Consider the following 144179-nt stretch of genomic DNA (forward strand, 5'->3'; position numbering starts at 1 on the left):
GACTGGAGTTCTTAGTGGACACTGTGCCTAGATTGTGTTGCTTTTTGTGTCCATACTAATATTGTTAAACACCTTAAAGCTTTTCAGGTTTTACTGGAAGGAGCCAACCAAGTCTAGCACACACCCAGTTCACACACATCCATCCTGTCTCAATGTAGTGGTAAGCATAGAATCTGTGATCTACACCACAACATGGGCTGTTTTCTTCCATACTTGCTAATGTGTGCAGGCAGGGTATTAAATGCACTTGTTGCACTGCATATGTAAAGATCCTCATCACTTATTCTGGGCATTGGTTTATTCATCTGTTTAGGAAAACACAAATCAACCCACTACATATGGCTGTGGTGAGCTTTAAACACATTGTTATAGATAAATTATGAATACTATTTTTTCTCAAGAAATTTACAATTTTAATAGAAACCAGCTGACATTCATCCCCAAAGGCTCATTTCCAGTTACAACTTTTTTTAAATTTTATTTTTCTTTATTAAGAAATTTTCTACTCACTCCTCATGCTATCCACAGACCCCCACTCCTCCCTCCTCCCATCCCCAGCCCTCTTTCCTAAGCCACTCCACATCCCCACATTCCCCAAATCAAGGTCTCCCATGGGGAGTCAGCAGAGCCCAGCTCACTGAGCCTAGGCAGGTCCAAGCCCCTTCCCACTGCACCAAGGCTGTGCAAGGTGTCACACCACAGGCCCTGGATTCCCAGAAGCCTGCCCATAGACCAGGGACAGATCCCGATCCCTCTGCCTGGGTGCCCCCCAAACAGTTCAAGCCAAACAACCGTCTTCCATGTCCAGAGGGCCTAGACCAGTCCCATGGAGGCTCCACAGCCACCAGTCCACAGTTCATGGGCTTCCACTAGTGTGGCCGGTCATCTCTGAACGTCCTCCCATCATGATCTCGACGTCCCTCGCCTGCAGTATCTCTGCTTTCTCTCATCAATTGGATTCCCAGAACTTAGCCTGGTACCTGGCCATGGATCTCTGTATCTGCCTCCATCTCTCACTGGACAAAGGCTCTATGATGACAGCTAGGTTATTTGCTAGGCTGGTCACCAGAGTAGACCGGTCCAGGCACCCTCTGGACCACTGCCAGCAGACCAAGGTGGGGTCAACCTTGTGGATTCCTGAGAGCCTCCCCAGCCCTCTGCCTCTTCCTATTCCCATGATGTCCTCATCTATCATGGTATCTTCCTCCCTGCCCTCCCACTCTGTCCCTGTTCCAGCTTGACCCTCCCATTTCCCTATGTTCTCCTCCCCCACTCCTAAAAAAAAAATATTTTGTTTACTCAATCAACATAGATGGAGTAAACAAAATACAATTTAAAAAAAGTTTTAAAAAAAAGTCTTCCAGAACAAGAATGGAGCCTGTGCTAGATCCTCCATGGTTGACTCATGGCCAGCTGACACAGTGGCTCAAGTCCTTAATTTTTTTTTTCACAACAGTTTCCCTAAAAATTGGGTTCAGTGACATGGACATCTGTCTAGATAAAAGAAGTTTAAACATAGCCTGGTGCACAAAATCCCAAACTAAAGAGGTCACAGCTAGATGTAGCCACTGTAGACACATGAGTATGGTTTCTTACTTGAGGTATCACTTATTTTTTGAAATCGAACTCCCAACTGTCAATTGATGAATGTGTTTTTGCTTACTGTGGTACACTAGACAAAAGACAACCAGTATTCACACAATTCACATCTAAAACATGTCTTCAGTGACTCCAGAATACATACCGTGTCTGTGTATTCCAGGTTCCACCTGCAACATACAGTAAAGAAAACACTTTGAGACTCAGATTATGGTGAGTTCTGTTTGCACAACACTTTGGTTCACCTGTTTGCTGGGCATTATTACACCAAGGATTGCCAAGCCCTTGGGTGGAAGATTCTGGATTAGTATGTTATATGATACTGACAGAATATCTCAGGACGTCTCCTTTGTGACAAACACTAGTCTGTTTTTCACTTTTGCTGACTAGAGGCCACATCAGGTATCCCTATGTGTTTAACCTCCACTGATGGTCAGCTAAGGTATATCACGACATGACAGAGCAACTCCATATCTGATTACTATGATTTGTTTGTTTGTTTGTTTGAAACAAGAATTAACCTTTATTGAGCACTTACTATGTGACAGGACAGATTAATATCTTTTAATATTTTAAGGCAATTAAGTAAATATTGTTATTGCTACTTTATTGAGGAAGGCAATGTAGACACAGAAAGGGTAAGTTTGCCCAAAGTCACAGAGCCAAGAACTCCCAGTTTTTCCACACAGGAGGCTTGAAGCTCAGAGCTCAGGTTGTCATACCACCGGCTTCCTTTGTAGAGTCCCTCTGTGGCCCATGTGTTGGAATTCCTGGTCACTGGCCACTCCCTCCTCCCCCACTCCCCAGCTACATGACCGAGCATGCACTGCCAAAATGATTAGTCATTCCAAGGCTTTACGTCTTATGTAATCCATGCGCTGCATTAGGCAATCTATGCGTATGCGTGGCACAGCTACATATGCGCATGGGCAGGGGAATCCATAAAAAGCTAGTCACAGACTCCTTCCCCCTTCTCCCTTCCCCTCCCCCCAAGTCTTCCATAGGCCTAGGCACATTCTCTCCTGTCCCTCCTTCCCTAATAAACTCTGATAGTGGATTTGTGGTGCCTCGAACCTTTCCTCACACGGTAACAGTGCCGCTTAATGAATGACATTGTGCCGCCACATAAAAACCAACACTGGTGAAAACCAACACCACATGCTCTTTTGCTCTCCTCAACAACTGCCGCCGCCTGGCTCTCCCGCACTGTGGTTTGCTTTGGAGGGTTTAGTGGTCCCCGAGGATAACGTGCACTTCCACGTGTTTGTTTGAGTCAGGCATACTGGTCTATACCTGTAGCTCCTGCACTAGGGTGGTAGACACTCAGGAGACCAGTAGTTTGAGGCAAGTCTGGGTTGTAGGAGACCCAGTCCTACATGCCATAGTTTTAGGATATTTAAGGTATTCCGAATTGTAATAGCCCTTATAAGACCTCATAGGCTTAGGATGAGTTGGTGTTTCTGTGTTGAGAAAAAAAAAAAAATGGCCCCATCTCTCTTGTGATTTCTAGAGTGGTACAAAAATATCTAAGTTTCCTGTATTCTACTGATTATTATGATTACTATATTACTACTATGCCCTTTTATGAGGCACTCTAATAATGTACGTGTATCCCATGACTTAGAGTTCTGAGCACCTGGACACCCTATACTGGGGCATATGAAGCTTCCACAACATTGATCTTTGGGAAACAATCAAATTCAACCTAAACCAGAGGCTCTAGAGGTCATAAAAAAAAGGAGGGGACCCTTACGTGAATATTCAAGTCTACATGGATGATATGCCTATCAACTTCCAAGTGAAATTTACATACTTTTGTCAAAAGCAGAACACCATTCTCCCAAAGACATCCTGTCCCCTTGACTCAGAATCAATACCTGACATAAGCATGTGTGAATGTTCTATCCAATCACTAATCTGGTCTAATTCTGTTTCCCCCTCTTCCTAAATATACTATTTAACACTCATGATAACCTAACCAACTTTATTTTTCAAATGTGATAGCCACTAAAACATAAGGGAATAATCATTAAAGCAGCTTTTCACTCTTTCATAAAGGAAAGAAACTGTTTACCTTCGCCAAGGAATTCGGGAACTTTTGTACATCGGTTGGGGAAGGTGTGACAGTTGGATATTCCGGTTCAACTAGAGGGACAGAAAAATAACTGTCAGTTCATGGTACCATTTACCCACCCAAGCATCTTTACTTGACATGGATAAAAGTGTATGGCGTCAGTACATGTGATTAGACTTAGTTAAGCGACTACTAGACTTTTTCCTAACGGCAAATATAGGCAAAGATTAAAAAAATAATAATAAACAGAGGGTTTTTTTCTGCTTTCTAGAGAATAGGAATCTAAAGCAACGTGAGAGTCTATGTTTCAATATGTAACTATGGAATACATGTTTTGAAAAACTTTTATACATTTATTCAGTTTGGGAGGGAGCACATCAGAGGACAACCTTTGGTGTCCAAGTCTCTCCTTCCATTAGGTGGATTCTGGGGATAGAATCAAAACATCAGGTCTGGTGACAAGCACTGATACTTACTGAGCCATCTCACTCTCTCCATTAAAATAAATCTCACAATTAAACAACAAATCACCATCGATTCCTAAGATCGTTTTGAAACCCAGAGAACTAACAATCCCTTCAGCATATCTCACAAACATATTTCAACCTCCATCAATTGATACATTCTGATTCTGCATTCACCACAAAGAACATAGAATTTTAGCCTTGATAACATATACATTTTACTGGGGAAGTGAATTTAGTATGAGGCATATGGTGTAACTGTATTGATCCTTCATCCTTTGACATACAACAATAATTTATTGAAGAGTGGAAAGCAATAATAAGCATATTGTGTCTTGTTTCTCCTTCTAGTCTTTTCTTACTATTCTATGAACCTTTGTATTCATGCGTTTTGTGGCATCCAATTTAAAACCAGCAGTGATGGGGAAGAATGACTGTCTGGATCCTGTTGACCATTCAAGTCCTTTAACACAGTTCTACATGAGAGTTGCTTCAAGGTTGATGCGTACTCTTAAAACTGGGTAGATATTCTTGGTACTTATGTGTCACTATTTCAGGGTGTATAGCTCACAAGGTCTCTGTACTTGTAAGAGCCACATTTGTATTGCCATTAGACATCAACCAAAGATCTCCCCATTTGTAATTGTCTTTAGGCCAGGTGTGAAGGTGAGTGTCCCAACCCTAAGTATCTGTGAACTGATGAGAAGTACTGGTACTTCCTTATAATGACTAGGATGAAATGTGACACTGATGTAACAATACCTATCCTGGGCTATGTCATAAAGTAGATAGTATCTAGGACTTCTACAGACTTGCAGATATCCTGACATGTACTTAGATGATAGAACATCTTGTTTGGTGAATAAAGTAACATTTTAGAGACTCAGGATAGTGGGCAATATGTCTGGGTTCACATCTTGGCTCTTCTACCTAAGAGCATATTCTCTCTCTCTCTCTCTCTCTCTCTCTCTCTCTCTCTCTCTCTCTCTCTCTCTCTCTCTCTCTCTCTCTCTGTGTGTGTGTGTGTGTGTGTGTGTGTGTGTGTGTGTGTGTGTGTTTATTCCACCCTGGGAATTCACATAGTCAATAAAGAAGAACATGTGTCTATGCTGTTGCTGAGTCATTTAATGAATATAATCCAAGCAGTGCCAACACTTGGGAAGGTTAGTTATTGTAAAATATCCTGCTATCCAAAGTCCTGAATTTTAAATTCCCAGGTCACTGTTCTTCAATGGCATATGACTGCTAGTCCTAAAGACCTACATTTCAAATTTACCAATCTCTATTGAAAAGAGGTGTAGATTTTTAAATGATTCCTATGTTGTCCTAAGTATACAATCAATCAAATGTCCATGCCTAAAAATAGCCAGCATTGTTCACTAGAGTATTCTAGCTGCTTTACCATGGTCAGTGTATACCTGTTTAATGAAATGAGCCCCAGAATTCTTGATGGATTAACATTACATATTAAAATGTCTAGTATTATAAGATCATTGAAAACATACAACCTTAATTAACAGTTCTTCACAAATATGAACATCTCTAATTTAGGTTTTGAACAATTCATGAAGACAGCTATAGCTCTGAAAGAGGTCTTCTATTCACAACCCTGGAGCAGTTCTGGGGAGCTAGCCTCCTCTGGACTGCATTACAAAGTATTTCATAGAGAATAGAACATACATTATACATGATAAAAATAATTCTAACAACACAGAAGTTATAAATATTTAAAGATATTTTGAGAAACATTAACCAGTCTATTTGAAGAAGTATTCAATGGTTAGTAATGTCATACCTGGACTGTAACAGCAGTTCCCCATTTTACCAACTCCAAACAATTATCGCTGTATTTAGAAACGTTTACAATGAGCCAAATCTCAGAGTATACTGGCACTCTGCACTGAGGCATGAACATATCTAAGTACATGTCAGCAGCGTGTCATAGAACGTTCATTGTGAACTCATCATACTGTGACATCCAACAGCTGCTGTCTAGGCAAGTCAACTCATCTAAGTCCAAGACTAGAGTCTGGGTTATTTTAAATGCCACTGTACTGTACTTCATGATGGCCAACTACAAAGTAAATGTTTTCCCTACACACACACACACACACACACATACACACACACACACACACACACACACACACACACACACAACTTGCATTACAGAATTTCTCTGTGGTGTCTGTTAAATGGCAGAAGAGTGAGCAACATGAGTGAACTCAGGTAGCATGAGATTGTGTTGGTTACTCGTGTAACTAACAGTAGAGAATGTATTTATTTTCACTGTTTACCTTCACTGTTTACATAAGAAGCTATAGAAGGGCCCTAGCTTAGCAGAAATATATGGTCTTCCTCCAATATTTTCAACCTGCCTAGTGCCTCTCAGTTAGTGATTCTCTGGTTAGAGGACCACACTGAGAGGTGAACAAGGCTTCCATATTTTCTAGAGATGCTCAGATTCAAAGTCATTCAAAGCCAAGTTGTCACATGATGGTTGGGATGAATAGGAACTTCCCTTCCACTAGCCAGGCCTGGATATGTCCTCATCACAAACAGACAAGAACAGTAGCCAGGTGCATTGGTAATATAATAAACAGTGCCTGTACACATCATTTTCTAGGTGACATCCTCATTGACCATCTGTACAACCTTTATTAATTCTGGCTAAGATAGGGGTAATGACTACAGAAGCTATGGTGATATTTGTACTGAAATGTGATTTTATTTGTATGTTAATAAACAAAATTACCTGGGGGTCAGAGCTCATAGCAAGCCATAGCAGAAGCTGGGTGGTGGTGGCACACACCTTTAATCCTGATCACATGACAGGCAGACCTCTGTGTGTTCAAGGATACAACCAGCATGGAGACACACGCCTTTAATCTCAATTCCAACCATAGAGACCTAGAGGTCTGTATAGACAGGCAGTGACGAGGAGGTCATGTGGTTGGGTTTACAACCAATAAGAAGGCAGAACAGAAAGTCAATAAAAAGACAGACACACAGGAAGTAGACCTCTTTCTGAGGGGAAGGACGGCAGCGGCAGGAAGATTAAGAAGGCGGTTTTAAGTCTCAGCTCTTAGCCACTGCTCTGACCTCTTGGGCTTTTAACTCTGCATTTGGCTCTGTGTTTCTTATTTAATAAGACTGTTACATCTACAACAGTGTCTGTACACATCATTTTCTAGGTGACATCCTCATTGACCATCTGTACAGCCTTTATTAATTCTGGCTAAGATAGGGGTAATGACTACAGGAGCATTGAGAACGCACTATACCTGTTCATGCCTTTCTCGCCAAAGTCCTATATTGCTATGCTTTCTTTTTTTTTCCAGAAAAGATCTCTGTAGTTTCTTTTGTTTTTTTTACTCTTGCTTTTTGGGGGCCCTCCATCCAGCTCCTAAATAAATCACATAGAGGCATATTCTTTCTCATGAATGCCTGGCCTTAGCTTTGCTTGCTTCTAATCAGCTTTTTTAACTTAAATTATACCATCTACCTTTGCCTCTGAGCTTTTATCTTTCTCTATTTCTATATACCTTTCTTTACTTCTTACTCCACAGCTTACTGTGTAGCTGAGTGGCTGGCCCCTGGAGTTCTCCTCTCCTTTTCTTGCTCCTTGATATTTCTTCTCAGATTTCTCCTCCAATGCATTCTCTCTGCCTTCCAGCCCTGCCTATCCTTTCTCCTGCCTAGCTGTTGGACATTCAGCTCTTTATTAGACCAATAAGGTGTTTTAGGGAGACAAAGTAACACAGCTTCACAGAGTTAAACAAATACAATATAAAGGAATGCAACACATCTTTGCATCATTAAATAAATATTACACAGCATAAACAAATGTAACACATCCACAACACATCAGGTCTTTGGTATTTCCTTCAGTCTGCAAAGATAGTCCTGCTGTAGAGTAACCATTCTGTACACTATGAAGATTTGTCACTGTGACTGGTTTAATAAAGAAGACGACTGGCCAATAGCTGAACAGGATAAGCTTAGGTAGGAGAGCCAAACTGAGAATGCTGGGAAGAGAAAGGGTGGAGTCAGAGGAGTTGCCAGCCAGATGCAGAGGGAGCAGGAGATGTATGTGACATGCTAATAAAAGTACCACCACATGCAGAGCATGAATAAGGTATATGGGTTAACTTAAAATGTAAGAGCTAGTTAGTAATAAGCCTGAGCTATTGGCTGACATTTATAAGCAATCTTAAGTCTCCATGTTGATTATCTGGGATCAGGGGGTCAGGAGAGGAAAACTCTGCCTTATAAATGGCACCCAACTTCCAGGGCCGTGTTCATCCACACAAAGCCTGAGCAAGCTTTAAAAAAAGGTTCTAAACATATAGAAATGGAGCCAGACATGATTTCCTAGTCTTGTATCTCTCATACCTGCTGCAGTACAGTGACAAATCTCCTGGCAACTGCCAGCACACTATGAGCTAAGCCACGTGGTACGTTCCCATCACATGGGACATGGTACAGAGAGATATCACCCAGAGCCATACTGCATGGCAGGTTTAGGGTTTTTGCAGACAGAAAAGGTTACAGATACACAGTAAAGACAGATTCAGATGAAGAAGACTTCTAAATGGATAATAGCATGTTTTAAAATATGCATAAGCTTGGGATAGGAAAGATAAAGTGTAGAGAAAGTCCTGTAAAAAGGAATAGAGTAATTTAAAAAATATAAAAAGTCAACAAAGATAGGAAATACACAGAGAGTATGGATCCTATATGCTATTGTGTTGTGTTTTAATTTTTTGGCTGCTAAGAGACATTGGATTATGGAAACTGCTAGATTCAACCAACTTATATATTTTAAAAATATCTTGACTTCACATTTTAAGTCACAAGATATGTTACTTTGGGGGGGGGGAAGTTATGCTTTTATTTCCACAGGAAATGAGAGGCTGTGGATTCATTCCAGGTTAAAGACAATCAGGTTTGATTGAGGAAGACCCCCTGAAATCCTGACTGCAGACATGAAGAAATAAACCTAAAAGAACAAGACACATGATGTATATTTTACCTGCTCAAATGCATAACAAAAAAATCATCTTTGGCCGACTTGTGTACAATGCACAATCTATATTTATATTGATACAGATATGAATGTTACCCTTAAAAGTCTATATATTTTCAGAACAAGGGGAACAGACACCAATAAAAATGGATGGACCAAGGTGATCTAGCATGCAAAACAGCTTCAAGGCTGCTGACTAAGATGATCCAGCCTCACAGACTACTCCAGCCAAGACTTAACAATTATCCTGATTTTCTCAAGGTTCTCCCAAAGATTAACAGTGCCCCCAGAAAACAGGAAGCAGTCTAGAGAAAACAACATCCACATTCCAAAAGTATTGGCTATGGATGTTTGTTATAATTTTAGGGGGGTTGATTACAAGTTGTTATTGGTAATGGTCAGGAAAAATAAGCTGAACAAAGGAGATTACATTCAAGATTCCATTCTGAAAAGAAAAAGGGAGGATATAAAAATAATAGAATAAAAGGATAGATTATTGAATCTATTTTTAAACCAAATACAACTACCAGTCTTAAATATTTTACATTAGTATGAATTTTTATACATTGATACAAATTTAAAGTTAATTTTGTAATACTGCATGTATGTTTCTACTCTTGTTTTGGTTATTATGCTTATGCATCTCATTTTAAAATGTAATGTATAATTAAAAATACAGATTAAGCCAGGTGGTGGTGGTACACACCTTTAATCCCAGCTAGAATTACATAGTGACCCTCACACAACAATAGTGGGTGACTTCAATACACTTTCTTCAATACACAGGTCATCTAGATAAAAACTAAACAGAGACATGCTGGTGTTAAATAATGCCATACACCATATGTATCTAGTAGATATCTAGGAAATATTTCATCCAAACACAAAAGAATATACTTTCTTCTCAGCAGCTCATGGAACTTTCTCCAAAATTGACCGTACAACTGGACATGAAGTAAGTCTCAATAGATATAAGAAAATGGAAATAACATTCTGTATCTTATCTGAACACCATGGATTAAACCTAGATATAAACAACAGCAGAAACGCCAGAAAGTGAACCAAGACATGGAAACTAAATAACTAACTACTGATGAAAACTGAGTCAAAACAGAAATCAAGAAAGAATTTTTTCAAATTGAATGAAAATGAAAACACAGCAAGCCCAAAGCTGTGAGACATAAAAAAGGCATTCTAAGATGCAAGTTCATAACACTAAGTGCCCACATATAAATCAAACATACAAAACAAAAACAAAGAGATCTAATGTTGGCAACTCAATAGTAAACCTGGAAGCTCTAAAACAGAAGGAGAAGGAGAATATTGTGAGATACTTGATTACACTGTATGAAAATATGTCACTGTGATTAGTTTAATAAAAAGCTAAATGGCCACTAGCTAGGCAGGATTGGGGGGGCACAGAGAATGCTGAAAAGAAGGGCAAAGATGCTGAGAGATGAGAATAAACAAGACATGCAGTAGGAGAAGTAACAGACATGACTCATAGCAGGACATAGATTAATACAAATAGGTTCATTTAAGTTATAAGAACTAGTTAGAAACAAGCCTAAGCTATAGGCCAAGCTTTAATAATTAATAAGAAATCCCTGTGTCATTATTGGGGAGCTGATGGTCCCAACAAAAAAATCTGTCTATAAATGGCGTCTAATGTGGGGGTATGAATATCCAAACATAGGGCCTGAGAAAACAAAAAATAAAATTATGGGCAAAGAACTAGCCCTGTAGTCTCTCAGGCAGGCTGGTTCTTGGCAGTGTACAAAGACATGGCTACAGGCTGCTGCCTGTGGGATGGAGCCAGTTGCCATCCACTAGTACCATGTGCCAGTGCCATAGGCTAAGCTGAGCTGTATGTTATGTGATCAGAGAATGTTGCAGATGGTTAGTAAAGCCAGGTCCAAATACAAGAAACCTCTAAACAGGTTATAGTGTGTTTAACAATGTGCGAAGGCTTAAGGGAAAGAAAGGATATAGACAGTTGTAAAAAAGCAATGGTTTAAAAATAATAAAATAAAGTCTTTAAAGAGAGAAGTAAAGTTAAAAAACAAAAAAAGAATAAGCCACATAGAGATGGGAAATATACAGAAAGTCTGGATCCTGTATAGTGTTGTATTGACTTTAAATTTTGTGATTGCTGATGAGCAAACAATAGCTGCTGAGAGACACTGGATTATAAAAACTACTACATTAAACTAGTCTGTATATTTTTTAAATGTCTTAAATTGAAGTAAAAAAAAATATGTTACTTTGGGGAAGAGGTTATGCTTTTGTTTCCAAAGGAAATAAAAGGCTGTGGATTCATTCAAGATAACTGGGATCAGATTTGATCAGGGGAAACCCCATAAAAATCCTGGCTACAGACATAAAGAAATAAGCCTATAAAAACTACAAGACAGCCGGGCGGTGCTGGCACACGCGTTTAATCCCAGCACTCGGGAGGCAGAGGCAGGCAGATCTCTGTGAGTTCGAGGCCAGCCTGGACTACCAAGTGAGTCCCAGGAAAGGTGCAAAGCTACAAAGAGAAACCCTGCCTCGAAAAACCAAAAAAAAAAAAAAAAAAAAGACAAGACAAGACAAGTGATGTATATTTTACCTGCTCAATCAGAAAACCGTTGTTGTTGGTTGTTTTTGTTCTTTTGGGGGTCCCGCTACCCAGCTCTCAAATAAATACACACAGAGAGTTAGTCTTAATTATAAATTCCTGGCCTTAGCTTGGCTTGTTTCTAGTCAGCTTTCCTTAACAGAAATTATCCTGTCTACCTTTTGCCTCTGGGCTTTTACATTTCTCTTACTTTTGTATAGCTTACTTTTACTCTTACTCCATGGCTGGCTGTGTGGCTGGGTGGCTGGCCCCTGAAGTCCTCTTAGCCTTCTCTGGCTCCTTCTTTCTTTTCCTCCCAGATTTCTCCTTCTATTTATTCTGCCAGCCCTTTCTTTCCTTTCTCCTGGCCTGCCACCAGCCATCAGCCCTTCATCAGAATATCAAGTACTCTAGACAGGCAAAGCAACACAACTTCACAAAGCCAAACAAACACAACATAAAAGAATGCAACACATCTTTGCACCATTAAACCAATGTTCCACAGAACAAACCAATGTAATACATTTTAAAATAATATTCTACAACATAAAACAAAAAATTATCTTTAACTGACTTTTGCACACCACAGAGGCCATACTTGTGTTAATTTAGATATGTATGTTACCTTTGAAAGCGTATGTGTTTTCAGAGCAAGGGGACCAGACACCAAGGAAAATGGATGGTCCAGGTGATCCAGCTTCTCAGAATGCCTCTGTTGCAGTTTCCTCAGAATTCTACATCCAGAACAGCTTCAAGGCTACTGGCTGAGATGGTCTTACCTTACAGGCTATTCTAGCCAGCACTTGACCATTATTCTAATTTTCTTAAGGTCCCTCAAAGATGTCAGTGCCCCCAGACAACAGGAAGAAGTTAAGAGAGCATAACACTCACATTCCCAAGAGGTGGAGTGAGTAGTTTATGGTAATCCAGTGGGTTATGGATGTTTGTCATAATTTAGTGGGGATATAGGAATATAGGTGAAAAAAGACAACTATTAACCTCAAATATTTTACATTGGTATGGATTTTGGTACATAGATACAAACTTAAAGTTATTTTTGTTATACTGAAGGTATGTTTCTACTCTTATTTAAGATATTGTACCTATGGAGCTCATTTAAAAATGTAATGTAAAGTTCTTGTCCTTGAAAGCTATTTAGGATAATAAAGAAATACAGGTTAGTAGTTAGTCTTCTATTACAATCAAAATTACAGTCAAGTTAGGTATATTTTCAGGGTCAATCAGAGACATATTTTAAATAGATAGTGGTCTTCCAACATTTCAGAGACCTACAGAATATGGTATTTTAATGTTTTAATAACATAGGGCTTCTCATGACAGTGAGACACATCTGTTCCTGGCAGCACCAATCTACTTCAGAGAAGATGATGGTCATCGAAGAAACTCCATATGGAATTTGTTTTCTATGTGGCAAAAAAAATAGCCATTTGGGCAAGAAATTGCCTTTGCCTCTACTGTTGTCACTACACTATCTAAACTGGACAAGTAGGACATACAAAAAAGCAACTACTGAACTTTGCCAAGACAGGATAGGACAGTCCTTCAAAAATTCCTGATTCATAGAAAAGTCTGACAGATAGACTGTAGGCAGAAGATGGGTGACCCAATATCGTAGAGGCATGTTGGGTGACTGTCCAGGCAGCCAGATGTCTGTTATTTCTACAGATTTGGAAGTGGCTTGCACTGCACTTCCTGTTTACTCGGGTAATAGTATATCCTTCTGGGGTCTTTGATGAAATTGAAGACTACATAGTTTTAGTTATACTTTTCATTAGTTACGAAAGAAAATAAGTTAGGTACAAAACTTTGGAGTCACCAAGATAGGATTAATAATGGAGTATTTTCTTTGAATCTGCCAAATACAAATGGACTGGGTATTGTAAATGTAATCCTTACTTGATAATTGTTCTTATTGTATATAGTTTTACTATGTTAGAGTTAAAAACTCTTTCTTTTTTGTTTCCCAAGAAGAGGGAAATGTTGCAAGATATTTGATTACACTGTGTGAAGATATGTCACTGTGAATGGTTTAATAATAAGCTAAAATGGCCAATAGCTAGGCAGAATTTGGGGAGCACAGAGGACAATGGGAGGAAGGGCAGAGGTGCTGAGAGACAGGAAACAAACAAGACATGCAGAAGGACAGGTAAGAGATACGAGCCACATGGCAGGATGTAGACTACTAGAAACTGGTTAATTTAAATTATAAGAACTAGTTTGAAACAAGCCTAAGCTATAGGCTGAGCTTTCATAATTAAATAAGTTTCTATGTCATTATTGGGGAGCTAACAGTCCTAATGAAAAAGACCAACAGAAGAAGGAGAAGGAAAAAGAGAAAGAGAAAGAGAAGGAGGGAGGAGGAAGAGGAGGAGGAGAAGAGATAACAACCAAAAGGAATAGACAGCAAAAAATAATCAACTCATGGCTGAAATGAAGAGATAGAAGCACACGCGTGCGCACGCACGCGCACGCGCACACACACACACACACACACACACACACACACACACACACACACACCAAAAAAATCAATGAAACGAAGTTGTTCTTTGAGACAATAAAATTAACAAACCCTTAGCCGAATGAACTAAAATGTAGAGAAGGGGATCAAAATTTATAAAATTAGAAACAAAAGAGGGAACATTACAACAGACACCAAGGAAACGTAGAGAATCATAAGGACATACCTTAAAAATTCTGTACTCTACCAAACTGGAAAACCTAAGAAACAGATGAATTTCTTGATATATATATATATATCCTACTAAAGTAAAATCAAAATCAAATAAGCAATTTATATAGACCTCCTAGTGAAATAACACCTAGTAAAATAAAAGCATTAAAAGTCTCCTACTCCAAAAAAAGTTCATGGACAGATGAATTCAGCACAGAATTCTATCAGGCCTTAAAGAAGAATTAACTCCATTACTCCTCAAATTACTACAAAAAAATAGAAACTGAAGGAACACTACATAATTCTTTTTATAAAGCCAATATTATCCTGAAAACTAAACCACACAAAGACTCAACAATAAAGGAAATTATAGACCAGCAAGCCTTATGAAGATAGCTGGAACAATTCTCAACAAATACTTAAAAAACCAAATTCAAGAGCACATAAAAAAGATTATCCATCATGACCAAGTTAGCATTATTCTAGAGACATGGGTAAATCAATCAATGTAATGAACCATGTATACAAACTGAAAGACCAGAACCATATGGTCACCTCATTAGCTAGTATTTTTCCATGGTTCATGTTTGGTCCCTGGCAAGCGTAGTCAGCAGTGCCTGCAATCAGCTGTGTTCAGTTTTGCCGGTGTGCAGATGGAAGCATGGAGTGGGGACCATGTTTGTATCCACATGGCTTGATTCAGAGTGCACCTGGGCATGACATTTTGCTTCTTTTTGTATTCATTAAATGGAGAATCCCTTAGATGCCAGGATTTTGTGGTACTGAGAACTAATCCCAGAGCCCTGCCCATGATGCATTAGTGCTCTACCACCGAGATACACCCTCGGTCTTTAGTGTATTTATATATATAATATATATCATATATATTAAACCATGTGTGTGCATGTGTGTGTATACAGGTGCCAGCAAAAGCCAGCAATTGTGAGCCTCCTGATTGGGTGCTGGAAACTGAACTCGAAGATTCTTTGAAAGAGCAGCAAAGTGCTCTTCACTTCACAAAGTGCTAAGCTATCTCTTCAGTACACCTTTTTTGGGGATTTTAATTTTTATTTTTATGCATAAGTGCTTGTCTGCACGTATGTACATGTACCATAGGTTGGCTGCTGCCTGTGTAGGCCAGAAGAGGGCATCAGATCCCCTAGGACTGGAGTTACAGATAATTGTGAGCTACCACATGGGTGCTTGGAATTAAACTCAGGTCCTCTCCAAGAGCAGCAAGTGCTTTTAACCTTTGAGGTATCTCTTCAGCCCTTAGTGTTGCCATTCTTAAAATAAGACAATTGCAGCCTGTCAAGAAGGGCTCAGTGGGTTAGGGGGCTTGCTGCTAAGCCCAATGACCTGAGTTCAAAATCCTGGCATTCACATGATGGAAGGAGAGAACCAACTCTTTGCAAGTTGTCCTTTGACCTCTACAAGCATTTTGATATGCACACACACAATAAATAAATGTAAATTTAAAGAAAATTTAAAATACACTTAAAGAAAGAAATCAATACTATCACCACTGCAGAATGACTAAAGATGTGCATAAAAATCAAATTCCAAGCAACATAAAGTGTCTCATCAACACCTAGGACAATGTTCTTGGGGCTCTGAAAGGCCAAAACTGCATTTCACATTTCCTACTAAGAGACACAGCACCCCTGACCTCTCTGCAGTCTACGGAGCTCTCCCCATTTCACCAGCGATACTTCTGAGATTTTCCTCATCACATCTTTCATGCAAAAATCCTCAGGACTCACCTCCGTGAGCCTATCTTCAGCCCGGGCTGCTGAATTTCCCTGGCAGTGAGGCCACATCCAATTCTGGCAGGATTCAGAGACCATTTTCCAAGGAGGTCACTACTGGCCCTAAGATGGTGTATGAAACGCTGTGCTGGTGTGGAAACCCATCTCCCACTCCTGAGTCAGGTTTACAGGGAACACCATAAAAGAAGCAGAGAGGCCAGAGTGTCCTTGGGAGGCCCCAGGATTAGTGTGTGGCTTCTTCCTAGGAAGATGAAGGGTAGGCAGTGGACTGCAAGCCAGGGACTCCAAACGGGGGACTGTAATGTTGCCATCTGAATGACCAGTTGGAACAGATTCCAGCTTCTGCTGCAACCCTTTTCGAGTTAACAGGCCAATATAGTTCCTTTATGTCTAAGTGAGGATAAATTGAGCCAAATTGTGCTTTGAGTAGTCTTTGTTTTTTTCTGTGTTTAAGGCAGTCTCATGTAGCCTGGGCTGGTCTTGAATCCACTATGTAGCTAAGGATGACCTTGAACTTGTGGTCCTCCTGGGAGGCCTCTACCTCCCAACTTCTGGGATTGTAGGTATGTACCACCATGGCATTTATGTGGTGTTAGGTGTGGAACCCAGGGCTTTGGGAATGGTAGTCAGACCCTCACCACTGAACTGCACCCCCAGGGTTTCTTGCTCACTAGGCCAGCCCTCACCATTGAGATGAACCCTTCAGTCCTTAAGTATTCTTTTGGAGCGTGCTTTCTAGGGGATGCACTGTATTTTAGTAAAGTTTAATTATGCTTTGGTATATTTTTCCCACAAAAGAAAAAGAGTTCTAGGTTTAAACATGTCACTATGTACCCCAGAAACTGCACTTGAGATGCAATTGTCCTAGAAGTTTTGAGTCCCCGGGGTACAGTTTTCCAGGGGTTCTAGAGGAGACCCTGTGTGTTGGCTAGTTTTATATCAACTTGATACAAGCTAAAGTCATCTGAGAGGAGGGAGCCTCAATTGAGAAAATGCCTTCATACGATTGGGCTGTAGGCAAGCCTGTAGGGCATTTCTTAACTAGTGCTTGATGGGGGAGGGGCCAGACCACCCCTGGGCTGGTGGTCCTGGGTTCTATAAGAAAGCAGGCTGAACAAGCCACGGGGAGCAAGCCAGTAAGAAACACCCCTCCATGGTCTCTGCATCAGCTCCCACCTCCAGGATCCTGTCCTGACTTCCTTCAGTGATGAACTGTGATGTTGAAGGGTAAGACAAACAAACCCTTTCCTTTCCGAGTCGCTTTGGTCATGGTGCTTCTTGACAGCAATAGTAACCCTAACGAAGACACCCTGTTTCATCTGATTAGAAATCGAACCCAGCACTTCCAACATTCTGAGTCCAGCAACCCACGGGCAGAAATTTAGTGGCTTCCAGAGGCACAGTATTTCTTTCTTTCTTTTTTCTTTGTTCATAAACCTAATAATTTGAAGATGCCAAAACTATTACACTAGGGTCCCTAATTCATACACTGTATGGCATGAAGTTATCCCCAAAGCCAATTGTTTATAACCTTCATCCCACGTGAAAGCCTCTGTTTTGGCTACGAGGTAAACTGTAACATTTATTCTGTTTGCCTCACTCTTTTTTATTATGTGCACAGGGCAAATAACACATTTCCAGTGGTGAGGACCACAGGAAGGACATCCTGCAAGGGGAGGGGGCAGCCCTGAAGTCAGCAGAAATGTCGCCAGTCCCCAGGGTAAGTCAGGCATGCTGGGTCCCCTTCTGAGTGAGAACCATCGGGGTTGGCAGAAGCAGCGTGGCAGCCGCGTACGTTGGAGTTGGTAGCGGACCGGCAGAGATCAGGAGTCGATGGCTCTCTTCCTCAGCTCAGACTGCCAGGACATGAGTCTGAAAATGGATATCAGCTGCCCAGGCCTTAGCAGGGCTGGAACCAGGATCAATTTCTACTCACAGCCAGTTGCTAGAAGTTGCCTGGCAGCTGCCACTGGTGTAGGCATTGCTGACAGGTGCTTGTCACGAGGAAGCTGGAGGGAGGCCCACAGCACGTTCTAGGTGCTGGGCAGGTGTATGAATGGCCGTGCGCAGTTCAGACAGGGAAAGCTCAGCACAGTGGGGAGGGGGTTGCTGATCCTCTGCCTAAGTCGTCCTCACTGCTCCTTCATGTGGAGCGTCTCTGACGGGCCTTAGGATCATCCGTACCAAATGCTTTCTGTGTCTTCCCACTCAAGGACAGAAGAGCCCTGGCCTGGCAAGTCACAGTCATGGCAGGAGCCATGTCCTCCTTGAGTCTCCTCACTGTGGAACTCAGTACTGAGCAGCTTGTGATGAGAGCTTGGCCTGGTCTGGAATCTCGCTCAGATGTATAAAGGTTTTCATAGTAACCTCTCCAGTGCCCCCCACATGACAGGTGGAGGCTGCTCAGGCTCTGGTCCACGGTGGGGTCATAAATGTGGGCTCCTGAAGACAGCATGGTGGCCCTCCTTCTACTCTTGCTGTGTGACTGGCTAGACTTGGTTACTGAAGCCCTGCTGGACATAAACGTGGATAGACATGCACAATCGTGGCTATGCCGGATAGATTTCTAGGCTGAGGGTTGACTTCACAGTGTTCACATCAGCAGGGCCTGCCTCCTGAGTTGCAGGGACCTGCTGCACATTCCAAGCGAGTGCACACAAAGGAGCCATTGGATCTGGCCTTCAATTCCTCTGCAAGGCAGCACCGAGGAGCGAGGTCATGTCTTCCTCATCTTTGGCTCTCTGGGCCTTTGCTATCCAGCGTGGCAGCCACTGAACAGACAGGGCTGAATGTATTTAAAGAATGAAAACTCTTAGAACCTGCCCATACCAGCCACCCTTCAAGCAGTTAATAACTCACGTTGAACTACACAGAGAGAATGTCCCATCCTCACAGCACGCTCTGAGGGTAGTAGCTGTTTAAAGCCTGCTCAGAACCGACTGAACTCACACACACCACAGTGTATACCTCACAGATTGGTGTGAGTGTGGAGTGAAATGTTGAAAGGTATTGCTTCAACTCGTCACTTTGACTTGCAATTGTTTTCAGTGACTGTTGAAGGCCTGAAGTCCACAGAGTCCAGGGGAGGATTGAGAACTCAGATGTCGGAGTATGACCGGAGCATGGTGATCCTGTGTGACCCCACTGTCTTAGTCTGTTTTCTGTTGCTAGAGCAAAATACCTGAGGCTGTTACTTCAGGAGCAAAGGCGCCTTCAGCTCGCCGTTCTGGACTGACCAGCACGGCACTAGTCCTGGCTTTGGTAAAGGTCCTCCTGGATAAAGGATGAAATCATGGTGGGGCATGGAAGCCAGAGATCTAAGAACGATCGAGGTTCTGGGAAAATGCAGTTATTCCCTTCTTATGCGAGTGCTCCAGGGCCTTCCCACCGTCTACTAGAACTCCTCCTTGGGGATTTCACCATCTTTCAATATTGTCACAACGAGGACCAAGTCTCCAGCACATGACCCTTTGGGGTACAAAGCACAGCCAAACAAAAGCACCCATCCTGACCTACACTGGTGTAGCCATGGGTGAGTACTCTCGAATGACTCTCTATTGGTGTTTGTGTATCTGAAGACGGGATCATGTGCAATGGGATTCCAATGAAGATTTCAGGTGGGGAAACCCCTGGGTCATCCATCAGGTGTGCCATATCCAGTGGGAGTGTTTTCTGGGGAGGAGGGAGCGAGGTAAGCCTGCTACTCTAAGACCGAAGCAGGAGCACAGACTAGAGGAAAGGCCAGCTCTTTCCCATTCAGTGCATACCCACAGTGGTGGAGGCTGGCCGGCCTTTCCCTTGCCACTGAAACACAAGCTTCTCAGCCTCAGGGCATCATGCCTGATAGGTTGGGATCTGTTGGGAGGTGTGCTCGAGAGGCCTGATTTGGGTTTGGGGCATCGTCCCACACGGAAGGTGCCAGTGACAGAGCATAGCCACCCACCCACTTCAGACCTCACGTGTCACACTGTCTTCTGTCTTTACTGTCCACTCCTGGTTTTGAGGACCCTGCCAGAATGGGCGAGCTGAAGGATGCTCCTCTACAGGTCTTCCTGCACATGGTCCTTCTAGAGATGAGAGGTGACAAGCGCCCCCACCCGCACCCCCCCCCACACACACACACACTTTTCACTCAATCCTCAGATCATGGAACTAGGAGTAAGCCTCGTCTCCTTGTGCAGCCTGTGTCCTGCTGCCCCTTAGGCCCATCCACAGCAGAGCACAAACAAGGACACGTGGGAAGTAGTCACCCAGTCGCCTCGGCTGTGTCTGTAGACATCTAGACGCAACAGTGGAGCTTCTGGGAAACATGGATTGTGGCTTCTTGTCACAGTGGTCCAGCCAGACCCTGTACTGGTCCAAACCCTCACCCTGTCCTGTCATGTCCCTTCCTTCCCATTTGGTGAACACCTTGATAGGTCCTAATGATTTTTACATGGCCATGTAAAAGCCTACATCCCGTGTAGGCTTTACACACAAAATAGGGAGCTATGTATAAGTGGCTTCACGGCTAATGTGCTGTCATCACTAGCCAGCTAGGCAAGTGCTAAGAACCCCCAGGGGGTCCCGGGCCCAGGAAATTCTCTCTCACAGGGCACAACACAACCCTAAGCATACAGGTTCTCTTTGGTTTGGGTGGACAGTTATGGGTTAGCTCATGACCCGGGGGATTGGCAGCATGGCCTTGGTCTTCCCACCAGTGTTTTCACATGAAATCTTTGATGGTGGGAGGCTGACAAGGAGAAAGGAAGAGACAGGCAACGTGGAGAGGAGTGTGGAAGGAGGTCAGTATACCACAGAGGGGGCCATAAAGACTGAGGCTCTCTCTCAGAACAATGAGAAGCATTTGGGCTTCTTCAGTCCAGTGAAGGGATCTGGGCTGAAAAAGAGCCTTGGAGACTCCACACCCTTTCCTCACGGAGGTGAGTGATGAGGCCCTGTGACAGGAGCTCAGAGGCGAGCAGGAGTTGAGTTCTGAGGGCAGGACACCCAGCACCAGGACCCGCTCCCCACTGAACTTTGAACTCCGTCCCTTTCCCAGGCCACGCTGCCCTCACCACCTCCTTTGTACATGTAGAAGCCCATTTCACAGATTCTGAGGATTAGGTCGTGGGGACCAGCAAAGAACTCTGTGTGTCTTTTACAGTCAGTTTCTTACTGATAAACCCTCCCGGCTCTTCTCCATTCTCTCTGACCTGCATAAATTGTTTTTGCACACTCTTCTCCGCGACTCATTCCTTCCCCAGCTCTGTGTCCCAGTAGCCCTGTCCCTGGGAGCACTGCCCTCTGTGGGGACAGTGGCCTGTGATTCTGGGACTCAAAGGAACTTAAGCAAGCTGACTTACACACCAGGTCAAATGTCAGAAGTCACCCTTAGGCCTTTGCCTTGTACACAGCAGTACTAGGTAATGTTCCAGTTGCAGAGGCCAGTTCTGTTCTGTGAGTGCATTTGTTCTGTGTTTGGTGTTGGATGTTTTTACTCTGAAGAAGTCACTTGCTACTAATTGCTTTAAAACTTGGCCTGAGGGGCGGGGACGTAAAAAAAAAAAAAAAAAAAAAAAAAAACTTGGCCTGCAATATAAAAGACATCAGAGGAGCATGCCCTAAGTGCAGACTAGGTTATGAAGCAACCTCTTCCTGCTCCTCTTTCCCTCTCCGTCTTAATGGCATATACTAAGTGCCGAGTTAACACATACTGTCACACTGTCTGTCCTAGCTTGTATCAGTGTCTGTTTAGGACTTCCCCAGAAGGCACTGAGGGGACATTACTACCAGAGGTCTTCTATGGGGTATCATAGCACAGGTATCGGGGCCTAAATAGCTAAGAGCCAGCTGGGTTAATGTAAAACCCACGGGCTTCAAACAAGAACTCCCAGACCTCTGTTAGGAGTTCCCACCAAAGTGGACTCGGCCTCACCCAAGGTTTCCTATGGCTGCAGATGAGGTCTAGCCTCATCCCTGTCTGTGACAATCTCAGGTCCTCAAAGTGAGTGAGGCTGGGGACAACACTCAGTAGCGGAGCATTGCCCTGCCCTAGCTTTGATTCCCAGAACCATAAAAAAAATAATAATAATTTTTGAAAAAAGGAAGAGAGTTTGAATGGCCCCAGTGCCCTTTCATCTTCTGCCAATTCCCAGAGGAAAATTCAGGGGAGATGGCAGATGCCATACAAGGACAGGTGGAGGAAATGGGCATGCATCACCGTTCTAGATGGCAAATGGACAAGATTCCTCTGCTGCCCTCCAAGTGGGCGAAGGAACCCTGCAAAGCTGCCTCCACCCTGGAGCTGTGTGGTCACCATCCAGCACAGCACCAAGACAGGGAAAGGCAGGTGGCATCTCAGAGCATCAAGAGTCACAAGCACTGCAGTGAGACTCTGCCCTTCTGCTCTGTCCAAAAGGTGGCTCCTCTACCTGCTGCCTCCAATGGCCAGCATGAAGTGGGGGAGAGGAGGGGTGCAGGAGGAAGAGGGTGCCTGGACATCGGGTCTCCTGGAACCCACCGTACTGGCTGCTTCAGGGTGTCTCGTGTCTGAGAAGAAGTATGGCTCCCCTGCCTACCCATTCCCTCTCAGAGCTGCATCTCTCTCCTAGCCCTCGGCCCTATCACCTCACTGACATTTATCGAGAGAGGGGGCTTGCAACACCTGCACTAGGATAACATCACAGGGCCGACTCTTCCCTTGCCTGTTCATTACCCCTTCCTGTCAAAGCCATGTGGGGGGCCTCGGAACGAGGAGGAAGAATCAGGCTCTACATCCTAGAGCCGCAGCTGCAGCCGCAGCCACAGCTGAAGCAGCAGCAGCAGCAGGAGCAGCAGCAGCAAGTACCAGAAATGCCTCCCGCACTGCCCCAAAGTCTTCAAAGCAGAGTCCTCCGTTCCTGTGTGAGCTCTCCCGCCTTTTCCTCTCAGAGAACTCCTTTCTCTTGGAATATCAGTGTCCCTCTCCCCTCGGGACGATCACTGCCTCTGCCCTGAGTTCCAGCCCATCCATCAGCATATCTGTAGGCTTGGCTTCCTCCCCAGACAGCATGTGAAGTTGGGATCCCCTAGTGGACCTTAGTCTGCCTTCTCAGTCTCTCCCCCAGGGTTTGCTGCAGATCCAGCTCCTTTTGTCCTGTCCGGCCCCTCTGATCACACACACACACACACACACACACACACACACACACACACACACACACACTGCAGCAGCCTGACTTTAGGCATGACTGGCTTCCCACCGCCTGCCAGGAGTTTATGCTGCTCCACAGCAACTGTGAAGTTTCTCCTTAGCCCTGGAGACACAGCTTAGTCCACAAGTGAGGTCTTAACAGAAAGCTGCATGAAGCTCCACCTCCAAAGGCCTCTTCAGTTTGGGGTCTGGCAGCTTCACCTCATCTCTGGCCCTACCTTTATCCCAGGCAGCACAACCCAAGTATGACTTGAGTTTGTTACTCACACATGCCACCTCAGCTACTCAAGGAAGCCCCTAGCTTTCCTTTGCTATCTTCTCTCCAGGAACCCCGCACCCACTGCTTCTGGGTCTACAGCTAGCTGCCAACCACATGCTCAGTATCTGGCCCAGCCGTGGCCAGTGCGGCTCAGCACTGCCATGGGCACAACCTACCCCCTCAAGGTTGGCAGTTTTAGCAGTACCGGTGGGCTTGATTGGAGAGGGATGGCCCCATGGGCTGAGCCCAGTGTTTGGGTCACCCAGTATCACAACAGAATGGGCAATGGCAGTGGAGCACTGTGCATGCTGCTGGGGAAAGACAAGGGCCTCAGAACTGGCCTTTCAGTTACAGTACCTGAGTCAGGATCAGGGGGTCCTCCCTACACAAAAAATAACCCAATGTTTGGAGCCAGTGTTGCCCCATCCTTTAGTTCTCGAGCCCCTTCCCACAGAAACCCTACTTTCTATTCCAGGGCCCAGATCAGAGCAAGCAAGGCTGCTTTCAGACCCAAGTCCATGCAGACCTCAAACCCTAACCATTATGTTTCCTGGGTCAGCAGGGTCCTAGCCTCAGAGACCCTTGTCCAAAACACTGCTGTCCACAGAGACCATCTTCCTCTGGGTCAGGACCTACTTCTGCAGAGGACATGAAGAGAGTGCGAGCCTAAGAGAAAAGCGTCCTGGGGAAGTAGCTACTGTTCACTTCTTCCCAGCCTTGTCTCTCACTTAGATGTAAGCACAAGGATTGCCCTGAGCTCTGCCACCCTGGCCTAGACCAGAGGCAAAGAGTCCAGACTCAGCACAATGGGCCCCAAGGCTGCTAGTCTGACCCCACCCAGCCACAACAGAAATGGGAACACATGGTGGGGAGAGCGAACAGCTCTCGGAGTGGAGATTCAATCCGTTTAGTCACGTATGCTGCTCCCGTGTGTCCAGCACTGAGCAAGGTCTTAGGAGCGAGGCAGAGGAGGGGATAGTTCCCTGCACCAGCAGAGCCCACTGAGAATCACAGAAGCACACATGCGTGGAGGACTTAAATCACATATGGGATTACCCTTAACTCCCATCACAACCAAGTGTTCCATGCTCTTATTAAATCACAGAGCTACTCTAGGTCCATTGAGGGGAGTCACACAGCTAGTCATTGTCAGGGCTGAGAATCATAGCATTTTTCTTTGAAATTTACCGTTAGGGACCAACTTTCTGAGGACAAAATGGTGTGTTTTGTCTGCAAGCATGTTCAGCCTGCTACTTAGAAGTGAGCTTCACGGTCACTCTTTTCACTGCTCAGACACGATTGCCAGCATTTACTGAGACATCTGTCTATACCAGTGTGTAGGTGTGTCTTCTAGACAGTCTTCGGTTTGGACTCAGGTCAAATCCATTGAAATTTTGTACAAGCAACATTCTGTTCATAGTTATTGCAGCTCCAGCTTTTGCTTTGCCCTCCTCTTCTCGTGGACGGGCTCACTATGGCCGTCCTTTGTACAGTGTGTAACACGGGGTAGCGCAGAACTGACACACTCTGCCATTTTTCTTACTCTTAGGCTGTAACTTAACGTGGACAACCTTGCTCTTGCCTTACTCAGACTGAGGACATGGCCGGGCCAGCCCTGCTCACCTCTATCTGCTTCCAACACCGTTAGCTTGCCTCCTGGTTAGAGACACTGGTCTTGTTTGGTAACTACTTTGCTGGCATCTCGCTCTTCCCTGCGCGGGCATCTGCTGGGCCTCTCTTTCACCCTAAAGCCTCCCTCCTCCCTTCCCCTGAGTCCCCTAGTTTATTTTCACTGTTTGCTGCCATTCAAACCCAAGATATCCACCAAAGGCCCTTGTGTTGAAGGCTTGGTCCCCAGACAGTTACTGTTGTTGGGGAGCTCAAGGAGGGACCCAGAAAGGGGTAGGCCTTCCTTCCTCTTTCTGACGCCCAGCTGTCCTAAGGTGACCTGGTGCTCTCTGGTACCATGTGCTGTTTTGCTGCAGTCATGACTTTGCCACGAGCCAGTCTGCCACTGACCAGATTGTAAGCCAAAATAGACTTCTCCTTCCGAAGTCAACATCTTGGGGGGGGGGGGGGGGCACTTGTCATTGTGGTGGAAATCTAACACTTTTGTTTTGAATAAAAGCAAAAGTCCTTTATTCTACACATACTCTATCTTGGACATAAACAGTGTTGTCCTAGTTTCTTTGGTTCAAGAATATTTTTTTTCTTATAATTTTCCATTTGGTTTTCTTGAGGTATGCCTCCATACATCTGCAACTACATTTCTTATGTTTATAATTCATGGCTTTAATCTTGTCTCCCAAAGCTGAGGGACCTCTTCTCTAACCTAAGAAATGCTCAGGGTTTTGTTGTTGCTGCTGTTGTTGTTTGTTTGATTGGTTGGTTGGTTGTTTTTTGTTTTTTTGTTTGTTTTTGTTTTTTGTGTTTGTTTTTTATTTTTTGTTTTTTGTTTTTTGCTTGTTTGTTTTTTCAAGAGAGGGTTTCTGTGTAGCCCTGGTTGTCCTGGAACTCGTTCTATAGACGAGTATAGCTTTGAACTCAGAGAACCTCTAGACTCTGTCTCCCGAGTGCTGGGACTAAAGGTGTTTGTCACCACCCCCTGACTTCTGATCATGTTTTTAATTCTACATTTAGCATGATCTGTGGTATTATTAAAATGCTTTCAATAAATATGGCAGTTATATTACCCCAAACCCTTAGGGGACCACTTTAAAGCATGACCATACAAGAGATTCTAGGGTTTTTACCCTCTGGTGTATAAGGATCCACACAGAAATCAAATGCAGGGCAAGGGATGTACTCCACGCCAGAGGGAGGAATATCTTTGGGTGCTTCTCTCTGTTAGGTTTTCTTACTGGGGTAGGACAGAAGGAATCTCGATATAGTTTTTTGTTTTTTGTTTTTTTGTTTGTTTTTTTTTTTTTTTTTTTTTGGTTTTTCAAGGCAAGGTTTCTCTGTGTAGCTTTGCACCTTTCCTGGGACTCACTTGGTAGCCCAGGCTGGCCTCGAACTCACAGAGATCCGCCTGCCTCTGCCTCCCGAGTGCTGGGATTAAAGGTGTGCACCACCACCGCCCGGCTCGATATAGTTTTAATTTGCTAGTGAGATTGAACATTTCTTCATATGTTTATTGGCCATTTGTATTTCTTTGTTTGCAAACTGTTCATTTCATTAACCAAGTTACCAATTAGGTTGTTTGATTTCATTGTTTAGATTTATTTTATGTGTATGAGTGTTTTGTCTGAATGCATGTGAGTGTATCACATGACTACCTGGTGCCCACAGAGGTCAAAAGAAGGTGTCAGATCCCAAAGTGGGTATTGGATGTTCTGGAACTGAATTATGGATGATTGTAAACACCATGTAAGTACTAGGTGTTTACTAACCTAGGTCCTCTGCAGGAGCAACAAGTGCTATTAAACATCTCTCCAACCATGGCTGTTCGTCATTTTGAGTTCTTTGATTACTATGTACTCTAGATGGGAACCCTCTGTCAGAGGTTCAGCTTGCAAAACTTTCTTCCACTCTGTGAGCCAACTCTTCATTCCAAGGCTTCCTTTGCTGGACAGATGTCTTTTAATTTCATAAGATTTGTCAGCTATTGGCTTGTTTCTGAGCAGCTGAAGTCCTTTTCTGCATCTATATCTGGAAACATTTTCTCTAATTTTTCCCGTATCAGTTTCAGGGTGTCAAGATGTTCTATCTGGAGTTAATTTTGCATAGGGTTACATATATATGTGTGTGTGTGTGTGTGTGTGTGTGTGTGTGTGTGTGTGTGTGTGTGTGTGGTGTTTTGAAACAGGACTTCACTATGTAGCCCTGGCTGGCTTGGAAAGCACAGAGACCTCACTGTCTATGTCTCCCAAGTGCTAGGATTAAAGGTGTGCACCACTATGCCTGCCTTCCATTTTCTCATATGTTAAACAGTAGAAGTTTAATCCAGATTGTTTCAAAGAATCCCACAGCCAGACATCAAGTGGTCCATTTCCCACTAGCAGGGGAAACTACAGTACACCTGTGTTACCAGCACCGTGCTAGAATTCAATTCTACAAGCTGAAGGTAAAGACTGACCTCACATCAGTCAGCTGCTCAATTCACGATCCTCTGAGTGACCCAAACTTCAGACACAGGCTGTGTATTTGAATGCCCCTGAAAGGACTAATACAAAAATGGCTCCTAAATTAAAACGGCTCCTAAATCTAGATGGTTCTCTTGTTCTGGTTTCTGAACAGATCTTAATTATATGGAAAGTACCATGAACTGCTCGGTGAGTTTTCTGAACAAACTGTTTGCAAAGGCCAAACACAGAACCCCACAACCACACCACTGAATAAAATGGACCCCCTGTTTTGCAGAACTCTGTGAACTTTGACCAACTTAAAAAGCCACATCTGCAACCGTCATACACTTTTCCATCCAGCGGCCAGATTTGCACAACCCCCCAGCATACACACATACATACACAAACACCACCACCACCACCACCACCACCACCACCACCACCACCACCTCTCCCTGGACTCCCATATAAATGCCAGCCCCTAACAAGAGCAGGGCCAGCACTTGATTCGGTGTCTCAGCCTCTCTCTGCCTGATAAGAGTGGATAAGCCCTTTTTTCATGCTGCGCTGTTTTATGCCTTTGCTTCTCACAACTGTAGCCTAGGTTTGCATCAAACAGTTCCCCCATTGTTGTTGTTTTTTTTTTTTTTTTGGTTTTTCAAGGCAAGGTTTCTCTGTGTAGCTTTGCGCCTTTCCTGGGACTCACTTGGTAGCCCAGGCTGGCCTCGAACTCACAGAGATCCGCCTGCCTCTGCCTCCCGAGTGCTGGGATTAAAGGCGTGCACCACCACCGCCCGGCTCGATATAGTTTTAATTTGCTAGTGAGATTGAACATTTCTTCATATGTTTATTGGCCATTTGTATTTCTTTGTTTGCAAACTGTTCATTTCATTAACCAAGTTACCAATTAGGTTGTTTGATTTCATTGTTTAGATTTATTTTATGTGTATGAGTGTTTTGTCTGAATGCATGTAAGTGTATCACATGATTACCTGGTGCCCATGAGGTCAAAAGAAGGTGTCAGATCCCAAAGTGGGTATTGGATGTTCTGGAACTGAATTATGGATGATTGTAAACACCATGTAAGTACTAGGTGTTTACTAACCTAGGTCCTCTGCAGGAGCAACAAGTGCTATTAAACATCTCTCCAACCATGGCTGTTCGTCATTTTGAGTTCTTTGATTGCTATGTACTCTAGATGGTAACCCTCTGTCAGAGGTTCAGCTTGCAAAACTTTCTTCCACTCTGTGAGCCAACTCTTCATTCCAAGGCTTCCTTTGCTGGACAGACGTCTTTTAATTTCATAAGATTTGTCAGCTATTGGCTTGTTTCTGAGCAGCTGAAGTCCTTTATCTATATCTGGAAACATTTTCTCTAATTTTTCCCGTATCAGTTTCAGGGTGTCAAGATGTTCTATCTGGAGTTAATTTTGCATAGGGTTATATATGTGTGTGTGTATGTGTGTGTGTGTGTGTGTGTGTGTGTGTGTGTGTGTGTGTGTTGGTGTTTTGAAACAGGACTTCACTATGTAGCCCTGGCTGGCTTGGAAAGCACAGAGACCTCACTGCCTATGTCTTCCAAGTGCTAGGATTAAAGGTGTGCACCACTATGCCTGCCTTCCATTTTCTCATACGTTAAACAGTAGAAGTTTAATCCAGATTGTTTCAAAGAATCCCACAGCCAGACATCAAGTGGTCCATTTCCCACTAGCAGGGGAAACTACAGTACACCTGTGTTACCAGCACCGTGCTAGGATTCAATTCTACAAGCTGAAGGTAAAGACTGACCTCACATCAGTCAGCTGTTCAATTCACGATCCTCTGAGTGACCCAAACTTCAGACACAGGCTGTGTATTTGAATGCCCCTGAAAGGACTAATACAAAAATGGCTCCTAAATTAAAACGGCTCCTAAATCTAGATGGTTCTCTTGTTCTGGTTTCTGAACAGATCTTAATTATATGGAAAGTACCATGAACTGCTCGGTGAGTTTTCTGAACAAACTGTTTGCAAAAGCCAAACACAGAACCCCACAATCACACCACTGAATAAAATGGACCCCCTGTTTTGCAGAACTCTGTGAACTTTGACCAACTTAAAAAGCCACATCTGCAACCGTCATATAATTTTCCATCCAGCGGCCAGATTTGCACAACCCCCCAGCATACACACATACATACACAAACACCACCACCACCACCACCACCACCACCTCTCCCTGGACTCCCATATAAATGCCAGCCCCTAACAAGAGCAGGGCCAGCACTTGATTCGGTGTCTCAGCCTCTCTCTGCCTGATAAGAGTGGATAAGCCCTTTTTTCATGCTGCGCTGTTTTACGCCTTTGCTTCTCACAACTGTAGCCTAGGTTTGCATCAAACAGTTCCCCCATCTCCTCGGGCTTAACAACTCACCAGAAATCACTACACACCAAGGAAAGCACTCTGTCTGTAATTACAACATCCAACTGTCCCAACTCACAGCTTCCTGCCCTTTCTTGAAGTGTCTTAGGCTCCCAGCTTATTAGTCGTTACCACTAAATGAAAAACAAAACAAAAAGGAGGACATGACAGCTCCTAGGTAGCGTGGAGAAGGTATATTACAGACAAAGGGGGAGCACAGCCAGAGGCACCTGACCATGGCCAGCAGACTGGACCAGGCCACGTGAACGAGAGAGGGTGGGGGTAAGAGGACCAAGAGATCCAGGAGAAGAGCTCACCAAGAGAGACTGCCTGTCCCAAATGGTTGGGTTATATTGGGGTGAGCAGCTGGGGGAAGGGCAGTGAAGCTCAAGGGGCTGGGGGTTGAAGGTGGGCGTGGGGCATGCCAGCCAGGATGACTAGTGGTAGGGACTGAGGGAGACTGGGGGCCAGAGTCTGCTGTGATATGTTAAATAGGCACTTCCGGGAGCTACAGGTCCTGAGCTGGAGACCTTATAGCCGCCCAGCACGTTTCACAGAGGCTGACCTTCACTGGTGCTTCATCACATGAGTGTCAAAAACTGGCCACATGACTGAACCCAGTCCCCTGCCTCTGTTCACCAAGTGATGAGGCTGGCCTTTCCCTGGGGGCCCCTAACTGTCCCTGGCTTCATTTGCATAGCGAAGGCAATCCTGCTAAACAGGAAATGCTAAGGTTTTGAAGTTCTGTGGCCAGGACTGAGGACAGTGACCACATACATTAGTATACTGTGGTACCTATGTCAAAATCTGTCAAATTTTAAATTTTGTACAAAGTCCACATCCACATACAAGGACGGGACTATACTATCATTTAGGAAATTAGGATTTTTTTTAATTTTTAAAATTTTAAATTATGTGTGTACATGTGTGTGTGAGCATGCGTGTGCTTGTGCACACATGAGCGCAGGTGCCCATGAGGACCAGAGGCGTTGGGTCTTCATGGAACTTGAGTTACAGGTGGTTGTGAACTGAACTCAGGTCCTCTGCAAGAGCTGCATGTTCTCTGAGCCATCTCTCCAGCTCCAGAAAAGGATTTTAAATTATGATGTTAATCGTTGTCATTATTACTGCGTGTGCACACACATGTGTCCATGCCACAGTGTGTGTGTGCAAGTCAGAGAACAACTTTCTAGAGTCAGTCCCCTGGGTCTGCGGTGGGTTCCAAGGACTGAGTTCAGACTGTCAGACTTCCGGCAAGTGCTTTTCCCCACAAGCCCTCTTGCTGCCCTGAGGGACCTGTTCACAGTGGACGGATGGTGTCTCAGGATCCTGTTAGAGCAGCAGGAGGAATTCCAAGGGTAAAGCTCACCTCCAAGTTGACCTTCACATTCCTTCCATGGGATTTTGATTGATCAGACACAAGAAAATAGCCCATAATTTAATTTGTTAATTTGACTCATGAGGAAAGGGGGTAGTGGAGAGACCAGGCATATCGGATCCCATGCATTTCCTTCCTCTATGTGGAAATGTAACTGAAATGCGCTGTCTCTTCTGTCAAATGAGAAAGGAGTCTCCATCTTTAAGGAAGTGTTGTAAAGATGCCATCTGACGAAAATCCTTTCCCTGCCTCAATGTTTTCCTAAGGTCAAAGCATGTGCTTAAGGTTGTGTCCCGTTTTCCAAAGGGGTGCTCTGCTCTTCAACTGCACCACTCCAAGGCAGCTGTGGTGGTCTGAAGGAAAAATGGCCCCCACAGGGAGTGGCACTATTAGGAGGCGTGGCCTTGTCTTGGAGGAAATGTGTCACTGTGGGGGTGGGCTTTGAGGTCTGCTGTGCTCAAGCCACGCCCCAGCTGCTGCCTGCAGATCAAGATGTAGAACCCTCAGCTCCTTCTCCAGCATGTCTGCCCACATGCTACCATGTCCCACCATGATAAAACGGACTAAACAGCTGAAACTGTAAGCCACCCCAGGAGTTGCCATGGTTATAGTATCTCTTCACAGCAATAGAAACAGAAACTGTCTTAGTCAATCATGTAAGAACATGAGGCTTAATTCTGACCACTCAGAGTGACTCCCCCAGCCCCCCAGATGGACTCCCTACACTCCTTGTCAAGTTATTTCAGATCATGTGGATTTTTTTGACCCCAGACCCACTTCTCAGATTAGGTGCACTCATTAGGTACACCTATGAGGTACTTTCCATGACCGAGGGTTTGGGGGACTGATCCCCATCCTGGGAGTTGCATCCCACTACCTTGTTGCATCAGGTTTTCTTTTTTTATTAATTAATTTTTTTCATTTATTTTACATCCCAACCACAGTTTCCCTTCCCTCCTCTCCTACTTTTTCCTCCCCCACCTACCCTCTGCCCCTCCCAATCCACTCCTCTGTTTCTGTTCAGAAAGGGGCAGGCCTCCTGTGGGTGTCAACAAAGCATGGCATATCCTGTTGAGGTAGGACTAAGCTCCTCCCCTTGTATTAAGGCTGGGCGAGGCAACCCAGTATGAGGAATGGTTTCCTAGAAACTAACTCAATCATTAGAGACAGGCCCTGATCCCACTGCTAGGAGTTCCACAGATAGACCAAGCTACTCAACTGTCATACATAGGCAGAAGAACTCCTGCTTGGTGAAGAGTGCCCGATTGCTTTATGAAACGTGAAATTCAGAAAAGCATCAACACTATGGTTTCCTGGGAAGCCCTGATACCAAGGACTAGCAACTTGGAAGTGGGTCAGATTCTCTTGAGTAGAATGGGCACAGATATAATGTCCTTGTGAGACATTGTGTTTGCCATTTGTGAGCTCGGGTGTCAATACTCCAGGAACAAACTACTGATGACCTGTTTCTCAAGCTGAGCAGAGTGGTGCCCGTTGTCTCTGATAATCATTAATTCAGAGATTCTCATTTTATGCATTTCTACAAGTTTTTATACAATTTTATATAAATTCGATTAGAACAGATGATGAGCATAAGGGAAAAATAGTAAATGTGAGAGGAATCTGTTGAAAAATATGAGAGTATCACTTTATATTTTTGGTTAAAAGGGTTAAAAAGAGAATAGTGTAGATAAGGATGGATTTTTTAAAGCCAAGTCAAAGACGGTCTTAATAAGTTATATAAGGTTTGAAGATGATGAGCCTTAAGGATGACTCATGTTCAAAGACAAAAGGTTTTGAAATGAGTGAGGTTTATGCTGATCACAGAGACATTTATGAGAATCAGATAAAAGAACAAGGATGAATGTCCAATCAAGATAATTATGTTTGCTAACTTTGTTAGGCTCTAACCATTAGGGAAACTGAGTCTTAACAAAACCAATATCTATTTTAAACATTTTGAGTTATTTTATCTAAAAGTTACACAGATGTTAAAATTATATGACTGGTGAAGCCACCCTTGTGTGTATTCACTATCAAAGCCTGGAAGCCCACACCAATGAGTATAGGTTGGTGGGAAAAGGACAGCCAATATGTCCCCATAGTCTCAGGCACTTGAATACTTAGTCCCTAGTTGGTGACATCATTTGGGGTGGTGCAGCTTTGCTGGAGGAAGTATGCCATTGAGGACAGGCTTTAAGGAAAAAGCCTTGACTGCTTGTAGCTCCACTCTCTCTGCTTCATGCTTATGGTAAAAGATGTGAACTTTCAACTGCCCGCTGCAGCCACTACGCATCCTACCCTCCACCATGCTGTCCCCACCGTTATGGACTCTAGCCCTCTGGAACTGCAAGCCAAATGAACTCGTACTTCTGTAAGTTGTCCTGGTCATGATGTTTTCTGACAGCAACAGAAAAGTAACTAATCACACTCGTACACACCTCGTGAGAAGGTCACTGGGGACCTCAGGCCATGTGTGTTGTGACACAAAAGTTACCATTGTGGGGGCTCTACACTGTTGAAAATGTGTGGGCATGTATTACTTCTCAGGTCACAAACAAAAAGATGGTAAGTAAGAAAACAAACCTCAGATGAGAGCCTCCTGACCAGGGGATCTTTTTGTACACTGTGAAGATAAGTCTTTAGCCGGGTGGTGGTGGCACACACCTTTAATCCCAGCACTTAGGAGGCAGAGGCAGGTGGATCTCTGTGAGTCTGAGGCCAGCCTGGTCTACAGAGTGAGATCCAGGACAGGCACCAAAACTACACAGAGAAACCCTGTCTCAAAAAACCAAAAAAAAAAAAAAAAAGAAAGAAAAGCAAAAAGCCAAGGCACCTCCTGATTGGTTTAATGAAGAGCTGAATGGCCAATAGCTAGATAGGAGAGGAATAGGCGGGATTTCCCGGGAGAAAGAGGAAGAGGAGGAGTCTAGGTACACAGACTTTGCCAGTAGAATTGGAGCAAGTCAGACATGCCGTACTGAGGAGAGGTAACCAAGCCACGTGGCAGAATGTAGATTAGAAAATATGGGTTAATTAAGTTAGAAGAGCTAGTTGTAAACAAGCCTAAGCTAAAAGCCAAGCTTTCACATTTAATAATAAGTCTCCATGTCATTTTGGGGGGCTGGCGGTCCCCAAAGGAAAGCACAACTACATTCGAGAAAGCTTGTTTACAGGAACCTTGCAAAGCATCCAGGTGGGCTTGACAGAAATACTTTAGGTAGAAAACCTGAACTATTTACTGACAATAGTGGACCACCTCCTTGGGTGGTGCCCTTCCAGATGCTACTGCTGGTAATGTGATTATGGTTATCTTAGAACCAGTTGTGCCATGATTGGCTTAATAGAAAATACAGATTAAGGCCATGGTGCCCACTTCATCCCCACAGTACTGAGAGGAATGGTGAAAAGGTTACATATTAACCTGAACATCCGTCACCCACTTTGGCACCCACTAAGCCAATTCTAGACACCACACTGCCTTGGATCAAGTGTTTGCCCGTAACCTTGCTTAGAGCCGCACTGTCCCCAGGTACTCCTATGAAATGCTGTATGTCTTGTGATGCCTGGAAAGCACCACGCCTGCCTGCCACCGTGTTCTCTAGTATGATAATAATAGACTAAGCCTCTGAAACTGTAAGCCAGCCCCTAACTTTCTTTTCTAAAAGTTGCCTTGGTCATGATGTCTCTTCACAGCAGTAGAGCAATGAGTGAGACACCATCTTTGAGATGCTGTATTGATTGCCATGCCTGGAAAGGGTCGTCAACCTTCCTATCATGGAAACTAATAATCAATTATGTGTGGTCTCTCCTACACTCTTTCTTTTGGGTTACAGAGCCTTCTCCGCAGACCCCGGACTCTAATTGCTAGACCATTCTTTCCAGCTTAGGAACCAAATGTTAGTAAAAAAGCTGGGAAGAGAACTAACTGGAATGGACCGGGCTGTAAATCAGTAAAACCAAGGCTCAGACAGCCGAGAGAGGTTAGACACATTACACACACCCCAAAAGTGCTGACGACCGGACTCAGGGAAAATGGACAATCTTAAGTCTAGGAGACATTTGAAATTAAGATTTAAAAATAACTATTTTTAGTCTATTATGGGGAAACTTGATTATATCACTTTAAAAAAAGAAGAAGAAAGAAACCCTCCACACTAACCATTCAATCTGAAGGCTATCTAATCTCATCCTGTAAACATTTTCAAAGCCAGAGATTCCTAGGCTTGACAAAATAGTACAAGCAGTAAAACTTAAATTTTTAAGAGATGCTGTCGAGGCTGACATGGCACAGGGAAATGAAGGCACAGCTGGAATGGATCAAACACATCTGTGCATTAAGTAAGAGTGGCTGTCGGGGTTGTGGGGCTGAGGGAGGAGAGGGAGGAGAGGGAGGAGAGGGAGGAGAGGAGGAGAGGAGGAGAGGGAGGAGAGGGAGGAGAGGAGGAGAGGGAGGAGAGGGAGGAGAGGGAGGAGAGGGAGGAGAGGAGGAGAGGGAGGAGAGGAGGAGAGGAGGAGAGGAGGAGAGGAGGAGAGGAGGAGAGGAGGAGAGGGAGGAGAGGAGGAGAGGAGGAGAGGAGGAGAGGAGGAGAGGAGGAGAGGGAGGAGAGGAGGAGAGGAGGAGGGGAGGAGAGGGAGGAGAGGAGGAGAGGAGGAGAGGAGGAGAGGAGGAGAGGAGGAGAGGAGGAGAGGAGGAGAGGGAGGAGAGGAGGAGAGGGAGGAGAGGAGGAGAGGAGGAGAGGAGGAGAGGGAGGAGAGGAGGAGAGGAGGAGAGGAGAGAGGAGGAGAGGAGGAGAGGAGGAGAGGAGGAGAGGAGGAGGGGAGGAGAGGAGGAGAGGAGGAGGGGAGGAGGGGAGGAGAGAAGGAGAGGAGGAGAGGAGGAGAGGAGGAGAGGAGGAGAGGGAGGAGAGGAGGAGAGGAGGAGAGGAGGAGGGGAGGAGGGGAGGAGGGGGAGGAGAGGAGGAGAGGAGGAGAGGAGGAGAGGAGGAGAGGGAGGAGAGGAGGAGAGGAGGAGAGGAGGAGGAGAGGGAGGAGGGGAGGAGGGGAGGAGAGGAGGAGAGGAGGAGGGGAGGAGGGGAGGAGAGGAGGAGAGGGAGGAGAGGAGGAGAGGAGGAGAGGGAGGAGAGGGAGGAGAGGGAGGAGAGGGAGGAGAGGAGGAGAGGGAGGAGAGGGAGGAGAGGGAGGAGAGGAGGAGAGGAGGAGAGGGAGGAGAGGGAGGAGAGGGAGGAGAGGGAGGAGAGGGAGGAGAGGAGGAGAGGGAGGAGAGGAGGAGAAGCAGGGGAGGTCCAGTGGATTTCTGTTTTAGGTTGCTGTTCTGTTTGTGTGGACTGCGCCTTCCCCTGAGTAGCAATGGAGAAAATGACTCACAGGTACTGTCATTGGCCAATCGGATGGAGTCAATTCTTCAGGTGACGTTTCCTCTGTCCAGGTGATTGTAGGTTGGCGTCAAGTTGACATCTGAAGCAAAGTGGGTCCAAGACTTCCGGAGGACATTCAAAGGCCTCTGAAGCAGCCTGACTGGACCGCACTGGCCACTGCCTGTAAGTGGACGCCATCTTGGTTGAGAAGGTCCTGCAGAAATTTTGCATCCTCTTGCTGGGTAACAGGCAGCGCCAGGCGGAAGACTGGTGTGCTCTGGGCCACCCGCTGGCCAATCTTGGATTGCAGGCTCTTAAACAAAGACTCTCTCCTGGCCAGTGATTAAATTATCTCTTATTGATTGTTCCAGGTGATAATTATGTGGCCCTAGGAGAATCATTAATCTTCTTTGTGTCCCTGGAGTCTCTGTTAACTTTCCAACACTATGACAAAACATTTGAGATCAAGATGTCAGACTTAGTCCCATGATCCACTATTTCAGTGTCTATGCTAAGGTAGGGTGTTGTGAATCAGAGATGCTCGCCCCACACAACAGCTGGAAAGAGGGTGGTGCAAGGGGGGGCAAAGGACTGGGGACAAGATATCACCCCTAAGGACACATCCCCAGCGACCCACTTACTCTCAACTAGGCCCACCTCTCTACAAATCCATGAATGGGTTTATCCACTGATGGGGTGGAAGCACTCGGGACCATGCCGTGAGCCTGTTCAGAGGCATTCCCCAGCCTTAGCACAGCCTCTGTCCTCTCTTTCTTCTCTCTTGTCTAGATTTGGGAGCTGGTTGGTGGCCCAAAAGAGAAAGCCTGCTACAGGATAGGGTCCCAGTGTGGCTTAGACCCTAAGGGGGGAGCTCATAGGCACCAGGAGAGTGTCTGAGTCTCAGCACCAATGTTAGGATCTAGCAGCAGATGGTACCTCGGTGGGTTGGGGCCAAGATTTGCCACACAATGTATCGAACACAAGAGGTTTGTGGAGCAGCGAGCAAAAGGCTGTCTCAGGGTGGGGACATGAGAGAAAGATACAGACAGACATATGGACAGACAGACAAGACTGGAAGGCAGAGAGAAAGAACAAGAGAACACTCTTGGATGGCAGGGACCTTTTAAAGGGTTGGCAACTAGTGATAAAGTAGCTGTTGAGCCACTGAGTTCCCTGAGGGCAGGCTGGGAGAGTGATTTCTAACATCTACCCCTTTGTATTTCTCCTAGGAAAAAACTACTATAATCAAACACCCCTAAAATCAAACACCCCCAGATTATGAGTCTATGATTCAACTCATTCTCCTAGAACCAGGGGAATGTAGAGTTACTAAACTCTAGATACACCATCTCATGAAAGTATTCCTAAGAATACTTTTAATTACTAAAACTATCTTGGGAAAACCAGTCTCTGGTCACTTAGACCAGCCATAAATTTCTATACAATGTGTATTTGACCTAAAGGTTGTGAAAATTGCCCAGCCACTCAACTGCTGAGCATCTGGAATTGGAACCCCATGGAAGAAGTACTGTGTCTTGTGTTTGGCTGGAAACTCCACCTTGGCCCCACTCCTCCCCAATCCACACCCCAACCCCTCTCAGAAAGACCCCCAAAAGTCCAGACTCCTCCCCTGAAGCTCAGAACTGCACCGGCAGGGTATTTAAGCCCATCTTTAGACCAGCAATGTGAGTTCCCCTGCCCCCTTCCCCTGCCTCACCTCTGGGGGGCTGGAAGGTCACCTGAGAGTGGTTGGCCCAATACACCCGGTCTTCTTTTTTTTTTTTTTTTTTTTTTAAGATTTATTTATTTATTTTGTATACAGCATGTATGACCAGAAGAGGGCACCAGATCTCTTTACAGATGGCTGCGAGCCACCATGTGGTTGCTGGGAATTGAACTCAGGACCTCTGGAAGAGCAGTCAGTGCTCTTAACCTCTGAGCCATCTCTCCAGCCCACACCCGGTCTTCTTAATTTGACTTGATCGGGCTTACTGCATCAGCAGAGAAACCTACTGTTGAGGTACAAAAACCTGTCATCTTGGTGCCGAGCCAGGGTAGAGTTGAGCATTCCCCGCCAGTTCCCAGGTTATGTGGGAAGCCACTCTCTTGCCCTACCCTCTGCCCGACCAGATCAACTTTTGTCTTAAATAAGTCACCCATTTCCAGCAAAAACCCTATAAGAGGTCAGGGACCTCTTCCAAGTCTTTTGACCCTCTCTGGGTCACAGACTTCCGGGTTACCTGCCAAGCTGCTGCAGGACCAGGCAGCCCGTTTCCAGAGCAGAGGCAGTCCCTGCTCCGTGGGGTCCTTCCTGTTCAGAAGGCATTCTGCACAGAAGCAGTCCCCACATTGATCTTGGCCCTAGGCAACAGCACTGGATGCAATGGATGCCGTGCTACAGCCTTCGGTCTCTGGAAAATGTCTTATAAATGGGCAACTGCGGGGCTGGAGAGGTGGCTCAGCGGTTTAAAAGCACTGGCTGCTTTTCAGAGGTCCTGAGTTCAATTCCCACCAACCACATGGTGGCTCACAACCATCTATAGTGAGATATGGTGCCCTCTTCTGGCCTGCAGGCACACATGGAAGCAGAACACATAAGTCTTTTAAAATACATACATACATACATACATACATACATACATACATACATACATACCTACAAATGGGTAACCGTGGATCCAAGTCCAAGCTCCACCCCACCCCACCCCAATGTCCTTGGGGTGTCTGCTACAAAATTTATCCAAATTGTGTCCAAGACGCCTGGTTTCCTTGTGCTCTAGGGGCGGGCCTCAATACGCTCTTGATAACCAGTCACTATGGCCAGCAGAGGGCACTCTTGATTTTAACGTCCTTCGTGATGCATAAGGACAAATGGTCCGAGCTGCCGTGTATTCGTGGTTTTGGGGCCCCTGCGCTCGCCCCTCCCTTTTCATCCAGTGCCCCACGACCCAGGCTTTGCTGGCTAGGGTTGTGGCGCCTCCAGACTCCCGCTTATCTGGGGACTGGGCCCCTGAACCATGGTGCCTGAATCGCGGGTTATCTTCGCCCTCTCGCTCCCTGTTCTCGGTTGGTCTGTCTACCCGGCTCCCGTGCCTTCACTCCAGGATGACCTTTCACTCTTCAACTCTCCCCGTGTCCCCGAAAAACTTCTCTTAAGTTGCCTGCCAAAGAGTGCCCACCTGGCCTTGACTCACCAGGCTCTCCTGGCGTTTGTTCTGGCCATGCTGGGGTTCTTCCCACAACAGATCCATTCTCTCTGTTCCTGCCGGCTCTCCCACCACACCATGCTGGAATCCTACCCTCCCTCTCCACCCATAACAGATCCGTTGTTCTCTTTGTCTGTCCTGCCTGCCCTCCAACCCTAAACTGTAAACTCTGCTACACTTTCAAAGTCTCTTAACCTCTAAGACTCTACTTCCTCACTCCTAAAAAAAATCTCTTCTTCCAAATCCTCCATTTACTGTTCTAGCTCGCTCATCCGGGCGTTCTTCCCATCTCGGGCAGTCTGCGCTGCTACTCTGCTCTTCTCCAGGCTCGGGTGCCTGAGGCGATGCCCGTTGTGAGCCTGCGGAGCCCCGCCCACCCCAGACCCTGAGGCGCCCCGCCCACCCGAGATCCTGCGGCGCCCCGCCCACCTCAGACCCTGCGGCGCCCCGCCCACTCCAGACCCTGCGGAGCCCCGCCCACCCCAGACCCTGCGGAGCCCCGCGCACCACGACCCTGCGGAGCCCCGCCCACTCCAGACCCTGCGGCGCCCCGCCCACCTCAGACCCTTCGGCGCCCCGCCCACCCCAGACCCTGCAGCCCGTGAGCCCAGCACCATGAGTGGCCGCCCAGCACCATGAGTGGCCGCACCCGGCCACCCACGGAGGTCTGGCCCAATAGAAGCAGTACGTGCGCGATTACAGCGCAGGAATCGGCGCTGTCGCTGGTACGGCAGATTGGGGCAGATCGTGCTGGCTGCTCACGGAGCCTGTGGGCGAGGATCCGTGGAAGCTATCTGGGTGTAGCTCCTCACATGATTCGAGACATAATCTCACAGAAAACTCCCTGACCCTCTGGCTCTTATAATCTTTCTGCCTCCTCTTCTACAACGATCCCTGAGCCTTAGGTGTGGGAGTTGTATTGTAGACGCAGCCCTTGGGACTGGGGTCCATAACTCTGCATTGCTATTGGTTGTGGCTTTCTGTAATGGTCTCCATCTATTGCAAAGAGAAATTTCCTTGATTCAGAGTGAGGACTGTAAGCCAGCCCCAATACACTTATCTGTGAGTATAAGGACAATTATTTAGGATTTAGTTAGGGATTACGCTGGTTTAGTAAAGTGGTGATTGTAGATTCTCCTCCAAGATCCATGATCTCAGTGGCCCTGGGTAGCTGGGTAGGTTTCCAGTACTAGAAATGATTCCCCTCTTGTTGAACAGTCCAGTTAGAGAGACGTTAATTCCTCCAAGGTATGTGGGCCACGACTGTAGCGCTAGGGTTTGCTTTTGTTTTCATTGATCTCCAGCTGTTGTGGTGGTGTTACCGATAGCATTTCTTGTTCACCAGGTTTAATAGCAACAAACTCCTCCAGCTTCTGCTTAGTTGGGAATATCTTAATTTCTTTCCTTTCCTTTCCTTTTTTGTTGAATTTTGTTTGTTTAGCTTTGTGGTTCTGATAACTGAACCTAGGACCTTATACATAGTAGGTATTGTGGTTTGAAAAAGAATGACTTCCAGAGATCCACATATTTGAATGCTTAGTCACAAGGAGTGGAACTCTCTGACAGGATTAGAACGATTAAGAGGTATAGCTTTGTTGGAATAAGCATGTCACTAGGGGTGGGCTTTGAAGTTTCAAAAGCCCATACCACGCCTTCTCCTTCACCTTCTCCTCTGTCTCTGTCTCTCTGTCTCTCTCTCTGTCTCTCTCTGTCTCTGTCTCTCTCTGTCTCTCTGTCTCTCTGTCTCTGTCTCTCTCTCTCTCTGTCTCTCTCTCTGCTTCTGTTCCAGTGCCTGCTGGCATGCCACCCTGCTCTCTGCCATGAGGATAATGGACTAACCCTCTGATGCTGTAAGCCAGCCCCAATTAACTGCTTTCTTTTACAAGAGTTGCCGTGGTCACGTATCTCTTCCCCAGCAGTAGAACATGACTACAGTAGACAGCAGGCAAGTTCTTCACCACTGAGCTGTATCCCCAACTGGTAACATTTTAACTTCATCTTTGTTGTGGGATGCTCTGTATGGCAAATGTGTTGCTGATTGGTCAATAAATAAAACACTGATTGGCCATTGGCTAGGCAGGAAGTATAGGCGGGACAAGGAGGAGAATAAAGCTGGGAAGTGGAAGGCTGAGTCAGAGAGACACTGCCAGCCACCATGATGACAAACAGCATATGAAGATGCCGGTAAGCCACGAGCCAAGTGGCAAGGTATAGATTAATAGAAATGGGTTAATTTAAGCTGTAAGAACAGTTAGCAAGAAGCCTGCCACAGCCATACAGTTTGTAACCAATATAAGTCTCTGTGTTTACTTGGTTGGGTCTGACCGCTGTGGGACTGGCGGGTGAGAGAGATTTGTCCTGACTGTGGGCCAGGCAGGAAAACTCTAACTACACATCTTCATAGGAATGAACAAGTTACTTGGTTGGCAGAAGTTTTCCCTCTTACAGCACTTTAAATATATCAACCCATACCTTCCAGATCCCAAGCTACCCACTCACAAACTTCTGGAGGCTTTCTGGTCCAGGTGAGGAACTGTGCTCTTGCTTTCAAAATGATCTCTGTGCTCAATGCTGCTGATGTACATCGAAACGTGCGGCACTGGGTTGTCAGCCACTGGAAACCACTCCCAGAGACCATGGCTTCAGTGACTCATACACACACGTCTGGTAGACAGTACTTAAAACAATGTCATTGAACAAAATGTTATGTGCAGTGCACAATGCTCAAGAAAGTCTTTATCAGAGATGATAATATGCTCCGTTGTTCATGTACCAAGCTGTTAAAGCACATCCCCAAAGTATGTATTTTATGTGCACCACGAGTAGCTAAATACAGTGTTCCTCTGAGATAACTGGCCCCTGAGTCAGCCCAGTGTCAGAATCCTGTAAACATAGCATTACCAGAAGTCAGCATTCCTCTCTTTGGGCAGTCAAGACTGCTGTGCTCACACCACCTTCTGTGAAGCTGGTTTCATGGAGAAAGTGTAACAGAAAATCTTTCACAAATCTTCCCCCTAATAAGCACAAAGATGAGACTGTAGTGATATATTGTGTATCAAATAAAGCTTGCCTGAGGATCAGAGGACAGAGCCAGCCACTAGATTAAACATAGAGGCCAGGCAGTGGGGCACACACCTTTAATCCTAGCACTTAAGAGGCAGAGGCAGAGATCCATCTGGATCTCTGTGAGTTTAAGGCCACCCTAGACTACACAAGATTAATCCAGTCTAAAAGAAACAGAGCCAGGCAGTGGTGGCACACACCTTTAATCCCAGCACTGGAGATCTCACGCTTTTTTTTTTTTTTTTTTTTTTTTGGTTTTTTGTTTTTCGAGACAGGGTTTCTCTGTGCAGCTTTGCGCCTTTTCCTGGAACTCACTTGGTAGCCCAGGCTGGCCTCGAACTCACAGAGATCCGCCTGGCTCTGCCTCCCGAGTGCTGGGATTAAAGGCGTGCGCCACCACCGCCCGGCGATCTCACGCTTTTGCTACCAGTATTTGGGAAGCATACATGCCATTAATCCCAGTACTAGGAAGGTTGAGACAGGAAATGAATGGCTGGGCAGAGAAAGGCTTATAAGGCGTGAGGAGACAGGAACTAGGCCCTTTCAGCTGAGGACTCAGAGGCATTCGGTCAGAGGATTCTCAGAGTTGTCGAGGTGAGAAACGGCTGTGGCTTGTTCCTTTGTCCCTCTGTTCTTTCAGTATTTATTTCAATATCTGGCTCCAGGTTTTATTAAGACCATTTAGAATTCATGCAACAGGAGACCTGTGTGAATAGACGGTATCAGATGAACAATGCTGAGCATAATGATTTATGGAGAGGTTGTGAGGCTCCCTCAGTAATGTGGCTCATGCTCTCAAACACAGCGTTACAACAGAAAAACTGGGCATGGTGGTGTATGTCTTCAATCTCAGCACTAGGGAGGCAGAGGCCTGAGGGTCTCTGTGAGTTGGAGGCCAGCTTGGTCTACAGAGCGAGTCCCAGGACAGCCAGGACTACACACAGAGACACTGCTTCAAAATAAATAAATAAGTAAATCATAGGAGAATGCAGTACTAGAAACCTGTCTTCTAAACACAATGCTTCACCTCAATCACTCATTCACCTGCCCCTGTGAAGAGTGTCCACCTGCTGTATACTGCTCATCTCAATCACTCCTGCACCTGCCCCTGTGGACAGTGTGCACCTGCTGTATACTGCTCATCTCAATCACTCCTGCACCTGCCCCTGTGAAGAGTGTCCACCTGCTGTATACTCTCATCTCAATCACTCCTGCCCCTGCCTACTTAAACACAGACTAGAGATAAATATCAGTGATCAGCGTCCTGCACACACTATATGAACACTGCTGAATACAGTGGTTCATAGGTTTAACCTGCACTCAGTAGTTCAGGACCTGATGTTGTCAGTCCAGAGACTACTCATATGCGCATAACCTATCAACACAGCATTACTGGTATTTTCGCCCACTTTGACTGCTGTATGGTATTTCATAACATGCAGGGACTGAATGTGCCTTTAGTCTCCTCATTCCAGTCAGCAGCTGCCCCACTTCTCACAGTGTCACAACGCACCTGCCTACTGTCCAGTGACAACACACCGGAGGGTGAGCAGTGACTGCATCCTCTCCGGTTTGCTGTGTGATACACACGTGACACCATGATGCACACATACATGAATAAGGTGTGTGTCCCCTCTTTGAGTCACTGCAGGGTTCAGTATATTCCATTGTGACATGATGCAGCTGAGCTTTGTGGTCTTTGATGACATGACACCCTCAGGAACATCGTGACATACTGTGAATCAAGGGCTGGTCCCTCTTTGGCTTGTCTTATAATTATTAGATAAACATTAGATATTAGGTCTATTATGTAGTTACCAAAGTGACAAAAATGTGTGCCCCCTACAGTTGTCATATATCTTATGTGACACAGTGTAAGACAATCTAAGCCCTCCGTTGTCACATAGTACCATGTGGCACGTGGCTGGTACCTCTCTCCTCTCAACCGATACATTCCATTTATGCATATCTAATGTATCTCAGGTCCGCATCCCAGCTCATCTTGTACATGACGTTTTACATAACGTAGAGTGAAGACTCACACCTGACATGAGGACAGATTGCAGCCCTGGCACATCGCATTAATGTCACAGATGATGTCCCATCACCTGTGTGAGAGACTGTGGCTCACGATCTGCATACCTGTCTCTGGACTGTCATATTAAGCAAAAAGGTGAAAAACTGTAACTCCAGCCTCCATTCCTGACCATCTTAAGGTACCATCTATGCACAGTGGCCTGATGTGATGCTCCGTTCTCCTCTGGATGAGTGTGTGACATCATGATGTAATGTGGCTCAGTCACCATTTCATCTCCCAGATGTCATATGACATCTTATGACTTAGTGACATGATATGTAGAGATATGTATCTTCCATGAGCTGTCATATGATATCACAGGCGGCATGGCGGCACCATGGTGATATTCCAGTCTCCATCCTTCTCGGCTGTCATAGGGTGTAAATGTTAGGGAAGCAATGTGACTTAGCTCTCAGCTTTCAGGGGGCCTCGTAAGGAACACAGTAATATTGTGTCTCAGGCATGTGTCCCTGTTGGGGTCTGTTAGTTTGTGTCTTAATCAGTGTGTTAAAGAGACAGTTAAGAATTGCTCACACTCCAATATCCAGAGTTGAGTACGTGAACATTTCATTTTTTTAGGGCCAAAGTCTCATGTATCTCAGGCCAGCCTGGAACTCACTATGACAGAGATGACCCTGAGCTCCTGATTGAGCCTCCAGTTACCGAGTACTGGGATTACAGGGGGGCACCACCATGCCCGCTTTCTGTGGTGCTGCAGATAGAACCCCGGTGCATCATGCAGAGTAGGCAAGCACTCTACCAACTGAGCGACATCCCTGCACTGGCTGCTTTTGTGTGTCAACTTGGCACAAGCTAGAGTCATCAGAGAGGAAGGACCCTCAGTTGAGGAAATGCCTCCATGAGACCCAGCTGTAAGGCATTTTCTCAGTTAGTGATGAACGAGGGAGGGCCCAACCCATGGTGGGTGGTGCCATCCCTGGGCTGGTGGTACTGGGTTCTGTAAGAAAGCAGGCTGAGAAAACCAGGGGAAGCAAGCCAGTAAGCAGCTCTCCCCCATGGCCTCTGCATCAGCTCCTGCCTCCAGGTTCTGGCCATGTTTGAGTTCCTGTCCTGACTTTCTTCAGTGATTAACAGCAATGCTGAAGTGTAAGCCTAATAAATCCTTTCCTCTCCACCTTAGTTTTTGATCGTGGTGTTTTGTTGCAGCAATGGAAACTCTTAACAGACAATCTCCAGCTGCAGATGACTTTTAAGTGTATGATTTAAATGATTCATCATAATTTGGTATACTGTCAACATTAAATTACAGTTACTTTGGAGTATATTTATTCATGCCAATTACTTCTTCATGTACAGGTGTCTTAGTGACTTTTCTATTGCTGTGCAGCCACTACGACCAAGGCAACTTATAGAAGGGGTTATCAGGGTCTTCGTTTCAGAAGGTGAGTCCATGACCATCATAGTGGGGAGCATGGCATCCGACAGGCAGGCAAGGCCCTGAGGCAGTAGCTGGTAGCTTACACCTTGATCCATAAGCATGACTTAGTGATGGGGTGCAGGGAGGGGGGGTGCACCAGCCCCCGGTGACACATCTCCTCCTACAAGGCCACACCTCCTAATCCTTCCCAAATAGTCCCACCAACCGAGGACCAAGTATTCAAATGTATGAGCCTATGGGTCCATTTTCATTCAAACCACTGAAAGGTTTCTTCACTGTAATTTTAAGTTATTCAGATCTGAATTCACTACTTCAGAGCTTATCATGGCCCGAGAAGATAAAAAGAATGCAACCAGACGCTTCAACGACATACAGATAGATAGATAGATAGATAGATAGACAGACAGACAGATAGAAATAGAGATATAGATGACACTGCATGGAATGTAACTGTAAAAGTGTCAGCCTTTCTGCAGTGGTATAGTGTAAGAAACCCTGCTTTAGGAAGGTGTCATTCCTCTTACTCATGCTGCAAGCTAAGAATTTTGACACTGCCAGGGGCTGGGGAGATGGCTTGGTGGGTAAAAGACCTGCTGAGCAAGCGCGAGTTCAACTCCCAACACCCTTTTCTTTTCCATTCTCCAGTTGTAGACTGTTGCTGTGGTTTACAGCTTGTCTGTGGGGTGGGGCTTCTTTTAAGCTCTAATAAAATTGTCCTTGTGCTTCCATGTGAGTTCATTCTTAAATTATTTTATGAATAAGGCTAAGAAGGGAAGCTGGATTTCCGCTGTATGGTTCTCCTGCAGTCCCCAGGGTGGAGGACAACAGTCCGGCCAGCGTCCGGCCTCCAGCGGCCTGAGTCCGCGCACACTCCGTGCTGGCCGGACCCGCTTCTTTAAAACACCGGGATGCAGAGGTCAGGGCGTGCACCTCCGAGGTCAGGTCCCTACCGGAGCCCAGCGAGCCCCAGCTCCACCCCACTCCCCGCGCTCCGACCTAGCGCGTCCAGCGGCCTCTGGAGGGGAGGAGCGGGTCTTACCGAGCGTGACGCACGGCGCGGAGAGCCCACACTTACCGGAGGGGCGGGGCGCATGCGTCATCCGCGCCGGAGATTGACGTAGGGGGCGGGGCTCGCCGGAGCGTCCGGGAGAGGCGGACTGGGGGGCGGCGGGCGGCCGGGCTATGGACCGCTACGCGGGCGCCGGGGACGAGGCTGCGGACCGGGCCCGGCAGCAGGAGCGGCACTACCAGCTGCTGTCAGCGCTGCAGAGCCTGGTCAAGGAACTGCCCAGGTTCGGGGCCGGGCCGGGGGCCGTCGGCCAGGGGCGGGGGGCGTGGACCAGGGGCCGGGCGGCTGGGGTTATCGGGGACCGGGGAGCGGAGGCCGGGGACCGAAGGGAGGTGGGCGGGGGGCGGGGAACGGGGAGCGGAGGCCGGGGGTGATCCCGGGGGGAGGGGACCGGGGAGCGGAGACCGGGGGATCGGGGGCCGGGGAGCGGAGCCCGGGGACCGAAGGGAGGTGGGCGGGGGGGCGGGGAACGGGATGCCGGGAGGAGGGGACCGGGGTGGGAGGCGGGGACGGAGGGTTAGGGGCCGTGAGCCGGAGCAGGAGCCGGGGTCCGGGTTGGGGGTCGGAGCGAGGGACAAGGGGCTGGGGGCTGGAACGGGCACGAGGGTCCGGGTTGGGGGCCGGAACGTAGGCGGGGGTCCGAGTTGGGGGTCGGAGCGTAGGCGGGGGTCCGGGTTGGGGGTCGGAGCGTAGGCGGGGGTCCGGGTTAGGGGCCGGAGCGGAGGCGGGTGTCCGGGTTAGGGGTCGGAGCGGAGGCGGGGGTCCGAGTTGGGGGCCGGAGCGGAGGCGGGGGTCCGAGTTGGGGGTCGGAGCGGAGGCGGGGGTCCGGGTTAGGGGCCGGAGCGTAGGCGGGGGTCCGGGTTGGGGGTCGGAGCGTACGCGGGGGTCCGGGTTGGGGGTCGGAGCGGAGGCGGGGGTCCGGGTTGGGGGCCGGAGCGGAGGCGGGGGTCCGGGTTGGGGGCCGGAGCGGAGGCGGGGGTCCGGGTTGGGGGCCGGAGCGGAGGCGGGGGTCCGGGTTAGGGGCCGGAGCGGGGGCGGGGGTCCGGGTTAGGGGCCGGAGCGGGGGCGGGGGTCCGGGTTAGGGGCCGGAGCGGGGGCGGGGGCCGCGCTCACCCGGCGGTCTGCCCGCAGCTCCTTTCAGCAGCGCCTGTCCTACACCACGCTCAGCGACTTGGCCCTGGCACTGCTCGATGGCACTGTGTTCGAGATCGTGCAGGGGCTTCTGGAGATCCAGCACCTCACCGAGAAGAGCCTGTATAACCAGCGACTGCGGCTGCAGAACGAACACCGAGGTGTGTGTGTGTGGGGGGGGGGACCTTCCCAGGGCGTCTCTGGTCGCAGGAGCATTGGGTGGTGCAGAGCCCGTCTATGCTTGCCCTTTTAGCCAGCTGCTCAGAAACTTCTTACTTGGGTCCCCAGGTCCCCGCATTCTCCTAGACAGGATGGGCCTTGCTGCTTGTAGGTCTGTTGACAGGTCTGTGGTACCGGTTAGATAGCAGCCGGTTATTCGTAGCTCCTTCCTATAAATTATACTAGGCTGCTCCCGTTGTACCTTCAGGTCTCCCTCCCATTTTATTTGATCCGAGCTTGACTCGGTTCACACAGTGTAGGAAAGATGAAGGCCTAGTGTGACAGTGTCCCCGTGCTCTCCACTAATACTTCGCTCTAGATCTTTGGGCTTTGTTATTACTTTGGATTTTGATACTGAGGACTGAACCCAGGACCTCTCAACATGCTAATCAAGTTTTCTGTATTGAGTTACATTTACATGCAAACATTCCCAGCCTTTCTGGGACAGGTCTTGTCTGTGTGCTGCCAGACAGGAGTTCCTCCATTAGAAATGTGTGTTGCGGGCGGCGGTGGTGGTGCACGCCTTTAATCCCAGCACTCGGGAGGCAGAGGCAGGCGGATCTCTGTGAGTTCGAGGCCAGCCTGGGCTACCAAGTGAGTTCCAGGAAAGGCACAAAGCTACACAGAGAAACCCTGTCTCGAAAAAAAAAAAAAAAAAAGAAAAAGAAAAAGAAATGTGTGTTGCATTTTGTTAAAACCTTTGCAGTTCCTATGGAGATGATCAGGTGGCTTTTCTGTTACTACAGTGAGTGACAATGATTTTTCTAAATTCCTGACATGAACTGCATCCTGGAAATCCGTTCTGTATAGCCATGATGTATTTTTCTTTTCTGTATGTTGTTTTTTAAATTGTGTGTAGGTCTGTGTGTAGTGTTCATGTGGGTGTGTCCACGTATATGTGTGCTCATGCATGTGGAGGCCAGAGGTAGGCATGATGTCCTAGGTAGGGTTACTATTGCTGTGATGAAACACCAGGACCAAAAGCCACTTGAGGAAAGGGTTTATCTTACACTTCAGCATCACTGTTCATCATCGAAGGAAGTCAGGGCAGGTCTTGGGGACAGGAGCAGATGCAGAGGCCATGGAGGGGTGCTGCTTATTGGCTTGCTCCTCATGGGTTGTTTGGTCTGCTTTCTTATAGAACCCAGAACCATCAGGTTCTGGTGGCACCAGAGATGGCACCATCCACAATGGGGTTCTCCCTCCCCCATCAATCACCAATTAAGAAAATGCCCTACAGGCTTGTCCACAGCCCAGTCCTATGAAGACATTGTCTTAATCAAGGCTTCCTTCTCTCAGATGACTTTAGCTTGTGTCAAATTGACATAAAAGTAAAGCCGGGTAGTGGTGCACGCCTTTGATCCCAGCACTCAGGAGGCAGAGGCAGGTGGATTTCTGTAAGTTCGAGGCCAGCCTGGGCTACAGAGTGAGTTCCAGGAAAGGCACAAAGCTACACAGAGAAACCCTGTCTTGGAACTAACCACACAGCAACAAATGTCTTCCTCTGTTTCTCGCCGCCTTATTTTTTTACACCAAACCTGGAGCTCACAGATTTGATCCTGTGGCTGGCCATTGAACTATAGGGAGCAGCCTGTCCCTGCCTCCCCAGTGCTGAGCCTACAGAGCACGCTGCTGTGCCCAGCTCTTGACATGGGGGCTCATTTATTGACTGAGTCACTTCCCATCTTGGTCTGTTGAATTTGATTCATGAGAATCTTAGGCGTTTTGCCTCATTCCTGATAGACAACAACCTTTCCAATTTTTTTGTAATATTTTTGTGGGTATGAAGATAATGCTTGCCTCAGAATGATTTAGAAGTCTCCTCAGTTTTCCAAGAGTTTTATTTCTTCACCAAATGTTGGAGTGGCTGTGTCTTTTTGTTAATGTTTTGATAGAGGTATATGGTGTATCTAGTTCATAAGTACATGACTCAGTTCATTATTTTCTTTGCTTTCTTGGTTTACTAAGACAGTGTAGTCTAGAATTGGCAGTCCTCCTGCCTCAGCGTCTCCAGTGCTGGGATGCCAAGTCTGGGCCAGGCCCTGCTTTGCTCACTGTTTTCAGTGTCCTGACTGCCTTGTGTGACCAGTAGGAGGCTTTGCCTGGCTCCTTCTCTTACATCCATCATTCTTCCAGCACTTTCCTTCTGGTACCAGAAAGGAAAGACCTCCACTCTTACTTTTAATTGTTCTCCCCCGACTTGATCTGGAATTGGCCATTACTCTGCGGAGCCCCTTTATCTGGAATGTTTTGGTACCTGCCTCAGGCCTTCGCCATTTGTCTTTCAGAAGGCTTGGCCCAGGCGCAGGTGCACCTGGCAGTGGGAGCCTCCGCGGCCTTCAGCCAGATCCAGAAGGTGGTGATGGGATGGGCACCTTGATTCCCTTGGTCATTACCATGCCCAGGCCCCTCCTGAGCGAGTGGCCAGAATGGACTCTGGGGATTGGCCTGGGACTTGTAGCAGTGTTGGCTGAGTGACTGAGGGACGTGTCATGCACGTGCCCGTTGCCACAAGCCGTGTGTCTACCTCTTGTTCGCTGCAACCAGATAATCAGGCGGCCTCTTTCCTGTCCTTGTGTTGGTACTTATATTGAGGTGCCCCTCATTTTCAAACAACAACGATGCGTGGTGTCATTGAAGTACGTACAAAACGTACAGAACGAGGGCACTGTAGAGGCTCAGACTCAAGGCGCCTCCCTGAAGAGAGCTGTCCTGTGAATCTCCTCTAGGAGTAGGAGTGTTAGGTTTTGAGTTTTCTCAGGGCCAGCCAGCCACACTCCCATTTTATGTGCAGACTGGTGTGGTACGTTCCACTTTGTGATGGCAGTTCCATGTCTGTCTGTCACTGTTCCCATCAGGGCATGTAGTTTGTACATGTCCATACGTGTGGCACAGTTGATCAGGGACCAGGTACTTTGCCTGCTGGTAGAGGGTAAAACAACAGACTTCCCAGTGCAGGACCCTGCTGGCTCACAGTATGAGCCTGTGCACACCCTTCACCTCTGCTGGCTGCTGGGCAGTGGCTGCTCTGCTCACCTATAGGGCAGCACCAAGCTTGATTTGACCCAGCGGCACCACTGGCAGACAGAGCCCCTTCCTTCTCTTATGGGCTTCTTTCTGGCTCTTTAATACTTCCGTAGGTGTCCTTGGGTGATGTCCTGTGGATGGTGTTGAGGACAGCACAGCTAGAACTGTGCCGCCTGAATCCAGCGACTGGCTGCCTCAGGCACCTGTGTGCCTCCTGTCCCTGCCCTGGGTGTACTGAGCTCTGAGGTCATTGCCATCCCTGCCTAACCTGCAGCCCTCTCTTAGCACCCTGGAGGCGAAGGACTTCTTAGACTAGGCCTCTAACCCTGCCCCCTCTTCCCACCACCTCTCTTGCTGACAACTCTCTTTCCCTCCTAGTGCTCAGGCAGGCTCTGAGGCAGAAGCATCTGGAAGCCCAGCAGACCTGCCGGCCCCACAACTTGCCAGTTCTCCAGACAGCTCAGCAGTGCGAGCTGGAGGTAGGAGCTGGGGCGGGAGAGCTGGGCCTGGCTCCGTGGAGGGGCTGAGGGGGGTTCAGGAGCGGAGCTCATGGCTTGCTGGAGGCTTGGTGAGGTCCAGCTCATGGCTTCTCCCCATGGGGACTGAGATACCCTAGCTGAGAGGAGTCCCAGCCCATCTGTCACTCCTGTTCCTCCCAACAAGCATCTCTGTGGACTGGAGCCTACATAAGCAGTCACTGAGTCAGGGTGCTGAAGTGCAGTGGCTGGATGGCCAGAGCAGTCGGGGAGGATCTGGGGTCAGCTGTAGACCCACAGGCCAACAGGCCATGGCGTTAGAGTGGTGGCCCTAAGGGGCTGGGACTGTTGGGTAGCCTTATGGAGCCCCTCTGCTGAGTCACAAGCAAGGATGCCGTGGCCCTGGAACCAGAACCACCTTGGGTGGGCAGGGTAGCCAGGAAGAAGGAGCAGGCAGGGATGTTTGAGGCATCCCTGGGCGGAAGCCCTAGCAGGAGCCACCCTCACTCAAGACATGGCAGGCCATGGAGCATCGAATCCGGGAGGAGCAGCAGGCCATGGACCGCAAGATTGTCCTGGAACTGGACCGGAAGGTTGCTGACCAGCAGAGCACACTGGAGAAGGCAGGGGTAGCTGGTTTCTACGTGACCACGAATCCTCAGGTCAGCACCTAGGCCGGCCCTACTGAAGCCTGTGTCCCTGGCCCCTGAAGGTTCGGTTCTACCTGGAGCTTGTTTTGTTGGTGTATTGCTTGTTTTGTTTGTATTTATTTACACTTTTGGGGGACAAGGTCTGCTGTACTGCTCACGCTGGCCTTGAACCTGAAGTCCTCCTGCCCTGGCTTCTAAGCATGGGATTACAGGCATATGTTAATACACCAAGTCCCTGGAGTCTTGGCACATTGGTTCTTCATGAAGCTTAGTTAGTGGTGGGCAGAGGTGGGGTGGAAGGCCCTGGGAAGGGCGTGGAGGTAATGCCCACCTGTCCAGCCTTGCAGAGGCTTCCACCTACCTCCTGCATGCTAGCCTCCTGTGGCCACTCTAAGGAAGCCAGTCAGAGACTGCTGCCCTAGGTGCCAAGGGCCAGATTCTCCCTCTGCCTGGCCATAGCCACCTTCCCCTTACTGCCTGACGTCTTCTAGGCCCTTGTATGTCTCAGGCCAAGACGAAAGGGCATGGGGTGTCGGGTTGGCCCTTACAGGGCCTCTCTTACATCCCAGGAGCTGACGCTGCAGATGAACCTGTTGGAACTCATCAGGAAGCTGCAGCAGAGGGACTGCCAGGTGGGGAAGGCAGCCCTGTGACCAGGAGGGCCCTGCTGTCCTCCACTGCCTGGGACAGCTGGCAGCACTGCCTTGTCACAGTTGCCAGGACGCTGCCAGCTGTCAACAGGTCTGTCTTGGTGAGGAGACGCTGGTTAGATGCTGGCTGCACGTGCAGCTGTCCTCGGTCCAGATTTGGAGGAGGGGTCCAAGCAACAGGAATGGTATCGCGAGAAGGTCCCGTGACTGAATGTTGAGCCTTCCCCTCTGGGCATACCCACATTCCCTCCAGGCTTGGCTTTTGCTTGTTCTGGTGTGGCCCCAGCTCTGGGTAGAAGCTCCGGAGCCCAAGTCGTGTGTGGCCTAAAAAAATAAAGACTCCAGCACATGCTTTGTGTCCACGCTAGCTAGGATCCTCTCCTAGTGGCTCTGGCCATGCTGGAGCCAGCAAAGAGGCAGAGACCATGGGCAGTGGCCTTCTGAGATACCCAGTCAAGCCCTTATGCCTTTCACTGTCAAGAACCCACCTCCAAGCTGCTGCGTGAAACTGGAGAGCTTTAGCAGGAGGTGGGGGACCTGCCACAGAGCCAGCTAGGGCTTGAGTTTCTGGAGTGAAGGGCAGAGGGACAGGAGGAGAGGGGAGCTGGGCCTCGGCCTTTGTGTGCTGCCTACATTCATCCACAGCCTGGAATGCAGGTGGTCGGGTGTCCCCAGTGTCTGGATTAGAGTGGCCTCTGGAACTACAGGTAAGAAATGTTCCGTCCAGGCCAGCCCCTCTGCTGCTCAGAGCTGACTTCATGTGCAGTCACTAACGGAAGGCAATGTTCTCAGTTACAGCGTGATTTATTGACTAAACAGGCTTCTGCTCTCCACCCACCGCGGGGTCTTGGAAGATGGGTTAGACCCTGGCAGGTATTCTGGACTGGGGCTCTGTGGCCTGCGGAGGTGATCAGTGCCCACTCAGAATAGTGGGGCGGCTCCCAGTGGCTCTGGCCAACCCCATACCTGAGTGTCTGCTCCTGGAGGTGCAGGATGTCCCGGGGGCAGCCCCCACCTCAGCACCTCAAAGACTTGGATAGAAGGTGAACCCTGTTGGGGTAGGTTAGGCTAAGGAATCCCAGCCCACCCAAAGCTGTGCCCTGCCTGAGGCCCCAGAGCTAACAGGTTGAGTGGCGGAGGTGTGGGCATGGTTCCTGCAGTGACTAGGCCGGGTGGTGGAAGAGGTGGCCAGTGCGCAGCCGCCTGCGGAGTTCCTGCCACAGCAGCTGCCTCTCTCGCTGGGCGCCTTTCATGATGCTGCTGTTCTCCAGGGCACGGCGGGACAGGTAGGGCAGCACCTCCATCACGGGACCATAGGGTACATACTTGTACACGGGAAATCCTGCCTGGCCTGCACACACACAGCTATGAACGCCCACGCTCACGATGCCTCCCACCCCCCTGCACACACCCAGGACAACCCAGCTCACCTAGTGGGAAGCTAATTTGGTCGCACATCCCCAGCAGCTGTCCGAAGCTCACCTGGCCATCATCAGGATGCAGGCCTAACTCCTCCATCCTGTGAAGGGGGCCATGCTCGTGAGGACCCACCCCTGGACACAGGCACCCTGATGTAGCTCTGAGCCCCTCTTCACCGACATTCTAGCCTGTCTCCAGTGGGCTGGGGCAGGGATGTGGGCTCTGCTCTACCTATCTAGGTCTTTCCCACAGGGAGAGCCATCCCACCCCACCCACCCACCTCCGACACCCCTTCTCCACCTCCAGTGCCCCCTGTAGTGCTTTGAGCCTTCCCCGCTCTAGTGACTGGCACTTCATTCTCCCCTGCTGGGTGCACAGCTCTCCTTTGGTCTGAATGGAAAGCAGAGATGTACTACGGCTATCACATGCTATCAACATGTTGACTCAAAAAATAAAATCATTTTTAACTTGCCTACTAGAAAATCCAGTTATGACTATGGATTACATTGCATTACATGTACGTGTGCTTAGTGTTCATGCGTGTACATGCATGTGACTAGAGGACCACTTGGGTAATGTTCCTCAGGAGCCATCCATTGATTTTTGAGACAGTCTCATCATCCCAGGGCTCACCACTTTGACTGTTCCTCCTGTGTCTGGCTCCCAGTGCTGAGGTTACAAGTTCTTACCCCACACCCGGCTTTCTTACGTGGGCTCTGTGAATCAAGCCACAGTCCTCATGCTCACACGTCAAGCCCTGGGAAGTCACTTGTGCTCGACTGGAAGGTGGGGCAGTTGTCTCCGCAGGATCTGACTGCATATTCCTAGTTTAAATGTCTGCACGGTGATAACTACCTCATCTCATCTCCAGCTTCCTAGCTCCAGGCAGCACATTGAGCACATTCCTGAACTCAGGGCCCCACCTCAGGACATAGGACCCTGGGTCTCCCCGCACCTATTCATGGCAAGGTCTGGGATTTCCATCCCTTCCCCTCACACTGAGTTGGTTCACATCATCTCAGTCCTGACCCTGTCCCAGGCTGGCTGGAGCATGGCAGAGCTCTGCAGGGGACTGCTCTCCCAGGTCTTTCTCCCCAAACCAGGCTCCACTGTCCACATCTTAGGTGGCCGTGGAGTGTGTCCAGAGGCCTGACCTCTCCCTCACCGCTATCTCCGGACAGCTGAGGGGCTTTGTGATGTCAGGCTGTGAGAAGCACCATCCTGAGCAGACTGCATACAAGGCCCCCAGATGACGTTAGAGCTGGCAGGTAGGAGTCTCCCCGGCCCACTGCCCAGCCCAGCCTTTCAGCTTCATTGCTCCTTTAGGAAGCCCCACAGGGTGGCCCAGCCCGGGTGTAGGCTAGCCCACTGTGCCGTGGAGCCTGAGCCTGATTCCTGGGCTGACTCAGCAAGACCACTGTACAGGGTCTACCAGATTTTATGCATCCAAATCCAGAAACATGGAGATGGGGAATGGGGGTTATTGGGGCCCTGGTAATTACAGGAAATGTACTAGACTCTCCAAGACTTTACTTATTTCTGTATTTGACTTGTTAGAACTCTACCAAAGTTGCACTCCTTGGGATAAGTATTCAAAGAGAAAAAAAGATTACATTAAATTCCAATGCAGTTTAAAATGCTACAGGAAACTTGGTAAACAGGAAGGCCACACTTGGCAAGGCTTCCCAGGGCCCTGGGACCTACCCCTGGATCTGTCTCTTAGCCATTTTTTGTCACCTAACAAAATTTATTTTTGAACTTGATAATTGGTATTTCAAAAACTAGAGTAGGAACCTCGTAGAGGGAAAGGTCAAGAATGACGGACAAGCCTGGTGCCTATCGGCATCTATAGGCTTCAGCTGTGTCCGCTCATTCCACACGTTACCACCCCCCAGACACTCGGCACACTCAACAGGTCGCGTGTGTTCCCTCAGCCCGGTACCACCTGCCACCCACAAGCCACCGAGAAGCCCCCAAGTCCAGCTGGCAGAACCCACCTACGGAGTGTGAAGCGTACTGTGTCTTCATTGTGGGAAGCCACCATCACCTCTGCCCTGGGGCTGCGCTTCAGCTCCTCCAGGACGTAGTTCAGGCACCTGGGACAGGGACGGCCCCACCTAAGCTTGGCTCCAGGCCAACCACCCCCTGAACCCCTCGTGGCTCTGCAGGCCATGGTTGCAGCTGTGGCCAGGGCTAGAGCCTCAGAAAGGAGGGCCTCCCTAGGTGGTGATTGTGAAACCTTCCTGCCTGGAAGGAGGGAGGTTCCTAAGGTTCAAGAAGATAAGGACATCTGCATAGGAACTCACTGCTCAGTGTAGGAATCCCAGACCGTTAGATTGACAAGCCACTCCCACAGGTAGAAAAGCATAAAAGCGGTAAGGTAAGCAACTGCTGGGGCAGAGACTCCGTGGAACTGCCTGCAGGGTGGTTAGGGAGCTCCAGGGATGCAGCTTCTATTGAACTGTCCCCTCTGCTGGGGTGAGCTTTTCACTGATGCCACTGCGTGAGTCGCCCCCATCATGTAACGCCCATATATTCCATCGGTTAACTACACTAGATTTGGATGGTACCAATCCGTCCTGGGTGTTCTATCGGGAATCATTAGTTCACATCTCCGCAGCAGTAGTGCTCTGAAAAGGAAGGACTGATAGGATCCTACCAGGGCTGAACTGTGGCTTGGCTTCTGGGCAGGGCCCTATAGCACACTCGTGGAGGCCTCAGGTAGGGTGGGTATCCCTGAGCACCAGACACGTGCTCTCTGACCAGAGGTCAGTTTCTAGGAACATCCCCCAGCTGTGCCCTATGACTGCACGTGCTTACAGCAGGAGGGCAGGATGGTCAATGAGTCCAGTACGATACCCAGAAAAGGCCATGGGCCTGAACATAGCCTTGGGTGTCCTGTCCTGGCGTCTGTGCTGAAATAGGAGATGGAGTCATTAAGAGGCAAGGGGCAGAGGGCAGCGTGTGCAGCGTAAACATTGGCATGTGGCCCTGCCTGGATGTGCAGCAGACTCTTGAAATGGAACAGGAAGGAGCTGGAACCCAAGGTTTGCAATAAGCAAGCAGAGCCTGGGGGAGGGGCTTCACGTGAAGCTGGACTGCATGCACCGGCAGTATAGGTTATGTGGGTAAGCGGTCACGTGCTGTTTGAGTTCCTTGAGACGCTGGCCCTAGAAGTGGGGTTGCCCCCACACTCCAGATCACAGCGTATTCTGTCTGAAGTCCACACTCACCCACACCCATTACGTCAGGCTAGCCCCTTGGTTCTGTCACCATGAGAGCGACGAGCAGTGGGTACATCTTTAACAGCTAGATGTCAAAAATCCAAAAGTTGACATTGTTTATCTCACAAAATGTTTCCAGTAGGAAAGGCAAAAAGCTGGTCCTGCGGAGCAGACAGCTGTCCCGGACTCCCCATCAGGAGCTCCGGCATGACTGTCTGTCTGGGTGGGGCTACCCCGACACTCCAGCTGTCTGCTTGACCTTACGGGCCCATGACTCGGTAATGTTCACTATCTGCTGCTTCTCTCCGTTAATCCTTTTACTTTTGCTTGCTGTACACTTAATAAACCCATCCAGAACTGAAGGCACAGCTAGCCTAGATCATTCTTCATAACGTCCAGAACAACTGCACAAGAGACCCCAGTCAGAACCGGCAGAAAGAACGGGTGTGCCACCGCCCCTGACTGCCATGCTGAGCTGAAAAGCTGACAGGTGGAGCCTGCCACGTGGGGCAAGCCAGGCACCTAGGATGGATCTCTTTCTCCTTACCCCCTCCCCTCTCTCATTCAAGCATGACTTTGAACTACTGATCTTCCTGCCTCCTCCTCCTCCCAAGTGCTGGGATTAAAGGTGTCCATAATCAATCAGGCCTGGTTTATGTGGTGCTGGGGTTCAAACCCAGGGCTTCAGGCATGTTAGGCAAGCACCCTGCTACATGAGCTGTATCAGTTGTTTCAAGTGTCAGCAGAAGCCAACTGGAGGCACAGAGGCCAGTACTTACTTATCCATATTCAAAAGAGGAAAAATCTGATGTTCTGGAAAAATGGTGACAGTAGCAGAAATAGCACCTTTGCCCTCCGGAAACTGGCTCTGCCTGAATGGGACCATCACACTCGGGGCCAAGGTTCTCTTGCATCGTTCCAAGAAGGCACAGAAGGCCCTCTCACCTGTGGTACATGGCATTGGTGGCCTCATATGTAGGGTTGACGGGGTCCTCATAGCCGATCTCCACAGCCCTGGCACGCTCTTGGGCCATGTATGCACCGCGTACCAGCTTGGCCCCAAAACACCAGCCCTCACGGCGAGCCAGTTCCATATCCATGGTCACATTGTCATAGGCATCCTGCAAGGCCAAGCTCAAAAGTCACAGGGAGCCCCACTCAGCACTGGGACTGCCTGCTTCGTGTGTGACTCAGCTTAAAGCGCCCAGGCCAGCCAGGGGTTACCTCAGGGACGCACCCCTCAAAGCATCTGGGAGACAGATGTGGATGAAGCTGGGCCTCCAACCTCCAACCCCAAGGAAAGGTGATGGACAGTGGGGCCATCTAAGCCTCCTCTGTGTAGCCTGAGATGGCTCTTGTGGGTGCCAACCCAGATGCCTGGAGTTACCGTGTATTTCAGAGTCACCTTGGCCAGTTAGGAGCAAATTGCCACCTGTCTGGGACTGCCCCCACATACACTATGTCCTCTTGGTGCCCAGCAACTTAGGAACCTCAGGCTGCCAGGCTCGACTTGGGGTTTTTCTGGGCTCCCAGATCTACTTCAGCCCTGTCAATCTTCCAGGGGAGTCTGGTGATTTTTTTCAGATTCTTAAGAGGATCCTGTGCTAATAATGGCAGTCAGCTATGAGTCTTCCAAGGAGCCCAGGAACATCCTTGTCCTCTGTCCTCATGCACTTTTGTTTGCATTTTGTGTTAGTACTGTGGGAAGGTGGTCTGCAGGGCACTGTCATGCACATGTGGAAATCAAGGGAAACTTAGAAACTGGCTCTCTCCATTCACCATGGATCTAGGGTTCAAACTCAGGCTGGCAGGCTTGCATAGCAAACGTTTTCATTGAGTCATCTTGCCAGACCACACGTACACTCTTGACTGGGTCCTGGACAGGGTCCCAGGTGGTCTTGTTTCCTCCTTTGCAACTGGCACCAACCCAACCTCTCCTGCAAGCCTGGGTGTGGCCACTGGGCAGGGCCTGTTTCCTACACAGCTGAACTCAGTCTAGGGTTAGCAGCCTGCGCATTCCTTTACCTCTGCTGCTCTGGCCTCTGCACAAAGCAGGGCCAATCAGATACTGCATGGCGCCATAGAAAGGCAGATCCCTGCGAGGTGGTGGGTCGCACCACCTGAGAGGGTCTCAGCACCGCAGTCAGACACTGGAAACAGGCAGGGAGCTAGGAGGCAGGAGGCGAATGGCTGTACCTTGAGGTAGCACTGGAATGTGTTGAAGATGAGCGGCTTATCCACATTGAACCTGCGCTGCATCTCCAGGGTCAGGCGGCTGATGGCCGGCTGGAAGTAGCTCTGCTCAGCATCTATCATTAGCCGCACGCCTGAATCTCTGGCTTTCTGAGAGGCACATAGGGAGGAAGAATCTATGGTTGAAGGTTGGTGATGCCTTCCCTCTGCTCGGGTGCTGGGGCCCCTAATGCTCTGTATCCCCCACCACTACCACACACACACACTGGTAGGGCTGCTCACACCTTGGCCAGCACATCCATCGTCCCCATCCTCCCCTACGCCCCCTCCCATACACACACAGGGAGTTGATCACACCTTGGCCAGCACATCCATCCTCCCCACCACCACACACACACACACACACACACACACACACACACACACAGCTGCTCACACCTTGGCCAGCACGTCCATCCTCCCCACCACACAGACAGCTGCTCACACCTTGGCCAGCACGTCCATCCTACACACACACACACACACACACACACACACACACACACAGCTGCTCACACCTTGGCCAGCACGTCCATCCTCTGCAGCATCCTCTTCATCTGCTGCTCCTCCTCCTCGGTGAAACGTGACAGCAGAGGCTCTAGCTGGCCTGTCTGAGAGTTACAGCAGAAGTCAGGCCACTGTGGGCCACAATGCTCCACCTGAGGCGAGTCACATTGGAGCAATGCTGTCTTCTGCCCACCCTCCTGCCCTGTCGGGGACCAGAGTACCTCTCAGTACCTTGCCTTAAACCAGTTAGATACAATGACAAAATGGCCCAAACTGAGAGCCAGCCCACTCACTGTCCTATGTGAGGAAAGCTGTGCCTGTGTAAGCCGCACCAGGCCTAGACCTGTATCCCCAGGAGTTTATTTCTATGGCTCCCTTCAATCCTGAGATCAGTAGGGAACCATGCAAAAAAAAGGCAGAGGAAGAGAACCTTGACCCCAGTCAACCAGAAGGCTCCATGGGGATAGAAAAGTCTCGAGAGGAGGAGCCATTGGCTATGGGTTACTACTAACTTGCCGCCTGGGACCAAAATGTGGCTTTCAAGGAGCCAAACAGGTCATTGGTGGACTGGTGAGAACTGGCAGGATGCACCAGAAACTCTAGGTCTGCCCCTCCTCCTGCAGCCCCAGCCCAGGATGCTCCTGCAATGCTAATAAGCCATCCGTTCACTGATCCCAGCAGCACACTGAGCACAAACAGCATGTGCCAAAGTCTGTCGGTGACCTTGGAGCAGAGACGTCATGAACACGCTGCACCCTGAGGTTCCAGGACAGTGGCTCAAAGTTTGGGGTGGACCCTCAGTCTCAGGGGCTGGGAACACAACAGAAGAAACAACCGCAGGTCCCTTGGCTGCTACTGCCGTTCCTCCTTCAGAACCCAGAGCAGGGGTATTCCACACAACACTTTCCCCCTGAATTCAGGCCACACTAGCAACTTACTTTGCCAAGCTGAACTTGGCGTGACTTCTAAGGCCAGGTTGCAAAAGTCAATGCAGCTTCTGCCTGGCCTTCATCTCAGGGGACACTCACTCTGGGAACCCAGCCACCATGTTTGGAAGAAAGCCCAGGTGGCGGTCAGCACCACCTTCCACACGTGTGCAGGGTACCTCCATGACCTGTCCCTGCCTGCCACCCTCTGAGTACAAGTGACTAGGAGACCCCAGATGAGAGCTACCCAGCTGGACCCTGTTCAGCCCTAAAGACTTGTGGTGACCCAACACACAAGACTAGGTGGGCTGGGGAAGACCTTCTCAAGACATCCATCCTCTCCTTGTGTGTAGAGGTCCACTGAGCACTGTGGACCCTGGGTTTGTCTTTGTGGTAGGGTGAGAAAGAATGGCACCTCAATCACAGTGAGTCCCCTGGGTGGGCAGACACATGGAACTGGGGGATACCTGCACATTGGGGACCACCAGGTGCCTGGAGAGCTGGGTCCTGCTGTCAATGAGGCTGTTCCAGTTCAGCAAGTCCACAGTGCTGAGGGATGAGGTACATCAGCAGAGCAAGCAGCCAGAAATTCTGGGTCCAACCACCTGGCTATACTCCCAAGTACTAGGGTTGTTTGGGGGTCTGACACACACCAGCCCATTCCTCAAATGACTACTTCCAAACTCAGCCTTCACAAAGCCCACCCCAGTGTTTGATTTTAAAGACTAAACACTTCTCTCGATTTTAAAAAAAATTAAAACCAAATCATGACCATTTTTCCAATGTGTCAGTATCAGTAAAAACACAAAGTATACAGAGAATTCCACAGCCAGGTCAGGCTTAAGAGCCAACAGTGTAAGGCTAGGCAGGATGCAGATGTCACTTCAGGGGGCTGGAGATGCCAATGGGCAGGGCTAGCCAAGGGCACCTGAGAGCCAGTAGCTCTACCTCAAGCCAGCATTCTGACTTGACTTGGGACTCCTGGTGACATTAGTCCCAGCCTCTGTCCCTAGGGATGGGACATGAGGTGCTGACTTCACCCGCCAGTGTGGCTCTTAGGAAGATGCTCTGGGACCAGGGTTGTTTTCTAAGAGTCTTGTGCCCATGCTGCCTGTCCCCCAGGACTCCCAGCTCACTATCAGTTCCTGTCAGTAGGACCCCTGACACTGTCATTCCCATGGCTCATCCTTTCCTGGAAGGTGACCAGGAATAGAAGCCACTGGGGCTCGGCTGAGACCATGACTGTACCGGGGTGGATGTCAGCTCTTACCCAGACACTCCCAGCGTCTCTGGTGTGAACCACCCCTTGATCTCAGCCCTGGACGCGATGCCCATCTTTGCGATGCTTTCCTTGAGAATGGAGAAGGCAGAGTCAGTTGGCGTCTCTCGCAGTCCATTAACACCCATCCCCACCACGACTCTGAGAGTGTCACATCATCTCTGATAACAGGACTCATTTCAGGGTCATTTCTGTTCCTGGTGGCTGTGGTACCTTTTCCATCTTTGCCGTTTCCCACATCAGCTATCTGCTGAGCCAACTCCCTACCCCCATAGCCATATACTTTGTCGACAGTGGAGCCGTCCAGAGTTCCTACCACCGCACTGTTCCCCCATTTTCCCCGCTACTGCCCCGGCTACACCTCCAAACATCTCCAAGACCCCACCTTAGACCACTGCACAGTTCCAGGGGAAGGGGAAGGGCTGCTCACCTGGAGCACCACCACCTCCAGCTTCGTGTCTACAGCAGCACGCCCAGACTGTCCCTGTTCTGCAGCCACTTGATGAAAGAACCGTCTCCACCTGGTCAGCACATCTGAGAACTGCAGCTGCCAGTGCAGGTGTGAGCCCCATTGCAGCAAGTGCCCAGCTCCTCCATCCAGTCCTGGGGCCACCTCTGTGGCCCCAGATCGCAGCTACCAATCTGAGCCTCTCCGTGCACCTAGCAGCCCCAGGTCTCAAAGCCTCTGCAGATCCAATGTGCCACCACTTACCAGAAACTGCGGTCTTCCCAGTGCAGTGAGCTTAATGGCCGAGAAACCACCGTCACTGGCTCCACCTGTCAGAAGCAAAGGAAGAACCATGAGTGTCTCCAGGGAGACGGATGACTGAGTCAGAGGGACCAAGTACACCTTGCAGTTCCCTGGCCTTTAAAACCAGCCCTGTAGCCAGCTCCCACCCATAGTGAGACCCAGTCCCCCAAATGCCCTTGCCCATGGCTGCTCCAAGGACAGTGCTACAGAGGTGGAGAGGGCTGATGAAACAAAACAGCCTTGGAACTGCAAGAAGACACCAGGCAAAGAAGCCCAAGGGATCTGTACTGCCCGCGGCCTCCTTGGCTGTTTCTTCCTTACGCCTTCAGTACTGTAGGCCATCCATGTATGGGCCACAGAGCACAGAAATGCCAAGTGGAACAGGGACTGCACAGAACCCCAGGGAGAACAGTCAGAGGACAAGTGGATGCCTCTCACCAAAATGCCAAGACGCCAGAGTGCCATGATCACACAGGCCACCCTGCCGTGAGGTAACTGCTTACCAGTGTTACACCCTGTGGAGTGCGATGCATTTAAAGGTGTGGGGCCCCGCTACCACACGAGCAGGACCCCTGGGGCCCGAGGGCTCGATGGCCCCATGACTTAACTGGCCTTCCCATCCCCAATCCTCTTACAAGGAGGAGCTGCAGTCACAGAGGCTGGGTCATCAGCTCCCAGATCTGACCCTCAACCTGAGGGGTGCGGATTCCAGAACTCAGTGTCAGGACACCATATGCAGGTGCAGGCCCAGGGGCAGGAACGTGCACAGGAACATGGGCTTGTCAGGGGGTCCCCCAGGAGCTGTCAGGACCCTTCACTGCAGCCCTGACCTCCTCCACAAGGCTCTGCCGAGCAGCTAGCGAAGCGGGGACCCCACCTGAGGCCTCGATGGTTTGCAGTAAACGCTCCATGTAGTTGTCACACTTGGCTTCGTTGGCATAGAAGTAGGTGCGGGCACAGATGACCCCATCTCTGCGGTCTCCAAAGGCAGGGTGGACCTGATACTGTTTCTCCCTCTTATTTGTGCCTGGGAAGGTAGAGACATGGCCTTTTTAGAGATGCTATCCTGGTTCAGAACTTCCTCTTCAATGTCCTGCCCATCCCAGCATAGGCCAACATCCCAGCGCTGCAACCCTCCAGACGGGCTCCAAACAGGCCTTGCTGAGCAGCCTGAAGCTGCCCTCCTGACAGCCCGAATGCCTTTGCCACTTGGGTCCCCCGGCTAAACCTCGTGATGCAGCAGATCAGGCCAGGAAAGTAGAGCCTCCATGGCAAAGGCTTGGACGGTGGCCTGCTGAAGGCCAAGGTGACTGAGCCTTCCTAGAACTGTTAAAAATACCAGGAGCCTGTATCTCACTAGGAGCCCTCAGGTGGGTCGGGTACAGAGCCAGGACCATAGCTCTGTCCACAGGATGCAGTCTCTGGCTTTGACTCCTGCCCAAAGGCTGGCCCAGGCCGGAAGCCCAGGTGCCTCCTGGGCCACCAGACTGTGCGCTGGCGTGAGGAGAGTACCCGTTCCTAAACTCACCCCTGCTGTCTCTCTCTGCTTCAGAAGTGCATGACCTGCAGGACAGAGGAGGAGGCAAAGGTCAGGTCACCAGGAGGCAGCTGAGCCTTGGACTAGACCATGAACCTGATGGAAGACTGACTCAAGGAAACAGACCAACTTGAGTTAACCCAGCCCTTCCTCAGGCCTGGCATGACCACCTGGGCCAGAGAGAGGATGCCCAGGCTGCCTGTGGGTAGAGCCTTCCTTACTGATGAGGCCAGGCAAGGAGAGGAACAGGGGCCACCCTGTACAAGGGCTCCTCCGTTCCAGCAACAATGCCCCTTGCTCTGGCCTGCACCCCTAACATCTATGGTCTCCAGATAGAGTCCCACACACCCCGGCTACTCTCACCCTATGGCCCCAGTCTCTACTAAGACGCTTAGGCTTATTTTCCAAATAGCGACCAGAAATTTTCTTAGAAGATGTAAATGAGACCTTAATATCACGTCATTGGAAACCTCCCCAGTCCCCATCACACTCGGGGACATCAAGTCCTCCACAGGGCAGGGTGCCGAGGCACATCACAGGGCAGAACACTGCTTCATCAAGGAACCTCACTACTCGAGCAAATCTGGGCCACCAAGCAACGTGCCAAGAAGTCTTGTCCTGGGCCTTCCTCTCAAGTCCCAGGACCCTTATTCAGATGTTTTGAGCCAGAAACTATAGGGGGGGGGGGAGGAGGCCGTGTCCTTGGGTGTCTGGGGCTCCCCACAAGCCCCTCAGCCCACAAGGCCACAGCCCAGGGGACAGAAGCTAGGCAGACAGCTACTGCTCCATCTACCCCATGCTGACAAGATGTAACAAGAAAGAGGGTGAAATGCCATTTGTAACAGTGTTCTGAGTCTGTAATGAGGAGGCAGACAGTCCCCATGCGTCACCTTCCCTCAGAGACAGACAGCCAAGGTCCCTGGAGGATATGGGTTCCCTAAGAGCAGTGTAGGTCAACCAGACAAAAGTCCCCAGGGCTATCAGTGCAGGGAGGCAGGCGCAGGGATTCCCGAGCAGAATCGCTGTCAAGGAAGGAGACTTGGCTGCTCAATGACCCCTGATGGGAGGTTGGTTAAACAGCCCCACAGCCCAGAGTTTAGATGGTCTGGTCTCCACGCTTTCTGTGCCTTTTTCCATTCGCTAGGGACAGGCCTCATCTCTGGGTCTGTAGGGCTGCTCACTTCTGGTCAGGTGCAACCAGTGGGCCCTGTGAGCTCTTTGCCCTGCTGGGAGGCAGCATGTGGAGATTGCCAGCCTCCCTGTTACAGACTCAGAACACTGTCAGAGTGGCATTTCACCCTCTTGTTAGTACTTTGAAGGCACAGACACCAGCAGCAGAGCTGGACCCACATCCCCACCACTTGTTGGCACTGGAGGGTGGGCACTGTTAGGTCAGGAAAGGTCTATTTCTGATGTCCCGGAGCCCAAGCAAAGCTCCCGGAGACAAGCAGCCATGACAAGCTGAGCAGCCAATGGACATGCACAGACAGGCAGGGAGGGCGGGCCTGCCACCCAATCTCACAACAAGGCCGCTTGGGTGAGAGCACTCAGTGCTCACTCTATCTAGGCTGAGGCCGTGGAATCCATTTAGTTATTCACCAGCAGCCTTAGTAAAGGCCTGCAGCCAAATCCTGAGGTTCACAGGGGATGCAGGGGCTGGGTCACCCCGCCTTCAGAATGGCCAATCACTAAGCCGGGGCTGGGCTCCCAGGCTGAGGCCAGGCTTGGACATTCTGTTCTCTGGGCCAGCAGCCTCACATGACTGCCTTTCCCCAGCCCCTCCTGCTAGCCACCTGGGGAGGAGCAGGGTAGAGTCAATGGCCTGACAAGGCCCATCCTGAGCTTCACACGTGTGGAACCCCTGCAGCCAGAGACCTAGGACCCAAAACCCAAGCAAGGGCCCGTTAGGGAGGGTACAGGCCTCCAGAGAGTCAGCTGCCACCCCGGGGGCAGAATAAGGCCACTCTGTCCTGCTGCCAAGGGGGCAGTCTGTGAGCTGTGCTTTCTACTCATGGCCTGGGGAAAGTCCCTGAGGCAAGTTGGTGCCAGCAGGATACTCCAAGCTGCCTGTCACACCACACTGCTTCCTGCTACAGTTCTACTGACCATGAGTGTCTGGCTAGGCCCAGTCTGCAAAGCTCTACACCCTGCAGGCACAGCCATCTGCAGATTAGGAAACTATTTGAGGACTAGTTGGAACCTGCAGGTCCAGTCAGTGAGTCGGGAATCCTTGGAAAGAGAGATTGTAGACTGTAGCAGAGCAGGAAGCCGGGCACCACCAAATGTTTCTGTGAATGGCTAAGTCTCAGCCTTAGAGGCCACACGCTTACACCACTCTGCCCTTGCAAGTTGCAAAGGCAATCTGAATTTTAAATAGTTTTGTATCACAAAATATAGTTCTTGTCCTGATAGTTTCAACCACTCAAAATGTAAAACTACAGCCTCAGTACTATGTGATGAGCTGGACATGCCAAGGGCCAGTTTGCAGATCTATCGCTCAGCCCTCTTCTGGTACAGGCTCACAAAAGCACAGCACTCTGGTCTGCAAGAAAGAAGAACTCTAGCTAGGCACAGCCCATGAGGGCTGCTGGCAATCAGACCAAAGGCTCTCCAAGTCTTGGCCACCACCTAGCTGAGGCCCCCACAGCCTGGTGCACCTCAGGGTTACAGCTGGGCCTTATAACACCAGAAAGACAGGCCTTACTCCATCTCCTTGCGCTCTGCCTCCTCAGGGCTCAGGTCTTCCTCCAATCCATAGTCTAGTATGGAGCCAACACCGAAGGCTTTGTTGTGCTGGATCAGAGGCCTGATAGACTCCTGGTCCTCGCCAGCCACAAAATGGCCATAGACGGTCATCTTCATTAGTCTGTCGAACATCCTCTGCCCCAGAAGCTTCCTGGCAACATGGAACAACTGAAAGGCAAAGGGAAGCAGCTGTCTGGCCATCTGTCCGGCCATCCTGGCAAGACCACTGCTGACTCCTCCCATTTCACCCCAGTGCCACACTGTGCATGGTTTTGTTGTTTGTTTGTTTGTTTGTTTGTTTTGTTTTTCGAGACAGAGTTTCTCCGTGTAGTTTTGGTGCCTGTCCTGGATCTCGCGCGGTAGACCAGGCTGGCCCCCAACTCACCGAAATCCGCCTCGCTCTGCCTCCCGAGTGCTGGAATTAAAGGCGTGCACCACCTCCGCCTGGCCTGTCCGTGTTTTATAGAGACCACTTGACGCAGTCCTGATCCAGGGCAGCATGGGAGAGGCTGTGCTACTTCTCAAGCTGCTGGCTCTATGAAACTCTGAGCACACTGTTCCCCTAAGGACTCTGCCCCAAGGGGGCTGGCTCATGGAGCACCCCAGGACACCAGGGTTGCCTGATCACCCCTTGGTGGGGAACAGTGGATCCAGCCAATCTCCGAGGGACAGCAGTTGGCATTTCTGCGACATTTAGTGGTCTTGGGGGCGGTACAGAGGTAACTCTCTAGAATGATCTCTCTCACGATGGATGATTTGTTCTCTCGTTCTAACCCACCAGAACAGGGCTTGGTGTGAGGCCCTCCAACAGCTGCTGAGCAGTGGCTACACACAAAATTCAAATGTCTGGAGAGAGGTCTGTCTGTCTACAGGACACCATGAAATGGGAGTCCACTCCACAGTCTCATCCAGCGCTGACCAGCTATGCTGACAGATGTGCCCCCACTAAGATAGCTGCATGCAACCAGCCACTTTTTCTCTGTCACATCTCACTCCATCTCACATTACTGTAAGCATTCCTTAAGCCTGAGGGGAAAGGGGGAAGGAAGCAGACAAGAGAGATGCCCAAGGGGAAGAAGCAACAAGGTCACTCCTCACATAGCTAAGGCAGAGACAGTATTGTGGACAGGGATGAGGGGTATTTGCTAACCTAGAGTCAGGAAAGAGGGTGCTCCACAAGGCAAGAAGGTGAAGTGGGGAGCACGAGGAAGAGTTCTGGCAGTAAGGAGTGGTGACAAGCAGGCCCCAGGTGCTCAGAAGCAACCCCACACATACACACTGTAGAAGCCCGTGTTTACTCCTGCCCACCCAACTCAGCTCCAAGAAAGGAAACGCCTGGGGTTCCCCAAGCCCCATGGACAATGAACCCCTTTCTATGTGGGGAGCTCACTCTTAGTCTAAACATTCACAAGTCAAACACCTTCCCTATCAGGCCCTGCCACTCTATGATGGGTACCACGGAGACGCCGCTAGACAGCACCTCATGCAGTTCTGTTCAGGACCTGGGATGACTTCTGCATTGTTCGTTTATCAAGAGTTATAATCTCTAAATTAAAAAAAAAAAATCCTGACACACTTTCCATGGGAGGCGGTAGATGAGGGAATGGCCACCTATGACAATCACATGCTTTCTCACCCTGGTCACCGAGAATGGTGGATACACACACACACACACACACACACACACACACACACACACACTAAACATTAAAGCAAGAAAATGGACAGCACCCGAGGAAGCACACCCAAGTGTGTCCTTGGGCTCCCATACATGCACGTGCGCTCATACACACAAAGGAAAGTCTCAAACGATGTCCAGGAAATGACGACAGTAAAACCAACTCCCTCCTCTGGCCCCAGAGAACCACTGCAGTTTACACCCAATCTCTTCAGCTTAGGCTCACAGTCAAAAAGTGATAGCCTGCCAGGTGTGGCGGCACAAGCCTTTAATCCCAGCACTCGGGAGGCAGAGGCAGGTGGATCTCTGTGAGTTCGAGGCCAGCCTGGTCTACAGAGCGAGATCCAAGACAGACAGGGCTACACAGAGAAACCCTGTCTTGATGTCAAATAGGCTGCTTCATGGTCCCCAACAAGGCTCCAAACCCAGGCAGCATTCCATTCTCAGTTCCTTAGTCCACGGCTCCTCGTTTGGAACAAGTCTGGTTGCCCACTACCTCAGCTAGAGCTCACAGCTGCAAGGCCTGGGTCGACGGTCCTCAGTCTGGCCGTCAGTCTAGGATCTGGAAAGCAGATCTTCGGGACAGGACCTGGCTTTGAACACCATTTCCTTCAACACTAGTGTGACAGCAGCACAGATCTCCCAGAGAGGCTCCCAGGGTACAGGATAGACAGGTGGAGCCTGGGTGGGGGTGGGGTTTGCTGCTTCCTCCAGGAAGGCATAGCACATCCCTGAGCACTACCCAGCACTACTCAGAGCAGGCTCCAGAGAGCCAGAGGAGATGGCATGCCCTCCTCCTGGTCACCCGCAGTACCCTGATTGGCATAGAGGTGCAGGACTCACCCGCCTTAGAACCAACCCTCAGGCCCCCAAGGACGCTGCTGGGCAGCTGGGGAGCTGGTAGTGAATCTAGGGGAAGCACAAACCACTGCTCATCCTGTCCCCAAAGCAAAAGCAGTCACCTATTGCTACCTGAGGGGATGGTCCAGTTCCTGCTCTGCACAGAGACCCGGTAGTTAACCATTGTAAGTCATTCTTGCCCAGCTTGCTCCAACCCCCCCCCCCTCCCCAGCTGCCTGCTACTTGCTGAGACTTCACAAAGTCCTTGACTCTTGACTCCCCCCAGTAGGGCTCCTTTTCCTGTGTTCCCAGCTCCCCTACCGGGCGTTATTTCCGGGCATCATGGCCCTGCCCACCATTACTACTCCACAAACATACCTGGCTCCCACACTTCGTTTTACCCCCAGGCTCCCATGCTTACAATGCCGTTGTTCCAAGGGATCCCGGCAGCACTTCAATTCCATCTTGTGGGGTGTGACTCACCTCCTACCTGCTGTGGCCTCAGCTAAGTGCAGCTCCAGCTCCTCCAGTCTCGCTGGAGAAGTCACTTCCAGATCTGTATCCTTGCAAACATCACCGGGTCACCTTGAGATAACTAACTTACACTAACCTTTCAAGACTGGCTGAAGCGGTATTCTGCTTTCCCCCAAAGGCCCTCACATTTCTCAAAGTTACCATGTTGCAGTTTAAAGTTGCATGTTTCCTAGTCTCTGAGAACCTCCAGCTTCTACACTGCATTCCAGTTTGCGCCGGGTAGAGATGAGTTACCCTCCGGCCAGTAATCAGAGCACTTGGGAGGCGGAGGCGGAAGGATCAGAAGTTTCTGAATCTAGGCTCTTCGACTGTATTTACAATAAATTTAAACATAAGAAACAAAACGTTGGGAGTTTGTCCCATTTCCCATAACTGTTCGGAGTAGCTGTGTTTGGGAGCGGCTGGTCACACTGGTGGAATTCTGGGGTCCTAGCCTAGATAAGCCCTTCAAGCTGGTCAAACCTGGGAGCTGCATGGAGGAGAGCAGACTTATCACGGGTGACGGCTGCATTCCTACACACCGTACATAGTTTAAACACTACCGGCCCTTCTTCCTAATTGGTAGTGACTGCAAGTAGGAAATTTCACCAAGTCCGGCAGCACGCAGGAAACGGCCCTCTTTCTTGCCTGCCCAGCCTCAGGCCATGCTTGAGTGGCTCTGCCTGACACTTCCGAACTCGGTAACGCGCTGGCCGCGCCGATGTCCCCGCGCGGCTCCTGCCCACCGGGCCACCCACCCGCGCACCTGTTCCTCTTAGGAAAGGGAAATAAATAATTATGGATGGACATGGAAGCTGGAATGAAAGGATTAAGTGGGGAGAAAGAGCGAAGAGGAGCACAAGGGATAGAATACAGGGAGAGATAGATACAATTTAAGGGCCATTTGAGGGGTAATGTGGAAACCTAATACAGTAGAAGCTTCCTAAAATATAGACATATATGAAGGCAATCTTAACTGAAATTGCCAAATAATGAGAAGTCAGAGCCTCAAATAGACATCTCTTGTCACCAAATGAAGTTTCTCATCTGAGTATTGGGTTACATCTAATTGAGTTGTGGCCAAAGGGATCCTATGGGAATCTCCAAACAAGCCAGGCTGTTGCCAAGACTATAGGTTGCTCTCCACTAACTGATGGCAAGGCTGCATTGCTGGAGACAACACTTACACAACTCACAGAACATTGAGAAGTAAAGCTAGTGTCTACATAGAGCCTTCACCCCTACATTCTAGAGTCTTTGACACAGGAAGTTACTCTGCATGCTACCAAAAGACAAATGTAAACATCAACCCAACTACAAACTCTTTGATCTACAATGATGTCCTGCCTGCAAGTTATTCTAGTGCAATGGTGGCACAAAGCTGTGAGAGTAACCAACAATATCTGTTGGATTTAAGGCCCATTCTAAGAAACAGAACCTGTACCCAACACTGGTTGGATGGCCAAGAACCAGAGACTGGATAGTCCAGAGACCTAGGGTAAAACCAAGTACTACTGATCTTAAAAAAGGCAACAATAGACTTATTTTTTTATTTATCTACAAATATTGTTTGTTGGACACCTCTGTCAAATATAACTGGCCTGTGACATCTGTTAGTGCCATTGACCTGCAAGACAACTTAGGTCCCACTGTGTTTGAACAGCCTCATCTTCCTCATGATAGCCTAAATGGGATGATCTTTAACTGGATTAATTGTTTTCTTGATGTCCAGTTTTTTTAATTCTTTACATATTTTAGATACTATCCATCTATTATGTGTGTAGTTGGTAAAAAATCTTTCCCCATTCTATAGGTTGTCACTTTGTCCCAGTGATGGTGTCCTTTGCCAAACAGAAGCTTTTCAGTTCCATGAGGTTCCACTTATTAATTATTGTTTTTAGTGACTATGCTATTGGTGTTTTGTTCAGGAAGTCCTTTCCCATGCCTGAGTTCAAGACTATTCCCCACTTTCTCTTCTGTTAGGTTCAGTATATCTGGTTTTATGTTGATGAGTTCGATCCACATGGAGTTGAGTCTTGTGCAAGGTCATAAGTATGGATCTATTTTCATTGTTCTACATACAGCCATCCAGTTTGACCAGTACCATTTACTCAAGTTCTCCAGCATGTATTTCAGACTTTCTTAAAAATCAAGTGTTTATAGGTGTGTGGATATGCGTCTGGATCTTCAATGATTCCATTGGTCAACATGTATGTTTTTGAGCCAATAACATGCTGTTTTTATTTTTTAACACAATACAAATGAATTGTGCATATACAGTACAAATATATACATATCAGTATGTTTTATATATTCACATTTATATATGATGAGTCCTTTGTATGCTACAATAATAAAGAAGAGGTCATGATTTTAGAGGAATCACTTTGAGTTTCTCTCCATTTAATTTGATGTTGTGTGTTGGCTTGCTGTAAATTGCCTTTATTATGTTTTAGGAATGTTCCCTGTATTCCTGATCACTCCAAGACCTTTATCATGAAGGGATGTTGGATTTCGTCACAGGCCTTTTCAGCATCTAATGATATGATCATGTGTTTTTTTTTTCTTTCAATTTGTGTATATGGTGTATTACATTGACAGACTTTCTTATGTTGAACCAACCTTGCATCTCTGGGATGAAGCCTACTTGATCATGGTGGATAATTTTTTTTGATGTGTGTTTGGAGTTTGTTTGACAATATTTTATGGAGTATTTTTGCATCAATGTTCATGAGGGAAATTGGTCTGTAATTCTTTTTTTTTTTTTTTTTTTTTTTTTTTTTTGGTTTTTTCGAGACAGGGTTTCTCTGTGCAGCTTTGCGCCTTTCCTGGAACTCACTTGGTAGCCCAGGCTGGCCTCGAACTCACAGAGATCCACCTGGCTCTGCCTCCCGAGTGCTGGGATTAAAGGCGTGCGCCACCACCGCCCGGCTGGTCTGTAATTCTCTTTCTTTGTTGCATCTTTGTTTGGCTTGAGAATCAGAGTAACTGTAGCCTCATAAAAGGAGTTTGGTAATGTTTCTTCTGTTTCTATTGTGTGGAACAATTTAAGGAGTATTGGTATTAACTCTTCTTTGAAAATCTGGTAGAATTCTGCATTGAAACCATCTGGTCCTGGGGGTTTTTTTTTTGGTTGGGAAACTTTTAATGACTGTTTCTATGTCCTTAGGGGTTATTGGTCTATTTAAATAGTTTATCTGGTCTTGATTTAACTTAAGTTTGTGGTACCTATCCAGAAAATTGTCCATTTCTTTTAGATTTTCCAATTTTGTGGAGTACAGGTTTTTGAAGTATGACCTGAAGATTCTCTGAATTTCCTCATTGTCAGTTGTTATGTCTCCCTTTTCATTTCTGATTTTGTTAGTTTGGATGTTCTCTCTCTGCCTTTTGGTTAGTTTGGACAAGACAAGGCTGTCCACTCTCCCCATATTTATTCCATATAGTACTTGAAGTTCTAGCTAGAGCAATAAGACAACAAAAGGAGATCAAGGGGATACAAATTGGAAAGGAAGAAGTCAAACTTTCACTATTTGCAGATGATATGATAGTATACATAAGTGACCCCAAAAATTCAACCAAGGAACTCCTAAAGATGATAAACACGTTCAGTAAATGTGGTGGTATACAAGATTAACTCAAAAAAATCAGTAGCCCTCCCATGTACAAATGATAAATGGGCTGAGAAAGAAATCAGAGGAACATCATACATTACAACAGCCATAAACAACATAAAATACCTTGGGGTAACTCTAAATAAGCAAGTAAAAGACCTGTATGACAAGAACTTTAAGTCTTCCAAGAAAGAAATTGAAGAAGATATCAGAAAATGGAAAGATCTCCCATGCTCATGGATAGGAAGGATCAACATAGTAAAAATGGCAATCTTACCAAAAGCAATCTATAGATTCAATGCATTCCCCATCAAAATCCCAACACAATTCTTCACAGACCTGGAAAGAATAATACTCAACTCCATATGGAAAAACAAAAAAACCCAGGATAGCTAAAAGAATACTGTACTATAAAGCAACCTCTGGAGGCATCATGATCCCTGACTTCAAGCTCTACTATAGAGCTACAGTAATAAAAACAACTTGGCACCAGCATAAAAACCAACATGTGAACCAATGGAAATGAATTGAAAACCTTGACATTAATCCACACACATATGAACACCTAATTTTTGACAAAGAAGCCAAAACTGCACAATGGAAAAAAGAAAGTATCTTCAACAAATGGTGCTGGCATAAAATGGATGTCAACATGTAGAAGATTGCAAATAGATCCATATCTGTCACCATGCACAAAACTTAAGTCCAAGTGGATCAAAACCTCAACATAAATCCAGTTACTCTGAACCTGATAGAAGAGAAAGTAGAAAGTAGACTTGAATGCATTGGCACTGGAGATCACTTCCTAAATATAACACCAGTAGCACAGACACTGAGAGCAACAATTAATAAATGGGGCCTCTTGAAACTGAGAAGCTTTTGTAGGGCAAAACACACAGTCAATAAGACAAAACGACAGCCTACAGAATGGGAAAAGATCTTCACCAATCCCACATCCAACAGATGACTGATCTCCAAAATATATAAAGAATTCAAGAAACTAGACATCAAAATACCAAATAATCCAATTAAAAAATAGGGTACAGAGCTAAACAGAGAATTCTCAACAGAAGAATCTCAAATGGCTTAAGACATTTAAAGAATTGCTCAACATCCTTAGTCATCAGGGAAATGCAAATCAAAATGACTCTGAGATACCATCTTATACCTGTCAGAATGGCTAAGATCAAAAACACTGAAGACAGCTTATGTTGGAGAGGATGCAGAGCAAGGGGAACACTCCTCCACTGTTGGTGCAAAATGCAAATTTGTACAACCACTTTGGAAATCAGTATGGCAGTTTCTCAGAAAATTGAGAATCAATCTACCTCAAGACCCAGCTACACCACTCTTGGGGCATATACCCAAGGAATGCTCAATCATACCACAAGGACACATGCTCAACTATTTTCATAGCAGCATTATTTGTAATAGCCAGAATATGGAAACAACCTAGATACCCCTCAACTGAAGAATGAATAAAGAAAATGTGATACATATACAAATGGAGTACTACTCAGCAGAGAAAAACAATGACATCATGAGGTTTGCAGGCAAATGGATGGAACTAGAAAATATCCTGAGTGAGGTAACCTAGACTCAGAAAGACAAACATGGTATATACTCACTCATAAATGGATACTAGATGTAAAGCAAAGGACAGCCAGACTGCAACCCACAGCTCCAGGGAGGCTAGCTCCTAAAGAGGACCCTAGGAAGGACACATGGATTGCCTAGTGATGGAGAAATGGATGAGATCTACATGAGCAAACTGGAGATGAGGAGGGTAATGGAGGGCAAGGGACGGGGATGAGAACTTAGGGGAGCAGGAGGTTCAAGCTGGAACAGGAACAGAGTGGGAGAGCAAGGAAAGATACACCATGATAAATGAAGGCACCATGGGAATAGGGAGAAGCAGAGTGCTAGGGAGGTTCCCAAGAATCCACAAAGATGTCTCCACCATAGACTACTAGCAATGATCAAGAGGGTGCCTGAGATGACCTACCCTGGTGATCAGATAGCTGAATACCCTAACTGTCATCATAGAACCCTCATCCAGTGACTGATGCAAGCAGATACACAGATCCACGGCCAGGTTCCAGGCAGAGCTCCAATCAATGAGAGAGAGGACAGATTCTATGAGCAAGAGATATTGAGACCATGATTGGAAAAAGTACAGAGACAACTAGCCAAACTAGTGGAAACACATGAACTGTGGACCAATAGCTGAGAAGCCCCCATGGTATTGGACCAGGCCCTCTGGATAAGCGAAACAGTTGTTTAGCTTGAACTGTTTAGGAGGCCCCCAGGCAGTGGGATCAGGACCTGACCTTAGTGCATGAGCTGGCTTTTTGGAGCCTAGTGCCTTTGGTGATACACTTTGCGCAGCCTTGGTGCAGGGAGGAGGGGCTTGCACCTGCCTCAACTGAATGTACCAGGCTCTGCTGACTCCCATGGGAGACCTTGCCTTGGAGGAGGTGGGAATGGGGGGTTGTTTGGGGGGAAGGCTGGGAGGGTGGGAGGAAGGAGGGCAGGTGAATCTGTGGTTGATATGTAAAATAAATAGAAAATCTCTTAATAAAAAAAAATAAATAAAAACTGGCATATCCATGGGGAAAAAAAAAGGTCATTTGAAAGGGAGTAGGGGGTGTGGGAAGAGTTGGGGAGAAGACTGAAGAGACAAATGATGTAATTACAGTTCTCATGCATGATATTCTCAAAAACATAAAAATTTAAATTAAAAATCCTTACAAGGAAAATACAGGTAGTATTATAATTCCTATGTTAAAGTAAAAACTATGAAAAAACGATCTGATTTATAAGTCATGTATTTAGTCAGCATTGTACCTGGGTCTGGAATCAGTTATTGCTTAGGTTTTAGATTCAGTATTTGCCCAGTGTGTTACATATGTATTAAAGAATACCTACAGGAAAAATAAACTAGCAAAGTCACAGATTTTAATAAAAATCTGATTTATAAACCAAAGAAAGAAATTTCAAACAAAACCTGAACCTAGTTTACCAAATTTATGCTGTTTATTCCTCACTACTCATTTTTCTTTTAATAAGATCTTGTAATTTTCAAGGACTTTTGTATTTTCTTCCTTCCTCCCTCCCTCCCTGTTTCCCTCCCTCCCTGTTTCCCTCTCTCCCTCCCTCCCTTCCTTCCTCTCTATCTCTCTTTCTCTCTGTCTTTACATTGTTTTTCATTTTACATACCAGTTCCAGTTCACTCTCCCTCTCCTTCTCCCACTCTACCTCCATCTTTCCCCATCCCCCCCATTCCACCATTCCATTCCTCAGACAGGGTAAGGCTTCTGTTGGGGAGTCAAAAAAGTCTGGCATACTACGTTGAGGCTGGACCAAGCCCCTTCCTCCTGTATCAAGGCTGAGCAAGGTATCCCACCCTAGGGAATGTGTTTGAAAAAGCCATTTCATGCACCTGGGATAAGTTCTGATCCCACTGCCAGGGGCTCTCTAAACAGATCTAGCCACATAACTGTTGGCCACATTCAGAGAGCCTATTTAGGCCCCATGCATGTTCCCCAGCTGTCCATGAGCTCCTACCAGCTTGAGTCACCTGTCTCTATGGTTTTCCACATCATGATCTTGACCTTGCTTGCTCCTGAGATCCCTCCTCCCTCTCTTCAATTGAAGTCAAGGAGCTCAGCCCAGTGCTTGGTTGTGGATCACTGTATCTGCTTCCATCTGTTACTGGATGTAGTTCTGTGATGACAATTAGGGTAGTCACTAATCTGATTATAAGGGAAGATAAGTTCAGGTACCCTCTCCATTATAGCTAGGAGTTTTAGCTGGAGTCATCCTTGTGAATTTCTGGGGATTTCTCCAGTACCAGGTTTCTCCCTAACCCCCTAATGGTTCCCTCTACCAGGATATCTCTTTCATTGTGCTCCCTCTCTGTCCCTCCCTCCACTTGGCCATCTCAGTCACTCCTGTTCCCATCCACTATCCCTTTCCATCTAACCTCCCTCCCAGTTTACCCAGGAGATCTTAACTATTTTCCTTTCTTGGGGCTCTCCATGTGTGTCCCTCTTAGGGTCCTTTTTACCTAGCTTCTCTGGGGTTGTGGACTGTAGCCTGGTTATCCTTTGTTTTGCATCTAATATCCATTTAAGAGTGAGTACATACTGTGTGTGTCTTTCTGGGTCTGAGTTACCTCACTCGGGATGATTGTTTCTAGTTCTATCCATTTGCCTTCAAATTTCATGATGTCATTGTTTTTTGTTTTTTGTTTTTTTAACCACTGAGTAATACTCCATTGTGTAAATGTACCACATTTTCCTTATCCATTCTTCAGGTGAGGGGCATCTAGGTTGTTTCCCGGTTCTGGCTATTACAAATAATTACAATAATTCTGCTATGACATGGTTGAGCATGTGTCCTTGTGGTATGAGCATCGTTTGAGTACACGCTCAATAGTGGTATTGCTGGGTCTTGAGGTAGATTGATTCTCAATTTTCTGAGAAACTGCCATACTGATTTCCAACATTGCTGTATAAGTTTGCACTCCCACCAACCGTGTAGGAGTGTTCCCCTTACTCTACATCCTCTTCAACATAAGCTGTCATCAGTGTTTTGATCTTAATCATTCTGACAGGTATAAGATGGTATCTCAGAGTCATTTTGATTTGCATTTCCCTGATGACTAAGGATGTTGAGCAATTCCTTAAATGTCTTAGCCATTTGATATTCTTCTGTTGAGAATTCTCTGTTTAGCTCTGTACTCTACTTTTAATTGGATTATTTGGTATTTTGATGTCTAGTTTCTTGAGTTCTTTTATATATTTTGGAAATCAGCCCTCTGTCACATGTGGGGTTGGTGAAGATCTTTTCCCATTCTGTAGGCTGCTGTTTTGTCTTGTGGACCATGTCCTTTGTCTTACAGAAGCTTTTCAGTTTCAGGAGGTTCCATGTGTTAATTGTTGTTCTCAGTGTCTGTGCTACTGGTGTTTTATTTAGGAAGTAGTTTCCTGTGCCAATGCATTCGAGACTACCTTTTACTTTCTCTTCTATCAGGTTCAGTGTATCTGGATTTATATTGAGGTCTTTGATCCTCTTGGACTTGAGTTTTGTACATGGTGACAGATATGGATCTATTTGCAATCTTCTACATGTTGACATCCAGTTATGCCAGCATCATTTGTTGAAGATGCTTTTGGTTTTTTATTACATAATTTTAGCTTCTTTTTCAAAAATCAGTTGTTCATAGGTGTTTGGATTAATGTCAGAGTCTTCAATTCATTTCCATTGATCCACATGTCTGTTTTAATGCCAATACTAAGCTTTTTTTTAATACTTTAGTGCTAGGGGATATTTTTCTGTACATTGTAAATATATGTTGTTCCCATTGGTTAATAAATAAGCTGCTTTGGCCGTGGCAAGGCAACTTAGAGACAGTTAGGAAATCCAAAGAGAGAAAAAAAGAGGGGGGGGGAGGTGGAATCTAGGGAGACAGCAGCCATCACTGAAGGAAAAACAAGATGCCAACAGACCAGTAAAGCCACAGAACACATAGCAAAACATAGATTAATAGAAATGGGTTAATTTAAGATATAAGAGCAAACTAACACGGGGTTTGCCATAGACCATATAGTTTGTAAATAATATTAAGCCTCTAAATGATTATTTTATTAGTGGTTTCAGGACTGCAGGGCCAGGCAGGATGGGAGAAACCACTGGACTATACTATAGCTCTACAGTAGAGCTTGAAGTCAGGGATGGTGATGCCTCTGAAAGTTCTTTTATGGTACAGGATTGTTTTGGCTATCCTGGGTTTTTTGTTTTTCCATATGAAGTTGAGTATTATTCTTTCAATAATTATGTTGGGATTTTGATGGAGATTGCATTGAATCTGTAGATTGCTTTTGGTAAGATTGCCATTTTTACTATGTTGATCCTACCTATCCAAGAGCATGGGAGATCTTTCCATTTTCTGATATCTTCTTCAATTTCTTTCTTGAAAGACTTGAAGTTCTTGTCATACAGGTCTTTTACTTGCTTATTTAGAGTTACCCCAAGGTATTTTATGTTGTTTATGGCTGTTGTAATGTATGATGTTTCTCTGATTTCTTTCTCAGCCCGTTTATCATTTGTACATAGGAGGGCTACTGATTTTTTTGAGTTAATCTTGTATACCACCACATTACTGAAGGTGTTTATCATCTGTAGGAGTTCCCTGTTAGAATTTTTGTGGTCATTTATATATATACTATCATATCATCTGCAATTAGCAAAAGTTTGACTTCTTCCTTTCCAATTTGTATCCCCTTGATCTCTTTTTGTTGTCCTATTGCTCTACCTAGAACTATGAATATTATATTGAATAGATATGGAGAGAGCAGACAGCCTTGTCTTGTTCCTGATTTTAGTGGAATCACTTTGAGTTTTTTTTCCATTAAGTTTGATGTTGGCTGTTGGCTTGCTGTATATTGACTTTATTATGTTTCAGTGTGTTCCTTGTATCCCTCATCTTTCCAAGACTTTTATCATGAAGGGGTTGGGTTTTGTTGAAGGCTTTTTTCAGCATCTAATGAGATGATCATGTGGTTTTTTTTCTTTCAGTTTATCTATATGGTGGATTGCATTTACAGATTTTTGTATGTTGAACCATCCCTGCATTTCTGGGATGAAGCCTACTTGATCATGGTGGATGATTTTTCTAATGTGTTCTTGGATTCAGTTTGCCAGTGTTTTATTGAGTATTTTTGTGTCAATGTTCATGAGGGAGATTAGTCTGTAATTCTCTTTCTTAGTTGTTTCTTTTAGTGGTTTGAGCATCAGGGTAACTGTAGCCTCATAAAAAGAGTTTGGCAATGTTCCTTCTGTTTCTATAGTGTGGAACAACTTGAGGAGTACTGATATTAGATTTCTTTGAAATTATGGTAGAATTCTGAGCTGAAACCATCTGGTACTGGGAATTTTTTTTTTGTTGGGAGACTTTTGATGACTGATTCTATTTCCTTAGAAGTTATAGGTATATTTAAATTGTTTATCTTGTCTTGATTTAATTTTGGTATGTGGTAAATTTCTATCCAGAAAATTGTCCATTTCTTTCTTTCATATTTTCCAATTTTGTGCAGTACATGTTTTTGAAGTATGATCAAATGATTCTCTGGATTTCTTCAGTGTCTGTTATGCCCCCTGTTTTCATTTCTGATTTTGTTGATTTGGATATTCTCTCTCTGCCTTTTGGATAGTTTGGATAAGGGCTTGTTGATTTTCTCAAAAAACCAACTCTTTGTTTCATTGATTCTTTGTATTGTTCTCTTTGTTTCTATTTTATTGATTTTAGCCCTCATTTTGATTATTTCCTGTCATCTACAGGGTGAGTTTGATTCCTTTTGTTCTAGAGCTTTCAGATGTGCTGTTAAGTCACTAGTGTGAGATCTCTCCACATTATTTATGTAGGCACTTAGTGCTATAAACTTTCCTCTTAGCATTGCTTTCATAGTTTCCCATAAGTTTGAATATGCTGTGCATTCATTTTCATTGAATTCTAGGAAGTCTTTAATTTTTTTTTCTTTATTTATTCCTTGACCCTGTGGCGATTCAGTTGAACATTGTTCATTTCCATTATTCTGTAGGCTTTCTGCCATGAGTGTTGTTTTGAATTCTTTAAGCCATGGTGATCTGATAAGATACAGGAGGTTATTCCAATTTTTTTTGTATCTGTTGAGGTTTGCTTTGTTACCAAGGTTGTGGTTAATTTTAGAGAAAGTCCCATGAGGTGCTGAAAAGAAGGTATTTTGTGTGTGTGTGTGTGTGTGTGTGTGTGTGTGTGTGTGTGTGTGTGTGTGTGTGTGTTTGGGTGAAATGTTCTATAGATGTCCATTTGAGTCATAACATCCATTAGTTCCCTTATTTCTCTGTTACATTTCTGTCTGGCAGACTTATCCAGTGGTGAGAATGGGGTGTTGAAGTCCCCCACTATTAGTGTGTGTGGTTTGATGTGTGATTTAAGCTTTAGTAATGTTTCTTTTACAAATGTGGTTGCTCTTATATTTGGGGCATAGATGTTCAGAATTGAGACTTCATCTTGATGGATTTTTCCTGTGATGAATATGAAATGTCCTTCTCCATCTCTTTTGATTGATTTTAGTTTGAAGTCTATTTTGTTAGATATTAGGATAGCTATACCAGCTTATTTCTTAGGTCCATTTGATTGGAAAATCTTTTCCCAACCTTTTACTCTGAGGTGATATCTGTCTTTGAGGTTGAAGTGTGTTTCTTGTATGCAGCAGCAGAATGGGTCCTGTTTTTGTACCCATTCTGTTAGCTTGTCTTTTTATAGATGAATTGAGATAATTGATATTAAGAGATATTAATGGCCAGTGATTGTTATTAATTCGTGTTAATTTTGGTTTTGGTAGTGGTGGTGGTATCGTTTGTGTGTTTCCCTTCTTTGGAGTTTGTTGGTTATCTATTGCCTGTGTTTTTGTGGGTGCAGCTAATTTCCTTGGGTTAGAATTTTTTTTTAGTAGTACTTTCTGTAGGGCTGGTTTTGTGGATAGGTATTGTTTAAATCTGGCTTTGTCATGGAATATCTTGTTTTCTCCATCTATGATGACTGAAAGTTTTGTTAGGTATAGTAGTCTGGGCTGGCACCCATGGTCTCTTATTGTCTGCAGAACATCTGTCCAGGACCTTCTAGCTTTCAGAGTCTCCACTGAGAATTCTAGTGTAATTCTGATAGGTCTGCCTTTATACTTGGCCTTTTTCCTTTGCAACTCTTAGTACTCTTTCTTTTTTTCTGTATGTTTAGTGGTTTGACTATTATAAGGCAAGGGGACTTTTTTTTTTGGTCCAGTCTATGTGGTGTTCTGTAAGCTTCTTGTACTTTCATAGGCTTGTCCTTCTTTAGGTTGGGAAAGTTTTCCTCTATGACTTTGTTGAATGTATTTTCTGTGCCTTTAAGATGGAATTCCCCTTCTTCTATCCCTATTTTTCTTAGGTTTGGTCTTTTCATGGTATCCCAGATTTCCTGGATGTTTTGGGTTAAGAATTTGTTGGATTTAGCATTTTCTTTAAACAATGTATCTATTTTCTTTATCGTATCTTTTACACCTGAAATTCTCTCTTCCATCTCTTGCATTCTGTTGGTTATGCTTGCATCTGTAGTTCCTGATCTTTTACCCAGGTTTTCCATTTCCAGAATTCCCTCTGTTTGTGTTTTCTTTATTGCCTCTATTTCCATTTTCAAATCTTGAACTGTTTCCTTCGCCTGTTTTTTTCTTAGCTTTCTTGAAGGGGTTTATTGATTTCTTCCAACTTTTTTGTCTTTTCCTCCATTTCTTAAGGAAATTTTTCATTTCCTCTTTAAGGGCCTTTATCATCTTTATAAAGTTATTTTTTAGGTTGTTTTTTTCTGCTTTTTCTACATTGGGGTGTTCAGGTCTTGCTGTTGTAGAACCACTAGTTTCCGGTGGTGCCATATTGCTCTTTATGTTGCTGAATGTATTCTTACACTGTTGTCTACTCATCTCTTCCTCCACTTGGTGCAGGTGGGACCCGTGGCTTAGGTGGTTGCTCTTCTTCTGGGTGCAGTTGGGGCCTATGGCTCTGATGATCTCTGAGCCTCAGGTGATGTTTGTGGGTATTGGGAGGCAGCTGCCAGGTCACTGGGGCTTTGATGTCTGAGGGTGAGGGAGAGGCAAGAGAAGTACCCCTGGGGACTAGAGTCTAGGGAACAGGGCTGTCCACCTGGGTGCCCAGACACTCACATCCTCCTCTAGGTGCAGGTGGTTCCTGTGGTAGCTCCTCCTCCAGGTGCAGGTGGGGCCCTAGTGGTCACTGATGAGGCTGGGATGGCTAGAGGTAAGTAGATGCTGCTGTAGTATCTCTGGGGCTTAGGTGTCAGTATATAGGGTAGAGACAGGAGATGTGCCCCTGGAGGCTAGGTCCTAGGGAGCAGGGCTATTCAGCTAATGTTATTTTTCAAGCTGTTATTTTTTAACAGCTGAGTAATAATCCATTATGTAAATGTAGCACATTTACTCTATCTATTCTTCTGTTGAGGGACATCTAGGTTGTTTCCAATTTCTGGCTACCATGAAAAGCAGCAATAAACATGGTTGAACATGTTTCCTTGTGGTAGGATGAAGTGTGATTTGAGTATTTGCCCAAGAATGGTAAAGCCTTTTGTGTTTTCTCTATTGAGAATTCTGTTTAGATCTGTAACACATTTTTAATTGGGTTGTTTGGTTAGTCTTGAGATTTTTATATAATTTGGGTATTAAACTTCTACTAGCTGTGGAGTTGTTATAAACTTTTCCCATTCTGTAGGCTGTCACTTTGTAAGAATGATGGTGTCCTTTGTCTTACAGAAGCTTTTCAGTTTCATGAGGCCCCATTTATCAATTGTTTAATTTTGTGTCCACACTAACAGTGTTCTGTTCAGAAAGTCATCTCTTGTGTCTACAAGTCAAGACTATTCCCTATTTTCTCTTCAGTAAGGTGCAGTGTATCTGGTCTTATGTTGAGGTCTTTGATCTATTGGGAGTTGTTCTGTGAAGGGTTGTAAGTATGGATCTATTTTCATTCTTCTACATGCGTTCATCCTATTTTACCAGAACCATTTGTTGAAGTTGTTCTTTTTTCCAAAGTGTATTTCTGGCTTCTTTATAAAAATCAGGTGCCAAAAGAGTGTGGATTTATGTGTGGTTCTTCAATTCTGTTCCATGCATCAACACATCTTTGTTTTTTATGCCAATACTATATGGTTTTTGTTAATATAACTTTCTAGTACAACTTAAAATCAGGAATAATGAGATCTCCAGCAGTTCTTTTATTGTTCAAATTGTTTTAGCTATCCTAGATTTTTGTTTTTCAATATGAAGTTGAAAATTGTCCTTTCAAGTTCTATGAAGAATTGTGTTGGGAATTTTGATGGGGATTACACTGAATCAGTAGATTGCTTTTGGTAAGATGGCCATTTTTAGTATGTTAATCCTACTGATCCATGAGCATGGGAGATCTTTCCATCTTCTAATATTTTCTTCAAGTTCTTTTTTCAAAGACTTTAAGTTTTCATCATATAAATCTTTTACTTTCTTGAGTAGAGTTACCCCAAGATGTTTTATATTATTAGTGGCTATGGGGATAGGTGTTGTTTCTCTGAGTGTTTTCTCAGTCCATTTGTCATTTGTATATGGTAGGGCTACTGATTTTTGTGGGTTTATTTTGCATCCAATTACTTTGCTGAAAGGTTTATCAGGTGTATGAGTTCCCTGGTGGAATATTTAGGTTCACTTATGTATACTATCATATCATCTGCAAATAAAGATTCATTGACTTCTCTCTTTCCAGTTTGCATCCCTTTGATTTCCTTCAGTTGTCTTACTGCTGTAGTTAAGAGTTCAAGTAGTATGTTGAATAGATAGAGAGTGGACAGCCTTGTCTTGCTTGTGATTTGAGTGGAGTTGTTTTGAGTTTTTCTCCATTTAAGTTAATGTTGGCTACAGGTGTACTGTGAGCTGCCTTTATTATTTTGAGTATGTCCCCTGTACGCTTAAACTCTCCAGGATTTTAATCATGAAAAGGTGTTAGATTTTTTCAAAGGTCTTTTCTCCATCTACTGAGATGACCGTGTGTAGTTTTTTTTCTTTCAGTTCGTTTATATGGTGGATTACATCTATTGATTTTCACGTTGTTCCATCTCTGCATCTCTCAGATGAAGCCTCCTTGATCATGGTGGATGATCTTTTCGATATATTCTTGGATTTGGTTTTCAACTATTTTATTGAGTATTTTTGTATCTAAGTTTATAAGGGAAAGTGGTCTGTAATTCTCTTTCTCTGTTGGGTATTCATGTGGTTTGGGTATCAGGAAAACTGTGTCCTCATAAAATTAATTGGGCTATGTTCCTTTTGTTTCCATTTTGTGGAACAATTTACAGAGTATTAGCATTAACTCTTCTTTGAATATCTGGTGAATTCTGCACTCAAAACACCTGGCCCTAGGCTATTTTTAGTTGGAAGACTTTTAATAACTGTTTCTATTTCACTAGGAGTTATGCATCAGTTTAAATTGCTTGCCTGATCTTAATTTAACTTAATTTAAGTGATACCTATTCAGAAAATTATTCATTTCTTTTAGATTTTTCAATTTAGTGGAGTACAAGTTTTTAAACTACACCTTCACGATTCTATGGATTTCCTCTGTCTGTTGTTATGTCCTCCCTTTCATTTCTGATTTTGTTACTTTGGACATTCTCTTTCTGACTTTTAGTTCATTTCAATGAGGGTTTATCTATCATACTGGATTTCTCAAAGAACCAATCTTTAATTGATTCTTTGTATTGTTCTCTTTGTTTCTATTTTAATTGATTTCAACCTTGGCTTTGATTATTCCTTGCCATCTACTCCTTTGTGTGTGATTTCTTCTTTTTGTTTCAGGTGTTCTGTTATATTGCTATCATGAGAACTCTTCTGTGGAGTCCTGCCCCACTGGGAACCTAGGTCCCCTGAGAAGGGAGCCCTGGAACTGAGGAAAGGTAAATGCACTGCTCACCAGCCTCCCTTTTACCCGGGAGACAATCAGATGCAGCAAGAAGCCAAGTCAGGTAGGGATTCATTTATTTAAAAACAACAAGTTCCTTTTAAAGCATAAAGAAAATGAGACCGGGACGGGGGAGGGGCAAATGCCCCATTGTGCGGATCAGCTTAAAGGTTACCCAATAACGCACCTGCCTAGTCTACAGAATTTACAGTGTTGTCTATGAGGGAATTATGTACTAACATCATCTTTCTTGACCTGAAGCACCAATCATATTTTTTTTGTAAATAACTTGGGTTCCACCCTCTACACTCTCCCTCAGGACCAGCTTTACTAGCACCTGGCTCCATAGGCCCTTCCCCCACATGCTTCAATTGTTTTTTTTAAATTAATTTTTTTATGTAGGTACTTGGTGCTATGTACTTGCCTCTTAAAACCTCTAGGTCTGCTCTTTTTTGAAGGGAAACAGAGGAGCAGTGGATCTAGGGGAAAGAGGAGGTGAGGGGATTATGAGGAGGGGATGGAGTGGAAGATAAAGACAGGATTATTATATGAGAGAATAACTTTCGTTGTATTCCATAATTTTGGGTATGTTGTGTATTTATTTTCATTTAATTCTGGAAATTTTTTGTAGTGGTTTGAATGAAAATGGCCTATGTAGGCTCATAGTGAGTGACATTATATATTGATCTGGCCTGGTATGGCCCTTTTGGAAGAAGTGTTCCACTGGGTTTTGAGGTTTCAGAAGTACAAGCCAAGCCCAGTGTCTGTCTGTCTTCCTGCTGCCTGCCAAACCACATGTAGAACTGTTACCTCTCTAATATCATGTCTGCCTGTGTGCCACCATGCTTACTGCCATGATGATAATCAACTAAACCTCTGAACTGTAAACCATCCCCAATTAAATGTTTTTATTTAAAAAGAGTTGCCATGGTCATGGTGTCTCTTTACAGCAATAGAAACTCTAATATAGTCTTTAATTTCTTTATTTCTCTCTTGACCCATATTTCATTTGGTAGAGTTGTTCAGTTTCCATGAGTTTGTAAGCTTTCTGTTGATATCAACCTCTATTCTGTGGTGGCTTAATAGGATGCAGTGAGTTATTTCAATTTTTGTGTATCTGTTGAGACTTGCTTTGTGTCCAAGCATGTGGTCAGTTTTGGAGAAAGTTCAATGAGGTGCAGAGAAAGTATATTCTTTTTAGTTTGGGTGAAGTATTCTATAAACATGTTTGGTCTATTTAGTTTATAGCATTTGTTAGCTCAAGTATTTCCCTGTTTAATTTTTGTTTGAATGACCTGCATATTGGTGAGAGTGGGGTATTGAAGTTACACACTGTCGCCACATGAGGGTCAATATGTAATATAAGCTGTAGTAGTGTTGCTTTTTACAAACTTTGGTGCCCTTGTGTTTGGGGCATAGTTGTTAAGAATTGAAATGTTATCTTGGTGTTTTCCTTTGTGGGTATGTAGTGTCCTTTCCCATCTCTTCTGATTAGTTTTGGTTTGAAGTCTGTTTTGTTAGATAGTAAAATGGCTGCACCACCTTGCTTCTTAGGTTCATTTTTTGGAATATCTCTTTTCAAATCTTTACTCAGAGGGAATGTCTATTCTTGGTTTTGAGGTGTGTTTCTTGAATGCAACAGAAGGATAGATCTTGTTTTCTTATCCATTCTATTGATGTCTATGTCCTTTATTGGGCAGTTGAGTTCACAGCTATTGAGATATCAATGACCAATGATTGTTGATTCCTGTTGTGTTGTTGTTGTTGTTGTTATTGTGTTGGTGGTGGTGGTGGTGGTGTGTTTGTGTGTGTGTGTGTATGTGTGTTTTACCTTCTTTTCGTCTTGCTGGTATGAGATTATTCCCTATGTTTTCATGGTTGTAGTTAACCTCCTTAGGTTGCCATTTTCCTTCTAGCACCTTCTGTAGAGCTAAATTTGTAGATAAATACTGATTAAATTTGGCTTTTGTCTTATTTAGGGTTTCTATTGCTATGAAAAGACACCGTGACCCAGAAACTCTTATAAAGGTGTTGCGACCACCTCGACCAGCAAGGAAGACACAACACTGAGCTCTTCTTTCTGCTGTTTATTCAGGAACCTTGAACAATCTTCTGACCCTAGGGAAAGCCAGCCCACGCCCTTTATAGCCACTGAGCAACCAACCCCGTAGTGCACGTGGACAATGCCGATAGGGTCAGACATACACAAGCAAGCCAGATTCTACGCCCAAGCCAAATAAGGAGTTGTTTATCTCAGAGAACACCCGCCATCGGGAAGGTGGAAGCCGGATGCCAGCGCCATCTTTGAGGCGCGGCCGTGCACGGCTCTCTACATAAAGGAAAACATTTAATTGAGGTGACTTGCTTACATTTTCAGAGGTTTAGTCCATTATCATCATGGCAGAATGCAGGCAGACATGGTACTGGAGAAGTAGCTGAGAATTTACATCTTGCAAGCAACAGAAAGTGATCTGAAACACTGGGCGATATCTTGAGCATATATGAGGCCTCAAACCCTGCCTCTACAGTGACATACTTCCTCCAACATGACCACACCTACTCCACCAAGGTCACATCTCCTTATAGTGCCAATCCCTTTGGGGCCATTCTCTTTCAAACCGCCACAGCTTTATTATGGAATATCTTATTTTCTCCATCTATGGTGATTGAAAGTTTTGCTGGGTATAGTAGTCTAGGCTGGTATCTGTGGTCTCTCAGAACCTGTAGAACATCTGTCCAGGCTCTTCTGGCTTTTATTAGAGTGTCCATGAAAAAGTCAGGTATAATTCTAATTGGTCTGCCTTTATGTTACTTCGTCTTTTTCCTTTTTAGCTTTTAACATTTTTTTTTATTGTTCTATATATTTAGTATTCTGATTATTATGTGCTGAGAGGGACTTTCTTTTCTGGTTCCACCTGTTTAGTGCTCTGTATGCTTCTTGTACCTTTTATTCACATCTCCTTTTTTAGGTTAGGAAAATTTTATTCTATGGTTTGGTTGAAAATATTTTCTGGGCATTTGAGCTAGGTTTCTTCTCCTTCCTCTATTCCTATTATTCTTAGATTTAGTCTTTTCATAGTGTCCCATCTTTCCTGGATATTTTGTCAGCAGTTTTTTAGAATTACCATTTTCTTTGACTGATGTATCAATTTCTTCTATCATACCTTCAACACCTGATATTTTCTCATCCTCTCTTGCATTCTGTCAGTGAAGCCTGCCTCTGTGGTTTCTTTTCAAATTTCTAAGTTTTTCATTTACAGAATTCCCTGTTTGGTTTGTTGTTGTTGTTGTCGATTCTATTTTCATTTTCAGGTCTTGAATTGCCTTATTCATTTTCTTCCTCCACTTGTCTTTTCCTGTATTTAAGGAACATATTCATTTCCTCCCACTGTTTGTTTTCCTGGACTTCAAGGGATTTATTAATTTCCTCTTTAAGGACCTCTATCATCTTCATACAGACTGTTTTAAGATCTTTTTTCTAGTGCTTTCAGCTAAATTGGAATATTCAGGGCCTGTTTTGGTATGCCATGGAATAATCTTTCTACACTGTAAATATGTATTGCTCTCATTGTAAATAAAAAGCTGATTGATCCATAGCGAGGCAGGATTTTCAGTGCAGAGAAAATGTTGGGAAGGAGAGCAGGGTCTGAGAGGTCTCTGGGAAATACAGAGGGAAGAAGACATACTGGAGGACAGGTAAAGTCATGAGCCATGTGGCAATACATAGATTAATAAAAATGAGTATATTTAAGTGTGTAAGAATTAGTTGGTAATAAGCCTGAGCTATCAACCAAGCATGTATAATTTATATTAAGTCTCCATGTCAGGTATTTGGGAACTGGTGGGCAGGAAAGAAAAGTCTGTCTACAGTGGTATGGTTGCAGGGCTGTTTCCCTGGACTGTTCACCTGGACTGTTTTTCAAATGAATGCCTGCTGGTGGTACTGGAGCTTGAAATAATGGGATGAGTTGGGGGAAGGAAGGTTGTAGGAAAAGATCTTTGTGGTCCACGGGGATGGGGTCAGAGAAGAAGGGGAGACTGCAGCAGGTGTTCTGCAACAGAGTTGGGGGTGAGACTGGGTGGACTGAATCTGGTGGAGCAGAAGTGAAGATTTGCCAATTCATATTTTTCAAACCACCTGACCAATATACTCCCATCCTTTTAGACAGACTTTTTAGACAATGGATTGGGGAAGAGGGATTGAGTCTGCTCCTTATCAGGTTCTGAAGATGATAAATATGATGTCCATGCCAAACACTCTTGGCTCTCTTCTGTGTAATCCAGATTGCTGACCTAGTAAAAAGCTTTACCTCCAAGGCCACCTTCCCAGAGGTTGATATGGCTGGGTAGAGAGAAGAATGTAAGGTGGGAGGAGACAGGAACCCAGTGCCCTTTCAGTCTGATGATTTTGTAGAGGTAAGAACTCTAGTGGCTTGCTGCTCTGCTTCTCTTATCTTTCAGCTTTCACCATGACATCTGACTCTGGGTTATTATTATTATTATTATTATTATTATTATTAAGATCAATTAGAATTTGTGCTACAACACTGGGTTTCTTTGCTAATCCCTGGGCTTCTTTCAGAGGCATCATACAGGTAGCCCATGTGATCTTTGGCCCTAGACATGAGTTTCTCGAAGGCAACTGGATTAGCTCTCACCACACTTGCTTGGCTCAGCCAGTGAGGACGACCTCTCAGTGGGCACCCAACCCCACAGTGTCTAGGACCTGTTGAGGGTACACAGGACCCTTCAAGGAAGGGCTTTGGTCTGGTGGGCCATATTCAAAGCCTGAAGCCCTGAAGCAGGTCCCCTCAGTCATGTGGCAGGGGGAGGGCCTTTGTCACTTTTATCTAAGGACTGGAGATCTGGAGGGCACCCCAGGGAACAAGCCCAGCCTCTGAAAGAGCACCATTGAAATTTGCTATCTTAGGCTCCCCAGCTACCCAGTGAGGTTCTGAGGTGTCTCCAGAGGAACTTTGCCTATGTTGACCTCCAGGACCTGGGTGTACTACAAGGGGATGTTCAGGGATGATATACTCCTCTTGGAGACATCCACACGTCCTGTCTTAGGTGTTAGAGGTATTCTGAGGGAGTGCTTTTAAACCTATCTGTATCTGTGGATGGATACTATCAAAATATCAAATGTGCCTTCAAGATAGAGATTTGAGTACTAGAAAGATGGCTCAGTAGCTAAGTGTGCTTGCTACTCTTACAGAGAGCTGGAGCTCAGTTCTAAGTAGCTACATAGGATGGATGGGTCACAACTGTCTATCACAACAGCTCCAGGGAATTTCACACCCTGGAGGGGTGACTCCAGTGGGCATACTCAGAGACATAGAAATAAAAACAAAAAACATTTATACATGATTATAGGCATTATATTTTTATCGGTAGTAGCTTTTCACCCACTCCTCCTCCTCCTCCTCCTCCTCTTCTTCCTCCTTCTCTGCCTCTTCCCCTGCTGCCTTCAACTCTACCACCTCCTCCAACTCTTCTTCCTCTGCCTCTGCCTCCTCCTCCACCGCCGCCGCCTCCTCCACCGTCTCCTCCTCCTCCTCCTCTTCTTCCTCCTTCTCTGCCTCTTCCCCTGGTGCCTCAAACTCTACCACCTCCTCCAACTCTTCTTCCTCTGCCTCCTCCTCCGCCGCTGCCGTCTCCTCCTCCTCCTCCTCTTCTTCCTCCTTCTCTGCCTCTTCCCCTGGTGCCTCAAACTCTACCACCTCCTCCAACTCTTCTTCCTCTGCCTCCACCTCCTCCGCCATCGCCGCCTCCTCCACCGTCTCCTCCTCCACCTCCTCCTCCTCCTCCTCTTCAAGCATATCTTCATCTGAAGATTGAGGTGGGGCTTGGTACAGTACATTTATCGCTAGGGATAGAGTAGGAATAGGTTCAAAATAGGGAAGGAGTCATGGCACAAAGTGTAGCAGGAATCTTAAAGAGTCTTATTAATAAAATCAAACCTGTGAGCCAGGTATTGGGGTGAAGCTGGAAGATCAGAGATACAGAACAGGCCACAGCTAACCTCACCTGGCCAACTTCTCAGCTGCCCTTGTTTCCTCAGACTGGAAGCCTCTGTGTCCTCATATCTGAATGGCTCTCAGCTGAATTGTGCTGCTCAAAACCTAAAAGCTTAACCAGCCAAATGCTTCTAGTCTCTGGCCCTCACGCCTTATATACCTTTCTGCTATCTTCCATCACTCCCTGGGATTAAAGGCTTGCTTTCTGGGATTAAAGGTGTGAGTCACCATGCTTGGCTGTATCCTTGAACAGATGGATTTCTGCCTCTGGAATGCTAGGATTAAAGGCGTGTGCTACCACTACCTATCCTAAGTGTCTAGTGGCTTTTTTGTTCTCCGACCCCAGATAAGTTTATTAGGGTACACGATATTTTGGGGAACACAATACCACCACAACAAAGCTCTGGGACATTGCTGGGTATTTCTTGCAGGGACCAAGTTGACCATCCTAGGTGAGTGACTGCTCCCACAGGTGCCACCATCCATGCTAACAACATTGTTTGGGACAATTTTCTATTGGCTGTTGTTCTGTTGTTTGTAACTTTTGGATGTTTCCCTTGGGTCTCCTTTCACATCAGAAACAAAACTTTGCTTGCTAACTGTGCTGTGCTTAGCATCCCTGTTCCCACTCTGTTCAGCTCCCCTGCTTTCCTCAGCTAAGCATGAACAGCACTTCACCTCTTTTCCACAAGTAATGGTGTGACCAGATGACCTGTTAAGACTCAATTGTATCTAGCTGGGCACGTCCCTAAGCAATGTCCCATTGTATACACTTCCTGTTGGGATTTTGGTTGTCCCATAAACTCTGTAAAGGACTCAGGTGAGGCCACATTTCAAGGGAAGGGGATGACAACTGGGTACACATGCATAAAACAGGAATGAATCCAGGGATCCATGATGGATGGTTAGGTCCGATCAGGTGGGCCAATCAACTCAGTATGCAGAATCAGGAATAAGGCAGCAGGGACACAATTTCATGGATTACTAGGCATAAAGAGAAGAGTCCCCATTCCACTCAGGAAATAGGGAGGAGGGTGGAGAAGGCTCTGGGTAAAGGACAGAAGAGTGGTCAAATGATGTGGCCAGTGAAGTGGGCTCCTTTTTTGCTGTGGACACATTGATTAGAAAGAGTCGTCCCTGAGTTTACACAAGGCAGAATCAATGCATCAGAAGTACAAGAATACAGGGCAGGCAGACATACTTTGCAATGAAGAAAAACCCTCACCCTACTGCAGGGGTTCCATAAAAGACATTGGGGGAATATACTCTCCTTTGATTCATACTCTAGACCAGTGGAGACAGGTGAGAACTATACTAAGCATGAAGCTGTATCAGTTCCAGACCGCTTAGAGTACAGACATGGCAAGGTGATCTGATGAGACAGGGCAGGAAACTGAGGTTCAGACGTACAGAGGATAAGTCAGAGAGGACTCAAGAGATAAAATACAAGTGGCCATGCACTTTAATTCCTGGGATTTTGTGCATCCATGATGAACTAGTAATATCTGGAAAGGAGGCCTTATCTGGACCACAGAGTCCCAGATCCATGCTCAAGTACTAGGTCAGAAGCTCCAAGAGAGGTGTCAATGTGTCCTTTGACTCATTCGCCCTAAAGGTCAGTCTAGTGTGAGGAGCACAGGCTGGAAATGAGCTCACACACAGCCTTCCTTCTGTCCCTGTCCCCACTGACACCTTGTCCACATGACAGAGTAGACCCAGAATGCAATGTTGTTACCTACCTGGACTTGCAAGACTTGCAAGACTTGCAATTTTCCTCAGTGCCCAAACCTGTGTTTCAGAAGCACCTGGAAGAAAGCAACAGAGTGGCTCATTCTGCCTACAGAAGATACAGCCACATCAGCTCACACCAGATCAGCCTCAGCTTCCCACTGGTTCCTTGACATCTTAGGTTATGGAAGGTGATTCAGTGAGGCCAGTCTACTCACTCTGCCACCCACCCATAGATTGCCCTTTATGTAAAGACTGAATGGGGGCTGGAGAGGTGGCTCAGAGGTTAAGAGCACTGGCTGCTCTTCTAGAGGTCCCGAGTTCAATTCCAAATAAACACATGGTGGCTCACAGTCATCTATAATGAGATCTGGTGCCCTCTTCTGGCACACAGGCATACATGCAGGTAAAACACTGCATATAGAATAAATAAATAAATAAATAAATAAATAAATAAATAAATAAACAAACAAATGAATAGATAGAAGGCACTTCAAGATTTTAAGGAAAAAGAAGACTGAATGGAAACATGGACGTACTGTTACAAGTCCTGCAGGACCAGCCAGAAGAGGATTCACTTCTGCATTATTGGGCCCATACTACAAGACCTTTGTACCCAGGTTCATGTCACTGACTACCGAGAGTTGTGATCCACTGACAGTTTCTTCTATCACAACTCACCAATCAAAAGTGAGCACCAGCTATACACATATTTCCAGACTACATCAGAATACACACAATTTCCAAGGAAAGCTACTAATTACAACCGATGGCTAGGAGCTTTGGCAGTGACAGAGGCAGGAAGAATGGGTGTTCCGGTGAAGACCATACTTTTATTTATTTATTTATTTATTTTTTTTTTGGTTTTTCGAGACAGGGTTTCTCTGTGTAGCTTTGCACCTTTCCTGGAACTCGCTTTGGAGACCAGGCTGGCCTCGAACTCACAGAGATCCACCTGCCTCTGCCTCCCCAGTGCTGGGATTAAAGGCGTGCACCACCACCGCCCGGCTTATACTTTTATTTTTAAGTTTATTTCATTTGCATTGCCTGCGTATGAATGCTTGTGTATCACATACATACAATGCCAGCCGAGATCCGAAGAGGATATGAGGTACCCTGGAACTGAGTTACAGATGGTTGTGAGCAGCTATATGGGTGCTGGAGCTCAAATCTGGTCCTCTGGTAGAGCAGATAGTGCTCTTAATCAAAGAGCCATCTCTCCAACTCCCCTAGATCATCTTTAATTGACAGTGGGGTTTGGTGTGTTTGCTTCTACCTCTCTTTACCATTATGCCTGGACGGAGTAGTATTTAAATCTCCATGCAAATTTACATCTCACTGATACCTTTCCCATTGCCTCAGCCTGCCAAGTAGAAGGTACAACCTTACTCTTTCCTGGATCCTCTCCTATCAACTCCAACAGGGCATGCTGTTACTTACTAGGAAAGCTTTCTTTACTACTGATGTTCTACTGTGCTTCAACATCTGTGTGCCCCACTTGGGCTATATCTGCAATAACATCAGGACAGAGTGTACTAGGTAAAGCCACACCAGCTCACACAAAATTAACCCAGGTTCTTCTTGGGATTTTCCACAGAGCCTCTATGGCAGAATCATTTAATCATTTAACTTTCAACTCTCCTTCTCAACAAGAATCCTGATTCAGGCTTCTTAGGAATGAAACACTAAGATATTTCCTGAACAAGAGAGGGATTTCAGATACTTACTTCCTCCACACATGACAGATGTCATCTGCAATTATGAAAAAGAAAGCATTGTTAAGATTGGGCTATACTGTATCCTTCACAATGGTCTGGTTTTCTCTGGATGACTTAGAGACCGATGGGAATAGAGCTCTACTGGTGCTGCATTGTACTCCCCAAGTCCATTAACACTGCAAGCAACTCCTTAATAGAACAGGGAAAGGAGTTTCTGAGGGAACTGCTTCTATGTTTCAATTTTAATGAATGTGGTGATGTCAATGACACCAGAGAGCTGGAGACCCTGAACTCCACAAAGGAAATTGTCTTTCAAAAAAGTAACACACATGGAACCCAAATAGAGCTGTATTTCTATAGAAGACACACAAAGGTGTGCTTACCATCTGTCTGGATTCTGGAACACTAATACTACGAGGAAAATCTAGGAGAAAACAGAGTAACTGTGAGGATGTTGGCAACTAATGATTATAAAACACTCAGGGAATATTTTCAATGTGCACACGTGTGTGTGGAGATAGCTTGGGCTGCTGCTGGGCCATCCTCCAGTGTAGAAGGATGTTCCAGAAAAGAAAAAAATAAAACAGATCAATGTGAGACCTAGGATCCTTGTTCCTCAATTAAAGCCACTTTAAACAATATAAAATAAATCTAGCTGATTCACACTTTGTGGCATATACTTATAATCCCAGCATTCAGGAGGTAGTGGAAGGAGGACCAGGCTCAGCTTCAACCATATAGTGAGATAGAGGCAGCCTGTGATAAATGTGTCCCTGTCTCAAAATAAAAATAATACACTAAAGCAGCATAATTTCTAACTGTATTCTAAATATTTATCCTTATACTCACAGGTCAGTGTAGCTTTTACCATCCAACAGAACAATTTCTCTTTGCATCAGAATGAAATCATAACAGAAAACCACAACAAATAAAAATGCAGAGAACAGGTGACTGTGGGGGGCCTGGCCTGAACCTTCCATCTAGAACATTAGTGCTGCAACCAACACTGCGGAGAGTGGGAGAAAAAAATCCTCTTCCCCTGGGAACAGCCCAGTTGGTTTTCCAACAACAACTGGTCAGCTCTGAAATCTCATAATACAGGTAACATTGTATGGAAAGAGTGGATTGTATCTATATATTTAGGAATACACACACACACACACACACACACACACACACGTTCACAAGATGCTCTCTCTCTCTGTCACACACACACACACACACACACACACACGTTCACAAGATGCTCTCTCTCTGTCGCACACACACACACACACACACACACACACACACACACACGTAACTACAATCTACAGTTGGAGGAAAGGAGGCCAGAGGTCATAAATTTGAGGAAGAAAGGGGGTGACACATGGGGATGGTCGGAGGGAGGAAAGAGGAAAATGATACAATTTAATTTCAAAAAACAAAAAGTTTCAAAGCACAGTATGTGTGATTGTTAACACTTGCTATGTGTCACCAACAGGTGTTTCTCAGAACTGCACAGGCTGCTCAACTGAATCTTCTTCGGTTACTGACAAGCTGGGTTGGAAAATCTTATTGCTCATAGTGCTATTAGGAAGTGTACTATAATATTTCAGTTGTTTTTGTTTGTTTTGTTTTGGGACAGCTTCTAAGACATGAGTCCAAAATCTACAGAAGTAAGTCACCTTGTCCTTCATGATTGCTTTTAACTCCAAAGGTCTGTGTGAAACGACCAGACACAGTAGGAGTCTTTGGATTTTACACATGAGTGATTTCAAGCATCTGTGGATGTGGTCTAGTTTAATATGCAGTTAACATGACATGGAGGCAATTTGTCATGGACAGGCAGCATCTCTGAACCACATGGTAAACCCTCAGCCCTGCTGACAATGCTCTCAAAATTTTCTTAAATAAATTTAAGGCTCAACCATGGAAGCAAGAGCAATGGATTGCCCAGATGGATTCATGTTTTAACTTTATGCTTTTGACTTTGATCAGAGATTCTTCATTTTTGTTCTGAAGCAGGGGTTATAGCAATCCCCAAGCACAAATGTCATGAAGACCAGATGAACTAATAAAATATAAAGTTCATTTAAAGTATGTGTGGTGGCATGAACTATGTCCTCCATAGACCATTACCCACACAGGGAAACAAGACATTGAAGCACATGAAACCCTAATATTCTTTATGCACACAGCCTCATGGAAATCTATGCAGAAACTTGGCTGTCAAGGGTATCTAGAACACCTTTAAAAAGTCATGTTGACTCTTTTGCTCTCTCCAGAAACAGCAAGTTGGGTGGCCTTTCAAAGAGAAGACAGTAAGGGACACCCTACCTATCTTAACATTTACATTTTTCCTCACCAAGGAGTTAAACAATACTTACAACTTTGATATTCTTCGAAGGCTCCCTGAAATTACAGAAACAAAGACATTTTGAGGGTAACATCATGGGACATATAGGCACATGCCTTTTTTTCTTTTTTTTTTTTAATTAAGAAATTTTTTTCATTCATTTTATACACCAATCAAAGATCCTCTTCTTCCCTCCTTCCGTGCTCCCAGCCTCCCCTCCCAATCCACTCCTCACTTCCTCCCACAAGAAGGCAAGTCCTCCCATGTGGAGGCACATTCAGTAGAGGCAAGTCCAAGTCCTTCCCCCTGCCTCACGGCTGCACGAGGTGTTCCATCATAGGTAGTGGGCTCCACAAAGCCCGCTCATGCACCAGAGATGGTAACTTGGTATGTACCCACTCATAAGTGGATACTAGATATAAAGCAAAGGGTAATCAGGCAACAACCCACAACTCCAGAGAAGCTAACTAACGGGGAAGACCCAAAGAGGGACACATGAACTGCCCTGGGAAGGGGAAACAAATGAGATCTCCATGAGTAAACTGGGTATGAGGAGTGGGCAACGGAGGGTAGGGGATAGGGGATGAGAACATAAGGGAATGGGATGGTTGAGCTGGAACAGGGAGGGAGAATGCAATGAAAGAGATACCATGATAGAGACATCATGGGGATAGAGAAAAACCCGGTGCTAGGGAAGTTGCCAGGAATCCCCAAGATGACCCCAGCCTGGACTACTAGCAATAGTAGAGAGGGTGCCTGAACTGAACTGGCTTGCCCCAGAGATCAGACCGGTGAATACCCTGTCATCACAGAACTTTTCTCCAACTGATGGAAGCAGATGTAGAGATCCACAGCCAATCACTAGACCGAGCTCCAGGAGTCCAGTCAAAGAGAGAGAAGAGGAATTCTATGAGCAAGTGCATCATGATCATGATGGGGAAACATGCAGGGACGACCAAACAAACTAGAGGGAACTCATGAAAGTTGGATCAATGGCTGTGGCGCCTACATGGGACTGGACTAGGCCCTTTGCATGGTGAGACAGTTGTGTAGTCTTTATTTTTCTTTGTCAGTATTGAAAAGGCATGGCAATCACTGCCAACATTAATGGCTGGCAAAACAAAGATAAGATATATCTGTGACAAACCTATGATTGTTTCCAGAATGATGTATCTCTAACCCTCCTTCAGTCACCAACCACAAAATAATCTAAAGAAGCATTGTTTTCCAGAGGGACAGGTGATAGCATCTATTCTGTACCCTGACTATGCCATTCACAAATGCTCTTTCTCATAAGGTGTCCATTGGCAAGGAACTGTTCTACTATTCCAGAAAACACAGCATAGTATATATAATACACACTGTCATATTTTAATAGCCAAACTCAAATGAAATAGGAAAGTCAGACAGCAACATTTCTATTTCAGTCATAGAAAGTTCACCTTACCTCATTAGGATGGTCGAACTCTTCATCTTTAGAAAATAACGTTTTAATATCAGGAGCATTCTTAGTATCTAGGAAGGCAGAGTGACTGTTAATCACTGGTACTGTGGGCCCTGGCTTCCTTAGAGAACAGTGCTTAGCTTACACAACAGGCTTATATGTATGCCTATGCTCTCAAGGCTAGACCAAGTAGCTGCTGGAGCATCCTCATTGAAGACACTGAGTCAACAAGAAGCAGGGAAGAAATGGAAAATGGAACACTTGCAGTGTGCTGATGGGAATAGAAGACAGTAAGATCATCCTCCAATGGTACAAGCTTCCCATTACTCCTATCAATCACTTGAAGACCAGACGGATGGTCTTCTAAAACCAAGAAACAATGTGAGTTTTAATTTATGCTAAGTTGCCATCTAGTACACGCTCTCCAGGGTACCAAAAGGAATATGGTTTATGAAGTGGTATTGGTGAACAGGAGAAAATAAAGATCATGATAACGTGTCCCCTCTGCAGCACATCTGGGTACCTCAGAATGCTGGAAACAAAACAAGGCTCACAGCAATCCAGGAGATAATTCAATGAACCATGTAGCATTTTAACCTCTAGTGGCACCATGCTCCACTCCCTAGTTCAGTGCATGAACCACAAAGGGGCAGTCACATCCCAGGGACAGGAAAACCTTAAATGCTGTGTGTTGGAGCAGCACAGCTTTTCTCTGGAATAGATACTATTTTTAGAGTAGACTAATAGAGCTATGTAATTTTTCTCTTTGGAGTAGAAAGCACTTTCCCAAATCATCTGCTAAAAGCATTGGCAGACCATGTTTTTCCAGTGGTTTCCTGTGGTAATAGGTATATTCTGGGGCAAACATTCCATAAAATGAAATCACAATAAAATGAGTATCATGGAGATAATTTACACACTTCCTACATTCTTTTGGTTAATCCAAGATTCACACAAATGGAGGACAATGTATACACACACAGGCACACACACACAGACACACACACACACACACACACACACACACACACACATGTGGTTCTGAACAATCAAGACATGAGGCTTTATTTTCCCATTGACACTGAAGTTCTGTTCACATAGGAAGGTTAAACTAAGAATTCTGTACCCTCCAGTGTATTGAAGCTCTCTCCCACAGACCAGTAGAATCCCATGACAAAGACAGGATACTTTGCTGGTTGTATGCAGTTAAAACTCACTCCAATCACTAATTCACTATTACAGAAAACCCCCAGAAACACATGAGGAAGAGAATAATCACTGTAAACAATTCATTCACAAAGTCACTAAAGAAACTGAAGATTTAAAACACACAAGAGCAATAATCAATTTCAAGGTAGTCAAAACCATTTTATAGCAGTGTCTGATTAACAAAAAAACCATAAGGTATGTTTGAAAACATGAAATATGTGGAAATGTGCTACTAAAACTCAAAGTTTCTAATTGGTAGCTTTAAAAGGACATTATCATAATATTCATCTAGATTTAGATACTAACTTGGAGAACCTATAGAGTTCAGGAGACTAGAAAGGGAACATTAATTGGTAAGGAGGAAGGAAGATATTAATGGGGTCATGGGAGAACACAGGTGACATGAAGGGAAAGGGAGGAGTAAAGGGAGGGAGATCTGAGTGGGGAAAGGGATGGCAGAGTAGAACCAAGGAGGGACACACTGAGGATGTTTGAAAAGGCTAAATGGAAAATTATAAGATTAAATATATACACAAATAGTCAAACAAAAATGTATAATTGGAATTGCTCCAAACAGGGAATTACGCCAGATGCCATGGCTTGCCATGTAAACATTTGACAGCCTGAAAAGAAGGCTGAGGTAAAGATCATCTGTCTTTTTCAGAGGACATGTTGTGATTCTTTGATAGTTTGTATATATTTTATGGAATTATAAAATGGATCATTTGCTTCTGAAAGAGGAAAAGCACAGGAACCTCCCATTTTCCTTGTACTTACAGATCTCTTTCCTGCTCTCTCACACTCCCAAGCACAGGGTGTGACATGGCCACTACTGGGACCCTTTCCCATTGAACCTGGCCAAGAAGACTGTTTCACATTTCAAATTTCACTTGTACTTTGGGGACTCTTTAGATCTAATCCATCTGTGTCACCCACATGTGGATTAAGTAGCAGATAGGGTGACTCACCTGTTCCTGCCCACATCAGGTGAAGCTATATCAACTTATACATGTGCTCCAGCTTTCCTCTAGTTCATGTTATTCAGCGAGAGCCAAAGTGACTTTTATTTTTATTTAATTTTTTTAAATACATCTTAAAATTCTATGGCTGTATTTCTAGGGATGAGATGGATACACTGCTATATTTCAGATAGTGAAAGTTCCGGTAAATTAGTTCAGTTTTACATCTGGCACAGAGGATAACTGACTACTACATATAATGGAAGCAAAGCCTCAATATGTACAGTACCTTTCCTTTGAGTTTGTAGTATTTCTTCAGATGTATTCACAACGTCAGCTGGAGCAGCTGGAGCAGCTGGAGCAGCTGGAGCAGCTGGAGCAGCTGGAGGTTCTTCCATGACTTCAGGGATGATAGACATCTTCTTATAAAATCTTTTAAACACTGAAGTAACTGGGAAGGTAGTCACAACAGGGAGAGTTATGTTAGTTTACGGCAGAAAACCAGAAAACTAATCGTGGCTGTGTGTTTGTAAATATGGTCTAATTTCCCGCTCCAGCTAGTCATCAGTATCAGAGTGTTGCTTGTGGAAGATCACCACATTTTGTGATTAAGCAGTATAAAGACACTATAAGTACTGTCTGCATTTACGTGGCTGGTGTAATACAGAAGGAACAGCAGGACTGAATGTGTTATATGGGTTTGGTGCCAGATGGGAGCTCTTCCTTCTGACAATCGCATGAATACACTGTTGTTCATATGATTCCCCTTTCTTCCATGCTTTTCTCCAAACACTGGAAGTTTCAGAAGGACTTCTCATGATACTTTCTAGTCTAAAAGGGAACTACAAATGGTAAATCATAAGGAAAGGCACATGTACAGCAGAAATACTCTAATGAGGTTTGTTAAATACCAGAGGAATTCAGCTAGAAGCTAGTGACTGAATTTAGAGCGATCCATTGCATCCAACATGGGAAGGTGGCTGTTGCTGACTTTCACTCTTTATTTACCTATGGTACTTGTAGCTCACAGAGAACATATGGCATTGCCTTAGATGACTGAGAAGTAAAAACTGTGTGCACTCCCATCTTTTCACCTTCAGGTACCACATTAGTTACACTCCTGTCACTGTGACCAAACCCGACAGAAACAGCCTGAGAGAGATATTCTTTACCTTCCAATCCCTGACTCAAAACTGGAGTAGAGGGCACTGGCTTAGTACCAATATGTGACCCTTCTCCTGCATCTTCAACCTGTCATATCCCTCCCACTGACTAATTTTGATTGCCAGGGAACCACACTGAGAGATTATAGATTCGAGCATATTCCTTAGAAATACTCAGAGTCCAAATCATTCTATATCATGTTATTGCACGATGGTTTGACAAAAATGAAACTTCCCTTCAATTGGCCAAGCCTTCCTTGATGTCTTCAACATGACCAGGTAAGAAAAGCAGTCTGGTATTTGGATGGTAAGTATGCACATGGCTTTCTAGATGACAAATATCCTCAGCCACTATACGGACAACCCAGAAAAATGTAGCTAGAAGGGCAGAGTCTATATTAGCACCAAGTGTGCACCATACCTGCTCTGCTCAACTCATCAAAGTCTAATTTCTACACACTCTTCTATCCACAGACTCTACGGGGCGAGTGAGTCAAGCTCACTCCCTAACCATTACTTTATTTATTTATTTATTTATTTTTTTTTTGGTTTTTCGAGACAGGGTTTCTCTGTGTAGCTTTGCGCCTTTCCTGGGACTCACTTGGTAGTCCAGGCTGGCCTCGAACTCACAGAGATCCGCCTGGCTCTGCCTCCCGAGTACTGGGATTAAAGGCGTGCGCCACCACCGCCCGGCTCATTACTTTAAACCTATAGAAATACCTCTAATGAAAGATCAGGCTGAAAATCCCTATGTATAAAAGGATGAGTTTCAACTTATGGTTCTCCTCACTCTAGCTCTGAAGAATTGGGTTTACAGAAGTGTGCCACAATGGGCACATATTATACAGTCATTGGGATCAAATCCAGGGCTTTGCACATGGTAGACGCACACTAAAGCGAACTGGTCTTTACATTCCTGCCCATTGACCCTCTTTGACAAATCTGGCTGTGAGGGTACTCTAACACAGCCAGTATCTTCAAAATGATGATACCCAGCCATACTCTGCCTGTGTAACTCACTGCTGCTTATATCATTCCACTGAGTGCTCCGACATAGCAGGCAGCAGGGAGCCTGACCACCAGTGATAGAAGCAATACTGGAACACAAACTGGAGCTCACCTTTAAAGACGGATATGTAGCCAAGAATGATCCAGTGCAGCTCAAAAATGAAGGGATGACTGGAGGTCTTAGTGGACATTGCCCATAAATTGTGTGGCTCTTTGGGCTCATGTTAATGTTGTCTAATCTGTTAAGCTTTTACAATAGTTCTTACTGGAATGAGCCATCTCTACCATAAATCCAGTTATCACACATATCCGACCTATTTTTCAGTGCAGTGTCTCCTATAGTCAAATGCTCTGATCTGACCAAACATATGGACTTTCCATCTATCATACTTATGAGTGTCTGCAGGCAGCTAAAGAGCACTGCCCGGCTTTCTGCCCACTTGGTGCTCATCATTGTCTGGTGTTTACCTAGGGCTGGGTTATTGCAGGCAGATGCTGGGAAGCTGGGTCTCTCACATAGGTATTCCTGAGCCCTTGACAAAATAAAAAGTACTTCCTGAGCTCTATCACTGGAAAGACTGATGACCTATCCCTATCATTCTCCAGAGAGATGCACAAAAAAACCCAAAACAAAACCAAGTCTCACACATCTGTATGGTGAGCTTTGAACACTTTTTTTTAAGGTAAAATGTGTATCTTGATTTTTGAATTGACAAATTTGTCACTGGAAAGTGGACTCTGTCATAGGGATAACTGTATTGGGAAAAAAATCTATTTAAACCCTGCCTGGTACACAAAATGCCAAAATAACTAGAGGCATCAGAACTGAAAGCAGTGACTGTAGACACATGGGTAGGACTCATTACTTAGGGCATTGCCTTTTCCCCCACTTAAACTCCCAATAGGAGTCTTATATCACATTGTTGTGTCAGAGAAAAGACGGCCAGCATTTAAACAATTCTAAAATGTGTTTTGAGAGATTCCATAATACATACAACAATTAAAACTTCCACTCTCCACCTGTAATTGAAAGGAAAGAAAACACTTTGAGATTCAGGTCATACAGAGTCTGTTTGCATAGCTCTATGGTTCACCCTATGACACAGCATAGTGTAAAGCAGGATAGGAAAAAGACATTAAAAAAAAAGACTGTATTCATACATTATGTGATGATGTCACAGAAAACCAGGGCTACGTACTTTGTGACAAAAACTAATACATCACACACTAATGCTGACTCAAAGTGAGAGCAGAGCACCTCTTCTGTTTGGCCTTCACTGAGGGCTCCCTAAGCTACATCCCAGCATGGCAGACCAACTTAACAACCTGCCCTGGGAGATTAATTCCTTCTATGAGGGGTCCTCCAATTATTTGCATGAGTGCACATGTTTTAAATGTATTATACCCTAAATATTCAATTATTGGATGCATGAAGCTTCCCACCACATAGATTTTTGGGGAACAATCCAAACTCCATCTAGATGACAGGCTGGGAGAGGTCCCTTAAGGAAAAACACACATCTTAATAGATGATATGCCTGTTAATTTCTGAGTCAATATTACACACATTTATCTAAAGAGGAGCCTTTTTTCTCCAGAAGAAAAGGCCCCCTCATACAGACTGTGACACTTGACACTGGAAAATTTGATTCAGTCTGGACCAAGATGGTACAATTCCACTTTGTCCTCTTCCTAAATTAACTCATGATGCCCTGCTCAGTTTCGTTGTTCAATGGGATATCCACTGAAACGTAAGATCACTAGAATAACCTTTCTATCTTAGAGAAAAGAAAGGTCCCCTTACCTTCTCCACCTTCACTTGTGTCTCTTCAGGTGACACTAAAGGGGACAGAAAGTGACTGTCAGCTCATGATCCTGCTTACTACTTATGCAGCATTCTTGCTTGATGTGGCTAAAAGTGCATGGACTTAGTAAATGTGACTAGACCTACTGAACAGGATGGTTGGGCAGCTGCTGAACTGTCTTCCCTTGAAGGAAATTAAAACAGAAAAAGGCCTGGAGAGATATGAGTAACAGAGTTGTTGTATTTCCAGACAGTGGGGGATCTAAAGCAACATAAAATAATCTATCCAATTGAAGATCAAATACAAATCTTCACAAGTATTCTCTTTGGAGTGACCACTGGTGTGCTTCAGTTTGCATGTAGAGGTCAGAAGACAAATTGTGGGATCCCAAATTGTAGATGCATAAGATAACCCCTATACCTAAGGCTCAGGGAACATTTTGGTAGAGGATTGGAAAGACTATAAGAACCGGAGGGACAGGGACAGGACACATGCTGCTAGATAGTGTCTTTGAGACATGGCAGGGATGATATAGCCCATGAAATCTCAACAAAGTTCCCCAAATAGGACCTGCATCATGACAGCTCCTACTGATATGGCACCCTAGACCAGGAGCTACAGAGAGGTTGCAGAGAGATGAATTTTCTCCAGAGGTAAGCCTCCTCATAGGTTATCTAATCCTGAACTAACTGCACTAAACATACAAGAGCACACATAGGTATATATAAGAGCATCATTAAATGAACTCATCTGTTTATGTAAGTATAATAGTTATCAGAGAAGAACTCATATATTTGAAGGGGGGACTTGGGATGAGTTGGATTGAGGAGAAGGTGGGATAGAATGATGTAAACACAGTAGTCACATTAAATTCACAAAGAATTAAAAATGTAAATTATAACAATCCTGGTCTTTCACTTTTGTCTTCCTTCCTTCAATCAAGGTTTTTCATTGAAGCTAAACCCAGACTAATAGTCAGCAAGACCCAGAATCCTCCTTCTCTGCCCCTGAATACGCTGGGGTTAGGGGTGTGCATAGAATTGTCTGACCTTTTTTATATGTGCACTGGAGATTAAATCATCCTGAGTGAGGTAACCCAGACTCAGAAAGACAAACATGGTATGTACTCACTCATAGGAGGATACTAGATGTAAAACAAAGATGACTAGATTGCTGTTCACAACTCCAGGGAGGCTACCTAGAAAACAGGACCCCAAGAAAGACACAGGGATCGCCCAATGACAGAGAAATGGATGAGATCTACATGAACAACCTGGACGTGAGTGGGGGTAATGAAGGGCAAGGGTCGAGGGAAAGAGAGCTTAGGGGAGTGGGAGACCTCAGCTAGATCAAGAACAGAGAGGGAGAACAAGGAATAAGAGACCATGATAAATGAAGACCACATGAGACTAGGAAGAAGCAAAGTGCTAGAGAGGCCCACAGAAATCCACAAAGATACCTCCACAATAGCCTACTGGCAATGGTCGAGAGACTGCCCGAACTGACCTACTCTGGTGATCGGATGGCCAAACACCCTAATTGTCATGCTAGAAACCTCATCCAATGACTGAGGGAACTGGATGCAGAGATCCACAGCCAGGCCCCAGGTGGAGCTCTAGGAGTCCAATTGGCGAGAAAGAGGAGGGTTTGTATGAGCGAGAATTGTTCAGACCAAGGTTGGAAAAAGCACAGGGACAAAAAGCCAAATGAATGGAAACACAAGAACTATGGCTCTCTGGATAAGTGAGACAGTTGATTAGCTTGATCTATTTGGGAGGCATCCAGGCAGTGGGACCAGGACCTGTCCTCAGTGCATGAGCTGGCTGTCTGGACCCTGGGGCTTATGCAGGGACACTTGGCTCAGCCTGGGAGGAGATGGGAATGGAGGGGGGGCTGAGGGGAAGGCGAGGGGGGGGCTGGAGGGGAGAGAACCAGGGAATCCGTGGCTGATATGCAAAATTAAATTAAATCATAAAATAAGATTTAAAAAAATTAAAAAACAAAACAGGGTACCGATGTGTGTGCACAGTCTAATCACCTTCTGAGCATCTGTATACCACGTATTTAACTTTAAACAACTATTTAAAAGTGAATGTTCATGTCCCATTACATTATCTCTCAAAGGTAAAAATGATGCAATCTTGGTAAGTATGAATAATGAGATAAATTGCAATAATTCATCATATGTGGTGCATATTTTATGGAAGAACAATGCACAATGGATAATCTACATGTGTTTATGAACATGGTTTTCTGGTCTTTATAACACTTCTGCTTTGTGAAATATATATATAAACATATATACATATATATCTGCAAGCCCTTTAAACTTACCAAAACTCCTAAATAATGATTAGAAGTTGTGCATTTTTGGCAAGGTGAAGACCAAAGACATGAGACTTCTCTTAGAGAAGGCACAAAGGCTAGGAATTCTCAGAGATGATCCTTTCCATGCAAAATGAGGGCCTGTGAACACGAGGCTGCCACCAGTATATAGATGCAGGTAAATTCGAGCAGATATTCCACTAATTGGAGTCACAGCTTCAGGTGTTTGGTCCAAATGACCATCACATGTCAGTGACTTTACTGTTGTCACTCTTCCTAAGATTTCAGACAATGCTCTTCCGTGTGTGTATGTGTGTGTGTGTGTGTATCCTTGGGTGTGTCTTGGTGTGTCTATGTGTGTGGTTTCACTTAGTTGGTTTTATTTTTGTTTTGTTGGGGTTTTTTTTTTTTTTTTTTTTTTTTTGAGACAGGGTTTCTCTGTGTAGCTTTGCGCCTTTCCTGGAACACACTCTGTAGACCAGGCTGGCCTCGAACTCACAAGATCTGCCTGCCTCTGCCTCCTGAGCGCTGGGATTAAAGGCATGTACCACCACTGCCTGGCTCACGTAGTTGCATGGATCGCTTAGTTGGTTTTTTTGTTGTTGTTTTTTACTGTGTCTTGTGTCACTCGGCTTATGTGACTGCTCCAAGCTGACTCTGGTTAACTCCTCTGTCTTTACACGTTCAAGTGCCTCAGTTGCTCACCACCAGCCTTCCACCTATGCCCATCAGGTAAAGGGATGAGCCAGATGACCTAGTAAGATTCAAATGCCCTTCTGCAAATGTAGTCCACTAGAAGTTTTGTGTTCCAGACTCTTCTCTTGTGACTGATAAGTTTAGAGAAGGAGGGAGAGAAAATTATGGAATATAAAAGACACGACACATAGAGACTCATTCTGGGGATTCTTCTGAGAAATGTTTTATAGTATGAAACATCACGAAAAAGATTCCTGGTATAAGGGAATTGTCACACATTGATGTATTACCAGGTACAGAGTACAGAGTCCACATGGCACTCCAGAAGCAGGAGAAAGTGGCTGGAGAAGACAGAAATGGAAGATTATGGGGGTGGAGACTGGTCCTGGATCTCTGTGGGACAACTTGCTACTCCCAGAAGAAATCCACAAATACACAGAACGCTAAGGACAATCACAGAATGTGGCAAGATGTGTGTCAAGAAGGTTGATCCCCAATGGCTCATGTCCTTCAGCCCTGGGAACATGGGTATTAGCTTATGGGAACTTCCTAAGGCACCCTCTCCATCTTGGAATCAGAACCAAGAATGCAGGAAAAAGAGCCAAGACAGGGGTCAGAGGTCAGATCCCTCCTCACACATAAGGTCAGAGGCTCAAGAATGAAGGACAAGTCTCTAACGTCCTCTACACCTCAGTCATCCTGCATGGCAGTCCAGGATGAGGCGCATAGGCTGGGAATGAGCTACACATTAACACTAGGCCCTTCCTTCCTTGCCACATATTGCAGATGTGGCAGTTCTGTCAGACTAAGCAGCCATTTTAGCCAACACTCTACCCTGTTGGTGCCACGTGAAGTAGCTGTTAAAAGTGAACAGAGGACTATGCATAGACTGCTACAAGTCCTGAAGGATGAAATGGAAGGGCTCTGTTATGCCTGCTTCATTGGACTCTAACTGCTAGACTGCTCTTGAATAATCCTTTTGTACACTGTGTGAATATATGTTGCTATGATTGGTTTAATAAACAAGCTGAATGGCCAATAGCTGAACAGATAAAAGTTAGGTGGGAAAGCCAAATTGAGAATGATGGGATATGGAAGGGTGGTGTCAGAGGAGTTGCCAGCCAGATGCAGAACGAGTCAGACATACCAAATTGGATAGAGGTAAAAGCACTAAGCCTCATGGGAGAATATACATTAATAGGAATGGGTTAAGTTGTAAGAGCAAGTTAGTAACAAGCCTGAGCTATTGGGTAAACATTTATAATTTATGTTAAAGCTCAATGTGTTTTTTATGAAGCAGCTGCTAGCACACAGAGAAACTCTGCCTACACTAGACTATCATCTACAAGTTTCTGTGAGTAAAAGAGAGAATGTTGTCCTTCACCAGACAGATTGGCTCTATCACATGTTAGTACTCAAAGTGAACACAATACTTCATGGGCACTGTCATGGTGAATCTCAACAGCCAAACAGTCTATTGGATGATACCCAGTACTCGGCATGGAAGTGTGAGATTATATCTATTAGGTTAGCTGAGGTGGGACGACTAACGAACTCTTCTTGACATTATTGCTTAGGAAGGTGTGATAGTTATTGCTTGCCAACTTGTTTGCATCTGGAATGTACTAAGTCCCCAAAATGGAGGACATATTTGTGAGGAATTTTTTTTCTTAAGTTGAAGTAGGAAGACCCACTTCTAAATTTGGATCTTTGATATAGGAAGACACATCTTTAATCTAGATCTTTTGAGCTGGGAAAAGACAAGCAATTGAGGCATGAAGACACATGTGTTTAACTCAGAACTTGAGGCAGGAAGCCACACTTTAATCCAGCCCACACCTCCTGCTGGAAGCTATATAAGAACATGGAAGAAGGAAGCTTTTGCTCTTTGCCTGATTGTTCTGGTCTTGTTAATAAGTGCATTCCTTCACTGGCATTACAGCCTATTTCTTCAGTATTCCAGTGTCTACTGAGACATCCAGCATCATGGACATAGCAACTTCTGGATTCTTTTACTTTCCATTGCTAGTCAGTCACTGTTAGATTTGCTGGACTGTAGCCTGTAAGTCATTCTAATAGATCCTTCTTCTATGTCTATGTATAGAGAAACTCATTCTACACATTATGTTACTCTAGAGAACTCTAGAGAACTGACTAATCCAGAAGGGATAAAGTACTATATAAAAAGAAGAAAGTGAGCTGAGCCCAAGCATTCATTCATCTTGGCTTTCAACAGGTGTTGTTTCTTTACCACAAGCTCCTGCCTCTATACATGGCTGCCCTGCAATTATCAGTTGTAACCTCAGACTCCATGGAATAAACAAGCCAATTATTCTTTAGTTTGTTTTCATCACAACTGAGAAAAAATAATTCAGACAGACACAATTAAAATGAAGAGCTAGTAACCACAAGCAAAAGCTTAGGAATTTGGTAGTGTCACAGGCTGAAAAGATATTCTCATACTCAATCCTAAATGTCTTCATTAACACTCCCTCACCCCAGTTTTAGGGAGGTATGTGGAAGAGGAAGTAGAAAGATTGAAAGAGCCAGAGTGTTGGATGACATCAAGGAAATATTGTCTTCTAGATATAACAGGACTGACACATGTATGAACTCACAGAGACTATGGCAGCATGTACAGGTTCCAGCCAGACTGGGCCCCAGTGCTGAGAGGGAGAAGTGGACAGGAGCTTCCATTCCTAACCAAGAAGCTATCTTCATTGGCAAACTCTTCCAAGGGAAAAAATCAGTTTTCTCCAATAGAGTCTCATTAGGTATATTAACCGCACTTAAGGGTAGACCCAATGAATGCTGTCGATGGCCAACACACAACATACTTAACCGTTTTGTAGACTTTTGGGGTCTCATATTGCTTTTGGGGGGGCATTTTTAAAGTCTTACTGGTCTTTTGCAAGTATATTATGGTTTCTGATTTGGTGTTTTTATGTTGCTTTTTTGAGTGTGTGTGTATTTGTTGTGCTTTTACACTGATTATATATTGGTTTTCTTTTTTAATTTGCCTGTTTCTTTTCTACAGTGAGAGATAAAGATAGTGGATGGGTGGTGAGGTGGTGAGAATCTGGGATGAGATGGAGAAGGGGAAATCAAGATCAGAATATAATGTATAAGTTTTCAAGAAAGAAAAGGAAAATATTCAAAACATTACATTTTAAAAAGCAAGCCTTGAAAAAAGAGTAACATCCTGGGAAATACTGTCTTCAAATGGCAAAGTACACTTTCCCCAGACTCTGCTTACCACTGTGCCATTGAAAGAGAAAAAAGGATATCCCCCTCCCATTTTCCTTGTCCTTATTTATATCTTTCCCACTCCCTGATCCTCTAAACACAGTGTGTAACATGACCACCCCTGGATCCTTGCTCATTGGATCAAACCAGGAACACTGTTATCTAAGGTGAATTTTACCCTCAGTCATGAGACGTTGGAACTTTACCAGGTCACTTTGAGGAACATCAGCTCTACTCCATCTGCATCACCCACTTGTCAGAGAAAGTATGAGAGAGGGTGGTTCACCCATTCCTGTCTACACCAGGTGAAGCCACTCTGACGCATACAAGATGAGCCTCAGTTTCCACAAGTTCATGCTACTGAATGAGAGCCCAAGGTGACATCAGATGCATTTTAAATTCTGTGGTTGTATATACATTGAAGACTTAGATATATTAGTATTATTCTACATAGGAAAAATAGTCTTAAGCTTCTCTATAGATTTATATATGAAAGAAAATAATTAGCAACAGTATACACAACTGGACAGAATTATGGAATTCCCACAGCACCTTCCATTTTTATTGGTGTTGTTTCTGCAGAAGGTCCTTCAGGGATGGGAGGTCCTTCCACATCCTGAGGGGCAACAGCTTGCTCCTGACAAATTTCCCTTAAGAATTCAGGAACTGGGAATGCATTATAACAGGGAGTCATGTCAGCCTCATGACAAAAAAAAGAAAAAACAATTGTTGTATGTTTTTCCATTTGATCTGTTGGCTTGTTTCCAGGTACAGTCATCAGAGTGAGAATGGAGCTTCAGGAGGTTCACTGAATCAGTTAAGCAACACATGGACTGTGTAGGTAAAGTCTAAATTCATGGCAACATGACAATAGAGAATACTGGAAAGAGCCATGTATAGCAAAAGCCTAAGTGAAAAACCCCTGCCTCATCTCCCCATGCAGTGTCTATCTCCCATTCTCAGAAGCGCTGATCTGACTAGAAGCCGGTGGGCTTTCTAACCTTTCATTCTTCTGAATGTCTGTAGGTAGATGAGAAGTAATGCGCTGGGCATTTGCCCTCTGTGGTAGTCACTACAGGGTCCTGATCTCTGCAGTTTTGACCTATTGAAGGCAGATACTGGGATGCTGGAAGTTAGGGATTACTAAGTGCTTGGGCTATGAAATGTTTCTTGATCTGCATGAACAGCCTCATCACTTACCTCTGTGCCCTGGTTTATTCTTCCGTAGAGTAGCACACAAACAAATAAATGCACCACATGTAATGGGCTTTAAACACATATACTGTAGGTAAAGTGTGCATGTTTTTTACTGTGTCTTGTGTCACTCGGCTTATGTAATTTGTTAATTCATTAGTTTGTCACAGGAGATTTGACTGGGTAATCAGGATACCTATCTTGGGGAAAAACAGATTTAGACACAGCCTGGTATAGAACATCTCAAACAATCTAAAGAGATCGGCTCTGAATCCAGTGACAGTAGACAACCCCAGTTTTTTTAACTTTAGGTACTACTTTTTTTCAAAACCAAAATCCAAGTTCTTCCTTATAGGTGGCTTAGATCACAGTGGTGCATTAGACATGAGGATACCCAGTAACTATACTTTTCTAAAATGTGTCTTAACAAGGAGATTTCATAATACATACCATGTTTTCTGGATTCCACCTGAAATTTAAAGGAAAGAAAACAGTTTGAGGCACAGGTCATGCTGAATTCTGTTTACATGGGTCTTTAGAACACATGTCGACATAGTATGATGCCAATCAAAATGGGCAAGAGTCCTGTGTGTTAGTATATTATGTGACAATGTCACAGAAGAACTGGGACTCTATAGTTTGTGCCATTCCCACTTTTGCTGGATCAAAGGCCAAATTAACACTATTTGTTTGGTCTCTGCTGAATGTTCCCTAAGCCACACTGCATCTTTATAACTTGACTGTGAGATAATTCCTCCTACAGCTGGGCCTCAATTATTTACACTAATCCTCAGGCAGTAAAAGTCTTACCACTCAACATCCCCATGCTGAAACTGAGAAACTTTCTCCACAGTTTCCTCTGTGGAATATAATCAAACTGCATCAAGATTTTAGGAACCAGAAGTGGCTGTCAACTTCTGAGTGAAAATTATACATGCATCTAAAGAAGAACCCTTTTCTTCAGGAGAAACTATCCTCTCACACAAACTGTGATAAATGGGACTGTACACTTTTATGTTCAGTTCAGTCAGGAGCAGGCTGGTACAATTCCATTTTCTTTTCTCCCTGAGCTAACCCACGATGCACCTGGCTTTTGTTAATTGAATTTCATATCCACTACAATGTAAGGGGACAAAGTAACTTTTTTATATTAGAGAGAGGAAAGGCAGTCTTACCTCCACCATCATCATGGGTAGCTCTCCCTGTTCTGTGGAGGAAGATGCAGTGTCAGAATTTTTATGTACCACTAAAAAGACAGAAAGTAACTTTGTCAACACATGATACTGTTTTTAATTACTCCAGGGATCCTTGCTTGATGTGTATAGAAGTCTATGTAGCTAGCATATGTGACTATCTAATTTTCCCCCCAATCCACTCCTCCTCTGTTTCTCTGTTCAGAAAGGGGCAGGCCTCCTATGGGTATCAACAAAGCATGGCACATCAAGTTGCCATGGGACTAAGCACCTCCCTTGCAATAAGGCTGGGCAAGGCATTCCAGTATAAGGAACAGAATCTTAAGAGCCAGGCAAAGTGTTAAGAATGGTTTGCTTTCTGCTTATTCCAGAACTGTGGATTATATTACTGTCATACAAATAAAGTCAAAGAGAAGAACTGAAGAGAAATGAGGAACAGAACTTTTGGTTTCCTAGACAATGGGAATCTAAATCAATGTGGAAGAAACTTTCACTGCATGAAAGTAAATAAATCTTTCAAAATACACACTGCATTTATTCTGGTTGGAGGAAACCATGCATGTGTGTCGGGTGGAGTTAGGAGGAGCTCTTCAGGGGTCTGGTTTTCTCCTTTCACCATGTGAGTTCTGGGATTCAACTGCAGTTAGGTCAGCAGGCTTGGCTGAAAAAGTCATTATGCACTGATCCAACCTATCTTTTCTAATAAAAGAAGCTTTATGATTAAGCAACAGAATACTGTCACTTCCTGTTTTAAAGCAGGGAACAATTGATACTTCCTGAGGCACATGTCTCAAATCTATTTCAACCTCCACCAATCCACATATGTTGACTCAGAATTTATGATCTAATTATGATCCATGCTAATGTATCCATTCTACTTGGGAAATTTTACTAGGATGAGCATATCTGAGAAAATTCTTGCCTATGTTGTGTGCACATTATTCCCTAAAGTATAGCATATCATGTATTATATTTTGTTATACTGTGCTGAGTATTGTCAGTATTCTACAGGGTTCTAAGGAGCATGAAGAACATGTATGTGTTATAGCCCTATAAGACACAGTGTAATATAAGGGCTTGATTAGTTTCAGATATTGGTGCTAAGGTATCTGGGAAAAATTCTAAGGAAATACTAAGACAACTGTACATAGTAACACAACTCTGCAAGTCATGACGAAAGAAGTAAAGGAAGCATGGAACCACCTTCCAAATTCACATTATCTAAGAATTCATCCAAAGTACAATGTGAAAGAACCAATCAAAAATTCCAGAAATTTAAGTTCAATGTTGAGTTAGTAGAGCAATTGGGAAACAATCAATTTGGGTATAGCTGACAACAATGATATTATCAACTATCAAGTACCAACATTTATGGAATTAACACACAAAAAAGAGCAAAATTAACATACGTCTCAAATTTAAAGGTAACACTGGACAGAAGTCAGAATAAGAAATATATCCTTTTCAATTGGCATAGTATAGTCCCCTATCACACAGTGTAGTGCTCTCAGAAGAGCACTTGTATATAAGACTGTACCACACCACCACCTTCTCCTCCCATCTCATTAGTTCCCTTTACTTTGTTCACATCATATACACATATGTAATTTTATTTTTACATTAAAAACCTAGACCTTCAAATGAAAGAAATTACCTGGGACTTGTCTTTTTCAATGAACATAAGACATTTAACATGGCAAGTATATTCACTTACATCTATGTTCTGCAAATGACATAATCCCATGCTCCTTAATAGTTTACACAGTGTCTTATTTAGGGTTTCTATTGCTGTGACCAAACACTATGATCATAAACAACTTGTAGAGGAAAGAGTTTATTTCAGCATACAATTCTCTCTTTACACTCAGTTTCTGGGGGAACTCTGGACAGGAACTGAACAGAACACAGAGTCAGGAGAGGATGCAAAGGCCATAAAGGAGTGATGCTTACTCACAAAGGCTCGCTCAGCCTACTTTCTTATAGCACCCAGTAACACCACCATAGGGGTGGCACTGCCTACAGTGAGCTGGGCCCTCACATATCAATCATCAATGAAGAAAATGCACCACAGGCTTGCCTATGGGTGAATCCGGTGGCAGCATTTTCTGAATGGAAGTTTCCTCTTCCCAAATGACTCTAGTTTGCGACAAGTTAAAAAAAAGAAAACTGAGACAGCACACCTGGATTTCAGGGAGAAGGGGATTCTGACCCCCGTTTTAATTTTTGAAACTATAATTCAGTTACAATATTTCTCCCTTCCCCAAGGGGAAGGGAATTTAAATTAAGCAAAGTATAAGTAACCTGAAAATTCAAGATGCTAGGAATATGACCTTTCATGAAGTAAAAATCACATATAGACTACTCTACTTCCTAAAATCTTTTCTGTTAATATTAAGCTTCTTGTGGTCTGGCAGCTTTATTGGTGAAATTAAGGGTTAAGGCCAACAACTGAAATGCTATGTATATTAGAAGTAAGGAACTATATGAGAAAGCCACAGAAGATCACAACTTTTGTGATTAGAATCTCAAGGATTTTACAATATGTTTGAAATACTTGACCTTATTGCAGTAGTAATAAAAGTTGGTTATGAGACTGTTGCAGTAATGTAAAATGTATTTCAGGTAATTTTATCGTGTGTGTGTGTGTGTGTGTGTGTGTGTGTAAGTGCCTGACAATTAAAACATGAGAGCTAAACGAGGGCATGGCATACCATGATGTATCACCCTTTCTCCTTTCTTTCAGACAGGGTCTCTCACAGATGCTGTAGATAGGATCACAGCTAGCAAGCACTAGAAATACTCCTGTCTATTCACTCAACAGCGTAGGATTACAAGTATGAACAGTTCTGTCCAACTTTTTTTTATGTGTGTGAGCAGATTCAAGCTCAGGTCTACTTCTTTTTCAGTAACTATTCTTCTCATTGAGCCATTAATTACCTCAAAGATAATCTTATAAAGCTATTTGAAATGGCATGTTGATTTTGGTTGCAAATCGCTCAAACAGAACTCACCATATGGCCTGTAAGTGTGTAAATAATGATCAAATTTAATATTTTATCATACTTTGTACATATTTTGTGGAAATAAACTAAAACAGATAATGGCCTGTAAACTATGCATGTATGTTTTAATCTTAACTTCATAATATTTCTAGGCCATGTAGTATACATGTAAGCTTTGTACAGCTGGCACAAGTCTTTAAGGAAATTGCAAATACAACACAAATAAGTACGGACTTTTTTCACAAGGTCAATGTCAAGGATATGTACCTTCATTTTACTTCATTTAGGGAAAGCTATAAGGAGAGAGATATCTCAGTGGGGTGCTGTGGGATGGTCTGTATGTCAAATGTGTTGCTGATTGGTCAATAAATAAATCGGTGATTGGCCAGTGGCCAGGCAGGAAGTATAGGCAGGACTAACAGAGAGGAGAATTGAGAGAACAGGAAGCTGAGTCGGAGAGACACTGCCAGCCGCCACCATGACAAGCCGCATGTGAAGATCCCGGTAAGCCACGAGCCATGTGGCAAGGTATAGATTTATGGAAATGAATTAATTTAAGCTGTAAGAACAGTTAGCAAGAAGCCTGCCATGGCCATAGAGTTTGTAACCAATATAAGTCTCTGTGTTTACTTGGTCGGGTCTAAGCAGCTGTGGGACTGGCCAGTGAGAGAGATTTGTCCTTTTTCTTCAGTTGTCTTATTTGTCCAGTGTTCTTCAGATTCCTTAACCTTCATTCTCCTAAAAGACAAAAACAAAAACCTTTCCCCAAGACTAATTTTGGGGATGTTCCTTTTTGGCAAGTTATTATCTGATTAAATGAAAAGACATGTGTTACTGGTATAAGTTAGTTTAAATTGGATGTTCATGTTGGTTGATGAGCTATCACCTCCTCTAATTAAGAGGTTTCTCTTGTTCAAATCGAACCTTTATCAATTTTGATGGTACCCACAACTTATCTTCTCCTGTAGAAACAAAAGCAAAACTTCGTCCCCAATGTAACACATACCCTGGTTTCCATTCTGAGGTCAGCACATCCTTAAAATATATAGGCTGATTTAATTCTGTAGTTTTTTCTATTATCCAATGTCTCTCTGCAGCTGTTGTTCCTTTCTCATTGGCATTAAGAAAATTCAAAGTTAATAGAGCATTATGCAGTCTGTTTCTGGGGGTTTTTGTTACCCCTTTCTGTTTATTTAGCATATCCTTTAGAGTTCTGTTCGATCTTTCTATAACTGCTTGACCTGTAGGATTATGTGGTATGCCTGTAATATGCTTTATATTGTAATAAGCAAAAAACTGTTTCATTTTAACAGAGACATATGATGGAGCATTATCAGTTTTGATTTGTGCAGGTATACCCATGATGGCCATAACTTCTAGCAAATGAGTGATTACAGAATCAGCTTTTTCAGAACTCAAAGCAGTTGCCCACTGAAATCCTGAATAAGTATCGATAGTGTGGTGTACATATTTCAGTTTTCCAAATTTTGCAAAGTGAAACACGTCCATCTGCCAGATTTCATTCCTTTGAGTACCCTTTGGGTTACATCCTGCTGGTAATGGCGTTTGATTGTAGAAGGAACAAGTAGGACATTTCTTTACTATTTCTTTGGCTTGTTGCCAGGTTATGGAAAAATCCTTTTTTAAACCTTTACTATTGACATGATGTTTTTTATGACATTCTGAGGCCTCCAGCACATTTCCTATTAATAACTTATCAATCTCATCATTGCCTTGTGCTAGAGGGCCTGGCAGACCAGTATGGGAGCGAATGTGAGTTATATATAAAGGATGACTCCTTTTCCTGATTGTATCTTGTAATTGAATAAATAGTGAAGTTAATTCTGAAGCATCAGGGATAAATTCTGTAGTCTCAATATGTAATACTACTCTTTCAGCATACTGAGAGTCAGTTACTATGTTGAGAGGTTCTGAAAAATCCATTAATACCAACAGAATAGCATATAATTCTCATTTTTGAACTGAATTATAAGGACTTTGAACTACTTTACTTAAATTTTCTGATTTGTAACCTGCTTTTCCTTGTTTGTTGGCATCTGTATAAAATGTACGAACTCCAGATATGGGCTTTTCCTGTACAAAACTCTAGCTACAGTGGGGTTTCTGTCCTCCCATGCAAAAGAGGCATTCTGTACAGGATAGGCTGCCTCCAGCCCAGTTACTAGTGGAGAGAGAGTGGAGTGTTGGGTCAAGTTTCAGACAAGATACTTTCCTAATTTGTGTCACAGCACTGAGAGTTTCATGAGGGCCAATGTGATGACCACATGTCAGTCACTCCTTCACTTTCTTCTTTACAATCTCTAAGGTTTGGAACAACCTTTTCTGGGTTTGTTGTTCTTCTAATATACAGAGTCTTGCCCTGTTTATGGGACTTCCTCTGGCTGACTGAGTCCAGCCTTTTCTTCTCTCTTCACATATCCATGCCATACAGCTAGGCATCAGGAGCCCTTTAGCTTTGCCCACCAGATCCAGGACTGAACCAGAAAAACTACTAAGATTTGATATCTTTCTTTCTTTCTGGATAAATTGTCCCTAAGAAGGTTCTATACTCTTTGCTCTCAATGGTCTTACCTGTCCCGTGAGTTTGGTGAGGAAGAGATAATTAGAGATAATACAAAAAGCAAAGAACTATCTGGACTGAGGGTGGGAGCATGCCAGAGGGTTAGGCTATATTCTGTGGACAGTGTGTTCTATTATACAGTGTCAGGAACTAGATAATTGGTGGAAGAGAACCTCCAAGACTCTATGGATAGCCAGGCACAGAATGCAGAATGAACATGGCACCCAGGAAATAGGGAAACTGCTGGAGAAGGAGAAAAGGCAAGAAACTGTAAGGAGGGATATTGAAGTGTATGAGGCTAGAGGTGGGGTCATGGGGCTGTGTAGGACACGCTACTCACAAGCAGGAGAGCCAGAGTATACAGTCAGTAACACAATGCATTAATTCTACAAATACTGCCTGTCATGGTGGAGCCAAACACAGCTAAATGATGAGAGAATGCAGGAGAAGCCAACACACTTGTGGGGAGCGAGGGCCTCGAGCCTAATGAAGAGGCTCCAGGGAAGACACAGGAAACTCATTTCTGAGATTATGAACTCCTTCCCCTAAATGAGACAAGACAGGTAAGGCTACAGCACGAGAAAGATACAAATAGTGACAGCACAGAGGACAGACACAGCCCTATGACCAGATAGGTGCCAAGAGAGCTGATACCCAAGTGCCTATCTATAGTCCTTTAGTCCTAGGAACGGATGTAGTTTACTAGAACTCCCAACCCCTGAATACTGAAGGCTGAACCAAGAATTTCTGAAATGGGGCCAAGTGTGTGCTAGAGTTCAGATCACACCCCACCTAATAGGTCAGAGGATCTAAGATGGATGTCAGACCTCTAATCTCCCTGGTCTCGGCCATCCTGTATGTCAGTCTGAGGTGAGGAACACTGCCGACAAAAGAGCTAAAGTCACCAGGTGGTAGGTGCATGCCTATAATCCCAGCTCTCAGGAGGCAGAGGCAGGCAGATCTCTATGAGTTCAAGGCCATTCTGGTCTACAAAGCAAGTTCCAGGATAATTACAGCAAATACACAGAGAAACCCTGTCTTGAGAAACTAAAAAAAGAAAAAGAAAAAAAAAAGAGCTAAAGTCATACACTGAGCCCTTACTCCAAGGACATTGTAGCCTTGGGATTTTGACAGAACAAAAAGCCATTCTGGGTCTTTAGCCACTCCACCCTGTGGGGTCCATGAAGTGCTGCTACAAGACCTGGGAGAAGAAGAGAGAGAACCTGTTTCTCCTGCATCATTGGGATCACACTATAAGACATTTACCTATGGGTTCTGGTGAGGAGAGAAAGTTGTTCCCTACAGATAAACTGGCTTTGATACAGGTTATACTCAAAAGTGAAAACAACACTTCCTTGGCTCCATGATGCTGAAACTCAGCTGTCAAACTGATGAGATCTGTGTCCTCTGGGCGTGCCCTTGGGGTTTATCTTGATTAGATTAAGTTAGATGGGAAGATCTGTTCTCTATGGGTACAAGCATTCCCTGAGGTGGGATCCTGGACAGTATAAAAGTAAGACAAGTCAGGAGAGTACATTCATTCATTTTTCTTTGCTTCTGGGCTCTGGTTGCAAGGTCAGTCTCCCTCAAGTTTCTGCCTCTATCTACTGCTTCCCAATTATGGACTCCAAACTCAAACTGTATGGCAAAGTAAACCTTTCCTTGCTCACTGCCTCTGGGAAAGTAATCCTAACAAAACTTCCAAGGAGAGGTATAACAACAGTCAGACACTTATGCATTGGGAGTGGCAGAGGAGGAATGGTCTATGTGTTCTGGGAAATACAGTCTTTAAATAACAGAACCAGAAGCAAAGCACCCTTAACCTTGCCAGTGTTAACCATTACGCATTGGAAAGAGGAAAAGCACAGAAGGTTTCTGTGTCCTTACTGATCTTTCCCACTCCCTTGGCCTCCCAAGCACAAGGTCTAAGATGACCACGCCTAGGGCTCTCTCCCAGTGGACCTGACTAGGAATGCCTTTACCTAACTCAAATTTCATCCTCACTCTTGAGATTCTGGACATTAAACAGATCACTCTTGAGACTTTCCACATCTGCATCATCCATGTCTGGGACAAAGTGACTGAGAGGGTGGCTCAGTCACTCATGCCTACCCCAGGTGAAGTCATACTCATTCATACAAGACAAGCCTCAGCTTTCCTATGGTTTACCACTACTTAATGAAAGGCAAAGGTTACCTTTAACCTTTAAACCTGTTTATCCTATTTAAATTCTGTGGTTGTATTTCTACAGATGAGCTAGATAAATTAACAGCATCTACACACTAAAAACTACAGCAAAACGTCTCTATAGAGTTATAAATAGTGCATAGTATAAAGGGCATCTATTATACATAACTGAACATAATTCCCTCAGTACCTTCTGTTTTGATGTGTGGTGTTTCTCTGGAGGTACCGGAGTTGACTTGAGGTCCATCCATATCAAGCGGGATCATGGTTGTTTTGATACACCTTTGGTTTAGTACTGCAGAAACTGGGAATGCAGTCACAACAGGGAGAGTTAGGTCAGCTTCACGGCAGACAAACCTAGGAAACTTAGAATGATTGAGTGATTGTACATTTGATCTCCTTATTTATTTTCGGGTAAGTCACTGTAATTAGAATGGGGCTTCAGGAAGATCACTGTGTCAGTGTCCAATTAATTATGCATCACATGATTATGTAGATAAAGTCTATTATGGTCACATGATGTAGGTAAAGTCTAAATTAGTGCAGATGTGACAATAGAGAAGGAAGAGCAATGTGACTATGTGACGTTGGTGTGGTGACTGACAGGCAGCATTCAAATCCCAGTTAGAGCATCATGGCACAGTGAAATCCATGCAATCCGGCTGTGATCACATCTTTGCACCGGTGAACTAAAAATTTCATAAGGACCCCCAGCAGTCTTATTGGTGTAAAACATATGTTAAACCCTAAGGAAAAGCACATGGATTGTACAAGTGTTCTATGATGTTTGTGAAATGTAAAAACAATTCAATTAGACAAGAATGACTGAATCCTGAGCAAGTGTTTAGTGTGCTACACAACAGTGACCACTGGTGTTTAATGTCACTCTTTGCTTATCCAGGGTATTTTACGGCTCATGCGGGACATATGGTATCACTTTAAGTAGGTTCAGAAGGTAAGCAGCTGTGTATTCCTCTAACTTTTTAACCTTGGGTACCATATTAGTCATATCCATGATGCTCTGATCAAAGTCCCTGCCAGATATAAGCAAAGAGATAGATGTTCTGCCTTTGATCCTTGACTCCAATTATGTATTTCTTCCAAAATAAGTTGTAGAAGGTCTCTGAATTAGTAAACACAGCCTTCCTCCAACATCTTCATCCTACCAGGTACCTCTCAGCAAGTGACTCTGATCATCAAGGACTGAGAGGTGACTTATGCTTGTGTGTCTTCCGTGATGACTCAGAGTCCAAGCTATTCTAAATGAAATTGTCACGTGAACGTTAGACCAAAAAAAAAGTTCCTTTAAATTGGCCAACCCTGTATAAACCCTCAACATGAACTGACAAGAAAAGGGGTCTAGTGCTTCATGGTGTAACTACTCTTGAGGTGCCAAGAGATAAGAGGAAGGCAGTGGCTGCCCAAGGCGTTACAGTGCATCCTATCTGCTCACTGTTCCCTCATCAAAGTTTTTAATAAAATACGTGATTCTTTGAGAATTCCATAAAATGTATTTTGATCATCTCCACTCATCACCCTAACTCTCTTGATTCCATTCATATCTCTCCACTCCTTACCAGCTCTGTGCCCTTTTTAGTCTCCCTAAGTAATTCACCAAAGTTCAATTTGTGCTAATCACATATATATGGGCATGTGGCTAACCTCTGCAATTCAGCCAACCTGCTACTGGCAGAGTCAGCTTCTATACACTCTCCTTCCATCAACAGACCTTCTATTTCAGTTTATTATTTTTGTTTTTTCATTGATTATTTGTTATGTTTTGTTGGTGAAAAAGGCCTCTAGCCCAGGCTGGCCTAAAATTCACTATTTAGAAAAGGCTGGTCTTTCTTGAATCTACCACTCTAAATCAAAGATTACAGACTGTGCAATCCTGGGTACATTACATTGAGTACTTGGGACGAAACTCGGGTTTTTAGACACGATAGGCATGTACTAAGCCAATGCCCATAAGAGTGCCACTTAACACATTAGCTCACCAGTGAGAGCCCGAGCATGCAGACACCACCAATGTGGATAGAATGATGCCCAGTGGCACTCTTCCCTGCTGCCTGTGTAAACGCACCGAGAGCAAAAATGGAATAGGCAACATGGAGTCTAACTACCCATGACAGGAAGTAGCCTTACTGCTCAGAGTCTAGCTCTCCTTTACAAGTATACTGTTGGTTGCTCACATAGGACCCATACAAGATCAAAGAGGTCAACACTGTGGCTTGTAGGGAAGAGAGGTTCAGAAGCCTTTCTCACCCCTAACTAAGAAGCTATTGGTAATTTATGGCTTCTGTGTGAGGGAGGGAGAGTTTAATTAAAGGTGTTGTCCCTGCAAGGTGAACCCAGTTTCAGTGGATGCCCCTACATGTTTGAGTATATGTTTAGCACAAAATGGACTAGCAAGTTATTTTTAAGGATAAAATTTGGGAAAATGTAAAAAGGGAGAGGATCTATGAACAGTAAGAGTCATGAGGGATGAATAAGATGAAATACAGTGCATAAACATATCAAAATTAATAAAATTATATTAATAATTAAAAAATAAAATTTAAATGTATTGCTGGAATAATGATGCAGCACAGATCATTAAACGAATGATGACTGGAAATCTTAGTGCATACTGTCCTTAAATTTTGTGACTCTTTGTGCCCATGCCAATGTTGTCTAATCTGTTAATGCTTTTCTCCAGAACTTACAGGAATACGTCAGATCTAAGAGAAATCCATTTTGAACTATCCATCCCACTCTCCCATGTCCTTTATTTAATTTTGGGACTCTGTCATCTTAAAAGAAGCACTGTGCTTCTCTACCTTTCAAAGCAGTGACTGTCTGCTGCATGCTGAATGACACTTCCTAGGACTTCTAACCACTACAGCAGTCATTGCAGTGTTTGGGATCCCTATCGATTTGCCTTACTGCAGGCAGATGTAAGAAGGCAGAGCTCTCCAAGGGGATTATTGTGCCCTTGATGAGGTAAGAAGTGGCTCTTAAGATGCACAGCTAAGGACCCTCATCACTACCTCTTGAGTTCTGGTTTATTCGTCTATGAAGGAACGCAAACATGTAACCCAACCATGCATGGCTGTGGTCAAGTTTGAATACATTTTTGTAGATAAACTCTATTCTGATTTTTCAATTTACAAACTCATAACTAGAAACTGGGTTGGGTAGTTGGGATATTTTTCTTTGGAAAAAAATTTAGACACAACTTGGTGAACAAATCCTTCAAATAACTAAAGGAATCACAGTTGAACATGACAACCATAGACACCTGGTCATGATTTGTTACTTGGGATGTCATTTCCTTAAAAAAAATATAAAAACATGTAATTTTCATTATCAGTTAGCAGCTTATATCACAGTGGTGTATCATATAAAAGACAACTAGTATTTACACAATTCTCATCTAAATTGTGTCTTAGAGAGTGCTCTAAAGTACATACCACGTCTGCATTTATTAAATAGTACCTGTAATTGAAAGGAAAGAAAATATTTAACATTTAGATCATGTTGGATAATATTTGTAAAGATCTTTGATCCTTACATAGTTGACATAATGAGGATATAAAAGTGTAGTCAAGTGGAGACTATATTAATTGACTCCTTATTTGATGATGTAACAGAAAATCTGGGACTCTATACTTTGTGCTAAAGACTAGTACCTTTTACAATTTTTTCTGATTCAAGGGCTGATCAGGATAACCTGTCTGGCCTCTACTGAATGTTCCCTAATCTACATCACATAACGTCTATGAAAACTTGTATTTTCATTTTTTTTTCATTTTTCAATGTTGTTGGGTTTTTTTGTTCACAGTTTTTTTCAGTTTACATACCAACCACAGTTCCCCCTCCCATCCCTCCTTCCACTCCCCTTTTCCTTTCTTTCCCCGACTCCCTCCACCCCCACCCTACCTCTCATCCACTCCTCCAAAAGGGTAAGGCCTTCCATGGGGAGTCAACAAAGCCTGGTACATTCAGTTGAGGCAGGACCAACACCCCCCACACACACCCTGCATCAAGGCTGAGCAAGGCATCCCACCATACGGACTGGGCTCCAAAAAGCCAACTCATGAAAACTTTTATTTTTCACTAAGATATTCTTTGTTTCTAGGGACTATGGTAGAAATAATTTGAGCATATGACCCAAAGTTTGATGTGTCTGGAGCTTAGTGTGCCCAACAACATGAGGATCTTTAAAAACATGATGTACTGGGCTGGAAAGATGACTCAGATGTTAAGAGCACTGGCTGCTCTTCCAGAGGACCTGGGTTCAATTCCCAGTACCCACGTGGCAGCTCACACCTGTCTGCAACTCCAGTTCCAGGGCTTGTGATACCCTCACACAGACATACATGCTCATATTGGGATTTGATTTCCAGCACCTACATGGTGCTTCTGCCCTTCTTGGCACCAAGTACGCACGTGATACAAATATACACATGCAGGCAAAATACACTTTAAAAACAAACAACAACACATGATGTACCTGATCAGTTTCTTAATTCAAATGTGATACCCACTGAAACATAAGGGGACCACCGAGGTAACCTTTCTACCTCAGAGAAAGAAAAGGCCCTTTTACCTCGACCATGCTCACTGCTGACTTTTGCTGGTTTACTGGTGAAACTGTATTATCAGGAGGTTCATGGGACACTAGGGGGACAAAAAGTGACTGTCAGTTCACGGGACTGCTTACTATTTACACTGGACTTTACTTGATGTGGGTGAAAGTGCACGGACTTAGCACATGTGACTAAACCTACTGAACAAGATGGTTCTGCTGCTGCTAGACTATCTTCCCATAAAGCAAACTAAGGCAGAGGGAAGACTTGGAGAAAAACGAAGATGTATTTTTATGTTGTATAATATTTTGTTTATTAGGCACTGAGATCCTATCTCCACCCACCTTATATTCCTGTCTCCACCTCCCTAGTGCTGGAATTAAAGGCATGTACCACCACCACCTGGCTCTGTTTCTCTTTTAGACTGGTAAATCTCCTGTAGCCCAGGGTGGCCTTCAACTCCTGATTTTCCTGCTTCCTCCTCCCAAGTGCTAGGATTAAAGGTGTGAACTATTACTGCCTGGCCTCTATGGTTAACTCATGGCTAGCTCCACCCTCTGATCTCCAGGCAAGCTTTATTTGGCAGAACACAAACAAAATATCATACAACACCTTTGTACATGTAGTGAAGATCTGAGCCCGATGACCTACTGAGATTCAACTGCCTTTCTAGGCATATTGTCCCCAAGAAGGGTTCTGTTCAGTTCTCTCCCAGTGACTTTGTTAGTCTCATGAGTTTTGTGAGGGAGGGACATATAATGAACACAAAAAGGCCCAGGACACCAAAAGCTGAGGCTGGGGACATGCTTGGGGGTTAGGCCACATTGCATGGGCAATGTGTTCTGGTATGTAGCATCAATAATAAAGTAACAGGTAGAAGGGATCACATAGGCCTCCATGGCTTGCCAGACCTATAGTCCTGAGTCAACATGACAATTATGAAAGAGGAGAAGTGGTTGGAGAAGGATAGGGGCAAGAGGAATAAGGGAGATTGAAAGGTGGGGACTAGAAGTGGAATCCCATGTCTCTGGCACACATGGCTCAGAAGCAGGAGTCTGAATTTACAATCAATAAACATTGTGCATTAACCCTACAGGGCTAGCCTATGATTGATACCAGACCACTTGCACAGTGAGAAAATCCAGGAGAAGCAGACATGTTTCTGATGAGCCTTGACTGTGAACCTACTCAAGTAGCTAAAATAAAGGCACTTTGAGGAAAATGATTCCTTAGATTATAAGTTCATGTTGCAGAAAAGATGTGACAGGCCAGATCATGCAAAGAGTGAGAGACTCAAGTACTGAAAACACAGAGAACAGACATAGCCTATGGCCAGATGGGTACCAAGAGATAGCCAATCTCCATGAATCCATTCTATTACCCTGAGGAACACGGGCAGTCTTTTAGGAGAACTCTCAAACCCAGCCTCTGCCTTGGAGGATGAATCAAGAATGCTTTGGCACTAAGGACAAACCAGAGTGCAGACACTTTCTCATCCATTAAGTCAAAGGATCCAAAATAAACATCAAGCTTTAAACTTCCTTGACTCAAACATCTAACATGCATGCCAATATGAGGAACACAGATTAAAAAAATATAAAGCCATACATTATATCCTTAATTGTCAGGACATTGCTAGTGCTGCAAGGAAGCCAGACTAGAGAACCCTACCAGCTATCTAGAAGTTTGCCCTGCGGATGTCCTTTAAAGAGAGACAAAATGGTCAAGAAATGAACAAAGAGGTACTACTACAAATGTCCCAAGGAAACCAGGGACAGGAACTGCATCACCAGAACCACTTTGTAGGCCCTTTATTTATATGTACATTTGAATGCAAAGGAGAAGGTTGTCCACACCAGAGAGATTGGCTTTACCACAGGTTAAAACCCTAAAATGAATGTACCAGTCATTTTAACATCAGTAGTCAACTTCATAGAGTCCAGATCCCAGAGGATGCCTGTATGGCATTATCTTGACAAGGTTAACTGAGGTAGCAAATGGTTCAGCTGTTAGTGCATTATTCCTGGGACTGAGATCCATGACTATAGAAGGAGAAGGTGAGCTGAGCATAAAGAAACACTCCTTTTCTCTATTTCTGTTGCCCTCAGGCTCCTGTACCTATGGTTGCTCAGCAAATATGCACACCATACTCATGGTATCATGGGAAGACAAGCACTCCTCCTTTGGCATGTTTGGGTCATAGTATTTCATCACACAAACAGGGAAAGTACCTTATGCACAAATTCCATGGAGAGCTACTAAGCACAGTGACAGGCTTGGACACTTGGTAGTGATAAATGCTGATGAGCACTAAGTGTTGAAAGACTGCCTTCAAATGACAGAGATGAACGCAAGAATATTATACCTGACAAGACTACCATGATGCCTTTGAAAAGGAAGAACACAGAAACCTCCTCCCATGACCTTGTCTCTGTTCTTTCCCATAAGCACAGGGTGTGACACACTACTCCAGGGATCGAATCCCCTTTGGTCACACCAGAAATGCTGTTATCTGTATGAAATTTTGTGCTAACTCTTGACAGTTTTGACAATAACCATGTCAATCTTGAGCTTGTTTACATTCAGTTCATCACACTGCAGGTGTCTGGGAGAAAGTAACAGAGACGTTGCCTCACCTATTCCTGCCTACACCAGGTGAAGGGACGGTGACAGAGACAAGATTGAGCTCACCTTTCCTCTGTTGCTTGTTACTCAATGTTTGCAAAAGGTGAATTTACATTTCACTCTTAAGCCGTGTGGTTGAATTTCAACTGAGGAATTATACAAGTCAACATTATCTACATAGGAAACTAATGTTAAGGTCATCATCTTTCCCTCCTATCATACAATAATGATTTACAACTACCATATGTCACCCAATGAGATTAATGCATTTCAACAGTACCTTCTTCTTCAGTTGGTGGTAAAGTGCCACGCTGGACTTGAGGCACTTCAACATCCTTTGGAAAAGCATTGCCTCTCCTAAAGAGTTTCCTTTTAAATTTGGAAACTAGAATGCATTAACAGCAGAGACAGTTATGTCAGTTTCATGGCAGAATATAGAGGAAACCAGTCTGTTTTAGTACACTCCATCTCATGCCCTTTGTCCAGGCACCATCATCAGAGTCACGGTGGTGTTTCAGGAGGATCACTGAGTGCACTGCACACTCCTGCATGCACTGCATTGGTGGTGTAGGCAAGTCCTAAGTTCATGGCAGTGTGACAGTGTTGTGTTTCCCTGCTGAATACATGTACCTAATGAGTGCTCACCTTCAAATCATGGGGACTGACCAACCCTGAGAGGAAAAACACATGGAGCAGAGTGTACCCAACCAATACATTTAAAGATGTATTCCCACTGGATATGGAGTGCACTACTTTCATAACAGTTCTCTGTAGGCAGAGGAGGTGAAGCTCTGTGAGTTCTAAGTCAGTATGGTAGATAAGTAGGTAGTTCCAGTATAGATAAGGACAAACTGTGAGTCCCTGCACTCCGCCCCCAAAAGCAATGTATTCTCAGAGAATGAGGTAGTACACATCAACCTCCAGTTGGTGATTGCAGTTCTCAGTGCACATTGTCCTTAAATTGTGTTCCTCTTTGGGCCCATGCTTCTGTTGTCTAATTTGTTCATGCTTCTCTCCAGATCCAAAACCCATTTTAGAAATATCCATCCCACTGTCCCATGTCCTTTATTTAATTTTAGGACTCTGTCATCTTAAAAGAAGCACTGTGCTTCTCTACCTTTCAAAGCAGTGACTGTCTGCTGCATGCTGAATGACACTTCCTAGGACTTCTAACCACTACAGCAGTCATTGCAGTGTTTGGGATCCCTATCGATTTGCCTTACTGCAGGCAGATGTAAGAAGGCAGACCTCTCCAAGGGGATTATTGTGCCCTTGATGAGGTAGGAAGTGGCTCTTCAGATGCACAGCTAAGGGGCCTCATCACTACCTCTTGAGTTCTGCTTAACTCATTTATGAAGGAACACAAGCATGTAACTGACCCTGCATATCTGAGATGAGGTTTGAACACATTTTTGTAGTTTACCTGTATTCTGATTTTCAATTTACATATCTGTAACTGGAAATTGGGTTGTGAAAAAGCCATCCTACTTTTGGGGGAAAAACAGATTTAAACAAGAATTGAAGTACAATACCCTCAAATAACAAAGGATTACTGTTCAACACAAGGACCATAGACATATCCATGATTACTTACTTGGTGTGGCCCTTGCCTTTAAAAGAAACTAAGAAAAAAATCTAACACAGCAATTCTCATATCGTTCGGTATCTCACATCACAGTGGTGTATCACACAAAATACAACCAATGTTTTCACAATTCTCACCTAAGGTGTGTCTTAGGAAAGTGATCCCATAATACATACCACGTTTGTGTTTCTTAGACGTCGCCTGCAATCAATAGGAAAGAAAATATTTAATGCCATGATCATGCTGAGTAATGTCTACAAAGCCTTTTTCCCCTTAACATCGAGTGATTGAAATCAGGACAGAGAAGAGCAGTAACAAAGAGACTATATTAATGGGTACATTATTCGATGATGTCACAGAGATCTGGGACTCTGTCCTTTGTGATACAAACTAGTAGTGGGCATACTTTTTCTTATTCAATGGCAGATCAGGTAAACCTATCTGGCCTATAGAGGGTTGCAAAACCTATATCACATACCATCTATAAAAACTTTTATGTTTCACTAAGGTATTTTCTGTTTCTAGACTATGGTTTACAAAGAACTTGAGTATATGGTTGGAAGCTTAGTGTGTCCAGCTTGAGGATGTTCAGAGGATCTTTCAACCATGAGGACTGGTGTAAACTAGAGGCACCCACCTTGATGGGATCACTCATAAAGCAGGACACAAAGTTGTGCCACATTGTGATGTGTGCTGTCTTGATCAAGACCAAGTTGGTACAGTTCCATTCCCTCCTCTTCCTAAATAAACTCTCTAATGTCCGTGATGACTCAGATCAGTTTAATGAATGAAATGTGATACCCACTGAAACACAAGGGGACCACTGAGGTAACCTTTCTACCTCAGGCAAGGGAAGGCCTCTTACCTTCACCGTCCTCGTTGGTAGGTTTTGATGGCTGTGTGGTGAATTGGCACTGGTCGAAGTTTCAGGGTACCCTAGGGGAAAGAAAGCGACTCTCAGCTCACAGGTCTTAGTATTATTTACAGGGGATCTTTGCTTGATGTGAGTAAAAGCAAATGGACTTGGTACATCTTACTAAAACTAATGAACAATATGGTTGGGTTGTTGCAGGACTGTCTTCCAGGAAGACAAATAAAGGCAGAGAGTAGCTCTGGAGAGAAATGAGGAGCAGATTTTTTTTTTGTTTGCAGGGAATTGTAATCTAAAGCAGTGTAAAAGAATCTATTATATGGTGTAAAGATGAAATGAATCATTCAAAATTTTCTTTTTATACTTATTCTGTTTGGGAGGCTCAACAGCTGGCAGTGCTCTAGCAGATGTGAACCTCTGTGCCTAGTTCTCTCAGTCAAACATGTAGGTTCCAGGCTCAAAGTATTGATCTCAGTCTTTACAGCAAGTGCCTTTACTGCTAAGTTCTCACTGGCCTCCTAAAACAAATCTTATGATAAAAACCACAGAGTACAATCAGCCCCTGAGATGATTTTCAGTGTAGGGCAATGGCTACTCTCTTCAGCTTCAGGTGGCCACCTGCAGACTTTTACCTATGTACATGTAGTACAGATCTGATCCACATCTTTACTAGAGACTCAACTGTGTTTCCAGGCATTTTTTTCTTAAAAGGGTTCTTTTCTAATCTCTGCCAAGGAACTTTTCAGTCTCATGAGCTTTGTGAGAAACTGACATTTAGTGATTACAGAAAGACCTAGAACACCCGGGACTGAGAATAAGGACATGTCTGGGACTTAGGACTCATTGCATGGACGATGTGTTGCCGTACAGAGAACCCACAATAAGGTAACACAAAGAAGGAACCACGTAAGCTTCTGTGGCAATTATGAAAGAGAAGTGGCTGGGGAAGGATAGGGGCAGGAGATCATAAGAAGAGAGACAGAAAGGTAGGGACTAGAAGAGGAATCCTGTTTCTCTGTCACACACAGCTCAGAAGCAGGCACTATACACTGAATCTACAGTTATAGTCTATGAGAGAGAGCAAAAATAATCTGCAGAATGAGAGAATCCTAGAGGAGCAGACATAGTTCTGATAAGCCTGGGCGGTGAGCCTACTGAAGAAGTGACAGCGAAGCCACTTAGAGAAGAGAGACTCCTTAGAGCATAAGCTCATGTCTGCAGGAAAGAAGAGACAAGTCAGCCCATGCCAAAGTGAGAGACTCGAGTACTGACAGCGTAAGGAACAGACGCACATTATGGTGCATAGAGAGCTGATCCTCTCCTGTCCATACACTTTATTCTGAGGAACATGGGCAGTATTTTAGGGAAACTCACAAACTCAGTCTCTGCATATTGGAGGCTGAGGCAAGCGTGCCTCTAAAAGCATCAAAGATCACCCAGAGGGCAGATCCTTTCTCCCTATGTCATCCATTAATTTAAAGGATCAAAGAAGGACATCACCCTATAACCCTCCTTGACTCAAATTACACAGAATGCCAGATAAGTTAAGGAGCATAGACTGCTTAGAGCTAACGGCACACATGAGGCTTCTACTTTCAGGACATTGCTAAGGTAAGAAGGAGGCTAGTGTTGCTAGAGAAACCTGCTAACTACTTAGCAGTCTGCGATGTCCTACACGGAGTGACTAAATAGTCCACAGAGGACCTAGCAGGCACTACTACCAATGTCCCAAGGGAGCCGGGAACAGGATCTGCTCATTCTTTATCACCAGGACCATTTTGTAAGTGCTTCAAATGTATATTTGAATGCCCAGGCGCAGGTTGTCCCTCACCAGAGACTGCCTTTATCATAGATTGAAACCCCAAACTGATCACCACTGTTTGTGGGCATTGTGATGGCAAATATCAGTAGTCAACTGATAAGGTCAGGGCTCTGGTGATGCCTGCATGGCATTATCTTGACAAGGTTAACTGAGGCAGCAAATGGTTCAGCTGTTAGTGCATTATTCCTGGGACTGAGATCCATGACTGTAGAAGGAGAAGGTGAGCTGAGCATAAAGAAACACTCCTTTTCTCTATTTCTGTTGCCCTCAGGCTCCTGTATCTATGGTTGCTCAGCAAATATGCACACCATACTCATGGTATCATGGGAAGACAAGCACTCCTCCTTTGGCATGTTTGGGTCATAGTATTTCATCACACAAACAGGGAAAGTACCTTATGCACAAATTCCATGGAGAGCTACTAAGCACAGTGACAGGCTTGGACACTTGGTAGTGATAAATGCTGATGAGCACTAAGTGTTGAAAGACTGCCTTCAAATGACAGAGATGAACGCAAGAATATTATACCTGACAAGACTACCATGATGCCTTTGAAAAGGAAGAACACAGAAACCTCCTTCCATGACCTTGTCTCTGTTCTTTCCCATAAGCACAGGGTGTGACACACTACTCCAGGGACCGAATCCCCTTTGGTCACACCAGAAATGCTGTTATCTGTATGAAATTTTGTGCTAACTCTTGACAGTTTTGACAATAACCATGTCAATCTTGAGCTTGTTTACATTCAGTTCATCACACTGCAGGTGTCTGGGAGAAAGTAACAGAGACGTTGCCTCACCAGGTGAAGGGACGGTGACAGAGACAAGATTGAGCTCACCTTTCCTCTGTTTCTTGTTACTCAATGTTTGCAAAAGGTGAATTTACATTTCATTCTTAAATCGTGTGGTTGAATTTCAACTGAGGAACTATACAAGTCAACATTATCTACATAGGAAACTAATGCTAAGGTCATCATCTTTCCCTCCTATCATACAATGATTTACAATTACCGTATGTCACCCCATGAGATTAATGCATTTCAATAGTACCTTCTGTTTCACTCAGTGGTACAGCTACAGCTGTGCCACGCTGGACTTGAGGTACTTCAACATCCATTGGAGAAACTGCGCTTCTCCTAAATAATCTTCTTTGAATTTTGGAACCTAGAATGCATTAACAGCAGAGACAGTTATGTCAGTTTCATGGCAGAATATAGAGGAAACCAGTCTGTTTTAGTACACTCCATGTCATGCCCTTTCTCCAGGCACCATCATCAGAGTCACGGTGGTGTTTCAGGAGGATCACTGAGTGCACTGCACACTCCTGCATGCACTGCATTGGTGGTGTAGGCAAGTCCTAAGTTCATGGCAGTGTGACAGTGTTGTGTTTCCCTGCTGAATACATGTACCTAATGAGTGCTCACCTTCAAATCATGGGGACTGACCAACCCTGAGAGGAAAAACACATAGAGCAGAGTGTACCCAACCAATACATTTAAAGATATATTCCCACTGGATATGGAGTGCACTACTTTCATAACAGTTCTCTGTAGGCAGAGGAGGTGAAGCTCTGTGAGTTCTAGGTCAGGATGGTATATAAGTAGGTAGTTCCAGTATAGATAAGGACAAACTGTGAGTCCCTGCACTCCGCCCCCAAAAGCAATGTATTCTCAGAGAATGAGGTAGTACACATCAACCTCCAGTTGGTGATTGCAGTTCTCAGTGCACATTGTCCTTAAATTGTGTTCCTCTTTGGGCCCATGCTTCTGTTGTCTAATTTGTTCATGCATCTCTCCAGATCCAAAACCCATTTTAGAAATATCCATCCCACTGTCCCATGTCCTTTATTTAATTTTAGGACTCTGTCATCTTAAGAGAAGCACTGTGCTTCTCTACCTTTCAAAGCAGTGACTGTCTGCTGCATGCTGAATGACACTTCCTAGGACTTCTAACCACTACAGCAGTCATTGCAGTGTTTGGGATCCCTATCGATTTGCCTTACTGCAGGCAGATGTAAGAAGGCAGACCTCTCCAAGGGAATTATTGTGCCCTTGATGAGGTAGGAAGTGGCTCTTCAGATGCACAGCTAAGGGGCCTCATCACTACCTCTTGAGTTCTGCTTAACTCGTTTATGAAGGAACACAAGCATGTAACTGACCCTGCATATCTGAGATGAGGTTTGAACACATTTTTGTAGTTTACCTGTATTCTGATTTTCAATTTACATATCTGTAACTGGAAATTGGGTTGTGAAAAAGCCATCCTACTTTTGGGGGAAAAACAGATTTAAACAAGAATTGAAGTACAATACCCTCAAATAACAAAGGATTACTGTTCAACACAAGGACCATAGACATATCCATGATTACTTACTTGGTGTGGCCCTTGCCTTTAAAAGAAACTAAGAAAAAAATCTAACACAGCAATTCTCATATCGTTCGGTATCTCACATCACAGTGGTGTATCACACAAAATACAACCAATGTTTTCACAATTCCCACCTAAGGTGTGTCTTAGGAAAGTGATCCCATAATACATACCACGTTTGTGTTTCTTAGACGTCGCCTGCAATCAATAGGAAAGAAAATATTTAATGCCATGATCATGCTGAGTAATGTCTACAAAGCCTTTTTCCCCTTAACATCGAGTGATTGAAATCAGGACAGAGAAGAGCAGTAACAAAGAGACTATATTAATGGGTACATTATTCGATGATGTCACAGAGATCTGGGACTCTGTCCTTTGTGATACAAACTAGTAGTGGGCATACTTTTTCTTATTCAATGGCAGATCAGGTAAACCTATCTGGCCTATAGAGAGTTGCAAAACCTATATCACATACCATCTATAAAAACTTTTATGTTTCACTAAGGTATTTTCTGTTTCTAGACTATGGTTTACAAAGAACTTGAGTATATGGTTGGAAGCTTAGTGTGTCCAGCTTGAGGATGTTCAGAGGATCTTTCAACCATGAGGACTGGTGTAAACTAGAGGCACCCACCTTGATGGGATCACTCATAAAGCAGGACACAAAGTTGTGCCACATTGTGATGTGTGCTGTCTTGATCAAGACCAAGTTGGTACAGTTCCATTCCCTCCTCTTCCTAAATAAACTCTCTAATGTCCGTGATGACTCAGATCAGTTTAATGAATGAAATGTGATACCCACTGAAACACAAGAGGACCACTGAGGTAACCTTTCTACCTCAGGCAAGGGAAGGCCTCTTACCTTCACCGTCCTCGTTGGTAGGTTTTGATGGCTGTGTGGTGAATTGGCACTGGTCGAAGTTTCAGGGTACCCTAGGGGAAAGAAAGCGACTCTCAGCTCACAGGTCTTAGTATTATTTACAGGGGATCTTTGCTTGATGTGAGTAAAAGCAAATGGACTTGGTACATCTTACTAAAACTAATGAACAATATGGTTGGGTTGTTGCAGGACTGTCTTCCAGGAAGACAAATAAAGGCAGAGAGTAGCTCTGGAGAGAAATGAGGAGCAGATTTTTTTTTTTTGTTTGCAGGGAATTGTAATCTAAAGCAGTGTAAAAGAATCTATTATATGGTGTAAAGATGAAATGAATCATTCAAAATTTTCTTTTTATACTTATTCTGTTTGGGAGGCTCAACAGCTGGCAGTGCTCTAGCAGATGTGAACCTCTGTACCTAGTTCTCTCAGTCAACCATGTAGGTTCCAGGCTCAAAGTATTGATCTCAGTCTTTACAGCAAGTGCCTTTACTGCTAAGTTCTCACTGGCCTCCTAAAACAAATCTTATGATAAAAACCACAGAGTACAATCAGCCCCTGAGATGATTTTCAGTGTAGGGCAATGGCTACTCTCTTCAGCTTCAGGTGGCCACCTGCAGACTTTTACCTATGTACATGTAGTACAGATCTGATCCACACCTTTACTAGAGACTCAACTGCGTTTCCAGGCATTTTTTTCTTAAAAGGGTTCTTTTCTAATCTCTGCCAAGGAACTTTTCAGTCTCATGAGCTTTGTGAGAAACTGACATTTAGTGATTACAGAAAGACCTAGAACACCCGGGACTGAGAACAAGGACATGTCTGGGACTTAGGACCCATTGCATGGACGATGTGTTGCCGTACAGAGAACCCACAATAAGGTAACACAAAGAAGGAACCACGTAAGCTTCTGTGGCAATTATGAAAGAGAAGTGGCTGGGGAAGGATAGGGGCAGGAGATCATAAGAAGAGAGACAGAAAGGTAGGGACTAGAAGAGGAATCCTGTTTCTCTGTCACACACAGCTCAGAAGCAGGCACTATACACTGAATCTACAGTTATAGTCTATGAGAGAGAGCAAAAATAATCTGCAGAATGAGAGAATCCTAGAGGAGCAGACATAGTTCTGATAAGCCTGGGCGGTGAGCCTACTGAAGAAGTGACAGCGAAGCCACTTAGAGAAGAGAGACTCCTTAGAGCATAAGCTCATGTCTGCAGGAAAGAAGAGACAAGTCAGCCCATGCCAAAGTGAGAGACTCGAGTACTGACAGCGTAAGGAACAGACACACATTATGGTGCATAGAGAGCTGATCCTCTCCTGTCCATACACTTTATTCTGAGGAACATGGGCAGTATTTTAGGGAAACTCACAAACTCAGTCTCTGCATATTGGAGGCTGAGGCAAGCGTGCCTCTAAAAGCATCAAAGATCACCCAGAGGGCAGATCCTTTCTCCCTATGTCATCCATTAATTTAAAGGATCAAAGAAGGACATCACCCTATAACCCTCCTTGACTCAAATTACACAGAATGCCAGATAAGTTAAGGAGCATAGACTGCTTAGAGCTAACGGCACACATGAGGCTTCTACTTTCAGGACATTGCTAAGGTAAGAAGGAGGCTAGTGTTGCTAGAGAAACCTGCTAACTACTTAGCAGTCTGCGATGTCCTACACGGAGTGACTAAATAGTCCACAGAGGACCTAGCAGGCACTACTACCAATGTCCCAAGGGAGCCGGGAACAGGATCTGCTCATTCTTTATCACCAGGACCATTTTGTAAGTGCTTCAAATGTATATTTGAATGCCCAGGCGCAGGTTGTCCCTCACCAGAGACTGCCTTTATCATAGATTGAAACCCCAAACTGATCACCACTGTTTGTGGGCATTGTGATGGCAAATATCAGTAGTCAACTGATAAGGTCAGGGCTCTGGTGATGCCTGCATGGCATTATCTTGACAAGGTTAACTGAGGCAGCAAATGGTTCAGCTGTTAGTGCATTATTCCTGGGACTGAGATCCATGACTGTAGAAGGAGAAGGTGAGCTGAGCATAAAGAAACACTCCTTTTCTCTATTTCTGTTGCCCTCAGGCTCCTGTATCTATGGTTGCTCAGCAAATATGCACACCATACTCATGGTATCATGGGAAGACAAGCACTCCTCCTTTGGCATGTTTGGGTCATAGTATTTCATCACACAAACAGGGAAAGTACCTTATGCACAAATTCCATGGAGAGCTACTAAGCACAGTGACAGGCTTGGACACTTGGTAGTGATAAATGCTGATGAGCACTAAGTGTTGAAAGACTGCCTTCAAATGACAGAGATGAACGCAAGAATATTATACCTGACAAGACTACCATGATGCCTTTGAAAAGGAAGAACACAGAAACCTCCTTCCATGACCTTGTCTCTGTTCTTTCCCATAAGCACAGGGTGTGACACACTACTCCAGGGACCGAATCCCCTTTGGTCACACCAGAAATGCTGTTATCTGTATGAAATTTTGTGCTAACTCTTGACAGTTTTGACAATAACCATGTCAATCTTGAGCTTGTTTACATTCAGTTCATCACACTGCAGGTGTCTGGGAGAAAGTAACAGAGACGTTGCCTCACCAGGTGAAGGGACGGTGACAGAGACAAGATTGAGCTCACCTTTCCTCTGTTTCTTGTTACTCAATGTTTGCAAAAGGTGAATTTACATTTCATTCTTAAATCGTGTGGTTGAATTTCAACTGAGGAACTATACAAGTCAACATTATCTACATAGGAAACTAATGCTAAGGTCATCATCTTTCCCTCCTATCATACAATGATTTACAATTACCGTATGTCACCCAATGAGATTAATGCATTTCAATAGTACCTTCTGTTTCACTCAGTGGTACAGCTACAGCTGTGCCACGCTGGACTTGAGGTACTTCAACATCCGTTGAAGGAACATTCCCTCTCCAAAACAGTATCCTTTGAATTTTGGAAACTAGAATGCATTAACAGCAGAGACAGTTATGTCAGTTTCATGGCAGAATATAGAGGAAACCAGTCTGTTTTAGTACACTCCATGTCATGCCCTTTCTCCAGGCACCATCATCAGAGTCACGGTGGTGTTTCAGGAGGATCACTGAGTGCACTGCACACTCCTGCATGCACTGCATTGGTGGTGTAGGCAAGTCCTAAGTTCATGGCAGTGTGGCAGTGTTGTGTTTCCCTGCTGAATACATGTACCTAATGAGTGCTCACCTTCAAATCACGGGGACTGACCAACCCTGAGAGGAAAAACACATAGAGCAGAGTGTACCCAACCAATACATTTAAAGATGTATTCCCACTGGATATGGAGTGTACTACTTTCATAACAGGTCTCTGTACGCAGAGAAGGTGAAGCTCTGTGAGTTCTAGGCCAGTATGGTAGGTACATAAGTATGTAGTTCCAGTATAGATAAGGACAAACTGTGAGTCCCTGCACTCCGCCCCCAAAAGCAATGTATTCTCAGAGAATGAGGTAGTACACATCAACCTCCAGTTGGTGATTGCAGTTCTCAGTGCACATTGTCCTTAAATTGTGTTCCTCTTTGGGCCCATGCTTCTGTTGTCTAATTTGTTCATACTTCTCTCCAGATCCAAAACCCATTTTAGAAATATCCATCCCACTGTCCCAAGTCCTTTATTTAATTTTAGGACTCTGTCATCTTAAAAGAAGCACTGTGCTTCTCTACCTTTCAAATTATTGACTGTCTGCTGCATGCTGAATGACACTTCCTAGGACTTCTAACCACTACAGCAGTCATTGCAGTGTTTGGGATCCCTATCTATTTGCCTTACTGCAGGCAGATGTAAGAAGGCAGACCTCTCCAAGGGGATTATTGTGCCCTTGATGAGGTAGGAAGTGGCTCTTCGGATGCACAGCTAAGGGGCCTCATCACTACCTCTTGAGTTCTGCTTAACTCGTTTATGAAGGAACACAAGCATGTAACTGACCCTGCATATCTGAGATGAGGTTTGAACACATTTTTGTAGTTTACCTGTATTCTGATTTTCAATTTACATATCTGTAACTGGAAATTGGGTTGTGAAAAAGCCATCCTACTTTTGGGGGAAAAACAGATTTAAACAAGAATTGAAGTACAATACCCTCAAATAACAAAGGATTACTGTTGAACACAAGGACCATAGACATATCCATGATTACTTACTTGGTGTGGCCCTTGCCTTTAAAAGAAACTAAGAAAAAAATCTAACACAGCAATTCTCATATCGTTCGGTATCTCACATCACAGTGGTGTATCACACAAAATACAACCAATGTTTTCACAATTCCCACCTAAGGTGTGTCTTAGGAAAGTGATCCCATAATACATACCACGTTTGTGTTTCTTAGACGTCGCCTGCAATCAATAGGAAAGAAAATATTTAATGCCATGATCATGCTGAGTAATGTCTACAAAGCCTTTTTCCCCTTAACATCGAGTGATTGAAATCAGGACAGAGAAGAGCAGTAACAAAGAGACTATATTAATGGGTACATTATTCGATGATGTCACAGAGATCTGGGACTCTGTCCTTTGTGATACAAACTAGTAGTGGGCATACTTTTTCTTATTCAATGGCAGATCAGGTAAACCTATCTGGCCTATAGAGGGTTGCAAAACCTATATCACATACCATCTATAAAAACTTTTATGTTTCACTAAGGTATTTTCTGTTTCTAGACTATGGTTTACAAAGAACTTGAGTATATGGTTGGAAGCTTAGTGTGTCCAGCTTGAGGATGTTCAGAGGATCTTTCAACCATGAGGACTGGTGTAAACTAGAGGCACCCACCTTGATGGGATCACTCATAAAGCAGGACACAAAGTTGTGCCACATTGTGATGTGTGCTGTCTTGATCAAGACCAAGTTGGTACAGTTCCATTCCCTCCTCTTCCTAAATAAACTCTCTAATGTCCGTGATGACTCAGATCAGTTTAATGAATGAAATGTGATACCCACTGAAACACAAGGGGACCACTGAGGTAACCTTTCTACCTCAGGCAAGGGAAGACCTCTTACCTTCACAGTCCTCGTTGATAGGTTTTGATTGCTGTGTGGTGAACTGGCACTGGTCGAAATTTCAGGGTACCCTAGGGGAAAGAAAGCGACTCTCAGCTCACAGGACTTATTATTATTTACAGGGCATTTTTGATTGATGTGAATAAAACTGCATGGACTTAGTACATGGGATTAATTGTAATCAGACTTTTCTATTCCATCAGCAACACCCAAATATTCAGCAGTTGTTTTTGAAATAATTGACTCAGAAGCTTAATACTATTTACAAATGGTTGGCTGGTAGCTTAGGCTTATTAATAACTTGCTCTTTCACTTTTATTAACCCATAATTCTTATCTATAGGCAGCCACGTGGCTTGGTACCTTTCTCCATACAGTGTTCTCATCTTCCTTTCTCTGGGTCTCGCTTGGGACTCCTGACTTTGCCCTTGCTCTTTCCAGCATTCTTAGTTTGGTCGCCCTGCCTGGCTACTGGCCAATTATCCTTTTATTAAATCAATTCAAGTGACAAATCTTTACAGTGTACAAGAAGATTCTTCCATGGCAACTAAATCAAATGGAAACTATGGTTGGGTTGTTGCTGGACTGTCTTCCAGGAAGACAAATTAAGGCCTCGTGCATGTCTGGAGAGAAATGAGGAACAGATATATTTTTCTTTCTAGGGAATCTGAATCTAAAGCAGTGTAAAAGAATAGTTATATCATGTAAAGATTAAATAAATGTTTCAAAAAAATGATTTTTACATTTATTATATTTGGGAGGCTCAACAGCTGGCAGTGCTCTAGCAGAAGTGAACCTTCTGTACCTGGTTCTCTCAGTCAAACATGTAGGTTCCAGGTTCAAAGTATTGATCTCAGTCTTTACAACAAGTGCTTTTACTTCTATGCACCAACCACAGAAAGCTAATCTTATGATAAAAATCACAGAGTTCAATCAGTCTCTGAGATGATTTAAGCACAGGATAACTGCTACTCTCATCAACCTCAGCTGGCCAC

General features: G+C 44.9%; 3 protein-coding genes and 1 long non-coding RNA gene across 8 annotated transcripts; 1 reads left to right on the forward strand and 3 right to left on the reverse strand.

Annotated features, from left to right (window-relative positions):
• Positions 1 to 1683: 1683 nt before the first annotated feature.
• Positions 1684 to 48008, reverse strand: LOC131901870 (uncharacterized). The gene is made up of 3 exons (XR_009376922.1): positions 47684 to 48008; positions 3674 to 3744; positions 1684 to 1769 (listed from the first exon to the last, which is right to left on the reverse strand). It is a non-coding gene; the product is annotated as an uncharacterized LOC131901870 (long non-coding RNA).
• On the forward strand, positions 47676 to 53863 carry LOC131901868 (protein DGCR6-like). 2 transcript variants are annotated; one of them, XM_059252932.1, is made up of 5 exons: positions 47676 to 47900; positions 48809 to 48969; positions 52433 to 52533; positions 53022 to 53192; positions 53750 to 53863. In XM_059252932.1, exons 1-5 carry the CDS (start codon positions 47791 to 47793, stop codon positions 53831 to 53833), a joined length of 627 nt encoding a protein of 208 aa, XP_059108915.1. In that variant the 5' UTR covers positions 47676 to 47790; the 3' UTR covers positions 53834 to 53863. The 2 variants fall into 2 exon arrangements, with proteins under 2 accessions (XP_059108915.1, XP_059108914.1); XM_059252931.1 differs by having other exon boundaries at positions 47677 to 47900; positions 53052 to 53192.
• A 760-nt stretch (positions 53864 to 54623) lies between these two features.
• Positions 54624 to 68615, reverse strand: LOC131901869 (proline dehydrogenase 1, mitochondrial-like). Its single transcript, XM_059252933.1, has 13 exons — positions 68410 to 68615; positions 65697 to 65731; positions 65046 to 65195; positions 64130 to 64194; positions 63848 to 63964; positions 63409 to 63488; positions 62606 to 62687; positions 61224 to 61316; positions 60670 to 60816; positions 59419 to 59594; positions 57247 to 57345; positions 55261 to 55349; positions 54624 to 55181 (listed from the first exon to the last, which is right to left on the reverse strand). The coding sequence occupies exons 1-13, from the start codon at positions 68580 to 68582 to the stop codon at positions 54994 to 54996; spliced, it is 1494 nt and encodes a 497-aa protein (XP_059108916.1). The 5' UTR covers positions 68583 to 68615; the 3' UTR covers positions 54624 to 54993.
• Positions 68616 to 92964: 24349 nt separating this feature from the next.
• On the reverse strand, positions 92965 to 133078 carry LOC131901866 (proline-, glutamic acid- and leucine-rich protein 1-like). 4 transcript variants are annotated; one of them, XM_059252929.1, is made up of 9 exons: positions 130898 to 132341; positions 123612 to 123725; positions 115634 to 115665; positions 114909 to 114927; positions 106997 to 107031; positions 106188 to 106212; positions 103311 to 103472; positions 93401 to 93474; positions 92965 to 93154 (listed from the first exon to the last, which is right to left on the reverse strand). In XM_059252929.1, the coding sequence occupies exons 2-9, from the start codon at positions 123685 to 123687 to the stop codon at positions 92993 to 92995; spliced, it is 585 nt and encodes a 194-aa protein (XP_059108912.1). In that variant the 5' UTR covers positions 123688 to 123725; positions 130898 to 132341; the 3' UTR covers positions 92965 to 92992. The 4 variants fall into 4 exon arrangements, with proteins under 4 accessions (XP_059108912.1, XP_059108911.1, XP_059108910.1 ...); XM_059252928.1 differs by having other exon boundaries at positions 115634 to 115704; XM_059252927.1 differs by lacking the exons at positions 114909 to 114927; positions 115634 to 115665; positions 123612 to 123725 and adding exons at positions 126874 to 126898; positions 132379 to 133078 and having other exon boundaries at positions 130898 to 131002.
• Between the last annotated feature and the right edge of the window lie 11101 nt (positions 133079 to 144179).

This window comes from Peromyscus eremicus, unplaced genomic scaffold (assembly GCF_949786415.1).
Source record: "Peromyscus eremicus unplaced genomic scaffold, PerEre_H2_v1 PerEre#2#unplaced_541, whole genome shotgun sequence".
Lineage (NCBI taxonomy): Eukaryota > Metazoa > Chordata > Mammalia > Rodentia > Cricetidae > Peromyscus > Peromyscus eremicus.

Bases quoted from the DNA above. Each gene is read 5' to 3' on its own strand.
- LOC131901866 (XM_059252927.1), bottom strand. From the start codon at position 132,444: ATGATCATGGCATTAAATATTTTCTTTCCTATTGATTGCAGGCGACGT. The intron at 131,003-132,378 runs GTATGTATTATG...AATGCATTCTAG, and splicing joins GTCTAAGAAACACAAACGTG to TTTCCAAATTTAAAAGGAAA. The intron at 93,155-93,400 runs GTGGAGGAGGAG...GAGGAGGAGGAG, and splicing joins AAGAGGAGGAGGAGGAGGAG to GAGACGGTGGAGGAGGCGGC.
- LOC131901868 (XM_059252932.1), top strand. From the start codon at position 47,791: ATGGACCGCTACGCGGGCGCCGGGGACGAGGCTGCGGACCGGGCCCGG. The intron at 48,970-52,432 runs GTGTGTGTGTGT...TTTCCCTCCTAG, and splicing joins GCTGCAGAACGAACACCGAG to TGCTCAGGCAGGCTCTGAGG. The intron at 52,534-53,021 runs GTAGGAGCTGGG...CGGAAGCCCTAG, and splicing joins CTCAGCAGTGCGAGCTGGAG to CAGGAGCCACCCTCACTCAA.
- LOC131901869 (XM_059252933.1), bottom strand. From the start codon at position 68,582: ATGTTCGACAGACTAATGAAGATGACCGTCTATGGCCATTTTGTGGCT. The intron at 62,688-63,408 runs GTAAGAGCTGAC...CTCATCCCTCAG, and splicing joins GAGACGCTGGGAGTGTCTGG to CACTGTGGACTTGCTGAACT. The intron at 61,317-62,605 runs GTATCCCCCAGT...TGTAACTCTCAG, and splicing joins TGGTGGTCCCCAATGTGCAG to ACAGGCCAGCTAGAGCCTCT.